The sequence below is a fragment of the Condylostylus longicornis genome, unplaced genomic scaffold, assembly GCF_029603195.1.
Source record: "Condylostylus longicornis isolate FDR11 unplaced genomic scaffold, ASM2960319v2 ptg000055l, whole genome shotgun sequence".
NCBI classification, from domain to species: Eukaryota; Metazoa; Arthropoda; class Insecta; order Diptera; family Dolichopodidae; genus Condylostylus; species Condylostylus longicornis.
In genome coordinates this window covers 3,921,401-4,065,579 of record NW_026578024.1, presented here as the reverse complement: position 1 = coordinate 4,065,579, position 144,179 = coordinate 3,921,401, and the positions used below count along the sequence as shown (strand labels likewise).

The 144,179-nt window shown below is 28.1% G+C and overlaps 2 protein-coding genes across 2 annotated transcripts; one reads left to right on the top strand and one right to left on the bottom strand.

Annotated features, from left to right (window-relative positions):
• Positions 1-45,970: 45,970 nt before the first annotated feature.
• LOC129611889 (protein hedgehog) lies at positions 45,971-103,558 on the top strand (the record flags this gene model as incomplete). The annotated part of the gene is made up of 3 exons (XM_055525304.1): positions 45,971-46,237; positions 94,934-95,195; positions 102,769-103,558. Coding segments are annotated over 3 exons (1,314 nt in total), but the record flags the coding sequence as incomplete, so codon positions are not given.
• A 20,918-nt stretch (positions 103,559-124,476) lies between these two features.
• On the bottom strand, positions 124,477-127,059 carry LOC129611964 (uncharacterized). The gene is made up of 2 exons (XM_055525393.1): positions 126,883-127,059; positions 124,477-125,551 (listed from the first exon to the last, which is right to left on the bottom strand). The coding sequence occupies exons 1-2, from the start codon at positions 126,913-126,915 to the stop codon at positions 124,754-124,756; spliced, it is 831 nt and encodes a 276-aa protein (XP_055381368.1). The 5' UTR covers positions 126,916-127,059; the 3' UTR covers positions 124,477-124,753.
• Between the last annotated feature and the right edge of the window lie 17,120 nt (positions 127,060-144,179).

The following is a 144,179-nucleotide window of genomic DNA, read 5'->3' as shown; positions in this document are numbered from 1 at the left end:
TTATAAACTCAAATGTTAATTTCACCACTATTTATGAAACTTTTTTAATCGTTCATTCTCAAATATTTTTATTTTTTGTTTTTTTACTAAGTAAAGTTTAAATGTTTCTGATATAGCGAAATTTTCTAACTCAATTTTTAACCTTTTGAAAATTAGAGTTTTTTTTTTTGATGATTTGAGTCCCAGCTAAAAATACGTTCTTGACTGATACTTGAAAATTCACTAATATTGAAAATGGTTCAAACATTTACTAAATTAAAAGGAAATTTTAATTGAAACATTTTGTGGATTGTGTACATAATTAACGAAAAAACATGGAAATTTCATTTAAATGAATTAATAAAAAAAACAAAAAAAAGACCATAACCTCTTCTGTAATAACGGAAAGGAAATTCTTTTGTATACATACTAATACTTGCAAGAAAATAATTAAACCAATGATAAAAAAAGTTTCGTTCAAAAAATGCTGGTTTGGATATACTGAAAACTCAAATATTGAAGAGGAAACTTTTCAAACCCAGCAAGAAAACATTCAAAAATGGAATATGAATTACTTACCTCTATTGATTCTTGTACACATAAAACTTAATAATTTTCAAAGTAAAGTCAGAAATAGAAGCGATTATGATATTCGATTGCAAGATTTTTTATAGTACGGAAAAAGAAATTTTGCACTATTTTCGTGGGTATTCCACGAAAATAGTGCAAAATTTTAACACAATTTTCTGACTCAAAATTCCTACATTTGAAAGTACTCATTATAGTTAAAGAATATTTGAAAAGTGTTTTCATGTTTAATTGAATATTGTAGTTTACTTGTAAATTTACTCAATGCAGAAGTGCTAAATGAAGGTTTTAAAACATTCGGACGAATTCACCTGCTTCATTTTACATTTGATTTTTTTAGCCTCTATGTCCTAATTAATATTAGTTTTTATTTGTAATTTTTTAACTAAATAAGTGAAATTTTGCAGTATCCAGCTGTTCGTGTAATTTTGAATAGTTTCGGATGAATGTTCGTTCTTCGTGTAGTCTCATGTCATTTCATGTCATTCATGCAATTTTGATTTTCTTAACATTTCGTATTTAAGAGATTCATTTATTTTTAATAAAGAAAAAATTGAAAGGGTTGCCGATTTTTGTCAAATCTCTCAATGCAAATTCGTCTCATCTAATAGATTTCTCAAAACTCAAAAATTAAAGAACAAATAACATTTAATGAACGTAATTAAGAACTTAAGAAAAATTTCAGGCAATTTTTGAACATTTAAAATTTTTAACAAAATTTGACTAATTAAATAGATTAGCCTTAATGTACCTATGAAAAACAACAGTTTTCAAATAAATATTAATTACAATCATTTCATGTACTACAAATGAACTTACAAACATATTCGGTAAGCAATCACAATGAAGTAGATTTTTATTGTTGCCTACCTGATACAGCAATCAAAAATCGGCATTCTGAATCATAACTTCCAAGTTTAAGATTAAAATTCAATCGTATCACTTTAAAACAATTTGTTAAATTAAAATTTTTTGTCGGAACTCAAAATGAGATAAAAGAAATCAATTTTATTAAAATTAATAAATTATCACTGTAATTAATAATTTCAAGAGTCAAAACATACACACGAACAACGTTTCTCCCCTAAATATAAAACAAAATTAGCATTCACTTTTCAATCAAAATAAAAAATCAAAACAAAAAAAAATCGAGACCGTCATTATCTATTTTAAATACCAAAAATTAAAAAAAAAATCACTTCTTTTTTTTCCTTAAGTATATTGCGCCACTTTAATTCGAAAACCGTTTTCATATATATTGTATTTTTAAGAGAACGCGTGCCATCTTGTGTGTGGTCCAATAACTTTAAATTGAATTTCAAAAATATTTTGTATGGTGTTTCACTTCTCGCTGTTTTAAAATAAATGGGAAAAAATATTTCTCAACTTTAAACGATTTTATCATTTTCGTCTTCTTCTTGGTTGCCTTGCCGGTTCAATCTAAAATGTATTTCTACTGTGTTGATTACATTTTGGTTTCAGTGTTAATCCCTTAGTGAATGATTTTTTTCCTTTTTATATTCTTGGTTTTCTTATTTATAGCTTTAAATAATTTTAATAGTGGTTAATATTGTATGTATTCTTTATAGGTGCATATTATGAGAAGCGGATAATAAAGAATATTATTCATCAACAAAAATACGTAAATTAACAAGCAGTAAAAAGAAACGTTAACAATAAAATTTTATACTGTATAAAAGGGAAGTGCTACCGTTTTAAAATTATAAGAAAGAGTTGAAAAGGAAAGAACTCTTTTATTATTATTTTGGGTTTAGGATTGGATTTAACAATAAAAATTCGGATGAAACAAGGAAATTTCAAAAATCCTAAATGAAAGCTGCTTGGTACTAGTAAATTTAGTTTTTCATACCAGATATTATGGCAGGCGAAGCAAATATTGTGAGGTCCGCAAACACTCCGATTTCAGTTTAACATTGCACAAAATCATGTTCAAACATAAAATTGTTCATTGATGAAGTCAGATATCACAAATGCAAGTAAGAAAGAACGAGACAGCGTTAGTACAATAATGAAAAAGAAGTGATTTTATGCCATTAAAGCATTCATTGTCAGATCTACGTCATAACAACAATTTAAATTATTTTTCCCTTTTCTTTTCTACTGTGATGAGAAAACATGATTCAATGCTGCTGCAAGCAACACATTAGAATTTGTTGAATTTACTGGAATTATGTATGTGTATAGATTGGTTGTAGAAGGAAGAAAAGAGTGAAATGAGATGGAGCTCCCAAGAAAAATCTCGAATAAATTTTTCTGACACAAAAGAAACGATAAAAAAATGAATGCGTGTAGTTTACCTGTTTTTTTTTTCTCCTCTTTTTTGTTAATTTTAATTTTTTTAAGTCGTTCTTTTCTTTTGAGGCTCGTTATAGACAATAATAATCGAAAAGAAAGAACACATAAAGAAAAAAAAAGCATCACATTCATGAAAAAAGGCAGCGAATTCCTTGATTGTTAATTTTTGTTTTTTCTTTATCAATACTTATGTCCGAGTTTATGTTATTTTTATTCTTAAGTGGTTTCCCATGGAAGTTCTCATAATCAATTTTTATTGTTTTATAAGATTCAAAAAATTATTTTGGGGTCCCTTGAATAATTAGGGCGATGCTGGATAGTTGAATAATATTACACTTGTTCAAAAGTTAAAGTTAGTGGTCTGCATATAATAATTGAAGGAATTTGTTTAATTTTATTTACTTACCAACTAACACATGGCACTATGCTACGATCTCAAAAGAAAGGAAAATTCTCGAGGACATGAAGATGTCGTTTGTAGTCACAAACGGCTTCTTGTAATATTCTTTTTTCAACATAACTAACATAAGCATTAATCTATAATTGCAATGTTCTCCTTTTTCAGAATACGTTTTTCGGGATTTGGGCTTCACTGGGGTTTTTGTTGATAGGTCTGATCCCTAATTCAGTGTTTCATCTTCAGGATGAATTTAGAAGTTTCAATATTGCTGAAGGTGCATATGTATACAATAAAATACCAAACGCTTAGTTTCTTCGGTCTCTTGCACACCAATGCTGCTTTCGTACAGCTTATTTGTGTCACCTAAACGTTGACCAGGAATAAAAAGTTTATTATATGATTTCTCGACTCTTAGAAATTAATTAACATTATTAAAATTTTTAATATATCAAATATATTGAAAAATTCTGTAACATCCAATCAGTTATTTCATCGGATGCTAAAAAAATATTACCTTTTGGTTTTTTATATGGTATTGTTATCCTCTTTTGATTCCTTTTCTCCAACGTATAGTGATATTAAACAGTATATTAATGTTTATATGTTTATGTATTAAAAAATATAACATGTATGTATGGGTATATGTGTCTGTTATTTTCTTACGTTATATTCTCTGCTTTCTGTTCTTTATACATTGTGTTGTATGTCTACTGTCAGCAAACGCGTGCCTGTATTTGTGTGGTCTTCTCGGTTGCGCTCTTGTATACTAAATATTATAACTGCAGTGGTGATGACGATAATGATGGTGATCATTTTTGGATTATACTCAACAGGAATATTAAAAAAAAAAAACAAAACAAAAAAGAAGAAGCAGACAAGCACAAACAAATTTTAATTTTTCAACTTTAAAGCAGGAATATCGAAAGAAATTTGTAAGAAAAGAAGGAAGAAAAAAGATGGAATACAAGGGAAATACTTGTTTGTGGGTGCGAGATCATAAGTCAGTCAGTTCTGAATACAAAACAACGAAATCGAATGAAAAAATAAAGAAAAAATTTAAAAGGGAATAATAATAAAAATTCGGAATCAGATACATTTTAAATGTGAATAAAATTCTATTCATGGTACCTTAAAGTATTGTAAGTATTTATGTTTTCTGATCTTTTAGGTTAATGTCATTAAGATGAAAGATATCTGGGAAAATGATTTTCGTTTTTTAATTTGTATTATTGTTGTTGCTATGAAAGTTATTTTAGTCTTTATATTTTTTTTTTGTGGCCTTTAGTAGGCTAAATAAAATTTTCACTTTCCTCGCTTAATTACTTTTTTGCACTCTTGAAACTATTCGTAAAGTTTGAGCCGTAATAATCGACTTGAAATTGTTGATTAAATTCCATGAAAAAATTTTGCATGCATTATCAATAATTTTGTTTAAGTGACCGGTGTTTTGACATTGCACCCTAAAGGGTTAATTTTAAACAAACTATAAAAAACAAAACCTGAAGCAGCTTTTTCTAGTGACAGAAACCGGATGAGCATACCATAGCTGATATTTTGTGGCTCGTTTTACAAAGTACTCAGCCTCGCAGGGTTAATTTCCGAAAAAAATGTGGATTTTTTAAAAATATCTCTTATGATATTAAAATACTTTTATTGAGCATTTCTGCGCCGCAGGTTAAACTGATCATTTTTATCAAATTGTCCGAACAAAAGTTGTAGAACTTAACCTATTCGAATTTTTTTTGTCATTATTCTTTCTAAAGTTCTTGAATTAAGAACTACTTTGAGCTCCAAAACTTATATTTTTGGAACGATTTTACACATTAACCAAAATATGAGCAAAGTTTGAGCCAAGTAAGATGAGGTAAGTAGGTTATGCAAAAGAATTACATATTAATTAAGAGCTTCTTCAATAAAAAATATTTTCAAGTTTCAATATTTCATAAATGAGTGAAAACTATATTAGGTTTTACAAAGATTGCAGACCAACTGCCTGAACCAATTAATTTTGAATGAGGCAAAAAATCAAATTTTAATTAATTGTTTCAGTTTTGCGATTCTATAATAGTGGTTTCTTTATACTTGAGCCTACTCTAGATTACATGGGGTAATAATGCACCACCACCCAATATTCGGATTTCTATACTTGACCAATAATAGACTGTAATTAAACGTAAAATTTAAACTGTAATTAAACGTAGAATTGAAAAATAAATTAAATTTATTAAATTTTTTAAAAAATATTTGAAACTATTTAGTCCAAGCTTTTCAATATAAAACAAGAAAAAATGTATGAAAAGAACCATTGTGGGAAATTTATTTATCATACACTTGAGTTTTTAAGGTTTCTTTAAAATTATTTAATCCTCTTCAATTTTAAAGTAGACCACATTTTTCATTTTTTTTTTCCTTCTTATTTTCATTTACCTCCAGCGGGAACATTTTTAACCTTTTCTTAAATTTGAGTTTTGTAAAAAAAAAAATTTTTTTAGTCTGAATAAAATTTCACTTTTAAAGGCAATTTTTTTTGGTTTTTTTTACAGCTTCTCATATTATGCAGAAGATTTTTATTAACAATTTGCATCACAAGAATAGAAAGATGAAAAAATACTTCTGTTACAGTTTGGATGAATAACAAAAACAACAATAACAGTTTTTTCTTACAATGTAACCGATAATCGTTCTCTCATGTGTTTTGTGGTAAGATAAAATTCTGGTTACTTAATGCAAAAACTATGTATCAGTCAGCTATGCAGATACGGGCTATTGTGTGAATTTAATGATAAAGAATTTCTTCCGGAAGTTTCTCTTCCCAATATTTCAGAAAACAAAAAAAAAAATTTAAATATTTAAGAAAAAACTCAAATATTTGGGATTTTTTTTTAAAAGTTTCTTTTACCAAAATGTTAATTTAAATTTTATGAATTGGAGAGAAAAAAAATAATTTATGAACTCGCTAATTGATATTTATGGTGTTGGAATTTAATAAGAAAAACAAATACAAAAAAAAATTGCTTTTTCTTTTTCTAATTTGGTTTTTGAATCATTTGCAAAATTTTATTTTCATAACGAATACAAAAGAATACGACGAGAAACTTGACATATAAATAGCAGGGGTTTCGGACAACTTCTTATGATTCTTAAATGTCAAAACAATCACAATTTTTGTTTGGTTTCTTTTTTGGTTTTTTTTTTCACTTTTTCTACCATGGGAAGAAGGTATTGGTTAAAAGTTGATTTGCTTTTTTTTAAGTTTTACTAATTTTAGATTTTTTTTTCTTTTAATCATGATGTCTCGTGCTTGTAAGATTTTTAATAGTTGCGCTTGTTATCGAAAATGTTAACAAAATATTTTTTGATTAAATTTTATATTTCCATATTTTTTTTTTTTGTTGTCACACTTATTTAAAGAATAAAAAAAAAGTGGTGATATTTTACGATTTACTCATAGCAATTTCAGAGAAATAAAAATTATTTGTAATTAAGATCATTTTCGGAGTTTTCGACAAGGATTTTTTAAGGTTAAAGCTAAGAATTTTTATATCTTGACTCATTAACAGGACTTTGAGCGATATATGGTGGTATAGACTAAAGTTAAATGGTGAAATTACGAATATGATTCAACATAATGAAATCTGAGTCACGAAGATGAAAAATAGTAGAAATATGTACCAAATATTTAAAGCAACGTGCTTTACTATCGAATATTTTTAAGGTCCTTATAAACCATCATTATATTATGAAAATCCCAATTAATTGCATAATATGCAGATACTATGAACACCCTCTGCTAATCGAGCTAGATACTAGAACGTATAAAATTTTCTAAAAGTTTTCTTGCTGTTTTATGTAAAACTTCAAGACCAATTCCAAAAATTGCAATACCTTAACATTTTGTATTTGTTATCGTAATATTTTGTAAACATCATTTTATTTTTAACTGAAAAAAAAACCAAGCACAATAATAGTAGAAATATTTTTGGTTTTTAAAACCACAGACTTTAAAAAAAAATATTTTAATGGCTTGGAAGACTAACTATAAAAACAATGTTTAAAGTAATGATTTTTATAGTAGTTCACTTTTTATTTTTACACAAAAAACTCATGCGGGATTAATGTTTGGATCTATAAAAAGAAAAAGAAGGTAATTTGTCAAAATGTAAAATTCATTAAACGGTAGACATTCTTTGCAATATGACACACTTTTTACATTCCAAAAATATGCTTGGGAAAGATAATTTCAAAGTTATTATTTTCTTAATTTACGGCGGAACAAAAAAAAACTATTATTTTATGCAAATATTGTAGAGAATTCAAAATTTCGTTTAACATTTGTAATCAAATTTATTTTTTTGAATTTAAAGCGAATTCAAAGCGAATTTAAAGCGAATTCAAAGCGAATTTAAAGCGAATTTTTACTAACGATTGAAAAGAAAGAAGAGAATATCTTTCATTAGTTTTAGTTACCTATTGAGATGAAAACTCTTCAAAGCAGGCAAATAAAATTTATTAAGTTAGTGTTACCATTGAGATAACACAGATTTCTTCAATATGACTTAGCCCTAAATGGAGATATTACAATGTCAAGATTCTCCGCAAATAATTCTTAGATATTTGAACTAAAAGATTTCACGATTCGAAACATCGTGATGTCAAAAATTTGTTTCAGCTAGAATCTAGTAATATTTAGGAAAAAAAAAGATATTGACCTAAACTCAATTTTAGTCTAAGTTCTTTATAATATTCCGAAAAAAGGGTTTAATTCCCTTAGTATATGACGTACTTTATTGACACATCCTATAAGTATCAAACATTTTTATGTAATCCTATAAGTATCCTATAAGTATCAAACATTTTAATAGCAGGGAAAGCTATTAATTCATTTAACTGAAGTACAAAAACACGAACTCATACCGAGAGTTTATGTTAATAATTTTGTGTTATTGTTTTTTTTTATGACCGATTTATTCCTTTCCATTATTGTTATTACTGTTAAGCAGAAAACAATTATTATATTGCAAATATGTGCATTTGTATGTATATACATAAAAATTCATTAAATGAATATAAAGTCGTTCTAAGTATACACACGTGCATAAAATATACACACATGAATATGACTTTTGGTTCATTATACAAGATTTTGAACTATTCGAATTGATTTCGAACAACAAAATGAATTGGACGCATAACAAAAAAAAGTGAGGTCTGTCCAAAAACGAAATCAATTTTTTTTATACCTTTTTTTTTAATGCAGTTTTTGTCGTTTATTATTATTGTGAATATTAAAGCTGCTTTATGAGTTGATGGACATGAGAATCAATAAAATTTGATTTGTTTCCTTCTTTTCAATTTTACTTTTTCGAAAATTTTTATTCAGAAAGAAGATTCGTAAAAACAACCGAATCCAACATTGACGTGGATCATTACATCAGTGATGGTACTATGAATTTTAACTGTTCTACCGACTTATAAAAGGTAAGTAGTGCGTGTATTAAATTAAATGTTATCTTTACGTTGATTTTGTACAAAAATTGAATGCATTTGGACTGAGTAAGACCACAAAATTCTTAAATACACTAATAATATGAATAAATCAATTGCATGAGATTACATTTTAATATTTCCGATTCTCTTGCTCGAAATCTATTCTCTATCAACTGTGAATACTCAAGGACGAAAATAAAATTATTGCAAACATTTGTATGAAAGCATACTATAGCATACGCATATTCACATTTTGTGCATATACGAAGTTTGTTTTCAATTTCATTTAATAATAAAAATAAAAAAATGTAAATTGTTTTCTTTTTATACAATATAAAACAATTTACTTGTTTTACATTTCGAGTATAAAGGTAACCAATTTGTTGGGTTAAGGTAATAAAATGTTTTTGTTATATGGAAAACAAAAATTGAACGCGCATCCTATTGTGATATTTTATGATCCTTACTATAATATGGAAAATTAAAAGAATATTTATGATTTTGATTTTGACAACCATAAGATATATACGAATAAAGAGACGGACACAACAATAATTATTCTTATTACACTACAAATTAAATTTTTAAGGTTCTTTAAGTTGCAGAACTCATATTCGAAATGAATTAGTATTTTATTTTATCTATTTGTAAATTAAAAAATCGTAGGTTAGAAGGTGTTTTGGCCTTCATAGTTTCATTTCTCCAAGTATTTGGAAAAGCTTAGAAGAGCCTAGGAGATTTTACACACATATGTGCAAAATTAGTTCGAAAATTTCTAAAAATAGAAAGATCAAGGGCCGACAATTGTAATGAGATTTTTTTTTGATTGAGGTAGCATAGTTAAGAAGAGGCACTTCCTCTTCTATTTCACTCTCGTAACAAATAATTTAAGAATTTAAAAATTTTGCAAGACAATCAAATTTATCAAGCGAATAAGTTTTAAGCAACTGAAATAATTGGGATTTTACTTAACCCTTAAAAGCGTGATATAGATTTTACAGTGCAAAATTCAATTTTACTATCGCTTTAGCTAACTATTAGTTTTGAATTAGTTATAGTGTTATAAATGAAATTTAATATTACAATTCCATTTTCTTTTTATAGTTTTCTTAAAGGATATTATTTTATAACCAGTTGTTTAGTGTTCATTTGTAACAAATTAGTTAATAAAAATAACTAATATGTTGTCTTGTTTTTTTTTACTTCATTACAAGCTATAAAATATTATTTCATAAAAACAACTATTTATGGTTATTTAATATTGTATATGTAAGGTTATGAAAAATAATATTTTAATGTTGGTTCCTTAAGGTACTTGAATCTATTATGTAGTTAGTTGATATTAGTTGTGAGTGCCATGTCACTTTGGAATGTTAACTTAAAATTCTATAATTTACTCCTGAATTATTTTTGAAAAATGAAGAAAATAAGGGTTTGTGTGCGCCTACTATATCGTGTGAATTCCTCTATTAGTTAGCAACTTAAGTACAAAATTATTAATGTGTTTATCAAAGTTTCTTAGCTTGCGAGCAATGTATTGCAACTAACTGTGTAGATACGTTCAAGCGCAAATTATGACTCTTCAATGTAACAATAATTATAGAAAAAACTGTAGAAACTTCAGCTGCATTCCGAAATTTTTTGATCATAAGCATCAATTTTCAAACATTAGTGTGTTTTCTATGCTAGATAGATTGTAGATTCTAAGGGAACCGAGTAGCCCCCCCACTCTCCCGTCTATAATATCCCCGTCCCAACCCCAAAGCCGGAGATATCCCTAAGGGAGTTGGACAACAGTTCCCGAACACTTAGGGACAGGCGGGCAAGCCTGGCCCTCACGGCGGAAGAAGGCAGACCGCAAAAAGGCAGCGGCTGCACAAACCCAGCCCCACATCCCTTCCGCGCCAGCCAATCGGCAATTTCGTTGCACGCATGGCCACTATGGCCCGGCACCCAAATAAGCGTCACTCTGTTCTCCGATGCCAATTCCATAAGTGCAGCAAGGCAGCTCCAGACCAGCTTGGATGTAACCTGAGCTGAACGAAGCGCCAGCAGTGCAGCTCTGCTGTCCGAGAACACATAGATGGTGCTGTTTCTATACCTCTTTCTAAATTGATTCTCAGACAGTTCCCTATTGCATGTATTTCGGCCTGGAACACTGTGCAATAGGGGTCAAGGGTTGCATATACACGCGTATCCGGGCGGACACCGTATACGCCCGAACCCACACCCGACGACTCCGTTTTGGACCCGTTCGCATACCACACGCTCGAACCCGACTTAAGTACCGGGCCACCCCGATCCCACGTTTATCGATCGAGAAACAGAACCCTGTACATGTGGTCGAAGTTGTACCGCAGCAGACAGGTATCCGACACGGTTATTCTTAGAATCGGATCGCTCTCAATGAAGTCTTTGTGAGTCCTGTGGGCCAACTTTAGCCCTGCCCCGTCCTCGCCAGGGAGAAGTCGGTAAGTCACTAGCCGAGCTTCCTTCAATATATGGAGGTGCAGTGGCGGCAATCCGATCATCACCTCCAATGCAGCGGTGGGAGCCGTTCGCATTGCCCCGGTCACTCCCTGGCGGGCCAGCCTCTGTAACTTCTCCAGCTTGGCCGCACACCCGCCTGCTGAACCTTACGGCACCATACAATCGACACATAGGTGACGATAAAGCTCCCACACGTCCACAAGGCCGCCGTAGCTGTCCCGATAACTCTATCTATATGGGTATTCCAAGAGAGACGATCATCCAGGGTTACCCCCAGATACTTCACCTCCCTAGAGTAACTAATACGTTCACCAAACAGAATTGGGCTCGTTAATTTATTCCTGCTTCTATGTCTGGTGAAGGCGACCAAAGTGCTCTTGCTTGGATTTATATTTAACTCAACGCCTTTGCACCACCTTTCCACAACACGTAAATTTTGCTGTAGAAGATCAGAAATAGTGCTTTCACATTTGTCCCGCACGACGAAGGCCACATCGTTGGCGTGTCCCCAGACACGCGCCCCGGAGCCCCTGAGAGGAGCGATTAGATCATCCACTACAATGGACCATAGGAGGGGCGAAAAAACCTCGCCCTGCGGTCAGCCATGGTAGACTTAATAATCCTATCCTGTAGCATCCGATTAACCCATCTGCTAGTCGTCGCATCAATCCCTCGTTTGTGCAACGACTCACAGATGATATGATATGGGGTGTTGTCAAAAGCTCCCTCTATATCAAGGAAGCAGCCAACTGCCACCTCCCGCACCTCCAGTGAGTTTTCAAGGACCCCCACCAGACTCTGCAGAGCCGATTTGACGGAAAGACCTTGGGTGGTTGCTTGGTCGTTTACCCACCCTCGGAATATACGTCACTTTAGCCACCCTCCATGCCTGAGTGATGTAACCTCACGCATAGCTGGCACGAAAAATTTTAAACAGAGCTCTGACGATATGTGGGAAACCCCTCTGCAAAAATGCAGGATATATCCCGTCATCACCTGGAGAATTGAAGGGCCTGAAAGAGAAAACAGCCCATCTAATCCTGCCCGTCGTGAAAACTAGACGGGATCGTTCCCAGTCATCCCTCCTGGGCCAGGATGCCCTCGGTTCAATGACCGCATTTGAGTGATTCCGAAGAATCTTCGAGTAAGGAAAGTGCGTTGACGCCATAAGCTCCAACGTCTGCTTTCCGTTCTCAGTCATGGAGCCATCAGGCCATTCCATTAGTCCCAACCCGCTAGCATACTTTTTGGAAAGCACCCTGTGAAGACGCGTACTGCTGGAGAGTTCATCAATGCCTTTGCAGAACGCCACAAAATTCTCTTCGCTTTCCTAATTTCTTTATTGTATTTTGTGAGTGAGTCTTTATACTCTTCCCACGAACCCGACGCCTTGGCCTTATTGAATAGATTTCTGGTCTTTAGTTTAAGCTTTGAAAGCTCTTCACTCCCCCACGGACACTTCCTATTACTCCGCCTCGGCTTAGCGCGGCAGCCTCCTTGGTAGGCATTAGAAAATAGCCGCCGTCAGAGCCTCGCTGGCCAGTTCGCTATCCATCACCGTTCTGACAGAAGCAGGAACGGATCCAATCCCATCCATGAGGAGCGTTTCGAATTGACTCCAATCTGAGGATTGGGGTACCCGATACATTTCTTCTGCCAAGCCCCCGGAGACCATGATATCAAACCTAATCTGCCTATGATCGGACATGGATGTCTCATTTGAGACATGCCATCCACCAACCCTACTGCCGATAAATTCAGAGCAAAGGGTGATGTCAAGGAATTCTTCAATAATTGCATTTATGAATGTCGACCTATTGCCTTCATTCATAACCATTAATTTATTGCTATATATAAATTCAAGTAGGCACTCACCTCTTTTGTTTATATTGCTGCTTCCCCAGACGGTGTGATGGGCATTGGCATCACTTCCTATTATAAGTTGGAAGTTCCTCTTTCCACAAAAGTCCACTAGATCACTCAGTTGCTCGTCCGGGTGGGCACAGTCCCCCGAGAGGTAGGATGAGCACACAATTAACTCTGTCCAGCCCCCGGAGGACTTCACCTTCACCAACGCAGTTACCTGATCCTTAGAACAGTAATCTGGAATGGGAAAATACGTTAGTCTTTTACTAAACAAAATGCAAGCCCTACGCCTGCCACAATTGTATTATTATACAATAGCTCACCTGTTAGGCCCTTAACCTGATCCTTCACTATGTAAGGCTCTTGGATAAGGGCAATATCGAGGTGATCCTTCATAAATCTATGAGCTAGAACATCAGTAGATGCCCTAGCATGCTGTAGATTTGTTTGGATGCACCTCACAGCCATATAATTTCCTCCGGCTCTTGCCTATGGGCTTTGGCCCTTTAGACAAAGGCTTTACATGAGCCTTGCTTCCCATTGCCGCCTTTTTACACATCTTGGTGCGCGCGTTCCCTGCCACGGCCTCTTTTGCCGTCCCAGGTACCAAGCTAGCCCCTCCAACAGCAAATACCGAAGCAGTTCCGGGCTTCCCAATGAGCTTGAACCCTTTTGGTTGACCCGGTACGCTTGTATTTGGCACGCTGGTCGATGAGTTTTGGACCTTTTGGTTAGCCTGAAGTGCTCGTCGTTGTTGCGGTGGGCATTGGTTTTGTATTTTGTCCTGCCCTGCCGCCAGCACCTTCAGAGGATTTTCTTCCTTTGACCCGAACGGTAACACGGAAGAAATTAAGGAAAAGTCGGAACTCCGCTTTCCGTAGATCTTCTAATCTGGAATCATCCACGGAAAAAGTGGTGGAGCAGCCCCCGTCCTTTTCCTTATCCATCTTCAGCACCCTCCAGGAATTTATCTTGAGGCTGGGATTTTGCTTCCCTATTCTACTAAGAAATTTGTCCCTGGAGAGACTGACGGTTGTCTCGTCCTTTGGTACGTAGGTGACGCAGACAGTACCACGAGCATGTCGTCGCCATCCAGTACTACTTGCAACCGTCCCAAGGCTTTATCTTCCTGCAGACATTGGTTATCCACTCCCTGGTGTTTTGATTGTTGCATGTTACGGATATCCATCCGTCCCTTTGCAACGCTGCAGTGAATTGTGGATGAGAGTCCGCAACTTTATCCATTTCATCCATGATTGCTACTTTGATTTTCCCCATCTAAACTTCCCGATAAGAAGTCATTTTCGGGTTTTGTTGAGGAATGTTCCCAGGGACCTTTTCCTCAACATTGCCCTTCATCGACCTCTTTTTTGAGGGCTCTGCATCAGCGGTGTTGCTTTCTGACCTTTCCCTCTTCAGGGGATGGTCAGCAACAACACCCGATCCGCAGGTTCTCAGCTTTTCTAGCCTTTCCTTCTCATATCTGCGAGCTTCCTCTTGGGATATGCCATCTTTGATATAAGCCGCGATACGCCGCTTGGATGCACCAGAGAAATATTGTTTTCTTTCCCTGATGTCCAACCTTTTCAGGTCCTCCTCAGTTTGTTGGATAATAGGTCCAAGAGGATCCTGATTGTCCTTCTCCATCGGAGGCGCCGTCTTTTCCTCTACTGGCGTGAGAAGGAGTTCCTCCTCTGCGTCAGTCGAGAGAAGCTCTGGTTCCGAAGACCCTTGAGCACTAACTGTGTTTGTATTAATGTTGTCCTCAGTATTGTTGCTGTTGTTGTAATTGTCACTGTTGTTATTGTTGTTGTTGTTGTTGCAGTTGTTGTGTTTGTCACAATTGTTGTTCTTGTTGCTGCTGTTTTTGTTGTTATTGTTTATGTTCTCCATTTTTGGTCCCACGGGAAAGTAAAGTCATCCATGGCCGGCATACCATGGGAAGGCTCGTTTAAACTGGAAGGCGCCTGGTATCCAGAGTCCGCATACTAACGACTAAGCTCCCCCTTAGCCACGCAGTCATCGGCATATGCTGTTTCACCTTGACTTGGGACGCCTGTGGTCAGCTGATGTATAGGTATAGGGCTGAAACTCACAAAGTAAGAGGCTTGCCGCGAGACATGATCACGACACGAACGTAACTTTGATCGTTTCAATCACCCCTTTATCCTCCGCCATTACCGGGGCCCACCACTAGGAGGTGACTGTGCGGTTTTGGGCCATTCTATGTTCTATGCTAAAGTAGGTTCCAAATTGCAGATTGAGAGTTATTTTTATGGTTCCACATTTTCACATACAAAATGCCAACCCCTCTTTTGCAAACGTCATTGAGGGCACTTCAAGATATACGTGCGAATTATCAAAATGGCGTTTAACTTGTCGAAAGACGAGGAAGTGTTCTGCAGTGCATAAGAAATTACAGTTGGATATAAAAAATTTACTATCAAAATTATAACCTTCATCAATTTTATAGTACAATTTTGCTTTTCACAAAAGATAGTCACAGTACGCTACAGGTCTCGTATTCTCTTCTTAAGTAGTACCTGAAATAACTTTAACTTTGTAAAATTGGCTGTTATTCAATGTTCCTATAAATCATTTTATAGGAATTATTGGTATAATGGTTACATAGTTACATTAAATCAAAAGAAACGAAGATGTCGAAGAAGAAATGAATATGCTGAAAACGAACTTTGTTTAAAATAATTTATTAATTTCTTTAAATGCAGTTTTTAATTAAATTCTATTAAAATATGTGTATGGCAAGTAAATGGAAAATTTCAAATCTAAATGAACAACTTATAAACTAATTTCCATAGTGATCCATTCGTATGATTGATTTTAATTGCAAGAATAAAAGAGAAAACGAATTCAAAAAAAAGAAAAATAAAAATGAGCAAGAAAACAATTTTTTTTTCAAAGATGACGACCGATTTCTTCCGATAAGAGGAAGAACAAAAATATTTTGCTCCCACGATTATAAAATAAACTAAAGACAAACAGCGAAAAGAAAAAAGAAACGCAGAAAAGAAAAAAAATTCCTCAGAGTTGATCGGCACATTTCTGGGATATTATCAAAAAATTTATTCAAATTAATTTGCGATTGCTTAAACTGATACTTAAAATCCATCAAACGGGAGACTCATCAACTCATCAAATTAATGGGTATCGTTTTACCTAAAAACATCCCACCCGTTGCCATTTTTATAAGTTTTAGCTAGAAAAGAGGGACGATTTCCTTCAATTTCCAAATTGGGTAATGTTCTTGTAAATGTCACAAAATTCATTAATTCTGGAAGAACTGAAAATGACTTAGTTAAATAAATCGGCAATACTCCACGGGAATTGCTTAGGTTTAAGTTAATTGGTCGACGGTCGCCTATAATCTATCTTAATTTTTAACAATGAAATTAACTTCGAAAAACGTGATTACAAATACTCAATAATTTTTCATATTTTACATTTTTTTTTAATTTAAAAAGAAAATCAAAAGAACAAACAATAAAATTTTGCCGAAAAGCGCAAAATTTCAATGAAAAAAATCTGTAGAGGGATGAAGAAAATAAATAAACCTGTTGTTTACACATATCCTTGAATATTATAATATGAACATCCTTGCGCATTTAAATAAGAAATATAAGTAAAAATCAAAATCAGCAACAAAAGTGAAAAATAAAAACAAAGAAGAAGAAAAAAACGAATTAAATAAAATTCAAAAGGTTAGAAAGGCGATCAAATCTTTCATGTGTGTATAATCAATGAAAGACCATCTAAACTTAACAAGGAGACCACCCACACAGTGTTGTTATAGTTGACTGACTGACTGACCGTGCGGTTTTCGTGATGATTTTATTGGCCTTTTAGCGTCTTTTAGGACACTTAATTGTGATTTACATTCACTTATTTATTTTTTTTTTATTTTACTAAATATTACCTTCATTTCCTTACTCTATGTGATCTGATCTCTAACTTATGATTCTTCTTGTTTCTCATAATAAAAAATGCATGCATGCGAATAAAACCCAGAATTTATAAGAATTTTTGCTTTTTTTTATTTTATACACAAGGATTAATGTCATTGTTAATACACAGCATATAATTTTGTACAATAAAATTTATTTAGAAATATTTTATTCGAGTTATTAAAAGGAATTTAATGAAATTTATGTTAAGTAGTGCTTTAGATTACGCCGATATGAAGTTTATTTGTGCAATATTTAAAACTACACAAGCTTAGCCTATACATAGGCTATAAAGTAAGTTTTAGATATTTTTTTTTACTCCGACCAACAGTGCCTATTCCAATTTAATGAATATGAAGCCAGTATAGGAAATTTCATTAAAGAGTAGGGTATCGTCGACTTTTTTAATTGCTTCGCATATCTCCCATATTTTTGAGTTTTTTCTAGTTTTTCTTCGTGATTATAAATTATTCGTAATAAGCGTTGTCTAATACTGATACTTTCTAAATTGCTCTACAATTTCCAATTACTTTTAATAAACGCTTCGTTTAATTTTTTCAATGCCCTTTCAAAATATCTTCCGCCGAATGCCTATTTTCAACACTACCGTCACGTAACAAAATATTAACAATGTTCGAATTTAAAATGATCATATCCTGCTTCTGACTTTATTTTGTCACGTAACTTCGCGTCTTATAATTAATTATATTGGTAGAAGTAATTGAAAACAAAAGGTTTTTGTATTTTGAAGGTACGGTAATTAATTACCTCCTAATTTAGGTAATAAATTCCTTTCATTTCCAACAATTTTCAATTAACTACACCCTAAAACATTGTATTCTTCCATAACAAGAAATCTTCCAAGGTTCATTATAATATGAGATTTTAAAGGACGTCCGCTTGAAATGCATTACAGAATACAACACGGGCTATGTAAGTTTTTTAAAAGTTTTTACTAAAATTTTCAAAAATCAAACAAATAAATAAGATTTGTGTTGTAATATTCATTTAATAATAAGTCTAATGACTTCTAAACCACGAAATGGAATTAACATGTAGAGCAACCTTATAATTATTTCTATGTACATAGAAACTCATTTAGAGAATCAATTCTGAAATTCACTGGAAATTACTTTAATTTAAAATTTTAAATTTATTTACTTAATTTTTTTTCTTCATAAGTTTCTTGCTATCCAACACTTACAATATTTTTGAACAAGAATATTGTTCACCTTTAATGCGTGTATTTTTGTATTGGTATTGGGAGCTCTATAATTCAATGAATTCAATTGAAGTATAATGATGTTGCATACAAGTTTATGATCTTAAATGCTATTCTTTTAATTATTGCAAATTTTGTTTTATTCATATACGAATTACAACCAATCAGCTATTGACCTAACATTGTTTGATCTGGAATCAAAATTTACATGCACACACCTTAACCCGTTTCAAAAATATCTAAAATGATGAGAATTGAACTTTTACATTCGTGGCAGCTTTTGTCAACTTGTTAAACGTCATTTCAGTATCATTCACTCCTATATTTTTGGCAAATTTCTAATGTTGACAATTGAATGATAAGTTTTTGAATTGTGGAACGCTGGTTATAAACAAAGTTTACTCTGTATTTCGTTATTTAATCTCTAGAAGCTGAACTCAGCCTTTATCATGTTTGTTCTAACAGTAGCATTTCTTACTTATATTCCAAATATAATTGGATCAACCATATATGAGTAAGTATGTATTACAATTTCTTGGTTTCTACAACATTTTTTGATTCAATATTTTTTTGTTTCTTTTCTTAATAGGTTATCAAAATTCTCCTGATACAGTAAGTATCTTGAAAAGATTAAAATGCCCACACTTATTATAAAACTCTTTCTTATAAAATATTTTTTTTCTCTCATATTTTTTTTTTAGGCGCCTTGATAAGATGACAAGCGCCACTTAACCGTTAAATCAATTTTTAATTATAATGCCCTTTTTTTTGTTTTTTTATCTTCTTGCTCTATAATATAGAATCGAAATATGTAAGTGAAGCAAAAAACAAGAAAATATCATTGTTGAAATTAAAGAAGATCAAGATGAATAAACGAACAAGTAAATACAAATATGTTGAATATAAATGAGTGTTATTGTACACAATTCAAATATAAAAGTTGATTTAACCACTTTTAAGTTAAGAATACTAGTAAATTTTATCATAATGTGCATAAATATTAAATTCGAGTGGAATGATTTGAAATTTGAATATTAAATCTTTTTAAAAATTAAGTATTTATTGTACATTAAGTGATTCTTAAGAAATTAAATTCGAAAAATCAAATGTTAAGAATCATTACTTTTGTTTTAATGAATATTGCTCTCCAAAAAAGGTGAAATATGTAAATAAAATGTAGGTACTGTTTTTAAGAGACTTTAAACATTAAAGGGTCTAACAAAGTTATTTTATTTGAAATTATTTTTAGTATGATATTTTTCAGATTATTCGATATTTTAAATATTTATTCTCTTCAATATGTCACAAAAATGTTATTGCTATAAGGCAATTCTGCAATCTGCAATCTAAAACCCTGAAAGACACTGCAGGAAACGAAACATGTAGCGTTCTTTTAGTATAAAAAAATAAAGCGTAATTATGGGTTCTTAAAAAAGCTACAGAGAAATGCATACCTCATTTCATTTTTAAAAGGAATATCATATTTGGCAGTGGGTCCAGTTCTTACCAGTTCGGCATAATAGGCGTTTTCCAATAAGCGTACCCCCTTGTCAATCTCATAAACATTACACATTGCGCATAGTGAATTATTTTATCATACTGAAATGCGTAAGATTAGTCGTCATTGAGATGATGCCTGGAAAAAAATTTTCAGCTTTTTGTCAAGCTAAAATTTAAAATGAAAAGAAAAACCTTATATTTTAATATTTAGTTTTTTTTAAGGTCTTAATGGCGAACCGGTTTTCTGTCATTCAATGAAAATGCTCATTTTGCATATATGTATGGTGCTGTTTGAAAGTAACTGACACCCCAAACTAACAAAATCTTTATTTATTGAGAAAGAGGAAACCCTCATACAAATAAAATTTTCACTAATTCAAAAACTATATACGAATTTTATAAAGACTTCTAGCACCGTCTGAATTTCTTATTGTATATTGGATCCATTTTGCCGAAAATCTTGTGTATTTTGTTGTAAATGAATCTTATTGAATTATTTTTGCAAAAAATTATGCTTAAAAAATTCATCACTTTCATCAAACAAATCTCCACCGGAATGAGATCACTTTAAAAAATTTGATTTACAAAATACTGGCGAAACTAAGCTACGTGTCCCGCAATTTTGAGCTGCAATTGCGTAGTAATAAATGGTGAAGCAACCAATAGCTTTTGTTTAAAATACCTTAATTTCTTTACGTCATTATTAATTTATTGAAGAATTTAAAAGTATTGCTTAAATTTGTTTTCTATTTCTATATTTAACTATATACGTATGTATATACATAAATTTTTTGTGTGTATATTGTTTTAAAAATTTCTCGGTTCAAGATGACACTGTCATTGTCATTAAAATTCCATTTATTTGTATTTATTTTAATATATTTGTGTTTGTAATATAATGTGCTTGTACACATATACCGCATGAATATATTAACATTGCATAGACCATATATTTAAATTTAATCTGTGGTAATGATTTTTAATATATTTTTACTTAGGTGTTTATAATTACTCTTATATACCAAAAGATGAGAAAAAAATCCAGAAATTAAAGATAAAAAAAAATATTGTTTATATTTAAAAATACTTAACACTTCTACAATGTTGTAATGATGACGAAGATGAGATGTCAATAGCAGAGCGCAGAAAAAGAAAGACGAACCAATGTAAATCACCATAGAGGTGATGAATTCTTTTCGGTTTTATTTTCATTTTTTTGTTTATTGACTGTGATTTTTAAGCAAACATTCGACTGTTTTTTTTTTGTTTTTCATTTAAACAAAGAATTTTTTCTTAACACCTTACTCCACTATATGGTTTTAATTATTTTTGTTGGTTTTCAATTTAATTTTTTTTTATTTTGATTTACTTTGTTAATACTCAGTGTAATTAAATCTTAAATAACTCACGTATTCGGGAATCTTAAAGAGGTTAAAGAATTCAAAAGTGAGAAAAACCAATAAGTTCATTAAAAATAAAATTGTTTGGTAGAAAAAATGCTAAAATGAATTTAGGATTAATCCAAAACACCTAATAGACGCTTAAGAAAAATCGATTTCTATTTTCATTTTGTTATTTCAATTATGTAAAAGCAAGACTAGCTCAACTTGTTACTATTCATAACTAGATGAATTCAGTCTTTGGTTTATTTGACTTATGCCGCAACAGATTTTAATTAAATTCATTCAAATAAGATATTCGATTATACAAGTGAAGTAAACTTTCCCCTTAAACAAGCGTCTACTAAAATTATTCTCATTAATACACCAAAATCATAATATCCAGTAATTTTTGCATACATTAAGGCTAACTTTGAAAATACGATAACTTGATATGGAAGATAAATGAAAAAAAATTTCCTTCCGATCAAGAAAACCACATACAAACTGTTAATATTCATTTATGTAAACTGTTAATATTTTAGAATAACGCCTAAGAGCAAAAGAGTGTTTGAAGCAGTGAATGTAATATTTGCAATGCTGTTTTGCAAAAAGGAAGCGAGTCCCTCTTTTTCTGTGATTATACCGAATTTACCGAAAAATGTTAGTGGCTTTGGTGCAATAAATAGTCAAGAAGTGGTATTTTCAGGATATTTGATGGCTTTCCAAAGAAATCATAATTTTACGACTGGTCTAGGGAGGTGCAACCGGATTTCTAGAGAAATACGTTCTTATAAAAATTTATTTATATATATGTACTCAAATTTTAGCATTTTATCTTAAAGTGAGTTGAAGTTTTTCAAACAGACGTACAACTGAACACTGACAGACAGACTGAAACTAAGAACTATAGATACTTTTTACATAGAATATTAATTTTATCATTGATCATGATTCAAATATCTTTGGTCATATTTCTTCCATTTTCTTTCTTCATCTTTATTTTAATCTCTTTAATAATAATTTTCCCATTTTTAAATAGTAAATACAGTCATAACTTTAAAAGTATATGTATACATATATATATATTCATAACATGCAATTAGAATCATGTAATACCAACAATTTTAAGAATTTTGACTTTTCCTTTCTTTCTCTAAAGTGCGCCCAACACTCTATTTCAATATTGAATAAAAAAATTTCTGTTCTTTTTCTCCTATTACAAAGTTTGTTATTATTTGCCAAATGTATGCCGGCAGATTTGTTATCTTCAAAAGGAAGGTTTGTTCATTGTGCCATTGAACATATAAGAATTGTATACCTACATCCACATACATACATCCCAACATTTAATAAAATCTAAGATTTGCACTTTTATTTTTGTTTTGTAAATTTTTTTTTCTTTGATTTCGAAAACGAAATCATTTCTTTTCTCAACATTGAATTCAAAGTATGGTTAAATAAATATTTTAACAAAATAAGTGTATTGTAGCAAAAAAAAAATTAGCAAAAAGCAAAAATTTGTTCCGAAATCAAAATGAGAAAAAAAGTTATTAACATTTACAAAAGTGAACATTCTTTCATAATGGCCATGTTTTATAAATATTTTTACAAAAATGCTTATAGTAGTGTGTGCAATGCAATGGTGAAAAACAACAGCTTAAGTAAGTAGATATGTAAGAGCTGTAAAATCACCCCTGTTGTCAAGGATGTTCCAATTCGATAAGGTTCTAATTTAAAACGAAAGATGAATATGAAAAATATTTTGCTCAAAAAGCATTAATTTTTTTATATGAGCATTTGAACGTGGTTCAAAATTTAAAACTGCACAAGTCAACTTTACAGTTTTTAATTTCATTCAAAATTCTTTTTAGGTTAACACTTATTTTGTCAAAGGTTATGATTAAAGTGGTACATAGCAAAGTCATAACAAAGTAAGAAGTTTCTTGAAAAATAAAATCTTCGCTCTCAGCTATTTTATCGATTTCAAAGATTTATTTAGTTTGCTCTCGTATTTAGGTACATAACGCCAAGTATTCATTGTAACGGTTTCGCACCAAGTAAAGTATTGCTACTTAGTAGGGCAACAGTTTTAACAAATTAAAGTACACTGCAAAACTTTGTTTTTTAAACGAAGCTTATAATGGATGTTTGCGGCGAAACTTAATTCAAGATTGATAAAATTTCTATGGAGCTTATAAATTCAAAACTATCATAAAATTCATTAAAAATTTTATTCAAATTAATGAAGAGCCATACTAGAGGGTCATTCATTACTTTTACATTTATTTGATTTGAGCGATTTGAAATTCGGAGATACTTGTATAGCTGCAAACGAAGCGAACCCCAGGCCATTTTTTAGAATATAGTAAAATCTGGCACTAGTTATACAGTGGATATTTTATAATTCGAGATTACTTAAAATCAAAACTGCTTCCACTAAGCAGAAACTTATTTTTTTACTTACTTATTGGACAAAATAAAAAATCAATGCCCACCGGGTGAACCAAAAGGGCCCAAGCCCATTCGGAAGCCCGGTACTGCTTCGGTATTTGCTGCTGGAGGGGCTAGCGTGGCACCTGGGACGGCAAAAGAGTCTGTGGCAGGGCAGGCGCCCACCAAGATGCGTAAAAAGGCGGCAATGGGAAGCAAGGCTCATGTAAAGCCTTTGTCTAAAGGGCCAAAGCCCATAGACAAGAGCCGGAGGAAATGATATGGCTGTGAGGTGCATCCAAATAAATCTACAGCATGCTAGGGCCTCTACTGATGTTCTAGCTCATAGATTTATTAAGGATCACCTCGATATTGCCCTTATCCAAGAGCCTTACATAGTGAAGGATCAGGTAAAGGGCCTTACAGGTGAGCTATTGTATGATAATACAATTGGAGGCAGGCCTAGGGCTTGCACTTTGTTTAGTAAAAGGCTAACGTATTTTCCCATTCCAGATTATTGTTTTAAGGCTGATCAGGTAGCTGCGTTGGTGAAGGTGAAGTCCTCCGGGGGCTGGACAGAGTTCATTATGTGCTCGCCCACCCGGAAGAGCAACTGAGGGATCTAGTGGACTTTTGTGGAAGGAGGAACTTCCAACTTATAATAGGAAGTGATGCCAATGCTCTCAACACCATCTGGGGAAGCAGCAATATAAACAAAAGAGGTGAGTGCCTACTTGAATTTATATATAGCAATAAATTAATGGTTATGAATGAGGGCAATAGGCCGACATTCATAAATGCAATTAGGGAAGAGGTCCTTGACATCACCCTTTGCACTGAATTCATCGGCAGCAGGATTGGTGGATGGCATGTCTCAAATGAGACATCCATGTCCGATCATAGGTAGATTAGGTTTGATATCATAGTCTCCAGGGGCGTGGCAGAAGAAATGTATCTGGTACCCCAATCCACAGATTGGAGTCAATTCGAAATACTCCTCATGGATGGGATTGGGAGCTGCCACGCTAAGCCGAGGCGGAGCAATAGGAAGTGCCCGTGGTGGAATGAAGAGCTTTAAAGGTTTAGACTAAAAACCAGAAAGCTATTCAATAAGGCAAAGGCGTCGGGTTCGTGGAAAGAGTATAAAAACTCACTCACGAAATACAATAAAGAAATTGGAAAAGCGAAGAGAATTTTGTGGAGGGCGTTCTGCAAGGGCATTGATGAACTCTCCAGCAGTGCGCGTCTTCACAAGGTGCTTTCCAAAAAGTATGATAGCGGGTTGGGCCTAATGGAACGGCCTCATGGCTCCATGACTGAGAACGGAAAGCAGACGTTGGAGCTTATGGCGTCAACGCACTTTCCTGAATCGGAGATTCTTCGGAATCACTCAAATGCGGTCATTGAACCGAGGGCATCCTGGCCAGGAGGGATGACTGGCAATGATCCCGTCTAGTCTTCACGATGGGCAGGATTAGATGGGCTGTTTTCTCTTTCAGGCCCTTCAAATCTCCAGGTGATGACGGGATATATCCTGCATTTTTGCAGAGGGGTTTCCAACATATCGCCAGAGCACTGTTGGAAATTTTTCGTGCCAGCTATGCATGGGGTTACATCTTTCAGGCATGGAGGGTGGCTAAAGTGACGTATATTCCGAAGGCGGGTAAGCGACCAAGCAAACACCCAAGGTCTTTCCGTCCAATCACCCTTACTCCTTTTCTATTGAAAGCGATGGAAAAAGTGATTGATAGATTTATACGGGACGATGCACTGAGAAGCAATCTCTTGCATGAATCTCAGTACGCCTATCAGTCGGGAAGGTCTACTGTACTCGCTCTGCAGAATCTGGTGGGGGTCTTTGAAAACTTACTGGAGGTGCGGGAGGTGGCAGTTGGCTGCTTCCTTGATATAGACGGAGCTTTTGACAACACCCTATATCATGTCAGATGGGTTAATCGGATGCTACAGGATAGGATTATTAAGTCCACCATAGCTGACTATATACCCTTCATCTCCGCTGCAAAAGGATGTCCGCAGGGCGGGGTTCTTTCGCCCCTTCTGTGGTCCATTGTAGTGGATGATCTAATCGCTGCTCTCAGGGGCTCCGGAGCGCGTGTCTGGGGATACGCCAACGATGTGGCCTTCGTCGTGCAGGGAAAATTTGAGAGCACTATTTCTGATCTTCTACAGCAAAATTTACGTGTTGTGGAAAGGTGGTGCAAAGGCGTTGGGTTAAATATAAATCCAAGCAAGAGCACTTTGGTCGCTTTCACCAGACGCAGAAGCAGGGATAGATTAACGAGCCCAATTCTGTTTGGTGAACGTATTAGTTACTCTAGGGAGGTGAAGTATCTAAGGGTAACCCGGGATGATCGTCTCTCTTGGAATACCCATATAGATAGAGTTATCGGGACAGCTACGGCGGCCTTGTGGACGTGTAGGAGCTTCATCGGGGGGACCTGGGGAATTAGTCCCAGAATAGCACTGTGGCTATATACGGCCCTTGCTAGGCCCATCGTCACCTATGCGTCGATTGTATGGTGCCGTAAGGCTCAACAGGCGAGTGTGTGGGCCAAGCTGGAAAAGCTACAAAGGCTGGCCTGCCTGGGAGTGACCGGGACAATGCGGATGGCTCCCACCGCTGCATTGGAGGTGATGATCGGATTGCCGACACTGCACCTCCATATATTGAAGTAAGCTCGGCTAGTGACTTACCGACTTCTCCCTGGCGAGGACGGGGCAGGGCTAAAGTTGGCCCACAGGACTCACAAAGACTTCATTGAGAGCGATCCGATTCTAAGAATAACCGTGTCAGATACCTGTCTGCCGCAGTACAACTTCGACCACAGGTACAGGGTTCTGTTACCCGATCGAGGGGCGTTGGATCGGGGTGGCCCGGTACTTGAGTCGGGTTCTAGCGTGTGGTATGCGGACGGGTCCAAAACGGAGTCGGGTGTGGGTCCGGGCGGACACCGTATATGCAACCCTTGACCCCTATTGCACAGTGTTCCAGGCCGAAATACATGCAATAGAGATCTGTCTGAGAATCAATTTAGAAAGTGGGTATAGAAACCGCACCATCTATGTGTTCTCGGACAGCAGGGCTGCATTGCTGGCGTTTCGTTCAGCTCATATTACATCCTAGCTGGTCTGGGGCTGCCTTGCTGCACTTATGGAATTGGCATCGGAGAACAGAGTGACGCTCATTTGAGCGCCGGGCCATAGTGGCCATGCGGGCAACGAAGTTTCCGATGGGCTGGCGCGGAGGGGATCTGGGGCTGACTTTGTGCAGTCGCTGCCTTTCTGCGGTCTGCCTTCTTCCGCCGCGGGGGCCAGGCTTGCCTGCCTGCTCCTGCCGGAATGCGGCCCTCACTGGACACGAAATGGTGCCGTCATGCGAAAGTGTTTCTTTCGGCGTGCTCCAGCGGATTCACCGCAGAGTTGTTGGAGATGAGCAGGAGCCGGATTCGCACTATAGCGAATTTCTTCACGGGGCACTGCCCAGTGAAGTACCACCTGCATAGGCTGGGGAAGTCGGGCTCGCCCCTGTGCAGATTTTGTGGGGGTAGCGATGAGACCGCCGTGCACATTCTCTGCGACTGTCCGGCACTGGCTGTTCGACGCCGAAATTGTCTTGGACATGGGTCCCTAAGTGTTCGGGAACTGTTGTCCAACTCCCTTAGGGATATCTCCGACTTTGTGGTTGGGACGGGGATATTATAGACAGGAGGGGGGAGGGGCTACAATAAGTCAAAAATGGCTGCGGTGGCTTGGGGGGTTACTCCTGTCCCACTCGGTTCCCTTGGAATCTACAATCTACAAGCAGAAACTTAGATATAAGAGGTTTTGTAATCAATTCCAAATTCGGAACGTGAAAAAATTCATAAAATAATAATTAAGATATGAGAATTCCTCAAAATGTTTAAAAATATTTTGAAATACTGCCTTAAATCTATAAAATTTAAAATTTGGCGATCTTCACTAATCTTAATTGCATATAATTACGAGATTCCACGCGCATTAATTTGCAGAATTATAAAATTAAAACAAAATGTGCCTACTTAAAAATTAAATTTATTATTGCTTTCAATTTATAAAATTTTTCAAAAATTTATACTTTAAAACTACTAATTTTTGCTAAACAATTTTTCGTTTTAAGATGAATAACGGTATCAAGTGTATCAGCATTTATGGTATGTCTATAAATATTTTTCATGTTGTCGTACATAGTGTCAAAACTCTAAGTTATGTCAATTGAATAAAATATGAAAAAAAAAACTCGTATTCCTCCTTGGAAATTATCGATATTAATATTTACCTGTTCAAATTTATTTACACATATCATTTGTTGCATTCACAATTTCATTTCCACTTATTTTAATAATCTCTTTTTTTAATATTTTGGTAAAATACAAAAAAAAAACTTATGTATATAAAAATATTTATATTTAACGTTGCCAACATTAAATCAGAAGGCATATTAGATGGTGATGAATTGGCAGTATTACCTACATCAGAAAAGTTGACAAGATAACAAGAAATATCAAATGTCAAAAGTGACATAAGTAGCCAAAGTAAAATTTATATAAAAATTGATAAAATTCGCAATAGGGTTAAGTGTCTGCGAGATTAAACTCCTCTTCAATTTACGGAATGCTAAGGTAATGGCATATTATAAGGTAGAGTTCTTCATTAGAATTAAATCAAAAATTTTTGCGCTTTGGATGGCAAACCGTAAGCAATTCATTAGGCTGGGTTTTATAATAATTTTTATCTGTAACTGTAAAATTAACACCAATTTTCGAAAAATGCAAAATTTTCCGACCATATCACAAATGATTCTTAAATATTTATCGAGTATATTAAACTTTTAGTGTCGTGTATTAGTTTATTAGCAAATTTGATTAAAATTATTTCCTCTTATCCTCTAGTTCCTTAATTTTTTTTCTTTAGTTGAAATTTAAATTAACTGATTTCCTATTTAGGTTGCCAATGTAGTAAGTTTTATTAAGCGAGTAATATTTTAAAATTTTTGTAATACCTAATTTTTTTTTTTTTGTTTTTCTTACATTAGTTTTCTCTCGCAATACACTTTAACCATTTCGATAAGATGTTTTTTTAATTCATTTTAACTAAAATCTTTTATGAAATTTTTCAGTTTAGGAAAAATCAACGTGTGAGGTATAAAATTTCAATAACGAAAAATTTAAAGGAAATAACAACGTACATCTGTACACCACAACATTATAATAAAGAAGAGAGGAGGAAAAGAGAAGAAAGAATTCAACAAAAACAATAACAAAAATGAATTCAACCTGTTTAAATGGTGTTTTTTACCTCATCAAACATTAATTTACTTAAAAAATCTACCAAATACAAATTATCATCATATTACCGCCTTCTTTATTCACATTATAATGTGCTGTTGTTGTTAGTGTTGTTGCTCATTATTTTTTCTTTCTTTCCTTCTTTCTTCTCGTTATTGTTATTGCAATCATAAAAAAATAAAACAACAATAAGAAAATAAAATGAGCCTCTGAAAAACGTTAAATGCACTGACACTGATATGGTTAAATGATGATGCGCTGCTGGCTTTTTAATATTCTTGATTTTAACATGAATGTAACTGCATATAGTATTATACATTATAGACTCTACTGTTTTCAAATGCGCTCTATCATCACCAACACGATCATCAAAAAAACATCATCATCATTATTGTTTTGATGATCAGCAGCATCATCAAAAAGCCTGTCTTATCATTGTTGAATATATTTTGAATGGTTTTTTTTTTATTTTGTTGTTGTTTTTGTTTTTTGTATTGTAAGCAGCGCTTAATAATTCACCGTTGTAAAAAATTTTATAATATAAGTATGTAAATTTTATGCTTAATGTATGTATAGGTTAAAACCTTGTTAAAGGTGCGTTCTTCATCACCATATTTAAAATTAGAGTTGAACTATAACTATCACAATCAATAATATAAGAATTTAGGTGTTTCTTTTTTTTTTGGTGTTTCAGTATTCTTAATTACTATTGTAGTTTGATGCTAAATGTGGAATTCAGGTTCAAAGTGGAATGTGCAGAATGTGCATAGATGCAGTAGATTTATTAGAAAATACCCTCATTTACGAATTGCCGTAATAGTAGGTAACATAGGTTTGCATTCAAAAATTAAAATTTGAACGCATTGACTCTACTATATTTAAAAATTTTAAACTCAGTTGCTCTCTTCTCTACAAAATTTCTCTCTTCAAACTAAGTAGTTCTGAAACTATGTAGCCAATTGATTTGCAAACTAAAAATTAAAGATTTAGATAAATAATATAGCAAAAATTGAGTAACTACATCGGAAGGTTAAATTTAATAGTTTTTGCTCAGTAGAGATTTTGAAAATATTACTTACCTAATTGAGTTTTGGTTGAGAACTTAATTTCGTGATTTTCAACATGGGGAACACGATATTTGCATCTTAACAAACGATATGTTATCCTCTATACAAACAAATACATAAATTTTCTCACATTTTGACATTATTTTTTCAACAACACACCCTTTATGGCACATCTTGTATTAAAAACACTTCCACGAAATCTGATTATTTAAGTTATATAATGATAATCATCATCATCATAGTAATCATAAACTTTGATTGTCATCATCATCATTGTTATTGAAATTTTCACTTGTTATATTAATAAATTTTTTCTCTATTTTTTTTTTTGAATAGATCTTTTATTTGGGCGCAACACAAGCATATTATCTATCTGTTTTGCTTAAATGATAATAAAAATTGAATGATAGATCGCGGCTATTGTTATTTGTCTTGTTCTCTTGACATTAATAATACAACACGTTTTTCTTGGTTGGTTTTTTTATTTATTAGAATATTAAAGGTACACTTTAATTTTTTGTTATGATAATTTTCGGTGTCGTGGTTAAAGATGTTACAAATATCTTCTGTATATACGTATACAGTGATTTTGTCCAGTTTGTTATTACAATAAAAAAAAAATTTTTTTTTGGTATTGTTGAGTTTCTTAAGGAAAATCATTAAACAGGCCACTAACTGCGGTAAACCTTTTTAAACTTACAAGTTTTCTTTAAAAAACAAAAACACAAAATAAAAAGGAGAAAATTTTGTGGTTTCATTATCTCGTCGTAAATAGTTAGGTAGGATATATACGTACACACATACCTATATTAGGTTTCCTTTAAATTTTTTTTTTTTTTTTTGGGAAATGCTTAATCGAGGATTAAACAAACTGTTACATAAATTTTAATCAGTAAACGAAAAAATTTGATCTAGATGATTTTTTTTTTCAATTTCTCTGGAAATTTGTTTACAAATAATTTTTAATTCTCATGCGGTTAAAATTCTACTGTGGAAAAGATAAGAGAAGAGCAGCAACAATTCAAGTTTATTAAAATCTAATTTGTTTCCATTAAGAAAGAAATAATCAAATTAGGTCAATTTACGTCACGGGTAGTTAATGGGAATGTGATGTATAGAAAATAATAGTCTGTTAATGTTAATGAAAATGATCAATATGACAGTTTAAATTTTATTAATAATAAGTTTAATTAGCTGATACGAATTGCTTAATGCGGAAATTTGCTAAAAAACCGTTGCTCTTCTGATGCCGATGATTTGAAATTTTTAAGGTAAGTACTTTTAATATTATTTTAAATGTGTCTTAAGTTTGATTTGGTATTAATTTTGTACTTATTTATGTAGTTTGCCAAAAAGGCAATAATCGGATGCATAATGAACGAAAATAATGTTAACAAAGCAGGGATATTAAAAATGAGTCTACAATTTATTTGATTAATGGCTAATGCAAAAAGGTGAGAGCGATTTAAAAAAAATCAATTTGATTTCTTCTGTTCTCAACAATTAGTAATGATTGTTTTAAATGATGTGAAGGGTTGACTGAAGAGAACATTGAAATGAAGGAAGGGTTTAACGTAAATTATCAATTTCGAGCATTGTTCTTTCAAAATATCTAATACATATTTGTATCCTTACAAAAAAAATAATTCCCAATTAAATGATTTTTATGTTGCTGGTAAAATTCCAAAACAATTGTTGTTTATATAATTTGCTGTTTCGAAAGCGGCTCTTAATACAAAATTAGGCTTTATTCAATTTTATTTTGTTAATTAACTCAAAATATCAAAGTAGAACATCAATGAGTTTGATTATCTGAAATTAAAAGAGTTTACGGAGTTTTTTCTAAAAAACCAATGTGTACGGCAGTTTGAATGACACTAAATTACACTTTAATTCCAGAAAATTCAAAATTACCCGATTTACACAAAAAATGAATTTGATTCAATTTACTAAAATAACAATACGTAAGCCCTTTCATTATTTAAATGCAAAAAAAAATCATTTATGCGACACAATGGGTCGTATACCCAAGTTATTTTTAATTTTTTTTTTATTAAATTAGGCAACTTTTCTTAAAAATCTTATAGGTATTGGTATAGCCCAATTTTCAGATCACACGCGTTGTTATCAATATTTTTACAATATTATTTTGACAGCTTTTTTTCAACTAAATTTATTTTCATTAGAATGAGCCGAAGCAAAAATGAAATTCAAAAATAAAAATTCCAGGACAATATTAAGGATGATATTATCCTTGATTTGATTTACAATTTTCATGTTGTGGTCAAAATATTGAAAAACAAAACAAACAAGACTCATTCATATTTTCCTTTTTTTTTTGTTTTTGTCTTAATTGCTGTTTTTTTTTCAATTTGTGTTTTACATAACACCCACTATATTACCACCACATAGAGAGCAAAAACATATTAAACATTGTTATAATTTTTCAATTTATTTTTTGCATATCCTTTTAAATTTGCCGCTCTTATCTATGAATTTACTTATGCGTATATATTGGTATTTAAAACCTTTTTCTTTTCTTTTCTTAGAGAACCTTAAGGCAGCAGGAGTCCATATATGTATAAAAATTTCAATTGTATGATCGGATTCAAACAATAAAATCAAACAATTCTAGTAAAAACAAAACAAAAAAATTCGAAATAAGAGGAAAAAATAAATTAAGAATGATCATAAGTAAATGCACAGTTTGCTTCATCCCAATCTTTTTTTATAGTTTTGATTTGTAAATATTGTAATGCTAATAAATTTTTAAAGTTTATAATAGAAATGAAGAAAGCCAAACAAGCATAAAAGAAGTCAAAAAGATTGTATGAATTAGAAAATTAAATTTGACTTTGTCGGCTCTTTTTCATAACACGTATAAATTTCAAATGGTTATAAAAAATTTGCATCTGGTGATAAAAGCTGAACTTCAAAAATATCAAAGAGGTATACAAATTCTGAAGGATTTTAATTAAAAAGGACGAGCCAATTGATTGAAAATAATGTAAATTGTGTTTTCAATTTCGTTTTTCAATAGATATTTTCGGCTCCATAAGGTTTTCGGCATAAATAAGATCTTGGATGGAACTTATTAACGCTTTTGGAAGGCAACCGAATGTAGCAAAAATTATCAATATGGAGTAAAATATCCTAATATCCAACTAATCTATAACACCATATAAATGAACCATAAATTATAATAGAAAATATGTTCTCAATCATTCTTTTGTTCAGTCTGGGAGATAAAACAATGCTTTCGAATTGCACGAACTATATGCGAAACGACCTGATATTTGTTTTTCACATACTATATGCTAAGAATTATACCCTAAGTAACAACAAAATCTTATTGCGGTCAATCTTTCCTATATACGAAATATTCACTTCTTATATTTTAATAATTAGCCCACCATCAGATACCAATTATCGAATACGAAATTTTGTATTGAATAAAACAAAAATTCTGCAAAAGGTGATTTCATTAATTTTACATTTTAATAAATTAAACCACTTAAACCTACAAAATTTCTGAATTCTGTTTGAATTTTTATTAATTTTTTTAAGTAAAATTAAATACAAGCTGTTTTAATTCGTAAAATTTTCATAAAATATTTATTGAAATAAAAAACAATGTCTGTAAAATTAAAATTTCAGGAAATGTAGGAAAAAATTAATGGGTGTACATTTTTATTTTGTTAAATTATTAAAAAACTACTGTTCCAATTCATATTCCATACGTCAATTTACATTTACCGCACAGACAAAACTTCAACAGTTTTAATGTATTAATTTTTTATTTTAAAATATTCAACAATACCTAATTGAAAATGGAATTTTCTTTTAAACATATGTCAAATATCAAGTATATTATGAAACATGAATGTACATATGTATACATATATTGTACTCGTAAGTACACCTATACAAATTTATTTGAAAAATTACCATTTGTTTAATATGATCAATTACCCATATCCAACAAGAAAAAAATATTGTGAATTTTAAGTAATAAGAGAAATGAAAATGGCATATGAAGGCAAAATATTATTATTACCGCACATTTAAATTTTACTACGCAATTAGACCATAACCTAATCACAAAAAATCACAGCCTTAAATTCACATACAGATCTTATTACGACAACGACCACATTAAATATATTATAATGTACTCGTATCTTCTCGAAAAGATTATTCGTACCATGTACTTGTATTTTTATTTGCGCACATAAACGCGAATTTAATACATTTGTATATCTAAATGTTATACAAATTCATATAATGTGCGGATACTTATGTATATCATATGTTTCTGAAAAATATTAAATTACAACGCCATCAAACTATAAAAGAGTGCAACTCTACCACGCAATTACGATAACATTATAACATGATGAAGACAAAATAAAAGCAAATTTTCAAAATGTTTTCTTTTTGTTATACTTCGTGAGGTTAATGCTACAACTAGATAACTCGCATTTATTGGTTTAGAGATATTGGTTTTTAAAGATGCAAAATTTAGCAATAACAGTTAATTTATCACAAAAATATCTTGTTTTTGCAATTTCATTTTCAGATATTTAAAACACTTTTAAGCTTAGATATTGGTGGCAGATGAAAGAGCATTCGATTTTATGGCGCCTCGGTTAATTATCTAAAAATATAAGACTTTCGAGTTATCTAGTTGTAGTATTAACCTCACGACTTAATGTTATGGTAAAAACCTAAGAAAAAAATCTGATGTGATTAGCACATAACCGACCGCAATGTGTAATGTCTGGTTTTTAAATTTTAAGAACTTTTAGTTAACTTACCTAGAAAAATGTGAATTCGTCTTTTAGTAGATCTTTACTTTAGACTATCCGAATTCACTAAAAAATTCGCCAATTACTTCCGGTGGCACAGAACTGAAATATTAAACTTCAACAAATTCTGTCATTAGTTCGTTACATATTAAATATTCAAACTCGGCTCCTAGTAAGGTTTCCGTGCCTTGTCATTGCTAAAAACTTTAACAATTTTACCTTTATTAGTATCAATTATTGTAACACCCTGAATTCATAAACTACATTTCAAGAAAATCGTTTGATTATTTCGGTTCATATGCGTATATGTAAATTGGGCCCGTAGTAAGCGTCAAGCTGTTGGCAACTAATTTCCTCTAAAAGATAGGAGATTTTTCGTATTGTCAGAATAAGTTTATAAAAGGTAAAATCGGGCCATGGTATCTTTCCCGTTCCAAAGACCTGACATATCCCAACAGTTGATCAAACCGGTCTCATCTTCAATAAAAACTCAGATATAAATTTTCGTGAAAATTGACCCATCCGAACTTTAGGTACTAATCTGCGCAGACAGACAGATATGGAAAAACACTTTTCCGCGAAAACCTCGACATGTGAAATTTGGTGCGATCACATAATCTATTGTATGGCGTGCGGTCGGTAAATCATTAAGGGTATACACACACAATTATATAAAAATTATACATATTTATGTACATATATGTATAGATATTTGAATTCATGCTATATGATATAAAAACTTACAAAAGATCAAGTCAGTGTGATGTCGAAAAGAAAATTGTGAATGAATCTCTAAGTGAAATCAAAATATTATTCATATAAGCCAAAAATTGTTTGAAAAGAATGGTTTAAATAAAGGCATGTCTTGTAATAATCAGCGGAATGGGCAACCTTTTCGTTAAAAAATCGATAATTTAGGAACTTACTTTAAAAACTTACTTGAAAATTTAGTGATAACAAAACCTGATCGAGTACAATCAATCAGCCTTTTATGTCACCTTTATGTACTGGAGTTGCTTTTCATAGTTTTGTTTACTCACTTCAATTTCTGTGGTGTGTTTTAAATAGGATAATCTTAAAGAGACTCCCAAACATATCAAATAGCTTGAATAAGCAACTTTTAAAAAAATTTTAAGTCGAAAATGTCGAAATTGAGATTTATTTCTGCTTTTTTAGTGTTATTCCGCCTCTACATTTTCTTATTATTTGTACTTCCTTAATTGGTGTTTAGGTACTTATATACCAAATTATTTAAATTATAACATAATTTTATTTTATTTTCTCTCTTAATTTTATAGATTAACTAAAGTGATTATTATATATTAAGTGCTCTATTTAAATCATAGACCTTAATGTTAATAATGGAAGAAAGTCTGGTAACAAGGTGATAATAAATTATTTATAAAATAAACGCTTATACTTATACGATAAATAGCGTGTTCATTTTATTTGTTTGTGTTATAAAACACGTTATACTCGTACCATTAACATTATTCTTGATTTTCAACTTTTTATTTAAAGAAAATAATTTATATTGTAACAGATACTTAAATTTAATACCATCACACAATAATTCGTATATAAAGAAAGTTTAGTTTGTGTATATTAGGTAGCATTTCCTTTCAAAACGACCACTTTCAAGACAATCAAAAAACAAAATCATAATAAATATTCATTTTAGCACTTTTATAATGTTAATGACGATGGTATAATTTTTTACTTTCAAATCTTATAGCCTATGTTTTAATTTTTTAGTCAATGAACCATAATTCATTCTACGGTGGACACTTAAGACCATATATACATATACATATAAATTTATCAAGTGGAAAATTTTCTTCCTTTTTCCGTTGGTGTCTTATGAATTTCCTTATATTATACCAACATTATATGCCTCTATATATGTGTATTGTATGTTTGACAAGCAGAAAGAAATAAATGCAAAAAAAAAACTAAAACTTTCCAGAACAGTTTTGCATTACAGACGTTTTTAAATAGATCGATGTCAAAGTGTTTAAGAATCTGGAATTTTCATTTTTTTTTTTTTGTAAAAAAAAACATGAATTACAGTTATTAATAATTTTTACAAATTGAAATACCACCCAATATTAACATCAGATTTTAGAAAAAATAAAATTAATGTCGACTTGAAAAAAGTTCAATATTAGTTGTAACATGCAAAAACATTCATAATTGACAGATTGACGATTTAATTACAGTCCGACTTTGTTTTGTAGCATAATAGGCGAGAATGTTAGTTTTTATAGTAAAACAATTTTATTACTTAAACCTGCTTTCTTTATTTTATATTTGCCCTAGCTATCAAATTAATGATTTGTATTGATTTCAAAATAAAGGCGGATATTTTTCAATATAAATTGGTAAATATAACAGTAAAAGAGCAAATAAATGCAAAAAAAAAGAAGTTAACAGTCACGCATATTTGAAAACTATTGAAATATTAAATAAATTTAACAGATTTATACTATAAAATGGAAGATTTATTGAACATTTGTGAAAGAGTTGAGAACAGTAGAAAATTTTAAGAAAAAAATTACGTGAATCATTTTGCTTAGAGTGCGGAATGATTTTAAATAATTTATTTAGACTGCCATAAAAAATCTTGGAAAAGCTTGAGTATTTACTTAAGGTGAAGTTTAAGTAAATTTTTCTGATATTTTCATTTATTTATATATAGTAGGACGATGGTTGTATTCAATGAATTCATATTCATTTGCAGTTAAAGATATTTTGCAAAATAGTTAAAAAAAAATGAAACCAATGGTTATTATGAGAACATCATAAACTGACAATTTGACATTGATGTCGTTAATTTATTAGACAATATTTCAATTTCAACAACTTACTTATTCCGCTACATATATAAATTACTCGCAATATTTAAACAGTAAGCAGTCATAAAATAATAGCCGAATAACTGATAACAACTGATGGTTGAATTTTACAAAATCTAAATTTTCATTTTTAAGAGAATCTAAAAAGCAACATAAAATTTATTTTAACGTTCTAGGAGTGGAAATATTAAATAATGGCACTGTACTATTTAAAATGATATTTGAGTGGTAGCTCTTGTGATCTTTTGCATACTTTAAGGAGAACAAAAGCTAAATATTAAAGCGAAATCAATTAGCTAGATACTGTAGTATCAGGTTGCATTTAAAATTATCAAATTATTTAAGCGAATTCAGATCTTCCCTTCTGTCATACATATAGTTCGGTAAAACCACTAATTTCGAAGAAGCTGGTGAAACCAAATTGGCATTTTGCTGACTTTAGAAGGCGGCAATTAGGAAACCAGAATAAATATTTGAAAAATCTTTAATAGTTACTAATCGTATTGTGTATACACTAGGTAGGTTATGTGATGGCACCAAATTTTGGATGTAGAGTTTTGAACGCACTTCTCCATAGTAAGAAAATGTAAATAAACTATTTTTAGCAACCTGTCGGTCTGTCAGTCTGTCTGTCTGTATGTGCACGCGTGTATCTCAAGTTCTGCTGAACCGATTTTCATGAAATTTCATTGATCAACTTGATATGTCCCAAAAGTTGATCAATTGATCACTCATTGATCAATTGATCAACTTTTGGGACATATCATGCCTCGGGAACTGGGCCATTTAACAGGCCTGTTTTACATTTTTGATAATTTTGAAGAAAATTTTCAACAGATTTACTTGAAATTTAATATTTAAATTCGATGTGTTAAAACAATGAATCTATAAATTTTTTGGAAAGATCAGAGTTCGAAAACTGATCTGAGGGCGATTTTACATTTTTTACCATTTCTACGGAACGGATTGATGGAATCTCTTGAATATTTGAATATTTAAGTTCTGGTTGTTACTGGAAGTTGCTGACGAACTTTTCGCATAATTCGGACGGCACAAAATGAAACTGTACTAAGAGCCAAATTCACATTTTTGTAGGATGTTAACTAAAATCTTATTAGTGTCCTTAAAATTGTCGATCGGTTATGTGCTGATCACATTAGATTTTTTTAAATGGGTTTATCAATTTAAATTGAAAAGTATGTTAATTTCATTAATCATTAAACGGAAAAAACACTTAAAAATTATAGCCATGTTTTGACGTTTTAAAAAATATTTCAATTGAAGCGATAGTTGTTTTCTGAACCTTATTTTTATATTTTTGTATATAAAATGTAAATTTTGGTTAATGACTTATCATTAATAATTAAATTTGTTAGAAAATGGCTAATATTAAAATTTAAATTAAATTTATCTATAATAGATGCTTAACTACTCAACGTACTTAATGAAATATTGTCATCGTGATTGCATAAACTTTTGCAAAATTTATTAATGCAACTCAAAAAATAATATTGCAATATTGAAGTTATAGGTTTAAAAATTTTTTCGACTTTATTCTTTTTTGCTATCAAAAGAGTAATGATCAGAAGAACGCATACCTATTATAATGGATTATAGTGCGCAATCAAAATAATAATAAGAAAATAAAAATAATATAGGTACGCGATTTGGTATTCATAAAACATGCACATACATTTATAAAAAACCAAAAAAAAAACATATACAAGCTTTTAGAATATCAGATTTTAAAAAATTTCAAAACATGAAATGCTCATGTAACCTTAGCTAGACACACAAAACCAAAAAAACCCCAGTAAAACAACAATAATAACAACAAAATCTTATATACAAAACAAAAAGAAACAAACTCGTAATCTTCGCGCGGCTTTTATGATAAATTAACATTAATCCACTTTCATATTATGAGTTTTATACATTAATGCATATAAATTTATATATATATATATATATATATCCATAATATATCCAAATACAATATAAATAGTCTATATATATAATACATGAATTTCACTTAAACAGGTAGGCAGATAGCTAGACACATCAGGTACAATGCCTCATGCTTCTCTCTTTTCCAACTAAACAAGATGTACAAAATGAGCATATACATTCAAACAAACATATATGTGCTTTAAAACAAATTATGGGATTTATGTTTTCGTGCACCTTTTTGTTTTTTTTTCATCATTTATTAGAGATCCATTACGTTATTATATAAAAAATAAAAAAAATTGAAAAAAAAAAAATATATGTGTGCATACCAATATTCATATATACAAAATATGTGGATTTTATTTATAAATCGTAATATTCAGGAAAATAATAAAACAAAAAAAAAAAGTTTTCTGGTTGAGTTCGAGTTCATACACCTAGGCGTATTAGGTATAATACTAAGGCGTTCGTGTTTTTCGATATTTCTTATGATTTTCATATACCATATACTATAGTTATTCCTTCAAATCATCTAAAGAAAATGGCAAAAATGTCGGTTAGTTCAGATAAATTAATAATCTTTAATTGAATAAAGGTTTTAGGTATTTAATATTTTCACTAATAATTGCCTTTGTCTGTATTACAAAATAAACCAGAAATGCGTACAAGATTCAAAGGTCTAACTTGAACTATATTAATTGAAAATCAGTGAAAAAACACTACAGAAATCTGAAAAGTGACTTTGACAATTTTAAAATGGACACTACGTATTGCTATAAAATTTAGTTTATTTTTAGGACACATTTTACTATTTCTTCAGTTCAATTTTGTAATTCAAACTAAAAAACGTATAATAAGTTAAGAAAATATTCAAAACTTACGTTATATTATACAGGAGGGTGTGTTATAAGGTGGTGAATTAGCACATACTAGTATATGCGTTAACGATAGTTGTTGAGACTTCTACCGCAATTAGTTTAGAAGGTGGGTAAATTTCGTTTTTCGCTGTTTTTATCAAAAGTGTCTATAATTGTATATGGTCAAGATCTCTATAACACAAGTAAAACAATTTTTTTTTGTTCATCAGTGAGCAGGGGCTCTACAAAGAATTTTAAATTTCCACACTGGTAATACAATTTTTTTATAATTTTCTTATTATTTAATGTGTCTTAGTTGTTAACTCATAATTTTTCAAAGAGCCAAGTTACGCCTTATAGGTTACACGTTATAGGTAACAATAAGTGGAGGGAATATAATCCAACAGAGTTCTTCAGTTAATTTTCAAAATCGTAAGTGGAAATGAATTAGAAATGAGGTATATGACCGATATAATGTGAAAGCTCATGAAAAATTGCTTCAGAAAATCCAACATTTGAAATTAAACATTAATATTATAGCATTTCTATGCAACAGTACTACAAAAGATATAGGCTCAAGTTTTAAATTTACAAAAAGTTCTTAGCTAAGACCTCGATAAATACTTTCATATACTGCCTCCAAGATAGTTATGAATTTGCTTGTATGTAATAATGTTTTAGCAAATCGCCACCATTGTTTTCTAACTCTTCATTTGACCATTACTAATTTCAACAATCTTCACCTAAATTTTTAATTTTTCTAATTAAAAACAGTCTATGGACTGTAAAACTTTTTTTCCAATTTGTTCAATATTTTCATATTAACCGTAATTGAATCCAATTATTATTTTTCAACAAAAAATCCAAATTAATTTAATTTTCTCTAAAATGTTTAAAATTTGGAATTTTCCTACATTATAATTTTACTCACAATTATTCTTTATTGGAATTTATTTTAATATCAAACAAATTTTTCAGAATTAATCATTACAATGAATAACAATATACAAAAACCCAAAACACCTAAATTCTTATCTAATTAGCAATATCAATTTATAATATACAAGAAAATCAAGAAAACTGAAATCAAATTTTCGACTGAATCAAAAAGAAAATGAATCCAATTTTCTTTTCATTATAATATTTATTGATATTTTCGAGCCATCGATTTCTTTTCAATGATATTAAATAATACCATACCCAATATTTTTGATGGGATTTTGGTTTTATATTTAACAATTCATGTACATACACATATACATAATATACAAAGAGTATGTATGTATGCATCCCGTTTTCTTATGAATTAAAACTATGGTATATACCTATTTACATAAATTATTTTATTTAGTGCATTTATCTTTTGTTTCAAAAAAGAACAACACAAATCAAAAGCAAAAAATTTGAACCGAAATTTTTGTGGTCTTATAAAAAAAACCAGATCAAATCTTCTTTTTGCAGCTATGAGAATTTTTGTGGCAAAAATTTTAATAACAATGAGAAATGTACAATACATGCACATTATATACATAAATATTATATAAATCTACATTTTATATTATTTGTATACTCTTACATACATATTTATATTATTCCAGACTATGATTTTCTTTTAATTTAGTACCGGCGGCCATATCATCTCATGAGGACATCACCAATAATAATAATAACAATAATAAAAATATTAACTGCAACACAAATTTTTAAGGAAAAAGCTGAAAATGCTATAAAAAATGATGGTGTTTGTGAGGGAAGTAAGAAAAAAAAATTTTTTCTTTTGTAAATTGGTACAATCATATGGAATAATAGAAGTAGCTATTCATAAAATTCGAGTACAACTGGAATACAAATACATTGATATTTAAAAATTTGGCACACCAAGTACCGTGACAAGCAAATAGAAAATTGAAGCTATGAGCAAATTGAAAATAGATATGATAGATGAAGAAAATAACTGGATTTTATTTTGTTAGAACAAAAATATTTCAAATATGGCTATTTCTATTGTTTGCAATACAAAAGATGATTGTATATGACCAAATTTCAGAGCGGGAAGATCCACAATTAAGAGTACCTATGTAAATTCCAAGAAGTGGGGTGTACCAATTCCTAACTATTATTTAATAACAGAATTTTAGAATATAAAATGATAAAATTGCTTTACCCTAAAGTAATGGTTCCCTAAATAATTTGGGAAGTAAGAGCTTTCTGGTCGAAGAAACTATCAAGAACAAAAATTAACAAGACACTTTATTAAATTTTATTACAAATTGCTTTGAATCTGAAATCATTGTTATGTGTTTGAAACATTGCTAACTAATTGAATATTTCTAAGTAAAAACGCCAATTTAAAATTGCACGAATTTGAGAATTAGCCAAGTTCTATGTTTCATAGTAAATTTAAATTGCCCCCCATAGAATAAAATATTTTTTGGATTTTCTACTTATTTTTGGTTTCTTTTTTCTTTGCTTAACAATAACTAGCCCTAAAAGCAGTGATTCTTTTCATGTTATTTTTCTCTTTTTTTTTGTTTTTGGTTTTTTGACTTATGAAAGAAGTAAAACCGATTAAATAACATAAATACCAAGGTATTTAATGAAATACATAAAACATGAGATAAAAAATAACTTTTGGTTAATAAAAAAAAATGAAAGAAGAGGAAAAAATGTTTTATGTATGTAAGTATATACATTGGTATAATCATGGTATACATATGTAATACCTTTAAATCGTTGTTTTTATATGAGTATATAAGATTTTATTTTATAAATATGTATGTAATAACAGGTAATATAGATAAATTTACCGATATATTTAAGAATATTGTTGTTTTTTTGTATTGTGCACATTTAAAAGTAGGATTAAAAATTCAATTCATACGAGTACCATTTACCTTTATTGTATTTGTGTGCGTGTTGAGTTTCTTTGAATGTATTAAATTTTATTATTTTATAATATAGAAAAGTACGCATATTTAGTTGCGCGATTCTCTTTTAACTCCTCCCACTTTATATTTTATTCATTCATCTTTTCTTATATTTTATTTCTTTTATGTTTTTGGCTTCCTTAATGAGAGAAGAAAAAGTATTTTGTGTTGAAAAGGTAAAATATATTTTTATGAATGGTGAAAAATAAACTAATACATTTGGAAAAAAAGTTCATTTTATGGTGAATATTTGTGGGTGAACCAATAAATAAGTGAATTTAATTGGGATTAGTTAAGAGTCAATTTTCAATTTTCTATTCCATTCTGATCAATTTATAAACAAATGATTTAATTTTTAATATGGTAGTAAACCATAATATTGTGAATTGCAAGATCAAATATAAATAAAGTAGAAAAATTATTTTTATTTCGAAAATTGAAATTTTTATAAAGATCAAAATAAATACAGTGTTGTAGGACAATTATATTTATTTTGGTGTATAATAGTTTTGATAAAATTGTTGGTCCTGTTAAGTAATTTAATTAAAATACGCTCCTGTTGGAAATCAATTAAAACACTTATTGTTTTCATAAATCCAAATATTGAAATACTGCGTTTTTGCGAGAATATATAGTGAAAACAACGCTATATTTGTGTTCATAGAGAAATGTTGCTACGTTAATTTATGTTGTTCATAAACATTGGAGCATTTCTGCAATATAGCAACATTATTATGAGTGGCACACTTAAATCATGTATGAATACGAACTATTCTGCTTGTATCGAATTGTCAAAAATATATTGTAAGATTTGTATATCCATCACTTTGTGTTCTTGCAGTATTGCATTTTTACAGTTTGTATGTGTAGTTTCTGAAACCAATTTTACCAGTAATAATTGAGACAAAAAATACCGTAAGGACTGTTTTTATATATGTATATTTGGTATAATTTTTTTTGTTTTTTTTGATTTTATCAAAATAGTTTTTTTTTACCTATACCCGTATATCTTAAAAAATGAACTAATTTCTTTTATTGCAATTCATTATTCATTTTTAAATGTTGTTTTCAACAATAAACTTTTATTATCACCATTCATAATTATTATAGAAGATAAAAATATTATCAATAATATTCACCACTTCTCGTATATTCTCTCTTAATATTCATCGTTTACCATACAGCAACAACAACCGCAGAATTCATTTTCTCTTGTTCATTATTCATTCAATCCTGTAGAGGTAGAAGACTATGAAATGAATTTTATCATTTTATTTATTTTCATATATACATACTAAAATATTTAAACACAAACACATTGAAAAATTTCAATAACTGAAAATATAACTATTAAGGAATTTTTATGAGAAATGAACATTTAAAAAAAAATATATATACTTATATGATTTTTTCTTTTTGAAAAGTGTAAAAGTGTTAATGCAAACGCGCATAGCACCTTTACTTCGATGATATGTCATTTGTCAATCAGTTGTTCACTAGGTTATAACGTTACGATTCGAGAATTTTATTAAAAGTAAAAATTACAAAATAAATATATTGTATTAGAATATAATAATTATTTATTATATATAAAAAATAAAATTAATAAAATAATTTCTTAAACAAGTTTGAATAAGCAGAAAATAAGAAATTATGCAAAAAATAAAGTGAAAAATTATTTTATAAATTTCGTTTATGAAATAAATTTGAAATTATTCTACAAAATTCGTTCTCAATCGCCAAAGAGAAAAAACTAAAAAAAAATAAATTAAATAAAGTTCGCGAATTTATTAATTTTTTTTTTAATTAAAAATTAATTTTTAAATATTTGGCGAATCAAATTTTGATTTAGTTGTAAAATTAAAAAAAAATTATATTTAATTATATTGGAAATTGTACCCAGTGAGATAATTACGAATTCAAATAACGGTAAAACTGAATTTTGTGTGAAATCGAACTATGAAATTATGATTTAAAAGTTTTCGTGCAAAATAGTTAAAAAAATTTTTTATTTTTGAAAATATTGAAAATTTTTTTTGAAAAATTTGTAAAATAAACGTGTGTGTGAATAAAGTGATTTTCCAGTATGTCGTCAATAAAAATGACGATAAATTACTATTTTTATTATTTTTCGTAGCATTTTCTGAATTATTCTTAAAATAAAATAATTAAAAAAAAAATCGTAATAATTTGTGAAAATTAAATTAATTTTATTATAAAAAAAAAACAAATAAAATAAAAAAACAAAATTCGAATTTTCGAATTTATTCGAAAATAAATAAGTGAAGTAAAATTTTTTCAATTATTTTTTTTTTTTTTGAATATTATGAGAAATAAATTATGCGATAATATGAATCTGACGATTTTAATAGATTGTAATAACAATAATAATAGAAAAAATTATAATAAAATTAATTATTATAATATTAAAAGAACAAATAATATTTATAATAATTATAATATTATTAATAATTATAATATAAATAACAATAATATTATGTATAATATTAAATTAGTTAAAAAAATGCCATTAATTAAAAAATTATTTATTAGTTTAATAATATTATTAACAATATTACAACAAATAAATGCATGTGGTCCCGGTCGAGGATTAGGTGGACCACGACGTAGTCGTAGATTAGTACCATTAGTATTTAAACAACATGTACCAAATGTATCTGAATATACACTTGGTGCATCTGGATTAAGGGAAGGGAAAGTGGATAGAAATAGTTCAAAATTTAAAAATTTAGTACCAAATTATAATAAGGATATTATATTTAAGGATGAAGAAGGTACGGGAGCTGATAGAATTATGTCACAGGTAAGTTATAATTTATTAATATTTTTATAATTCGATGTCTGATTTATATGACGTTCGTTCATAAAATACGGAAATGTGGAATTATTTTAAATATAGGAAATTGGTATTTTTTTTTTAAATTAAGAATATTTATTATGTTTTCGAAATTGACCGTATAATTATTAAAGAGTGCAAGAACAATACTTTCGAATTTCATTGAAAAGTTTTATATGTATATATTTTCAACAAATTTAATTAATTTCTCTATAGTAAAACTACAGCAACAAGGATAAGCTACAAATGAAAAACTGCGACATTTAATATATAGCTCAAGTTCTCGTCAATCGAGTAACAATAAAATTTTGATTTTACTCTACTTAAGCTTGAATCATAGAATACATTCGGTTTCTTTTTTATTATAAAAAGTTTCTTTTCCACAATGAATACCTAACTATACAAATGTATATCAAAATTCTAACGCTTTTTGTAATACTGAGAGCTGCAGGAATCCTGTAACTAATTAAATTTCATTATTTTCCTTCATATAATTTTTTTATTTATTGAATATTATTTTGAATCATGAATTCATGGTCTTTAAAAACAGTAGGTATAACATTTTCTCCTAGTTCATTCTTATAACAGCAGTACCTATACAATTATTTTAAATATCAAAAGTGAGAAAAGAAATGCTCAGAGTTTCTAATTTGTTTCACTATAAGACTACACAGCTATTTAATATTATTTGAAAATTGTAAGGCAGAGAGAAACATTGTTCTTAAATAGTTAGTTTTAAAATAAAATCAATTTTTTCATTGTATTTTGACCGTAAAAATTTTAAACAAACCCAGCAGTTGACATTTTTTTTTGCCAATCATTCCATTCAAATATATGGGATGAAAAAAGAAAGGAAGAATTGATTTATTTTATTTTTCATAATTTTGATTTTGTTAAGAATAGGTGCCATAATATTTAAAGGAAATCTACTGTAACGTCCTTGTTCACTTAATTTTATTGTTTCAATTGTTGTCAATTTCTTTTCATGTGATTTATGATAATGAATTTTTTTTTAATTTTTTTTTTTGTTTTTTAACTTTATTTTAAATAATGGTTTTTTGTTGTCTTGAAACTAACTGACTCTATAATTGTTTTCTCCTATTAAATAAAAAATAAATTGTTCAAATTCGTTTGTAATAAAAGACAAGAAAATCTTAAAATAGCTGATAAAATGGAACACAATATTGTACCCTCAAAGGATATGGGACTATGTTTTTCTCCAAAATACATTCAGTGGAAGCTACATAATTCGAATAACCCCATCTCTCAAAAATATCTGAATTCGAAATAGATGTAATTCAATTATTATCTAATACTAATTTTGATTATTCAATCGAATTCAATGGTAAAATTTCTATCATTACCGTGGTACATTTGTGGTACTCGTACCCCTAAGTGCTAAATATACCAAAGTTTTGTTATAATGACAGTGATTGTTACCAAACAATATATATTTTTTGAAAAGAATTGTTGAAGGAAAATTGTGTGGCACATTTGGAAAATTTCATGGTTCTCTACACTTGATCAGTTTTTTTTTTGAGAAATTTTCAATTATTTTCATAAAAAATAAATAAAAATTTTGCAATATTTTATTTATTTTTTATGAATTTCTAGAAATTTGTAACAAATTCAATTTGCATGAATAAAAAATTTTTTGAAAAAATTAAATTTTTTTTTAATTTTCATATTTTGTATTGATTCCAAATATTTTTCTAATCCAATCTACGTGTCAGTGTTAAATTATTTGTCATTTGCATTAAAAACCTAGATAAATGAATAAAAAAATATCTTTTTGACGTACCATCACAAATATTTGGAGGACATAAAATAAATTTTTTTTTATAGGAACCGCATATTATTAGTGCTTTTGTGTTATATATATATACTTATATGTATATATATAATGAGATTCACATAATTTCCAACACAAGCATCAACACTATTTAATTTCAAATTAATTTTGTATAAATTATAATTTGTCAGTTTTTACGACCAATATATTTCATATTTCATTCAAATTAATATTTAAATATACAAGTTATTCATATTTACAATAATCATTATTGTATTATTAAAAATAATTTTGTTATACAAATTTAAAATCGATTATTAAAACCATAAATATATCAAAAACCAAAATAGTTTCTATGAAATTTTTTAAAAATTTTTATTTTTTTAAATTTCCTAATTTTACTGACACCTAGATATAATGTGTATTTTAATATTTTAGATAATTATAAAAATATATTTTATAATAAAATTCCAATAAATAGCGAAATATAAAAAATATACAGATTTTTTGTATAAGTTATTAACGTTTGAAATATAAATCAATGAAAATGTATAAAATACCCAAAATATATAAAATATTTTCAAAACAGGTTCAAGTAACATACCCAAGTTGTACGGAATTTCTTTTATATTTTAAATAAACTCGGTATATTTATAATTTTTTTTTAATATTTTACAATTTTATTGAATAATTAATGAAATTTTTATTTAAAAGCAAATTAATGGAATTTAATCCAAAAAATTTTGATATGAAATATTTAAAAAAAATTTAAAATTTCAATAATTTATTGGCAATTCCCAATAATGCGATTTTACTTGGAAGTGTGATTTAAGGCGTGATCTACTCAGTCATTTTTATACATTCAACATTTTTGTTTAATTACAAAGGTTCTTAATTGTTATTATGAAAATTAATTTTAAACAAATTTTCACAATTTATTATGAACATTATAATTTTACAGCAAAAACTAATATCTACATTCTTATGACATGACTCCTACTAAAGAGACTCTGTTTTGCTATTAGAGCCTCCTGCAAGATGGTATGCATTGCATTCTGCCTATAGAATTATAATTTTTCCCTAACACACTCTTTTGACACAATAAATCTGTAGTAAGTGCAACTTGATTTTCTATTCACTTAAAGAAATTCCAACATAAAGCACATAAAAGCAATAATTTAAAATGGCACAAGCATAAATTACATTACATTAAATTTAAATTAAACAAGTTTGTGGAAAATATGTTTAAATTATGCACTTATTCATTATAACTCATGTATATATATATAAAAACAAATATGCTTGTAGGTGCATAAAGTGTTTACATTCGAATTTTTTTGATATTTAAATTAATGGTGTTAAGTGGTCATATATACTAATTATGTTTTTTATGACATATTATTAATGTTATTTAAATTGAACGTTTTATTACTATTGCGTACACATACTTTTATACATTTTTATATTTAATTGATAAACATTAAGTTAAGAGTATATATACATACATACATATCTATACTAAGTATATTTTATGCAAATTAATTTTATAATTAAAATATTAAATTCTATTTTTACATATACAATATACACACAGTACATAATCTATACGCATGTTAGCGAGTATGTACAACATATAACTGTCATAAACATAAAGCATAACTGGTTAAATATTAAATTTATTACAATTTAGTTTAACAAGTTAGTAAAATATAATAATGGTTAGTTAGGTGTAAAAAAAAAATTATTAGAAAAAACAAAATCAACACAATTTGTTTGAAATTGCATATGAAGCGAGAGAAACTTGTTGAAATGAATAAATAATAGTGATTGGCTGTTGTAAAATTAATTGCAATTTATATACCATAGATAAATGCAACAAAGTGGAAAATTTATTAAATTTTTTTTTTTATTTTGAAAAATAAAATAGTGGTTAACCATTATTTTATAACTGTTTACTATTAAGTGTTAATTATTTTTATCTAAATTTAAAATGGGTAAAAAAAAATGATTTATTAAATGTTATTTTTGGCACAAATTTGTTTTTGATGCAATCTACAAGATTTTTTAATAAGTTTGAGTACATACAACACTTCTATCGTATGCCATATGTGTAGATAAGTTCTTTAAAAAAACAAGTTTCAAGAATTTTATTGTGGTCAATAATAAAAAAAACTTTAATTTTAAAATTGCGACAAAACAAGTGAGTAATTTTTTAATACCATTGAAGATTGATTTGATAGGCAAATATACTTGTATGTGCAAGTTCCATTGTATGACATTCGAGCCTTAGTTAGTCAATTATAATTAGTCAGATTATTCAATTCAATTATAAGTCAATTATAATTCATGTTTCAGTCAAAGCCTTTGACTGAAATAATGTAAAATAGTAGCGATTTTTATTCCTAGGCTTTAAATTACTTTTACAATAATTTTCAATTGTTTAATAAATTTTTATTATGGCACCCATAAAAGTAGCATAGAAGTGATTATTAATTAATTTTGCAAGTATTGTTGAATTATTTTTTATATAAAATTTTTAGAAACTCAAATAATCAAAATCATTCAAATGAAGAATTGTAATTGCATTGATCTTGAATTCGTGGAAAATAATTTAACGCTGATTTACTAATTTATAACTTTTTTGCGTTTTTGCAATAATACCTCCGAGACGGATTTTTTTAAGTATTTTTACAATATTGTTGCATTATCTATTTAATTTAATCCACGATATAAGTATTTTGCAAATATTTTTACTATGTGTAATCTATCACCTCTAAGTATGTCATTTCACTTAATACTTATTAAGACAAATAAAGTATAATACATGCACATAGATCATAATACAATAAAATTAATAGTCTTCAATATTTCATTATTAATTGCAATGTAATAAATTATAAAAATTATTATCTATAAATTTCAATTGTTGCAATGAATAAAACAAATAATTTATAGGTGTAAATGCATTAAAAAATGTCATAAATTAAATTTCTAATACTAAAATTACATGATATAGATTTTAATAACTTTTCAGTAATTTCTATTTAATAATTATGTAATTTTTAATATCTTTTAATCATTCAAATATCTAATCTTAATTCCATTTTATCCTATATATATTATGTGTACTTAACTTTAATATCATAAATTTTCTTAAGTGCCATTTATGTGATTATTTCATTACATACTTAGTTCAATATTATGTTCATATAAGTATATACAGTATGCGCACACATAAAATATTTTGACAATTTAAATAGTATTTAAAACTTACATATAAATAGATGAACGTAAAGCAAAAATCAAAAAATAACTAAAATTCCCAATATTTGTGTCTAATATAAACTTATATCCAATAATCTCGCAATCAAATTGTTTATATAATCTAGGTTATTGCACCATAAATAAATATAAACACTTCGAAAATGAAAAAAAAAAAACAGTTTTCCTTATTTGTTGATATTCGAACGGCATACAACGCACTCAGTCAACTCAATCATTCCAATACAAAAAAAAACAAATACTTATGAGACTTTGATAAGTTACTGTCATTTCTCTGATTTTTTTTTTTGTATAACTAATATTAATGTAGATATACCTACTTGTAAATATTATATGTCTACATACATTTGTGCTATACACACGTTAATATTTATTTTTATATATATATGAGAATTTACACTCTAAAGAAACTATAAGCTTATACATTAATTACTAGGAAGCTTTATCAGCAGCAAAATATTAGGTATTTTTAATCGTATTAATTCAATTAATAAAATAAAAAGAAAAAGGAAAGCAAAATATTATTTATTAATGTTTGCAATAGCTATAAAGATAAAAATATAAATAAAAGTAGGCACTTATTGATTATTTTTTTAAGCAAGTAGTGCACATGACTGCAGATATTCACATTATGTTACTCTTAAATCTAAATATTTAGTTGATGTGCAGAAGCGTACAAATATAATTTAGTGTAATATTTCTGATACATTTACAATATTTTAGAAGTCAAACCTAAGTCTCTATTGCACCAACCTCTTTTTAATTAAAAAATTTGCAAAGTTTCTATTGCACCAAGAGCCAAAATGTTAATCAGCTATAATAGCATAGTAAAAGAATACTCTTTTAAAAAGTAAAGCAAAAGCAAAGGTGACAATGTGGCCCTGGTATGAACAAGAGAATTACGAATTTTTCAATTAATCTGTGAGAAAATCAGTATAAAAATATTGTATTTTTTACTCAAAAACTTGATAAAATTTGGTGACGCTAAGTTTTAGAACCGCCTACCTCCAAAACACCTTATGATAGAAAAAAAAATTTCACTACCAAAACATTGTAACCAAAACAATTTTGTTAAAAGAAACTTCATTTTTCGAAATAAGTCCTACTCCTCTCCAGTGGCTATTTCAAGCTAGCGTGTAATTGTTCACATTAAAGAAATAACACAATTTTCATGTTACAGTTTGAAGTACTTTAAGAACAGTGTTATTTAACTCTCACCAAAAATAATTTATCAGTGACGCGACAATGTTCTCATCTTCATTGACATTAATGTAAGCGTCTGCCTCATTCTTTCCTAAAAGAATCATCCCTTAATTTGAGATAGAGAGAACACAGGTGAACTAAATATTACTATTGCTAATATACAAATTATGCTAACACTCATTAATAAATATTTTAATTCGACTTCAATTACAGCCGTAAATTTTAAGCGTCCGCCACTCTCTTCCGAAAAGTTGAGTTACTTCAGAAAGCAATGAACTTTACATGTTTAGTTATATTGAAAATGAAAGAGTTTTGAATTAATTTATTCAATTACAACAAAAGCATTACTGGTTATGAGCATTGAGATCAAATTATATGTCAAATATATTTTTTCAATTTAAGCTCGAAAGTTATGCTTTTAATGACCTTTTTCAGAACATATGACATGCATACTTAAGTATGTGGTTACATAAAACTCCATTTTTAATTTGAGATCAAAAAATATACCGTAAAATTATGATTTTATAATTTAATAATGCCGCAATATTTTTGTTTTTACTTCTAATAACAATAATTTAATAAACTTTTATGGAAAATTTAAAAGACAATGAATGCATATTAAAAATGTATGACAGTTTTAAAGATATTCGATTAAATTAATTTTCATTTTCCGACAATATTATGATGCCGGGTCATAACCATATAACAATATTTTATATTCCCATTTGTATATATATACATACATATACGAGCATATATAACATTTATTACATATGAAATTTAATTTATAACAGAAAACAAATTCAATAAAACTAATAGGAAGAAAAAAAAATATTTAATTTAGATTATCTGGTAATAAATTTTTTTTATAATAATAAACTGCAATTTTATTTACCTTTATAAACTATAGTATAAATACGACCACATACACAAACACACTCCCTTATATTTGTGAATTTAAAAGGAGTAAAAAGACTACAATTTTTATTATGGCTTTATTTTTATTATTATTGGTAAATAAATAGCATTATAGTAAAAGATTGATTTTTAATAAGGTAATACAAACAATTATTAGCCGTCATTATAATATATAAAAAATGATAGTTCATTCATTGATAACAAAAATATGTAGAACATTTATTATTAAGATTATGAAAATGTTAAAAGGTAATTTAAAATTTTATTATGCAATAAAAATAAATTTACTTTTAAGAATTTTTTATTGTAAGTGTACATACTTGATAAGAAGGAAATTATTTCTCGCTAAGGAAGAATTTATTTCATATTTCAAAAAAGGGTCTAAGACATCGTGTTTTTCGGAAAATAAGACATCCACCGAAAAGAAGCCCTATAGAGATTTTTGGAACTTTTTGTAAGCCCTCCCCCGAAAATAAGTCCTGGTTAAAATAATGTGTAAAAAATAATTCATTAAAAATGATTCTGTGTAAAAGAAATAAATATTTAATAAAAATGTATAAATATATACTTTTTTGTCCTCCCCGAAAATAAGCCTTAGCGCATATTTTGGAAGAAAAAAGAAAGTGAAACAATGTCTTATTTTCAGAAAAACACGGTATAATGTTTATACCTTACAATGTACGAGACCTTACTCATACTACGTAAAAGAAAAATTACACTAAAGCATTGATTAAAAATTTTTTACTGTTAATTCTAATCGACATTTTGTTTAAGTCATATGAATCATAATGGACAGAAGAAGAAAGTCCCTATTTTTGTGTGAAATATTTTTGGTTGCGATACTGCAATTTTCAAGTTTTTAAAAGTCTAACATTTTTAAAGTGGTAAAGCCTGTAAGTAGCGCCGCACACGCCATATATGCAAAGTAAGTATTTGCAACGAGCGTAAAAATAATTTGAAAACATATACCCATATACAAACATTGCAAAATTAAAAGCTGAAAGTTTAAGCCCAGGCTTTAATTGTATGACTGAAATTTTGCGTTCAGTATGATAAAATTATAAGAAAATGATTTATTTTGCGCAATATGCAATATTTATTGCAATTTGTTCATTGCCTTAAAAGAACGGAATGGAAAGAAACGGCCAAAGGACGCTGAACAATTCAGAACCGAACTCGCCTGTAAGCATACGAATGGGCAAACGAATCGAATAGTCAAAAATTAATGAGCTCTCCTTTTTTCGCTTGTTATTAAAGAAGCAGTTGAATAAAGAACTGGTTATTAATTAAATTCACTTCTAAAAAATAATCATAATAACCGCCATTAAACATTTTTAATTACTTTCTAAAGCACTGTTTTGTTTGGCAATAATGTGTAAATACAAAAATAGTTACATTAACATTAACAAAGTGTTAATGTTTAGCCCTTGTTATAGGATTTTAGAATTACATAAACTTTAATAATAAAGAAACTTGATTTTTAAAAAGCAAAACGAAAACTTTGCGTTACTCAAGTAATTAAAATAAACAAAAAAAAATTAGTGTACCCAAAATTGACCCAAAAAATTTTCTCACACTCTTAATAAGCGTTAACTATATACCTTTTTAATAAACAAGCTTCTGAATGAATTTCCACGGAAATTTCTTGTTTCCAGTTACATACAAAATAGAGTAAAGAAGCCCAGACGTAATCTTAATTAGATTTTAACTTGATAAAACTGTTAAGATATGAAAAATTTCCAAATTATTATTTTTTGTTTGCATATCAAAAGTTCAAAAACTTTATTTTTCATTTAAATAAAGTCTACCATATAAGCGTGTCATTTAGAAATGTTTCCAATAAGTCTGCGGTGGATGCAATATTGTACACTGCGTGTTATTCATTTTTACGTTAATTGTAGAATGACTTGAATAAAATCGTCTGGGACTCTGGAAGTTTTTCTTAAAAATTTATTTGATAAAACTTTATACTCAAAGTTCACCAAGTCGCAAGACATTCATATACCCACATATGTCTGTTTATATTTACAAATTATGACTGAAAATTTTTTTGTGTATATATAATTTGGTGAAGTTTACTAATTTTATATTGTGATATTTTAAGAGATTAATGACTTTTGTTTCATTTCTTATTGTGGTGGATAAAATAACAAGTCAAACATTAAAAAATCTTAAATTTTTATTTTTTAATGTGTTGCAAATTTGTCTGATCTTTTTGATCTTCTGTCCAAATTCAAAAATGTAAAGGTAAAATGATGTGAAATACATGTATAAATAATTATAAAAACCAAAAAAAAAAATTAAACTGTATTAATAAATTGAAGAATAAAAATTATACAAACAAACTTGGGAAAGTGCTTTACACACAGCCATATACATTTGTATATATCGTACAAACATGTATGTGTACATTATATGAGCAGGCTTAGGTCGTTATACTTCTGAATTAGATGTTCTTGTGGCGCTATATCGAAGTTGGCATACATAAAATATGTAAGTATGTATGGTGTATGACGTTTACAATTTATAAAATTTGTCGATCTTTAGTTATACGAATACCGCTTGAACAGTTTCTAGGGATTTTTGTTTTATTATACAATTCACAAATTTACATGTACATATATATGTGGTACAGCGTAAAATTGCTATGAAATCTACCTAAACTTTGTAAACACTCTAAATAAATATTGCTTATGCGTAAAGAGGAGTTTAGATCAGGAGCCTTAGGCAGGCTTCCTGTAATTGTAATTGGAGCAATCCAAACAACGGGTCCCGATAGCTGCCATGCAAATCAGAAAGGTTATTTCAAATATTTCAAAATCTATTCGAGGCAACTCCATGAAATTTTGTAAGAAAATGCTGAGTATTATAGCTTATACACTGAGATAATACACTAAGAGAGCCTAAAAATTTTGCTCGTCTTTCTCACTATATAGGTTTTCATTTTTCAAAATCAGATTGTCATAGTGTAGGACTAAAACTTAATTTTAGTAATCCTTTTGCGTATAATTTTTAAATGTAATTCTATGCAATAGCAGAAACTTTTAAAAATAAAAACGCTAATATAACAAAAATTTTATTGTTCAAATGCGCTTGACACATTCTTGTTTCTAACATTGTAGTCCTCCTTTAAAAAAAACACATCACACAGGCTCTTAAGTAAATCATTAATATACCTACATACATATATAAATATGCAAGTACAGTGCAGAACTATGCCTGAGAAGAACTGTGTGTAAAACGTTTTGTATTAAGCTTTGCGGTCATAATAGCTAAAGTTATTAAAAATCTCTAATCATATTTTGAAATAATCAATAAAAAAATCCATTCCGAATTAATGCGTTTTTATAACATTAAAAAATCATTGAAAAAATAAATTTCAATATTTACAGTTATAAAAGATCTATAATCGCAACTAAAAATCTCACAATTAAAAACTCATAAAAGTAAAATATTTTTTTTTTATTCTTTTCCTTTCTTATCTTTACATTTTATTCTCAATTCAACTTTAATTACCCTCTCTAGTCTCTGTACGTTCTTAAAGGCGCAACTCGCTTATACATTCATACTGTATATAACTTTAATATTCATTAAATCGCGTAAATGAATACACATGTATGTGTCTATACGTACGCTATTCAAACACTTAACTTGTACAATATTTGTATAAAGTGTTATTAATAGAATTTTTAATATTAAAACAAATTTTGCTGAATTTGCAAATTTAATTATCTTAAATAGACTAAACATACAAACAGCGTTAACTATTATTATGATGACTCAATATTTGAACCGACAAAGGATTTACAAAATATTCTAAGATGAATAAAAATATTAACGATGACGATAATGTTGTGTATAGTGATTAAAATGCTTGGTGTTTATTAGTAATAACAATAATTGTGATGATGATGAGTTAAAGCCTTTCCTTTTGTAATTCATACATATAAGCTTCAATTTTTGTATTTTATTTGGTCGGAGTAAATAATAAATTAATTGATATTGCAAAAAAAAATTAAAGACTAACTGAATATATGTCACTAACTTAAATAAACTGGAACTTTTGTTCATTTCTATAGATTTAATGGCATTCTGTTATATATTTCGTTCTGAGAGTGGCTTTTTGTACCTGTTGCGCTTGTTGCCAAGTTATAGAGGGATCGATATAAGGTGGTCAAATTTTGTAATAACATAATCTTTAAATATCTTCAGTAACTATATTCTTTATTTTTTTTAGCATAAGTATGTATGTTCCAAAATAATTCCAAAATTATTGCATACTTTCAGGGAGAAAAACTAAAAACGTAACATAATGGTCGAATTTGATAGTTAATTAGATCTTTAAGTAAAAATACTTATAGTTTTAAATAACAGGACATTTGCCTTTCGTTTTTGTTTATTATAAAACTCGAAAAGTTTGCAGTTTCGGAATAATGAAGCGTTGAGAACTAAAATTTCGTTAATGTCTGAAAAGTTCTAAGATTTAAAATCCTTTACCGTCTAATATAAAAGCGATATCAAAAAATTAAAAAAAAAATGCGTTTAAAATAAGGGCTATTTTTAACGATAATTTTAATTATGCCGTTTCAAATGAAGAAAAAGAAAGTCCTTACTTTCACGAATAAATGGACGAACAGATTGAACTAAAAAACTGTTTCGCTAATTTTGTTAGAAAAGTGAAAAAAAAAATATTTTGCAATTTTCGGATTTCCTCTTATCCAAGCTCAACTATCGAACTGGCTCAATTGTTAAAAATCCCCTTAAGGATGTATAAAGTGGTGTTCTTTGTCTAGGAGTAATGTAAAACTTTGCTTTGCAATCGTAATTTTTGTATTCCAATCTTATTATAATTTTCTTTTAAAATAAATTTAATTATAAGATTAATTTAATTTTACATTTACAAATATCTTGATTATTATCATTCAATTGATTATCATTATCATTATCATACTACAAAAATCACCATCTCTCTTTCAAGGCGTTTATTGAACATTAGCGATTTTATCAGCATCCATAATCATAAAATAAACAAAATATTAATTTGAAAAATATTTGATGAGCATTGAATTGTTGAATATTTGAACAATCCGCGTAATAATCTTGATAATTAATTTTTATTTTTCTGTTATTTTTTCACTATTTAAAAAAAAATTTCCAAGAATTTAAAAGAAAATATTTTTTTTTTCTTTAAATTTACTGTACTCTCTATACACATACATGCATACTTACATAATGTAGCTCTAGTATATGAAAACACCAATTTCCGGTCAAATAAAGTTTACTGATAATGGAAAATATTTTTTTTGTGTAAGTCTTAAGTTCCTTTGTCAATACACGATTAATATAATTGCCCTATAATATTTTTACATTGAATAATGCATATAAAAGCCATATAAATGCGGCTATCGGCAATATAAAGATTAACTCAAGAGAGTTGAGTATTGAAGAAAAAATGTAAAACAGAAAAAAACACTAAGAATTCGTAAAATCATGTACAAAGGATTTTGTGTGTGTTTTTTTTATATTGCCTGTAATAAATCGATAATTGTTTTTAATGTCCTAAATAAACAAAATTTTCGGTATTTTTTGCCTTTTACAGGTGTTCAATTCGACCAAATCTAGCTATTAAGTTTTGCTTCGTTAAAATGTTTATGTAAATGTTTGAAAACAAATTTTAAGGACAACAAAAACATAAACATTCTATTTTTTATTATGACAAGAGAAAAAAAAAGGAAATATGCTAATTAACATAAGATTTTTGTTTATTAAAGTTTTTGTTATTTCAAGAATTTTATTTGTATGGGATCAGGAAAATATTTTGATTTCAGGTTTGATTCTGATTTGCTTCTCAACCTGACAGGTATCGTCGAAAATTATTGAGAAGTTTAAATATGCAGTTGTCAATTTTGACTTTTGTTAGTGTTGCCATATTAATCTGATTTAAAAAAACACTTGATGCAACATTTATTCTACTTTTCTCTGAATTTTATAATTTGGTTCCATATTTGTATTTTGCTTCTAATATTTTTCTTTAAATTTGAATAAAATTGAGATCGACTAATTTTAATTTTTAAAAAAAAATTTCATAAAAAAATTGAGTGGTTTTTTTGTCACAAGTGTATATGGTAAACTCTGATAAGAAACCAATTATAATTTTGACATATTTAATTAGCTGCCATAAAAAAGGGTACATGCCACATTTCGATTATGTCCTTTTTTCACCAAACTCCAACTTAGTTAAATCAAGATAACATTTATTATATTTATTTTCAAAACTCTGATCCAAAGCATTATCAACTAAAAAGAAAACAAAAAATGCAAAATTAAATTCTTTTTAATTTTGAAAGCGTGTAATAAAAATTAATTTAAGTTTTTGTGTTATTCTGACTTTGTGTTTTGAGTTTTGTCTTGATATTTTTATATACTGTCATAAAGAGGAGAGTGGTGATTAAATTTATGGTTGAGCTTTTTGGTAATTTTGCATGTTCCTTTCATTTTATTTAATTTTCATTCTGGTTTCGTTTTTTTTTTTTCGTTCATTTGTAATTAACTTTAATTTATCGCATACTAAATTTACCACTGTATTTTATTAAATTTTTTTTTTTTACTTTATTTCTTGTTTTCTTGTATTTAACATATAAGAGTAAAATTTACCGGCAAAATTTCTTTTAATTTGTATTTAGAATGCTGTGATTATCTTGAACTCTTAACAAGAAGGTGTATTCATTTAAATCAATTTAAGAAAAGGTAAAAAATACTTAAGGTAATTTTAGAGATAAAAAAATATTTATAAAATTATCTTATGTATTCTTCATTTTCTCATATATCGAGATAAGAGTTTTCTCTTCTTTAAGGAGTTTCTCAACAATAATTACAAATAAAAAAGAAAAGAAAAATTCTATATGAATTGCTTCTCTCTGGCAATATTAAAGGATGACGTTGAGCATGATAATCGATTTTGAGTACACTAGAATAATTCTGAAGCGGAATAAATGAAATTTTGAGTCGATTCGAATGCTTCTTAAACTATGAAAAGTGTATATGAATACTATTATTGAAAAAATTAATTTTCAATTTCATTAATTATTGATTCAATCCTTGATTCTTTCCAAAATGGAAGTAAAACTTTATCGCCTCAAAAAAATATTTAACAAAGCAAAAACAAAAGCATTAACAGATATAGCAATTAAACACAACTATATGGTAACATTTAACATGAAATATTGTGCATATTTTATATTTCATATTTGGAATTGTTACGAACTCCTCTTAAGTTCACAATTAATCAAAAAAAAAAGTCAACATTTGAGTGAAAATAAAACAAAAACCAAAATTTATTAAAAATGCCTACGCAATAAATTTTTCAAATCGCTTCCAAATTGAAAATTTTAAAAGCTCTGCCTTATCGGAGTTACTCAATTTCAAACAGTAAATGGAATAATAAATTGCACTTTTTATTTATTTACTTAAGATGAACGAACGAACACTTGTTTTGCTGATGTCGATTGTCCAGCTGTTAGTTACTATCAAGGACAATAATAAATCATACATTAAGCAATTATTCAATAAAATTAATCTATAAACTTAAAATATGTCGAAATGAAGTCCTAATTTGGTGATACTGTTAAAGAGATATACATATACAAGTAAATTTAGTTTAATTTTTTCATGATAGCATTAAAAACCTTACCACACCTTAAATACGCTACTGTGTCATTCCACATATACCTACATACATACATCTATTTTACATTTCTGATGAGGTTCAAAAAGCTAAAACAAATTTAGAATTTTTATTTGTTTCTGCTGTTGTTTTTTTATATTATTATAAATTAAAGTATTTTCGTGTTAATAAATGATTAGTAAAAGATAAAAGATTGAAAATTGATTTCATTAAAATCAAATTAAAGGTAATTAAATTAAAAAAAAAAGGTAAATATTAATTTCAATGATTTTTATGGTTTAAATATTTATAAGAATAAAATGTCAGTGGGTAGTTTTTTTTTGTATAAAAAAATAAAAATATTGCGTCATTTGCATTATGGCAATGATTGCTGAAAATCAAAAAAACAAAAATTGTGATTTTAAAATTCAAATTACTTTAGGAATTTGTTTAAGAAAGTCTTTAATTTTAGTGAATTCAAAACGGGTTTATAATGTGAAAGAAATTTTGTTTCGAATTTTTCTAAATATAAAAATGTGATCGAGCACATACGAATTTGTTCAAACTTGAAAAGGCAGTTACTGTACAGCAGAAAATTGATATTTATTGAACCTCTAATTGTTTTCGATGGAATCATCAAGCCTGCAAAGTATAAACGAACATTTTTAGAGAAAACTTAGGAAAAAGCTCCAAATATGAGTTTGAAAAACTAGTTCATTTTTTGCAAGACAAAAAGGGAAAGCAAATGTTTCCAATATTAGACTTCGATTTTCGGAGAACTTTTCCCGCTAGCTCGGAATGCAAACTTAGGGCTTTGACGTGAGTTCGAATGAGAACCTGTGGTCCATGTTTACAGCTGAGAAATTAGAAAATCCTCTTAGCTTTAACCCTTCTGTCTATACCTACATACCCGGGTATGTTTTCAAAGTTTGGTTGTTAATAACTTTACCGTTATGCAACCAAATGAATTTAAATTTCATGAATTCTCAAATTGGACAATTATTTGTGAATTTTTTGCAATATTAGGAAAAAAATGTTTCCCCAAGTCATAGGATATGCCTTAAAAAAAAAATTGTCGTAGTATCAATACCTAACATACCCGGGTATGTACATATGTTTTGTATGAAATATAAGGTTTTTTTTTTACATTACTTTCGAAATAAAAAATATTAATTGCAGTAACGAAAAATATTTTTATTTCTTAAAAAATTTTTTTTTTCATTATTATAAAAAAATATTAAAAAACATAAATTATATCCAGTGCATAAACAATAGCAAAAAAAATAAAACAATAACAAAAAGAAATGGTTGATTCAGTCTTATTTCTACAGAATATAATAGATTATTTGCATGAAATACATTTATGAATTACGACACTGTGATCATTGCAAACTGGCCGCTCACATTCTACACATGACTTTCTTGTTGGTCGACGTCTTTTCTCCGCCAATGAGCTGCAAAAGAAACAGTTGCCCACAATTTTTTTTCTTCCACTATTATCTCTTTCCGGAACATCAGCTCGTCATTTTCTTCTCCAAAAACTTTTTTTAGAAAGCTTTGTTGCTCTTTTTCTGACAAACTGACAAACCAAAAAATATGAAGTACAAAATATGGTTTTAAATTTGCTATAAAAATGTTATAAATATTCATTATAATTATAAATAGATTTTACACTTACTTATAGAAATCATCTTCATCTGATATTTCACCTGTCATGATTTTAAATTACTGACCAATGATTTCAAATTTTAAAATTCAACAAATGAAAACTTTCCACACGTTTACTATGTTAGTTACTAAAATTTTCGTTAAAACTCTACTCAAAAATATCAACAAAAATATAATGGGGATTCCCCGAAAAGAAGCTATGTTTTTGTAACAATTGTGAATAATAAAGAATTATATTTAAGTGATAATTGTGAATAAACAGACATGTCATAAATTTCCCGAAGGTGGCTAATTTTAAAATGCTATGAAAGATATGTCAATAAATATACATGCGTAATTCTAAATTCATATAAAATGTATTGCATACCGGGGTATGTTAGGTGTTGACGGAACGTATATATTTTAGGTATAGACAGAAGGGTTAAGAGATCAATATTTGATTCAATATTTCTTTATTATGTTTTTTTTTACTGAAACGGAAGAATAATTTCCGTACAAATTTCGTTAGAGCGCTTTATGAAAACATGCATATTACTCGATTTCTCTCGAATTTGTAGTTTTTGGGCGAACTCCAATGTATCTGTAATTGCTTATGAGTTATTATATAAGTTTTGACACGTTTTTCATTCGATTATTCAAAAATTATTATTTCAAATACAAATGCAAGAACAAAACTTTACCCATCAAGAAAATATACATATATCTCATATTTGAAATCATCAATTTCGTAATTATGTTCGAGCCCTGCATTAACATTAACTTACACATACTATTTATAAACCATAAAACATAAAAATTTTTATGAGAAATACAAAGTGTTCCTTGCTTTTTCTTTCTTTTTTGTTTCTGTATTTCTGAATTTCATACAAGGTACTTGCATTTTAATCATTAAAATATTTTCTAGAACATTTTAGCTCAAATTACTTAACATTTAATAGTACAAGTATTTTAAGTACACCAAAACGAAGAGAAAAAAAAACACAATTTAAAAAAATTAACATGAGAATAAAAGAATAAAAATCCTACTAACCGACAAAAACTATAAGAAAACAATTAAAGAACAAAAAACAAAAGAAAACCTAAAAACCGCATTCATCATTTCAATACTTACACACAAATATACACATACACAAACTTATACACATCATCGGTGGTTCACCTGAATCATTATTAACTTTTATATGGATTCATTTCCAGGGCCACAAAACAAAAATAAAAGAAAACCCATTAAACGACTATGAAACAGCTATAATAACAACATTATGAATAAAGAACACTGATTTCTGGCATATTATACATATTTGACTAAATTTTTTGAAACGGAATAACTTACTTCCTTTTTTGATTTATTAGCGGCGAGCGCCTTATAATGTTATTTTCATATTTCTATATACACAATCTACTTAACACAAAAAACCAAAAAAAAAAAGTAATCAATAAACTAAAGGACATTATTAAAAATAAACCGTAAATTAAAAATAACAACACAAAAAAAATTTCTTACCCCTTTTTATTAAAGGCAGAAAAAAACAAACGCGACACAAAAAAAGTCATTACCGTGGCGCAGATCATGCAAGTAACTGCACACACAGTTGTTTCGATTTTGGTTATTATCAATAATGTACAACATGACGATAATGTGCAATACATATGTGTGTATGGTTGTATACTCATAATGTAACGGAATATTTTGTAAATATAATATGAAGCGCACACGAATCTAAACGAATTTTATAACTTTTTAATTCAAGTAAAAAATTATTAATTTCCTTCTGAGATTTTTTGGTAATTTTTTCTTTTTTTTTTCTACTTGCATAACATCATTGTATTACGAGATTTGAAAAAGCAAAAAAAAAAAATGAATAAAGTTCTTTGGTGTAATTCAATACCCTGATTGGCCTTTAAAAATTGAATAATGAAAATAAAAAATGAAACAAATTAAAAGGGATAAAACAAAAACAGCAACAAAAAAAAAACAAATTATCTTTAGTAAAATAAACAATGAGTTCACAACGCTCGGCGTTATTGTAGTCTTATAGATAGGTATGTGTACCCATGTGCATGTAGAAATGTGCTTACTAGCTGTAGGACAGGAAACTATGTTATAAATGTTAAATTGATTTAAGAAATGTATACACAGAGATACTTAGGCGTACATGTGTACTAACTTTATATACTGTCTAAGTTAAATATAAGAACGTCAACTTGTTTTTTTATGAATTTGAAAGCGATATAGAGAGGATATACTTTCTCTTTTTTGCTCTCATTAATTTTGATTTTATGTGTAACTCGATTCGTATATTGTAACATGGAGTGGGAATTTTATTTTGTTATGTAAATGTACCCAATTATCGAAATGTAATGACAAATTATCAAAGTAGAAAGTGAATTAAAAATACATTTATAGCTTTGGCAAAATGTTAAAAACCAAATGTGTTTTTAATGAGACGGAATAGTGAGAAAAAAGCGGTTCAATAGAATGTGAAAGACGCAGTTTTAAGTAGACTTTCTTTAAACCTCTAATTGGCTTAGTTTCTTGGCTATCCTATGCTCCATAGTAAGTGCCCCATCAATATCCCAAATATTTGCCCTATTATACATTAATAACACCGCCGTTCTCATTTCTTTTTTTCACGGAGCGAGGACTCTTGTATTCTGTACTGTACACGTATTTATTCTTCAAAACTTCCTCTACTCGTAATGACTAGTTGATGCCTTCATGTATTCGGCCAGTTTATTTGGTTCCCTGCAGACCCTGGCAAGCTCCAGGATTAAAACTCAGCACAAATTAAAATCAGCACAAAGTAATCGTCGACACATCCGTCAAAGTTGTCCAAGCACGCTCCTTCAGTGCTTCACGAGATAGGAATCAGAAAAATGTAGTCTTTGGAAAATTTTAAGGTTTAAGTTTGTTATGGAGTAGTTTCATCAGTTTCCGTCAATGTGTTTATTTAAAAGTTTACTTACACAAAGTAAATTTCTTATTTGCTTTTTAACATTTTACTTGACTTACGAGTATTACCAAATTTTCAAGAAAAGTATTTCATTTACTTTTACATTTTACTTTGATATTTTGAATATTTTAAAAAATATGCAAATAAATTTTCACCTTTGAATATTTTATTTTGTAAATTTCCAAAATATGTAAATTATTTGATACGAATAAATTTGTAACGTACTGTCATGCATCTTTTTATTACACAAAATAAGGGTATAATTTTGTTTTTGACAAATCAATTGCCTACATGTGCTTAGATGACATTCTTAACCCTACATATCAATATCTTTATCAATAACAAGGAAGTTTATTTCTTAATAAAATAAAAATAAGTGCCCCTAAAATGTAATAAGGCCACCATGTTTGTATCTTCTATTATAACATTGTATTATTATATGTACATACATAATTTAATAAAAAGTGCAATCCTTAAACGTATATGCACACTTTATGGCACTTCAACTGTAAAAGACAAGTGATGATACACGCGTTAATACTTTTTCTAAATTAATTTTCATTCAAGTATTTTCGAGTATTCTAAAGGGGGAAATGTTGTAATTGAATAGTTACTGCTTAAATTTATTGATTTAAAGTTTATTATAATAAATAACCCTGCAATGCTCGTATATTTGGTAGTTGTTTACATTTTACAGATTGCTATGATTTGGTTAATATAGACGAAGTTTATATATTTCATTGGAAGTTTTGTAATTGCTTTTTTCAACTTATTCATCTTTATCTAAGTCGATGATAGGGAAAGAAACGGTTTTCCCAGTTTCGAACATGGTTACAGGAAAAAATTTTGAAATGGGTGTTTGATTAGGTGGAAAGATGCTATTTAACGATATGGTTTTGAGATTTTCTTTAGCAATATTAATAATTTCAATTTGTAATATTAGGAAAAATTAAGGAATTAACTAATTATAGGAAAACTACTAACTCACAGATTTTTGTTTTGAATTACTTGAGAACACAAGCTATTCAATTATAACTTTCTGCAACTCACACAACGTAATTTTACATTCACAATTCGTATAATTTAAATCTGTACAACTGCAAAATGATTTGGGTATGCATAAATATGACTGTCGACCTCAAATCATATTATGTAATTTTCTCAATTAGTAATCATATCGATTCACTATTATTAACGATTTACAAGTTGAATATGATTAAATTCTCTTTTCCTTTATGTCTGCATACAATTAAATCTGTTGGTACCACAATTATTAATACTAGATTATTATAATTTTGCATAAAACGTGAATCTTAACTTAGCGATTTAATCAGATTTATTTTTCGATAACATTTATAATTTGTGCTTCCATATTTCAAAATATGACCATGTATTTTAAAAGATATTAATAATTTGAATATTGAACAATTCCAAATAAGAATTAAAAAATATTTAAGAAAAAAAATCAAACGAAATGAAAGTAAAATCGTATCAAACCAATAGTTTATAATGTAGGAGATTTTCATTGAACAAATAAGAACGTGTACCTTTTTAAAAATTTATTCTCATTAAAATACGACAATTAAATTATTGCATACTTTTCGGATGAAAAACCCGAATTTCTATTTTTTTTTTAATTTTCGGAAAACAGAAATTAAAAGGAACGTTAACGTTATAGTCGGATTCGACACCTCAGTTACGAACGTTTTTATGACAATAATGGTAACGACCATTGTGACATTCTTATATGGGCTTCTGGCGAAAGCCCTCTATTCCATCTTTTAATAATTTTGAATTATAATTTATTTATTATAAATATGTAGACGGTAAAACGGTGGGTTTTGCAAGTTTTCCGAGAGGAGTCATTGGTTAAGCGAACAAACTGAAAATAATAAGCACATATTTTCGAATTTATATTGGAAATGTGCTAAAAAATTAAATCTATTTTAAAGATAATTAATTTTTGCTTACTTTTTTAATTTTAATTCTTCAAAATGAAGAAATCTTTTGTTCACGACTATGTAAACATATTAAATGCCCGCAATTTTATGTGCTCTGTAATTTAAATAATAAATCCCTTAATATACTTTAATATAGATTTTAAATAAATATTTTTTCTTCTCAATTTTAATTTAAATTTGATTAAAAAAATCTTAAAAAATAATCAGAATAATTGAGTTTATTTAAAGTTTTTTTATTTGAAAATATGAAGTCTTATGAATCACGTCATCATTTCGATATTATCGTCAAGAAAGATCGATAATTCCCACGAAAGTAATTTATAGATTCGATGATTTATTTGGGACGAAAAAAAAAATTTCCAATATTTGTTTATTTTTTTTTTTAATAATTTTTAAAATATTTTGTATGTTTCTCTACAGAGAAGGAAAAGAAAATAAGCTAAGCGCACAATTTTGTTATGGTTAGATTTTTTTTTTCTTCAATTTTTTTTTTAATTTCGATCTCCTAAGATTGATAAACAATTTTTTTTTTGTTTTAAAATTTTATGCTTCTTTAGGAACTGAATTAATTCCCATGTATGTGTTTTCAAAAATTAATTATGAATATTTCAAAATGAAGAGAAAAATAGAGTACCTTGGCTCAGCTCATTTTAAGAAGAATTTATGTTTTTTAAAGATAAAGCCTTATTATACAAGAAAATATTGACAAATATTTTATATTTATTGTCAATATTTACAGAATATTCAAAAGAGATCAAAATATTATTCAAAACATAACCAGATATTTTGACATGTGAATGTCATTATAGTGTGATTCAAATGATTCACAATAATCTTAAACACATATGTATTGATATTGTGACAGAATCTTATTGACAGAAATGTAAAAAGGTCTTATAATTTTGAAGATTATAAAATATTGCATTTGAATTTCAATAAAAAATGATGTATCGAATTTCATGAGAAGGGTTATTCTCTTACAATTTGTAACTTCGATTCAGTTTGAGTGTACGGTTCAATTTTGTTATAATACTCGTGTGTGTGTAGTTGAAATTTTAAAATTATTTAAAATAATAAACTAGAATGAGTATTCAGTAAGGCCTCATAAACGTAGGAACTAGCTTTTCAGCCAAGATCAATCAAGAGTAAATCATGAATATCCAGTAACTTGTGCGTTATTCTCATTTAAACGTTACTTAATTAAGCTCTTTAACTTATGGGTACGAAATAAATATTACCCTTCTTCTCTACCATTACCTCAGGGCCGTTAAATGTCCTATGCGATATTATTCATTCGATTATGTGTTATCCAATTTTTATATATTTTCGTGTTATTTTGAATAAACAACATTAACTCTCGAACTTGCAACTCTCAAATTCAAAATACCAAAATGTTACATGCATAAAAATTATGTTTTTTCAAAAACGTTTATCTTCCTTTTATAAATGCAATATAGATTTCTAGTACTATAGACAATATCGTCTGAGAATTTGCACATAATTCTACAATTCTCTATTGTAACTACTAGACTAAAACATGTACCTGCATATTATATATATGTATATGTGCATAGTGTAAATAGCAAATATTTAGAAACGCTTAAAATATTTATTTTAGCACCTTTTACAATAGTTTTACATTTAATTTATATTTTACTTCTTTCTTTCCCATAACAACCAAATCACTTGTCTTCTTTTCTACACAAATATCTTGTCACTGTTTAACTTTTATTACACAAAAAAAAAATTATATTTAAATGCTTGCGTTTAAATCAAATTAATGTGAAATTTACAAGTTAAAAACAAGAGGAACGAAAAAAAGACAAGAAATTATTCATTTACCTTTGTTCATTAGGAGAACAAACTATCCACCTTCGTTATCATTGTTGCCAAGTTAACAACGTGATTCACGGTTATTTCATTAAATCAGAAATAAGTTTAAAAACAAAATTACAAAAAACAAAGAGGGAGAAATAAAATGTAAACTATTATCACTTTTTAAAGTTTCTTAAAGGTACTTAAAAAGATTCTTTAAAGATCTTATAAGAGTTGTTTTGCAGTGAGCAACATAAATAATACAGCAGCTTAATTTTTATCTTAAATAAAAGTAACTTAAGATTAATTTCAATGTTGGTTGAAAATAAAAACACATTTTCGAAGAACCTAGGTACTTATACACATATGGAAATAATCTATGTATGGCTCTTAAATGTTTAAAAATCCAAGATCACGAAATTTTATAATTTTTTTTTTAATTTTTAATTTCTTATGTTTCGTAGAGTTTTTTTTTAAAGGGATTTCATTGTATAAAATTATTTATTATAGATAAAAAATAATTCTAAAATAATTTAAAAACAAAGTACTTTAGTTGGATCTAAAATTAAAGATAAAGTCAATATAGAGATTATGGTATTAAGCAAAATAAAGACTAATAATATCCACATACGAAATACATGCCATTGGCAAATTGTCCTAGCTACACAATAGTTGCGAAATTTGATTTTGGCAAATAATAAGTAGATCAGTGTCTACTTAAAGTCGATTGATTACATTCGAAATTACTTGTAATTAGCGGAATAAGTGTAAAGGATGTGACATTAGATGTAAATACCCAGCATTATATCTAAATTTTGTATTTCATTTCATTCACCATTTTTATTAAACTACCTCAGATTTGAATTTGGGACGTTCTAATATGAAAATCCCAAGAGTGCAAGGCTTTCAAATACAAGTTTTTTTCGGCGTCAGTGTTACCTATCAAATTTAGAAATTGTAATTTAAGTTTCTTTCATGATAGAAAACAAAATCGTTTCCTTTCGGCTTACTTTTTTCAATAATGTTATCATGGAAGCAATTTGCCTGATCGTGTCGAAATTGCGTGAATGATTTTTGTTATTAGTTGTGGTTGTTCTAACTGATCAATTGAAAGAAGTTTAATAGTTGAATAATCGCTTGCAATCTCGTTTTTTTACGTAATTTGTTTTAAAAACCAATAGCAATGCATTGTATTAGATGATTCAAATTCTTATTTAGCATGAAGTTGAAGGAAGCAACTGTATACAAGTGAGGTTGTATTTTATTTATTATTTTTGAAGAAATTGAATTTAAAATTCAGAAGTCTGGCAACACCTTCAATGCAAGGATATCAAGTTGCTTAATATTTAGAGCTAGTAAAAGTTGAAAAATTATTAAAAATTACAAAAATTAGACATTCAATTTTGGCACCTTAAATCTCATTTTCAAGACTCGGAAAATATTCTTTACATTAAAATTATTTTGGACCATTTTTCTCTTAAAATAAAATGAGAAAAAAAAAAGATCAATAAAAAAATAATTTTAAATTATTTTTAATTTTTTCTCTATCTTATCTAGAAGATAAACCTCAAGATTCATTTATATATTTTAACGATCCCACCGAAATGCCACTGCTGCTTTATGTTGACATTTTACATACATTTTCCTTTAGTGGTCATAACAATAATTATCATCAATGTAGTGAGTGCTGAATTCAAGAATCGTTTTGTCTTAAATCACATTTATTTTATCTTTATTTTGTTACCAAAATATACAATCGGACCTGGAACTGACAACAAACATTTATTTTCAACAATTCAACACAATGAATGGACAATTTTTTATTTTGATGTCTTGCACTTCGGTTCATATATCTTTAGTCAGTTTCAATTTAGTGTTCAATCATCATACACTTTTATCTTGTTGTCGGTGTGTAAAATCGATTTTTGGTTTTACTATATTGAAGTAATTTTTGTTGAGAAATGTGTTTTCCGGATGGTCTGCCCATCAAAAAAGCTAATAAAGTAAAAAAATTAAACAAATGAATCAAATAACAAAGAAAAAGCAGGTAAAGAAACAAATTTAATAGTTCAATAGCAATAACAGTTAAAGTGTTTTAAAGAGCTAACAGAACATAATGTGCAACATTAGGAATAAACAATCGACGAAATGAAAAAATTTAAAATATCAAATTAAGACAGGATTTTGAAAACGAAAAAGACCGAATTAAATTCGAATTTCGGGTGATAAAAAGAAGAGGGAAAATATGAGTGAGAAAGAAGAGAATTATTGTTAATAACTGACAGATCAGTTGTTGACATTCACGAATCTTTAGTCTCTAACTCATTGTTAGTCTCTATTCTTTAATCTCTATTAATTTCTCTTCAGTATTGTTTTTCGACATTTCTCTAAAATTAAACTTTAAAAAAGTTGAAAATTGAGAGCCTATTACAAAAAACAGAAAATATTCTATTACAATTTACAGATATTCTGAAATTTTGAACACTTTTATATTTTAATAAATACGATGAAACTAAGTAGGAATAACAATTTATGTTAAAAATTAGGGATGCCGACCAATTATAAGCAAAAACAGGCCAAAATTTATACAATTTTAAATATTATTTAAACCTAGTTTTGGACACTATTTTCCGGATATTGATAATTAATGTATGTAGGTACACGTATACATACACACGCATATGTATATGCATACTTAAACATACATATACATGTAATCTACGCCTTTATTATACGCCTAAAAAACACCTTTTTGATCACCTATTAAAAAAAAAAGTTAATCTCGAAATTTTTAAACAGAAACTGAAAATTTGAATAACAAAGGAGAGAAACCAGAAAAAAAAGAAATAGCGTTTTGTTATTTTAAATATCTAGACAACATGGCGACTATAAAAATTCCGACAAAAATTTTTTGTCTATTGAAATTTTTTTAGCAAAAAATTCATAAAAAAAGAAACAATAAACACTTAAAAAATAAAGCCAATGCCGCCTATAAATAATTTGTCATAAATTATTTTAGCTGTTTTTTATTCAAAGGCAAATTTTAGTATTAAATCTTTTCAAATTTTTAAAATTTTTAATATTTTAGTGTTTTTAATATTTATTTTGTATAGGTTTTTAAAAAATTATAATTTGAAACTTGAAAACTTTGAAGGAAGAATTATGAGAAATTTAAAATTTTTGTGCACAACGAAAAAGTGTATATTGGGCTGGAGCTAACGTAAGCATGTTATTTCTGGCTTAAAACTTCAAAATTACACGTTCCCAGAATAGTTGTCAAAAATATTTTACAAAAGTTCAAATTTTAATTGATAAATTTAGACAAAACAAAATTGGGGATCACAACCCTCTTTTTCGCATGTAGTTAGCGTACCTTACAAATAACCATTGAAATTATATTCCTTGATTCACTATAATTATGCCAGTTTTTGGGTCTACCTATGACAAATTTTATGACTACCTATGATAACTATTGAAAATGCAATTTCAATTAGATGTTTTTGATTTACCTACATTTTTCATATCTAAGGTATGCAGTAGGCAATTTTTAATAAAACTTTAAAGAAATTTTCCAATTCTTGGCAATAAAGTTGATTAGCACCGAATAGGGAAATTCTTTAAATTGACTTGTATTTTTGTTGCTCGATTATGCGATTTATCTGTGATTGGAGGTTTGTTGTTCATCTTTCCTTGAAAAGGAAAGCATACTTTTGATAAAAAATCTGTTTCGAAGCCAATTTTAAAATTTTCAAATGCGAAATAAAAAAAAATTCTTTTTGTATAAAAATAAAAATTATCCATTTCGCATAGCAATCTAGTAGAAAAAATAAACTTCGAAATGGTATTTATAATTTTGCAAAAGAAAAATTAACAATAGCTTCTATGATTTCTTTTTTAAAAGGCCACCGTTCCCGCCGAATGTTTTGTTAATAATTTTTTTTTGTAAAAACTATCAGAAAAATATTTGATTTTCATAACAAAAGCCAACAATTTTTATGGCTTCAAAGCTCATTAAAAATTTTGTTTTTTATTGAGGGCGACGTTTAATTTTGTATGGACTTATTTTTTGCAAAATAAAATTTGGGGTAATAAAAGCCAAAATAACAAAGACAAAACATCAACCCGTTTAAATTAAAATTTCTACCATTTAACTTTTATAGCTTCTAATTGATTTTATAAAAAAGAAATTAGTTAAGAAAAAAATCATAAAAGCCATAAATCACATCATCGCTTTGGGTGATAGCAGTAACCTACCGCTAATACCCGCTGCTCATTTGTAGTTCTTTTTTTTAAGTTTTTATATTCCAGAACGATTTTTTTTGACTCGAAATTACGAATTTTGAATTCTTTTGCGTTTTTTTGTAATTCCCAAAAAAAAATTTAATTTGGTTTTTTGTACATCTGCTTTTTTTCTTAATTTTTGAAAGGCAGTTAGCGACTTCTGCGATTTTTATCTATTTTTTTTCATTAAGTAAAATGGCAATAAAATTTTATGATTTTACTCAAATTTATAACTATAAAAAGTTATTTTCTAACTTTTCAATTATAAATTTAAAATATTTTGCAAAAAAACATTTTATGCAATTTTTTTTCTCATTTTATTAAATTAATTAAAATTTCTTAATGGTGAATAATTTGTTTTGATTTTTGTATAATAAATTTAGAAAATTAATGAGAAAGAATTTTTATGGTGTCAATGAAATAATAAACTTAATTGATGACTACTGTCTGAATGTCTGATTGCTGTCATATAATTATAATTTAAATCGAATTGTATAAATGCCGAAAATTAAAAGGAAGTATTCAAATGAACAAAGAAGATCCTTAGTTTTTAATAAAAAAATTGGCAGCGCCTCTAATTTTAAATGCAGTTGCAAAATATTATGAGTTTCATTAGTGTTTTACATTGAGAACCATAAATGGCAATTAGGACTTCAATCAGTTTTTATCATATATGAAATTTAAAATTTCTCTGTTAAAAATGTAGAACAAATCAAAGTATTTTAAAGCACTGTTTTAGGGCATAACAAAGAGACTTAATATAAACACTGTAAAACCGTTCTAATAGAAAAAATTATCTACTCAGATTAGATAATTTTTTGCAGTATTGATCACCTTAATTGTATTGATCTCTATATTGTACCAGCTTATCCCATGTTATTTATACACTACTACACTACTATATAAAATTAGTACTGGAATGTTCTAAACTATAGAAGAATTGCAAGAAATTTTAAGGTCAAATTTTATATTTGCTATATTTTTATTTTTGAATCCCGGCTATTGTCTTCAAAATATTATTTATTATTTTAATATTAATAAAAATATTTTTGGAAATATCACATATCCTGCCTGTTGCATATCAATTTCATAAATTTTATTTTCTTTGTGTCCGAATTATGAATTTGTAAAATTTTTTCTATAAAGACAAAATGGATTATGATTGATTGTTTATATAGACTTCACTAGATAGTCTATCTATATATAGTTCATCTTCTAATATAATATTAGAAACGCTTGATTAAATTTGAGTAAAAAGGATCATTTGCAATCAGTTTCTTTTTTATTATTTTCGTTATAAGACGCGATTATTAATTTCAAATTCCAAAGTAACAAAAAATGTTAGACGAATTTTCATAAGTTCATAGTTCGAAATTTCAAAAACAAGTTTTATTTGTAAAATATCTAAGAATAATTTTAGTGTTATTTTTCTTTTGCCACAATTTATTTTTAGTTTTGAAATTCGAAACCATTTTAAAAATTTAATATTTTTTTTTTTATAAACATTCCTCATTTATTTTTCATATTTTTTTTTTCGCAAACTTTTATATATCGCATTTCAATATTTAAGATCAATGAACAAAGGAAAAAAAAAATTATAATAGATCTAAAACTAATTTGATAGATGCATGCAAGAAAACTATAAAAACGCAAAAAAAAAATTTGTTAACCTGCGTATTAGAAATTATTATTTCGCGACTTTGTTTAAAATTAAATTAAAACGCTTAAAAAATTCATTTATATGCGGCTGAGTTTTATATAAAATTCATTCCAATTAAAATTCATGATTGAAATTGATCTAAAGTGGTGATGCATGCCTATCAAATCTAATTTATCAATGTGTTAACAAACGATGTTGGAAATCGAAATTGACATTTTAAAGCACCGGAAATTTTAAACAACAAAATCAACTTAAAACAAGTACAAACGTTTCAGTCGGTATAAACCGATTGAATTATACCCTGCACCTTTCGTTATTGTGTAGCAATTACTCGAACCTGTGAAATCATTCTATAGAAACTTCACGGACATGTCTGACCTATAATTGGAAATCTGACTGCCAAGTTTCATGAATCTGACTTTAAAATTTTTCCAAATATTAAAAATAAGCTTTTGGAGTTGTATGGCAAGTACTTGAACCTGTCAAGCAATTCCATTAAAACTTCACAAATATATCTGATCTATAATCGGACACACAACTGCCAAGTTTCATGAATCTGACTTTATTATTTTTCCAAATATTAAGAATAAGCTTTTAGACTTGTATGGGAGCTACTCGAACCTGTCAAGTAATTCCACCAAAACTTCAGAAATATATTTGACCCATAATTGGACACATGACTGCCAAGTTTCATGAATCTGACTTTATTATTTTTCCAAATATTTAAAATAAGCTTTTGGAGTTGTATGGCAAGTACCCGAACCAGTCAAGCAATTCCATCAAAACTTCAGAAATATGTCTGACCTATAATTGGACACACGACTGCCAAAGCTCATGAATCTGAATTTATTTTTTTTCCAAATATTTAAAATAAGCTTTTGAAGTTGTATGGCAGGTACCCGAACTTGTCAAGCAATTCCACTAAAACTTCGCAGGTATATCTGACCTATAATTGGACACACAACTGCCAAGTTTCATGAATCTGACTTTATTATTTTCCCAAATATTTAAAATAAGCTTTTAGACTTGTATGGGAGCTACTCGAACCTGTCAAGTAATTCCACCAAAACTTCAGAAATATATTTGACCCATAATTGGACACATGACTGCCAAGTTTGATGAATCTGACTTTATTATTTTTCCAAATATTTAAAATAAGCTTTTGAAGCTGTATGGCAGGTACCCGAACTTGTCAAGCAATTCCACTAAAACTTCGCAGGTATATCTGACCTATAATTGGACACACAACTGCCAAGTTTCATGAATCTGACTTTATTATTTTCCCAAATATTTAAAATAAGCTTTTAGACTTGTATGGGAGCTACTCGAACCTGTCAAGTAATTCCACCAAAACTTCAGAAATATATTTGACCCATAATTGGACACATGACTGCCAAGTTTGATGAATCTGACTTTATTATTTTTCCAAATATTTAAAATAAGCTTTTGGAGTTGTATGGCAAGTACCCGAACCAGTCAAGCAATTCCATCAAAACTTCAGAAATATGTCTGACCTATAATTGGACAAACAACTGCCAAGTTTCATGAATCTGACTTTATTATTTTCCCAAATATTTAAAATAAGCTTTTGAAGTTGTATGGCAGGTACCCGAACTTGTCAAGCAATTCCACCAAAACTTCAGAAATATATTTGACCCATAATTGGACACATGACTGCCAAGTTTCATGAATCTGACTTTTTTATTTTTCCAAATATTTAAAATTAGCTTCTGGAGTTGTATGGCAGGTACCCGAACCTGTCAAGCAATTCCTCTAAAACTTCAGAAATATATTTGACCTATAATTGGACACATGACTGCCAAGTTTCATGAATCTGACTTTATTATTTTGCCGAATATAAAAAATTTGCTGTTGGAGTTGTATGGCAGCCACCCGAACCGGTGCAGCTATCCCATTATAATTTTTAGAGCATGTGTAGAATATAATTGGACATATGTATACAAAATTTTATATTTATACCTTTATTAGTTTTTGAAATATTTAAAATAAACTCTTGGAGTTGTATGGCAGCTACCCGAACCCGTTGTCCGACTTAGTCCAATAACAATAGGGTTCGTCCTTGGCACAAAAGAAAAAACTTGTGAAAGTTTGGTGTCGATTGCATTATTCGTTTTTGAGTTATCGTGCGATCGGACGGACGGACGGACGGACGGACGGACGGACGGACGGACGGACGGACATGTCTAAATCGACGCAGAATTTTACGCTGAGCAAGAATATATATATATGTCCATACCGCAGATGACTCCTTCAAGTAGTTACAAACTCCATACCAAAGTTAATATACCCTTCACGAAGTGCAGGGTATAAAAAAACTTGTGTTACAGATTTTTAAGTCAAAAGCAAAAATAGTTAAGAAGAAAAACTGGAATTTAAGAAATAGCAAAAAAAAAATTTAAATTCAATTTGTTACCATGTAGACAAGCATACGCCATTCTATACACAAAACAGAAACAAGAAAAAATTGATTCGTTATCGTAATTCTTAAGCTGCTAGGTCAACTATGCGTTAAAAATTATGCTTGGTGAATGTTTAGAATCTGTTGAATATGTGTTTGTATAGTGTAAAACTGTGTTAACTAGTTCGAAATTGATTTTCGAAATGATTTTTCAATACTTTTCGTAAAGTTTTTTTAAATAATATTTTAATCAAATTTTAAATAGTTTCTTTTTCCAAACTATATCAAGCACTTTTGAATATTAAACCCGCTAAACTTTTAGTGTCTGGTTAAACTCGAAGAGATAAAGTGATAATACTGAGTATTTGCTGTGATCACTAGTAATTTATTAAATCTGGCAATACGAGTATATGATAGAAATTTGCAACAAAAATATTTTGAGAGATATCTTTTGAGAAACTTTAACACATTTGCTGCTTAATGCTCTATAATATGCTTTATATTGCTAAAAACACCAGATATAGCATTCACGGTAAAAACAATTTCATTTTTAAATAATTTTTGAAATATAAATTATACTTCCATTTTATATGAATAGCTTTGAATACCAATGGCATAGTAGTTGCAACCAGATAAATAGTGAAGAGTCATCACATTATGTTCAGTATTAGACAGCTTAATATTCAATACTAGAATTTTGAAAATTAATATTAAAATTGATCACCATATTTCGAAAAATCTTAAATGTAGAAGAATAGAAAGTACGACAGGCTAAGTTTCACTGAATTATGAAATTGAAGCTTGGCTCTAAAGTCAAAAGGAACCCCTATACATCCATGTAGAATAAGAACAAAAAAAGGTTTGCAAATTATTTTTCAAATAAATATATAGATATATGAAAATTGAATACAATAACTTTTGATCCGCAAAAATATAGTTTTCAACCTGTACAGGAAGCTTGGTTAATTGCTATTAAAGAAACATCAAGTATGAATTTAAAATATTTAAAAAGAATTTTGAATTGATCGAAAAAATTAATTTTTACATTTCTGGATTTTCTCGAATGTTATTAACAATTTTGACTGCCAAAAGTTGAATTCATTAACCGCGATCATCTGTGAACTTAACTTTAATATTAAAACAATCTACATACACATATAGTACATGAATATGCAAAAATTAAACTTTGTATAAATACTTATGTATGTATATATAAAAAAAGAACGGCTAATGAATAATTGGACACCATATCATCATTATTTTCTCATTTATTTAAAGAAGAAGACAAAAAAATGATCATTGAGATTAAAATTATGAGATAATTTACTTAATAGCGTTTAATTCTTCATATTTAGCATGTAATAATTTTTTTTCTCATTTTCATTCTTGAATTCATTTTTAATAAATTCTTTGCATAATATGCGCATATTTAATATTTTTTTTTATTATTATTGTTTACGAGGGAAGTTCTATATTAGTTTTGGGACTTTTCATATATTTTTTTTAAAAAAAATTGAAAGTTTGGTGCTTTGTTCTTAAATTTTAATTTTTATGAGAATTCGATGTAAATTAATGCGCCTAAGCTTTAAAAGTTTAGACTTATTAAATTACATTGAATTACAGAACTGTTTTATTAAAAATTATGTGATATCTCTGTTTAAGTTCTCTAACACATATGCAAAGATATCAGCAACTGTCAAAAGTTATTTCAATAAGTTTTAGGGAAATGAATTCAAGACGAATCTTGACTCTACCATTTTTAAATTTTCAATGAAATTTTCTAAATTGAAAAGTGTGTTAGTAACAGAATAATGCTAACGCAATAACGGATATTAAAACGCCTAACAGTTAAATTTGGTTTGGGTTGTAATAAAAATCTAAGATTTCGTCAAGTTTTATAATTAAATGTTTAAAATTTGTGCTCGATTAGCTTTTTTTTCCGCTAATATATTTCTTGCGCTACATATGCACTTTATTAGAGCTGATTTTCTTCTAATTAAGACAACAAACAATAAAAATTAAAATCTATTAAAATTAGGAATATTATACCTGACTTAATATAATTATCTACCTGACTTAATCTTGAATAAATTTGATTATTTATTTATATTTTTTTTTTTCTTTTTTTTTGTTAATAGTTACAAACTAAGTGTTCAGTAGGCAGTCCTTGTTTGATTTATATATGAACTTCTCTCCTGCGTTTTCCTTTCACCTCTTTTAATACCTTTAAGTTATCTTTCGTGATTGTCTGATCCGTTTCATAAATGTGTTTTGCAACCATAGAATCGAAAATCCTGTTAAATCCTACTCTCCTTGCACGTTTTATTTCACATAAATTTTCCTTAAGTCTTGTTGTAACGGGTCTCTTCGTTTGTTTTATGAAAAATTTATCGCAATTATTGCAATTGATTTTGTACACACCGCATCTTTCATGTATCTTCAATTTATCCTTAGCCGAATTTAACAAGCTCCTAAGTTGATATTTACTGTTGGTTTGCGATGTCAGAATATTTTGTTTCCTAATTGATTCGTTTTTTGGCTGGAACTTTAAGCAACTGACCGTACTTATCAATAATTAAATTCCTTATAAATTTACCCTCGTATTTAGCGTTCAAATGGCACATTACAGATCATTAATTGTTTTTGTTTTTTTTTTCTTTTGATTTTGTTTTTTAGTTTTTGGTTTTGTTTGTTCCATTAAATTTATTTATTTACACAATCGTTTGTTTTTTTTTTTTTGCCTCCCCTTCTCTTCATTAATAATTTTTATTTTTTCTTAGTTCTTCTGAACATTTTGTTGGATTCTTAAATAATAAAAAAAAATCAACTAAAGAAATATTATTTATAGATGATGAATAAGGAGAATATGACATATGAAAAGTGAATTTTTATAATAAAGGTGCCAAAGTAACAAAAGCGCGGTCAACTAAGTAAATTTATGAGAAAAAAAAACTTAAGAAAAAAAAAATGTTAAGAAAAATTGAAGAAAACAGGCAAAGTTTTTAATCCTTTGATTTGCTTACGTGATAATCTTTTTTTTCTTCTGCTTTTCTCTTTATTCTTGTTTATTCTTTAAATGTTGTGCATTTTGCGCTTTTGTTATTTTTTTGATTAACGAGTTTCGCTTACTTTTTGATTAATTATGACAAATTAATTAAATTAATTTGATATGACATTAAAGAAGTGATTTTTCACAAAAGAAAAAAATATTTTTATTGTAGTTTTTGTGGTATGTTTTTTGAAGAGAATTCTCTAAATTATTTTGGAATCTTGTACTTTATAGAGGCAAAATTTTGTTAGAAATTAATTTACATTTTAATTTGCATTTATTGAATTTTGTTTTTGGGTTTAAAATTTTGCTCAAATTGCTACGTATTTCACTTAGCTTCAACAGTTTCCATATAACTTTTAATTTGGAGAATATATTTCACTTGCAAGATGGGATAAGCCCAGGGTATTATCAAAGTTTCAATACCAGAAGATCAAAATTAAATTTTTAATTATTTTTAATCAAAAATAACCGCAATTATTACAAAATAACATGGGATAGTTAACAAAATTGTTCAAATTCAAAAACAAAAAAATCAAGGGAGAAACTTTGTTTGAATAAAATCTTGGTCATCCTCTTTTATTTTTTCCAGAAACAAAATTATTCGAAGGAAAAAAAAACCTTGATCTTATTTATAAAGTAAAATTATTGTTATTATTTTTATTGTTAAATTTTTTTTTCAAATTTTTATTTTGGTTTTTAAATCCCCTTAAATAATCACCAAATAATCCATAAGATTCAATGACATTTAAGAAAAAATTAAATACACATAATATATTATGACACCATAATAAGAATATTGGATGCCATAAATACTTTCATGAAAAATGCATACAAATTTTATGTATGTATGTATGTGCATTTATATCACATTATTTATTAAATTATCTTTATACTTAAGTAGGCATTTTGTATATACAAAATAAATATGTATAATATATTTGTATATGTATACGTATAGCTAATATTTCTTTAATTCAATGTGACATTTATGATGAAAAATATACGCGTCAAAATGAGCATTACAACGTTTTAAATTACCATTAATCAAAATAAACAAAACAATAACACCAATAACAACAAAACGTTATTCGTATATAAAGAGAAAAGAATTAATATAACATGAAAGGTGAATAATTGAGCTAAAGAAGCTACAAATAAAATAACAATAAAAAAGATAATAACAATATAACAGCAATGGTAACAGCAATAGCAGCAGCAACAGTAATAACAACCACAATACAAAAAAAAAAATTAATATTATGAAAAAACAACCAACTGCAATATCAGTAGAAATCAGAAGCAAATATAATTCCAATTTCATGTCATTTCGTTAAGACATTTGAGTGGATTTTTTATTTAAGTAGGCATTTTTATTATAATTATGTATGAGTGAATGTGTTTTTTGGTCGCGTTTCTTTATTATTATGATTGTATTTTATAATAAGACGAGAGTAATCAAAAAAATGATAACATATTTATGTGTATGTGCATATGGATATGTTAACATATAGTTTAAAATGAAGAATAAAAAATTGAGAGGGAAGAAATAAAATAAAATTAAATAAATTATAAAATAAACTTAAGAAATATGATGTTCGATTAGTTTTATTTAATATGTATGTATGTATATGTATTTTATAATGATAACAAACATTAAAAATTTCATAAGAAATATGGTAATAAAAGTGAAGAATTTTCAAAAATAGTTTAGGTATGACAAAAAAAATTTTTTAAGTTATTTAAAAATTTTGTTATAAAAATGTGACAGAATTTTAGTAATAAAAATATTTTTGCATTTCCCACTATTTGCTATAACGTAATTAATTAAATTCCATTTGTATTTTATTTACTTGAAACTGTTGAAGGTTGACAAAAACTGCTGTTAACATAATATTTTTGTATTTAAAATTTTAATCAATTAATGAAAATTTGCCGTTTAATATAGCTATTTACTTATGTTATTGAAAGTATGTTAGAACCCATTGGGGGTGTTTTAATGCCTAAATCGTAGAGGTTTGAACAATTACAATTGTTATAGTACTTAACGAATTGACAAAATGGTATATAGCGTCTAGGGTACCGCTCGGGAAAATTAGCCATTCTTTCTTGATGTGTAGCAAGTTACACTGCCGGCAATATTTTTAAAGAATTTTCATTAGAATATTGTATTAGAACTGTAAAAAAAATTTTGTAAGTATATTATGTTAGAATTGTAAGAAAGATAATAAAAGACACAGTTGTAAATCAGTACTCAAAGGGGAAACACACTTTTTCTTCTTCTGACTTATAAATGTACTTTAAAAATTCATAATTACGAATGGACTCACACTGGAGTGTCGCCTTGAGTTTTATCCAAATGACAAAATTTTATTTTAAATAAGGTTTTTTTTATAGTGAAGTACCGGGCTCCTCTATCCCGTTTCATTACGACTCTTAGGATTTTTTTAGTTGGCGGTCCATTTACATTAGTATTATTTCTATGCTCTTAACTGATCTCAGTATTATATCCGCTAGGAATCATGTGATCTCCAAAAGGGCAACAATTCTCTGAAATTTTGCAATCTCAAGTTCTAAGAGAAACATACAATATGGACTTTTATTTAATAAAAGTTTGATAAAATTTTACATTATATTTAAAAATCGTGCCCGGAATTGTGAAAATGTAAAAAAGTAACAAACGTGATATAATAAAGATTTGTATAGTACTGATCTTATACAGTATTTTAGTGCCTGCTCGTTATAATTATCCTGAATGTTTATTCGTAAACCTTCAGACACCTGGTCAATAAAAGCCAAATAAAATATTTTATTCTTTTTTTCCAACTGCACATTTACAATTACCTATCGAGGGATATTTACTTGCCATCAATCAAATTTTTACACAATTGCAAGATCCTAAGGGATTCTCTTTAAATTGAAAAGAAAATTTTTAAAATTTTCTTTCTTTCTCATGTGTTAAAGTTCAACTTAAATCATAATTGTAATATGCATTCATAAAATTAAATATTTGCAAGAATGAGCTAAAAAAAAAAACAGAACCAAGTGTAATTGTTCAATTCACTAAAACCGATTTCTGTTTATTTTTACTTTTGTTATTTTTTGTCAGTTGAATAACAAAAACCCTATTATGGTATAGTAGCAACAAAATTGCATTCATTATAATATTTCTATATAAAGAAACCTTTTGGGTTAATCAATATATTCTCGAACAATTTAAAAAATGACCTCAAGCCTATATTAATGGTAAATTATTTTTGAAAAAGATTTTTGTTTTGTTAAATCTGTTTACCGTTTTAGCTACTTATTGGTACTACTTATTGAATTTTGGAAAAATAAATGAAAGAAGTAAAAAATCTTGGATCATTTTTCAGTATAAATATGAAATTCAACAAAATTTAGACAATGTAATATGTAGCTACATGAGTTAATTGCCAGAAATGCAACATTAATAGAATATTTTCGAAAAATATGTGGTTTTTCCAAATAAGATACTTCCCGATTCATTTCAAGGAAATTATCCAAAATATTTTTTACTAAAATTAAAATTTTTATATAAATAATTATTTTAGATACTGATATTTTAAGTTACTACTAAAATATTCACTTTTTACTCTCGAAGCACGATTTTTTAACTTAGCGACTTTTTTCAACAAAGGACATATCAAAGCAAAATCAAGAAAACGAATGCAGAACTAGCAAAAGAGATTTTCTGTTATACTTAGTTAATATCGAATTTTTTCCTAAACTAGTTTAAGAGTTCGAATTTATTGATATTTATGTAACTCGGAATTTACATTTGAAGAAAATTTAAATTGCAAATGTTATAAAAACATTTCTGCTTTAACATTTTTTCTCTAAATTTTAAAATTTTAATAAAATCTTAGTAAATATGTAAGTCCTAAAACATATTTTCGATTCCCAATATTGAAAATAACATTGCACATCTTAAGTAATTAAATTAAATTTTTCTCAAAATCATACAGAATTTTTTCAGTAAATTTTGGCGATCAAAAATTTACAAATCTTCAATACCTGTTTCAAGCCGCACTATTAAAATATTTTAAATTCTGCTTTCATATACCAAATTTCATTTGGTTTTTTACTTGTGCTCATATAAATTTCAGTTTTTTTTGCTTTTAAGCTTATTCGCCACATTTAATCCGAAAATATAACAAGGAAAGAGACAAAAATTCATAGTTTTTTTACTTATTTTTCTCCCTTAATTCAAATCAGATGTTATATCTAGTATCTTTTTAAAAGAAGAAAAAAAAAATGAGGAAAAACCAGTCTTCTGTCTACCAATAGGTTATTGGGCTCAAAAACTTATTTTCTTCTCCATATACATACATACATAAATTCAATTTATGGTTATAAACAATCGTACGTACACAAATAAAGATTTAGGTACTCGAATTTAACAGAAAAATCATGTTAAAAAAATAAAATAAACAAAGAAAAGAAAAAAAAAAATCATATATTGGGCGCGCACTCATTGCCTCTTTGATTTCTCATACAATTTAAATAACATTCAAGCAGCCACCAAAAAAAAAAATAAAAAGAATAAAAAATCAAAATAACAAGAAAGGTATAGTGTTGATAATGATGATAATAATAATATTGTTGATTATTGATAACCATCATCATCATCATCATTTAGTAAAAAAAAAAAACTTTAATGCGCGCACACCACACGTTAATTTCGATTTTTCATTTTATTTTGTTGATCTCGAACGAGTACAAAACGAGTAAAAGTATAGAAAATCAGAAGAGAAAACCGAAAAAATAACTAAAAATTTTCGTTCATTCCATACCTACTCTATACAAAGTATCGCTTTTGAGAATCAAAAATGCAGCAGTCGCCATTTTGTTGTTCTCATCTTAAAAAAGCAGAAAATTAAATTTTATATACAATTTATTTTTATTACATACACATATACACATATGTATGTATGTACGTGAGGATATATTAAATTATAACTATGTGGAATCTACGTTTTTTTTATAAAATAAGATTTTTTTATAGGTAATTTTTTTATTCCCTTGTTTATGTGTTTTTCACCTTATTTTAGGGCCTTTCATTTTTCTTCTTTTTCATATATTTTTATTTTCTTGTTTGATATTATTTTACTTGCTTATATAAGAGGTTATTGTGTTGCTTTTTTTAAATTTGTTGCTTTAATATGCGCATCAGTTGCTTTTGCTATACAGAATAGAAGAATATAGGAAAACAGCAGGCTGCAGACATTCGATTGTATACTTATACGACGAAATCAATAATATGATATATGTAGTTTTTCTATCTCTTTCTACACGGACCTAATATTGAATCAAATATAAGATCTTTACAGAAACGTTTTTATATTTATGCATGTTTGTATGTACACCTATATGGAATTGATGGTGTCATTATCTATCCAAAATTTTTTAAAATCTCGTACCTTGTTCAATTTCATTTTAGCACAATGATGGTATATAACGTAAATACGAGTACATACATTTTCGTACTGTTTTTATTATATTTTATATTCATAGCGAGTCTATATTATAATATACATATGTATGTCTATATAATAGACACATATTTATATATGTACTATATATAAACATACATACATACATATATACATACTATACGTACTACTTTGCAAAATTAAATGATTGTTATTTGTTTTTCTTAAAAATTTAATGGAAAATAAGAAAATCGCCAAAACAATTTTTAATTTAATATTTAGGTGGTTTTACAGCTCTAATCGTGTACATAACTTGAAGTCTATTAATTAGCAGCATCCCTTATTTACTCATCTCACTTCTTTTATGTTTCCATTTTATGTCAATGTGTTTGCGTATGGTTCGCAAATATACCGTGTCTTCAAAAATGCAGTAAAACTTTTGTTCCTCAGTTTAAAAAAGCATACAAAAAGCTCTTGACTTTGTATCATATTCAAAAATATTTCTCATACGTTTTCACAACGCAGAGAAAGCAGAAAACGCAACGAGAAAATCGAGACTGTTTTTTGTACATTTATCATTTGAATGAAAAGTTACCAGAATCAACTAGTTAATAATTTTAGTACAAGTTTTTAGAAGAAAAGTGTATTTTTTAATTTTTTTTTGCTTGGTATAAGTGCCATAAAAACGCAATTTGTTTTAAACTCTGGCACCGGTTTCATTTTATATTTTGAATCGTCATTTTATATTTTGTTTGAAAAAGAAAACAAAGAAAAAAATTGAATTCCTATTGAAATTAAATTATATATGGCAATTTTTAAAAGCATTAGAACGAAGTGATCGGAGTGAAGACCCAAATCAGTAGATTTTTCAGATAATAGATTATTCTTTTGCATATCATAGCCATATGTTTCGAAAACTGTTCAAATATGTAACAACAACTGCAATGTTTTTGTTTTTACAATGAAGAATATTAAAAGTTTTAATACCGCAGCAAAACTATATAAAAACCAATTTTAAACTTATTTGACAGCAATTTTTAAAGTCACGGATAGTTCAACACTAAAACAAGCACAAAAAATATGAATTTAATATTAGAAATTCTGACATTTGTTTTCGTTTCGTTTTCACCACAGTGAAAGCTTTAAAATCAAAATTTTCTATTAGTTCTACCTCTCTCAATTTTAATTTTACTAATTTAAAATTTATTAGAATTGTCAAAGTACTTAAATATCGATCAACTAATCGACGTAACACTATCAACTAATCGACGTAACGCTAACGCATTAAATAAAATTTTACGATAACAATCATTTATTATTGATTATTCACAATAATTATGATTATCACATTCAATTAGTATTGATCATCACTTAATTTTAATTTCGTCATATTCATAATATTCTGTCAATTAAAACACGTTAACAAGACTTATTAGCATTAAGGCGATACTTGAGAGATGAATTTAAAAAGCAACAAGTAAAACGCATTTTCAAAATAGAAACAAAAAATTTAAAACGTGAAAATAAAAAAAAAATTTAATATTTTCTTTTTTTTTAATTTGTTGTGCTCTAGCTGTTTTTTATGATTTTTTACGTGATAGTCGTCGTCTTTTCGATCGTTACGTCGATCGAAATATACAAACGAATAGTCGTTTGTTCTGTTAGCAGTTTTAAAAGCAGCCATCACATGTAATCGGGTTATTAAATTCCTGGATTTTTGCCGTTTTGGAGGAGTTTTTATTTTGTTTTTTTTTCTCTTTTTTCTCTTTTTTTTTTTGTTTTATCATCTTCCTCTGTTATTTTGTATTTTAATATGAAATTTTTAACCGGTTTTCTTTCATTAAAAAAATAAAATATATTAAAAAATAATAAAAATAAAACAAGAAATAGAATCAAATAAAAATAAAATAAAAAATAAGAATAAAAATTGAATAATTAAAACTGGATTTTTATTTAATAAAAAAATATAATAAAAATATTCTAAAGGTATAGGAACGCAGTAGACAAAAATTAAATTAAACCAAACCAAATTCTAGTTTCAACTACAAGGAAATAAAAAGAAGAAGAAAGAAACATCCCAGAAAATGGTAGAATTTAATTCACAATTTCATAATCTTCTATTTTAGGATTATAAAGAAAAACAATTTTCTAAATATGGTGAGTTTTTAAAGATGAATCATAAACTATAAAATGAAGTTCGAGTATTAAAGGAATGCCTAAGAGAACGAATGTCCATATTAAGCTTAAGCCATTAACTGAAATGAAATTAAGAAAATTTTATTGAATAGCTGAAATTTGTTCTCAAACATTCTTGACAATAAATAATTAAAATAAATTACAAATCATATTAACATTCTAGTGTAAAAATAAATTGTTTCTGAAAATGTGGTGCAGTACGAAAATCTGATTGGATATTGCAACATTAATTACGTCATAAAAGAAAGATGATATTCCTGAAGCTAGTATAGCTAAAATAGGCTTAATATGCTACAAGATATCATCAAATTATTCTAGAAGTTTTATGGCAGCTATTTTAAGTTTTACAACCATAATCAGATTTCGTCGAATCATTGATCTTGTTACCAAAATCATTTATGCAAAATTTATACTGTCCGATATGACTGAATTATTTTTGGAATTGTATGGCTGCTATTCAAACTGCTATTTCGAGATCAACAAAATTAGGGTTCGTATACCATAAATTTTACTAGATTAGATAAATCAGCTCAAAATTCGACGCTGATAACAAACATATACTTACAATATAGCAGAAATACTTAAGACCTTTTGTAGTTGAAGTGTTCCACTATTAGTGTGTGTTTTTCTCACAAAAATGTTAAACCATTTGAAGGTTAGTTTACAGTCGGAAGTATTACACGTTTACAGTGTTGCAAATCCTTAAAAAGTACATTAAAAATTCTCTTCTCTACTTCATATTCGTTCCTGAAAAATCAACTCATTATAATAATTATCAAGCCATACAAAATACAATAAAATATTTTACAAAATATTAAAATTGAATACGTTTACAAACAAAAACAAATGGCAAAAATTAAATACTTAACATACTTGCCCTCACGCATAGTTAAAAACACAATAAAAAAAACTTGCATATCACATACGATTCATTCAATTCTAACCTATTAATATGGTGATACCATTTATTTCGCGCTTCTTCTCCTGCAATTTGTTTTCTTGTAAAATATTGCAATTTTATGTAATTGCTATGTAAAATAATTTGTTGCAATTTCAATATTAACTGCGCGAAGATGTAAAATTTAAGAAGTTAAGAAGCACAATAGTAAAGTGAAAGAAGAAAAAATAAAACGATGGTGGTTTTCTAAATGTAATAACAATTATATAAACATGCATAACTATGAAATTAATTACAGTTTTTAACCACAAAATTTTAATTAAAATAGTAATCACGCAAAAATCAAGATATACGGAAAAAAATCAACAAAATTGTTTAAGTTTAGAAAAATTTTAAATTTTATGAAATTCAAGAATAATACAAGTTAATGATAAATCTAATGAATTCATCGATAGCGCAACACAAGCACAACACTTAATGATGCATAAGTAGTTTTCCTTAAATCTTGGTACATTCTATAATAATAATTATTTAATTGTGCATATTATGGTATATCTAGGTAAAATGATGAATGCAATTATACATTAAGCTCCGGAAAATTATATAAGACCACAATATTTTAATTGTTATTATGTTGTAAAATTAGAAAATTTTCTCTCTTCAGTTTCTTGTTTCTCTGTAATTTTTGCATATTTAATAATAGAAATGTTAATTAATAGTAATAGACGAAAGAGGAATATAAATTTTATTTTAATAGCTGTACAATGGAAAATTTGTGTAATAATTTGTTATTGATGATGCATGAATGTTACTTTCTAAACCAAAAGATGAATATTTTATTAAATTATTCTTTCCATATTTGAAATTAATTTTAAAATTGAAAATGAAATATTAATCAAAAAATATGACTGGCAAAAAAAAAATGGGTTTTGCAATTACAATAGCTCGCATACATAGTTGAAAAAGATGCTTTAAATTGAAAAATATCGGGTCGGCAATTTGTGAATTAAAAAAAAAATAAATATCGCAAATCTTTGAAAAAAATTATTTAACCACAAACGTTTCTTAAATGAACTACAATGATTTTACCCTTCTTTCTGCCTACTGATATACTGAACTCCTTGAACACAAAAAAATTTCGTTTTCCATACGTATATCCACTGGTAGTCGATTCAGGATGAGTGTTCCTTAAAAACTTGTAACCCTTCGATCCTCAACTTAGAAATATCTGTACATCCTAACCCACTTTCAGTGTTAAGATGATCTCTTATATGACAATGACTACACTGTGATATAAACTGATGCTGATGTAAACAATGCAATAAATAAAGTCCTAAAAGTTCTAGTCGGTATGGGAAAAAGTTAAAAAAGTCATCCTTACAGCGTATTAATCCACTAGCCTTTTAGTCATTGATTATGTCGTCTCTGCCAGGAGATCATTGTAGGACGCCGCACAATAGGAAAACATTCAGGCCAAACATTCAGACAGCTCTTCAAATATTATTTTCTTGATTAAAAGTGATTCAAATCACCCTGTTAATGACTTTTAGTCTTAAAAAATGTCACTATGGTGAATCAGAAAAGACATAACTAGCCTTCAAAACAGTAACACTTAACCCTTTTATACCAACTGAAATTCGACCAGAGTACGTTCAGATAATAATATTCTCAGACTTATGGCTGCAGCCCGTAGTAAATTTCCTAGTTTTCAGCAGTGTACCGATTTGACTTAAACTCTTTTTAGTTTTAGCGTGGTATCACAATCCTATTGCAATTATCTAATATTCTTCTGTATATAATTTTTCCACCCAAACGGAAATATCTGCGCCTTCCTTTCCAGCAAGCTCTTGCATATCCCTATCCCTAACTCTTTTCAACACGTACTTTCATATTATTTTGTCTCTTGCTTTATAATTTACAATAGCGTTAAGTTTTAACTTTTGTTATAAAAATAGTATAGCGCTATGTTGTTAGGCGCTATGTTTTTAAAATATTTTTTAAAGAAGAAACCCTATTGTAAGGTAGACTCATGCGAAACTATTGTATGCACTCATAATGTATCCTAAAATTATGATTTTCTCTCTTTCTTTTAACAATACCATATTTCCCTTATAACTTGTTCATTATTATTCATTAACTATTAATATAACGAAAATATACGGTCGAACGCTTTAAATAAATAAAACGGAATATCAATATACAAGAAAATTTACACCTCATAATACCGAACCGATACCAAAAGTAAAGCAGAAATTACAATAATAACAAAAACAAATATTAAATATGTACATATGTATAACATAGGAAATATACTTAAGTTTGTTTGTATATATAGGCACGTAATATTTGTGTACTCTATGGAGTTTTATTATTTTTTTCTATTTTTTCATTTTCACCATTATCATTAAAATTTCATTCAACAGAGCATGTACAATATTACATACAGTGTACACATTAAAAATCACCTGTAAATATAATATGCTCACACATTATACATTCAATTCATATATAGAATGTATGTAACTATGTAAGTAAAAAAATAACACCTTAATAATTACACCATTCATAATCTATATGTACTAACATACTTACACAAATAATTATAATATATGTACATAAAACGCGAAGAATAATAATGTGAATAAGGTATAAACTCGCTTAAATATATTTTCAACTCTTCTAAATTTTTAAAAGTATTTATCACCTTTTTGAAAAGCATTAAAAGTACAAAAAGCAAAAAACAATATGAAAAGCAATCGAAAAATCATGGATAACATGGAAGGATAAACAAAAATTCAGATTCGGTTCAATTGAAATTTTCGCGTTTCACTTCACTGAATTGCCGGCATTTTATTTACATGGCGGAGTTTTGTATTTCTTTTTTCTTCTTTTTTTTTTTTTATTCTTACATTGAATATAATTTTTTATATTGGTATATGTGTGTATTGCCAGCTATTACAACTTTTCTGTTTCTGTTTTTTTTTTGTCTCATATTTTCCTATTAGATTTTTTAATGCCAAATCAAAGTGCCTTTCGGTATGTAAGTATGTATATTTATGACTCGATTTGTGCATTCATTAAAATGGTGTGTACCATATATATATATATATATATAGGGTATATTTTAATATTTATTTATTTTATACATGAGTTGTAACAACAATAATATGTAATAAATGGAATTGATAATAATATCAGTGATAATGGTAAGGTAAAGTTGGTAAAAATGGTAAAATTGAATATTTTATGATGTGAAATTTTCATATAAGTATCTGTGACTTCAAAAATGCAGTACAAAAAGTTTTAAAACAGTTTTAATACAGTTTTACTACCGCCGCAAAGCTTTTAATACCACTGCGTTGTATTAAAAATACGAAAGCTTTTACTACCTTTTTGAACATGAATTTGACGATCTATAAACTTTTTGACGTTTACTTTTGCTTTTACATAATGAACGTTACCAAAGTTTAAAAAAAAATAGCTCATTATACTAAATTTTAGAAAAAAACTGGACGGCTTACAATTTTCTGTCAAAAATTAGCTTTTGTTTATTTATTATTTAACACTGGTAACATATTTATGACATGTATATAAAATGCAGCCTAAATTTTTTCGCTACTCTCTCTGCTTTTATTTTACGTATCCACTACATTTATTTTACATTTTTGAATATGATACAACGTCAAGAGCTTTTATAATACATTTTTGAATATGATACATTGTAGCAAATACGTTTTTACTGCATTTTTGAAGTCACAATATATAAAGCCCTTAAATATGCATAATTTCTATGTGTTATTTCATAATGTGGGCATACCTCGAATAAAGTAAAACTAAATATCGGTGACGTTTTAAGGAGTAATGTTTTTGATTTTATTTTGTAATTGGAGAGAATTTTCATATAACTTTCATTCATATAAATGTACGTTAATTGTTTATAAATATTGTTCATATAAATTAACATGTATTACTATACACACTTATCCTAATAACTATAATAGGTAACTATAACACTTACCCTAATGTGAATACTTCAAAATTAGAAAATCTATATTTTAGAATTAAAATTATTAGTTCAATAAATTTTCATTTCTTTTTCGATTTTCTCAAGTTGAGTCAGTAATTTCTAATTTTTTTAATTAAGTACATCATTAACGCAACAGTACTATAAGAATGAGCCCAAATAAATTTGACCTACTACGAAGACGAACGAAAAATTTTCTAACTAAATTTTGTAAAAACTTTTAATCGTGTACTTTACCAAATCTTTTTAAAAATACGTTCCAGGCCACAACCTGAAATCTGGGGTACTCTGAGTGAATCTGAAGAGTTTGTGAGCAAGTCAATTGTATTTTTCAAAAAAAAGTTTCTTACTCAAGTCTTTCAATTGCAAACGATATTATAATTGCACATTTCACATACAGCTAATGTTTAATATGTAGGGAAGCCTGATTACCATCTAAGATGTAGTTTGATTCTATATCTTCCAATTAGAATATAAGATTTTTAAAATCTATTATTTTGTGTTATTCTAATTTAACCCCAAACAGCTGAATGTATGAAAACAATAATGAAGTGATTTATGCATTTTGACAATTTCAGTTCTAAGAAATATTGGTTCCAATTCATAATTTGGAACTAAATTTGAAAATAAATTCAACTTTATCTTTAGCATATTTTAAAATAAAACAAGAGCATTTTTGCTTCTATACAAGGAGCCTACACCATAGAATAACTATTGAAAAAAAAACAAAGGCCAAAAGTTTTTAAGTTCGAAATTTTCCTATTAAAATTATTGTTCATTTCAAAAGTTACAATGCACATGTGCCTTGTTAATTCAATAAATTATGAAAGAATTTAACTCGGAAACGAAAATTTTGAAAAAGAAAAATATAAAACAAAAAAAAAAACAAAAGGACTACCGTAGAAGATTGATTGAAAAAGGACAAAATTTTATTTTTAATTAGACACGGCGTCAAAATATTTCCAAAATATTTGAAAAGGCAAAAAAAATTTTTATTAAATTTTGAATGTTAAATGTATAACGTGTCACTGCTGTTATTTTGTGGGTATGACCAATTAGGATTTTAAAGGATTTTAAAAGATTTTTTTTTTGTTTTTTTTTTTTTCAAATCAAAAACAATAAATTGCGTGGCGGGTGTAAAATAAAATTTGACGTAAATTAAATTAGTTTAAATAAATTAAATGGATAAAAGGCTCATTATTCAATTTGATGTATATACGAAATTCTTAGAGTGACTCATCATTAAATTTGTTGAGGATCTTATAATCTAGACTTTTAATATAAATTTAATAGATTAAAATATATGCCTCATATAGAGAGGGTTTTTCCGCAATACACATGATTTTATGATTGTATTTTTGAAAAATTATTTTTTACATATAAAATCAATGTAATTTAAATTTTCATTCTCATAATTTTTATTTCAGAGATGTAAAGAAAAATTAAATACACTGGCTGTACTTGTTATGAATCGATGGCCTGGTCAACGATTACGTGTAACAGAAAGTTGGGATGAAGATATGAAACATGGTAATGAATCACTGCACTATGAAGGTAGAGCAGTTGATATAACAACATCAGATCGTGATCGTAGTAAATATGGTATGTTAGCTAGATTAGCGGTAGAAGCTGGCTTCGACTGGGTATATTATGAAAGTAGAGAACATATTCACTGTTCCGTTAAATCGGGTAAGTTTTCGTATATACATTCATTTGATTTAAATTATTTTTAAATTTATTATGCGTGTAAAATCTCTACTCAATTAAAGGAGTCTCTTTTGAATAAAAGAAATTCGCAAATTCAGGAAATAGAAATAATTGTTGATTATATTCTCCCAAAACACAATCTAACCAACACAATGTTTTCATTCACATTCACTAGAACTGGATTTAATGTAAAAAATACTTTTTGTTTACTCTAACTAATCTAAATTGATAATTTTAATTCATTTTTAATGAAATCAAAAGAGTGTCTGTTCGGCCCCCTCCTATATATACCTCTCTCTCTAGTTTTTTATTCTTTTGAAAAGTACACCAACTGGACTTATCAGTTACACACATTTTTACTTCTTTTGTATTGTAAATTTTATGTTTATTTTATATATTTGTAATAGTTAATGTTTATACAACGATTGCGGTTTCAATTCTTTTGTCCCATTAAAATATATGTAGGTATCTATATGCCATGGTAAAAAAAAAACTCATGTTCCCTTAGGATGCTCAAAATTTTGTTCTTGTTTGTAATTTTTTATTTCTTTTTTTTTTTGTATTCTTTTCATACTCTTTTATTTATCTGCAACATAAAAATGTTTATATCTGCTGTTTTATAACTATACAACAATAATGAGAACAAAAGCATCAACAGTTCATATTTTTCTCATCTAACCACCATAGAGGTAACCGCATTTAAAGATGCATCAAATCAATACAAAATTTTTGTTATTTTTCTGATTCTTCTTCTTGTTATATTGTTATCGTTTTCTTTCTTTAAAAGTTGTAGGTACCAAACCAAACCAATATTACTTATATACAATGGTAAAATGAGAATTATAAGAAAAGAAAAATAAAAGAAGAGAAAATCAGTCAGTAACCAGTAAATATTAGTAATCTTGAATGTTATTTTGATTCTGATAAAACAACAACAACAACAACAACAACAAAAATAATAAAAGTAATGAAAAATGTGGAAAAAATGCCGAAAACTTTATGTTTTTGTTGTATTGAGGCATTTGGTGCGCTTTACCTTGTCGCCGTTTTAAATATACATAAAAAAATTGTAATAAAATAGCAGCAGAGATCCGATTCATGTATCATTATAACAAAATGGATTCAATGGAATTTAAAATGGCTGTAATTTTCATAAAGATACAAAAGAATAAAAAAAAAAACCTAAGAAACACATGAACATTTCAAAGATTCCAACGATGTCGAAGGAATGGTAAACAAAAGTAACAACAACAACGGAACAAAAAAAATTAAATTTTAGGAGAAATGAAAATGAATGCAAAAGGACTGGTTTACTAACTGAAAAATAACTAAAGAGAACAATAAATTATGTAAAATTGAAAAGAGATCAAAAAAAAAAAAAATGAAATAATCCAAATCAAAATTGGTCAGAAATTAAATTTTTTGAAGAAAAAGTAACAAAAAGTTGAAAACCTCTTGATCGTTTTTTCTATTTTTCAAACTAACTTTCATCTCATTTTTTACATGGATTCAAAATTTCTAAGCATATGTTGGGCAATATAATCATTTGTTTGAAGAAATTGGGCTAAAATGTATAAGACAACAAGTTGTAAGTAATTTTATCGCGCATGTGGACTAACGCAATTGTGAAAAATATTCTGAGCAACATGGGAAACTGAATTGCGTTGCATTGAAGCTATTATTATTTAGTATTAACAGCTACATAACATGAATAAATAAAACTATTCCCAGAATAAAAGCATTGTGTGTCATACAAATTGTTTAAAGCAGGCAATCAAACATGTTGTATAGGGAACGAAACACTGTTATAATTAATTTCTTGAATTCATATCTCAGTATCAGCCCAAAAAATGACTTTAATTTTTCAAAAAAAAAATTGAACAATATAATTTAGCTGTCAATAATGAGTTACTTTAATATCGTTTGGTGGTTTGGTGGTTTAAGTTTCATATGCTGAAATAATCCTCATTCAACAGTCTTGAAGTATGTGTCTACTACAATTTTCATGAAAATTTCAAATTTAATAACAATAAGTACACAAAATATGTATGACTATTGATTCTGTTCGATAACTTTCTAAATATTCACAAATTTTAATACCTCATTCGAATACTTAAAATGAGTTCAAATGAGCGCTCAAGAATTCAAGAAAAAACCCAATCTTATTGTATGATAGCATTACTATTCCTTTCTTTTTCTGCCATTTTTCTTCTCACATTTCTTCCCAACTTTTTTTCAACTCCCAGTTCGCAGTATGCGTCTAAATTTTTTTTTCCTTTATTTTAATACAACGATTACATTAAGTGAAATTAAAAATCAAATCAACTTGTATATGCCTATTAATTTATTCATTTTAAAATGAATTTTACTTTTATGGAAAGGAAGTGTCAAGTCGACAACAAACAAGGTCCCATTAAAAGCAAAAAAAAAAAAACAAGACGACAGCAGAAATAATAACCAATATTATTAACTTAAATATAAAATATACATATAGTCTTTATGATACACACTTAAATACATTCATATTTACAACATATATAAACTCAAGATATCAGCTTTCAACTCAAGTCATCAAAAATTTATCCTTCCTTCCTTTATATTTCTGGCCTTATACATAATTTTATACATGCATTATGGACTATAGTTATTCAACACCAAAACTGATTAAATGAATGAAACCTAACAGCAAAAACATAAGAAAAATGTATAAGAGAAATAAAATATAAAATGGTATGCTTAACACTTCCCTAGAGGCCTGTCAAGAGGCTTGTTATTCACTTATACTCATTTACATATTATGCTCTTTATAAAAAAAAAAAAACAAATGCTTCAAAGTAAAGTGAAATTAGTTTTAAAATTGCATATTTACAAATCATCGCTCACTATAAAATTCAATCAGATATTTTAGTTCATTTTTAAATGTCACACAAAAGTTATAATTTCTTCTTTTTGAACTTAAGACCATCCAGTTGTTTTATAAATAAGGTATGAGTACAAAATTACAATAATAAACAAGGTAAAAAATTATTCAAGTTAATATCATCATTGCACAACTCTAACCAAATTAAATATGAAGCATACCAAAGCAATGTTTATGACTCTGCGTCTTCATACACCAAACAACTTACTATACAGTCTCCACCATTTTAATGCAAAAAATTCAAGTTTTTCTTTAACTGATTTGTTTTACACGCATGAAAAACATTGCAAAACAAAAAAAGAAAAAAATTAAGTGAAGCAAAAAGCCAATCATTCCTCACCTATTCCCAACTATTATAATTATCATTACTATCATTACCGTATCATCACTTTTATACGCTCTTAAATAAAAAGATGCAAAAAAAATAAAAAAAAAACAGAAAAAAAACGCAACATAAATTTTATATTAAAAAGCCCATCTTTTTGACGTTCATAACTAATTTGTAATTTTTATAATTTTTTTTTCCACTCATTTTCTTTTAAAGCGCAAGTAACCTTAAGGCGTAATTTTTACCTTAATTGAAAATTCTGCATATCCTTTTTTGTTTTCTTTTCTGTTTTTGTAACGAAATTTTTGAATTAATAAGGGAAAAAATTTTTTCATAACGCTTAAATTTATGACATAAAATAAAGAACTTGAAATCAAATATAAGATGCTGTCGTAATTGCCAGATTTTAAAGAAGAGATTTTCTAATAATTCAAACTGCGAAAAAGGTATTTTAAACAATTCTCGAATAGTAGGTGTACAGTTCAAAGACAAATAAATGATAAAGTTAGGCACCGTTTACATGTACGACAAAATCTAAGATTTAATTTACGACAATCAGTATACGACAACCTGGTGACTGTTTACACATCAGACTAAAATTGTTTGATTGATCTCAGACTTAAAGTCAAAATTTAATAATTTGAAAAATGCAAATTATAACAAAAATGATCAGCTGATTTGGTTGATGTTTCCAACTCTCACAAAAAATTTATTGTCACCTTTTTACTTTTGAAAAATCGGACAGTAAATGAGAAATGATAAGAACAAAATAATTTCTGTTGTTTGTTGTTAGACAAACCCTGATGCTAACTATTGTTTAAGTATACATGAAAGTCTGACTCAGATTTAATCCTAGGCTTTTTCCTATATGTAAACTGTACCTCGCAAATGCACATATGTAATGTAAAGAAATCCAACTTGGTCCTTTCGAAATACTTATGGCATAGTTTTGTTATAAAGTTCGCGAAATCTTTTTGTTTAGTTTTTGTTTCAGTTTGTTTATTTATAAAAATAAAAGGTCAAAAATTTGCAATTTAAAAATCAACTTGAATTGAAGTTAAGCGAGAAAATTGAAAATTTAAAAACATTTAAGAGCTTACTACAGGGTTATTGAGCAATATCTTCAGATAAAACGTAATCAATAATTTTCAGAACGTGACCGGCCAACGCACAACAACTAAACAATTTTGAATAACTTTGTTTGACTACACAATATTAAAATATTCGAAAAGTTTTGTTCAACAAGGTTTAGAATCTTGCAAAATATAAATTGCTTTGCCATTAAAACGAAATTGTTTTCGAGTCTCGTTTTAAATTAATAAAATGGTTGAGTGTTGTCCTTTACTGAAAATATTTTCTAAAACAATGCATAGGTTTTCTAAAAACATTATTTTTTCATATTTTATTTTTCTTTCTTTAGTTACCCTTATAGTTTCGTAAAAATACATAATTTCCTACATATAGGATTAAAAAAATATATTGTAAATTTTACATAATGAACGGATAAAAATTTTCTACTTCACCTGTTGCCCATAATCAATAACTAACAAAATATTAAATAAAAAAATAACAAGGATATATGAAATTGGTCACATGATTATCTATCACAATATTATTTAAGTGGGATGAAATGAAAAATGTCAATGTTATTGCCTTAAAATTATCTTTTCAAGGATTTATGAAATCCTCTAAAATATTTTCAATAAGAAAAAAAAAATATTCTGAAGGATTAAAATTAGGAAGGGATTGTATAAGTCAAGCAGATTAAAAAATAATTTTTTGCAAGTTTTTTTCTTTTCCTTAAAGATTTATTTTTATTATAATTTTTTTGTTATTTGTATACAAGGATTATTTACATATACATACATATACAAAAGAATTTGGATTTAATAATAAATCTTTAAAAATAAGGAATTAAAAAATGATTTTTTATTAACTGCGGTTAAAGAATAAAAGATATTTTTAGCTCGAGCTAAATTGGATTACGGTGGCATTAAAAGACGAGACTGAAGAATTCATTTGGTTTAAATTTTTAAAAAAAATCATAAGATAAGAAATTTAATTAAAAATATTTTAGAAATTTGGAAAAAAAATATTTGAATTCTTTAAAATATTTTTTTTCAGAATTATTTTTAATTTTAAAAAGAAACTCAGATCAAGAACACTAATAAGAATAATGAAGTTAAGACAGACTATAGAGAATTATACTGTGTTTTTGGAATAGGTTTGGGAAAAATTGGGAAAATTTAGCTGGGTCACTTCCCAACTGTGCACTAATTTAGTTGGGAATGAGTGAATGGAAAATTTCAATTTCTCCCATTTATTTTAGCCCAATTCATTCCGAAATATTTATTCTTCGATCTCTGGCTAAAAATACCAACTCAATGAATAAAATTTATGAAATGAAAATTAAAATTATAAAATTTCACTTCAACTCAATTTCAAACTTAATATTTGTTATACGTTGCGATTTTATTTAACTATCCCTCTTACATATTATGTGCGACCCTAATTTTTGCTTGAACCTGACATGACAAATACCATCATAAATTAAATGCTTTTAAAATCTGATCTTATTTGAAGATCATTATAAATAAGATCATTATAAATAAAATATAGCAGGCATAATAAAAATTCCAAGCACATATGAAAATGTAGAGATTTTTCTCGTTAATTTTTACTTATTTTCTAAGTCCTTTAAACCCCTATAAATATACACGGTACCTACTTTCCAATCCATATTTCTATTTGTATTGCATTAGCAGCGTGTTCAATTTAAGAACCAAAAAGGCAAAAAGGCTATCCTATATTTGCTTTTCTTCTTTTATTTTTTTTATATTTATTTTTGTTTTTCAGTAAGCGACATTTATTATAAGGTGCGATATGTGGTGAGAGATGGTTTCCTTTACTGTTCACATTTGGGTAAACAATATAAGCACATATAGATGAAGCATATAGGTATCGTAGAGTCCCTTATGTGAACATTCGGAGAGCATATAGATAAAATATCAAAAAAAAAAAACAGAAGAAAAAATGAAATGTCGGTAATTGAAAAAAAGGAAAAAAAAATGATCAAAAGAGCGTAATTTACCTTCCAAAAATAACCATTTAGTCGCTTACCACAATAATTTTTGTTTTCGTTTTTCTTTTTGGCCTTATTTTTTTTTTTGTCGTAAATATTTTTATTTTGTAGATCCAAGATTTTTGATTATATTTGTTTGTTTATTCAATTGTGTTCATATCTTAAATGATTTTGACTCCTTGATTCGTTTTTTTTCTTCTTTTTCTGTTTTTTTATTTATTGTAAATTTATTTATTCACTTTATATTTATTTCGATTATTTGTTATATTTAATTTTGTGTTGTTATTGCTGTTCTTGTTTGGTTTTTTTTTTTGGTTGAACAATGGGACCACACAGACACTGTAAATTACCCTATAATAAGACTAGAAGAATGTATAATGATTTGTATAGGCATTGGCAATAAAATGACATTAACAGCACATAAAAAAATCAAATATTATTCGGATGCAAAAACAAATGTAATAATGATAAAGGATATTAATTTTATGTATAGGGTTACTACATCTCATAGTGCATACCTTTAAATTAAAAACAGTTGACTTCGATAAATTCTTCTGAATTACTTATTCGAACTTCTAAATTTGATCGACTGAAAAAATTTTTATGATTAGTTCTTAATCTCATGAGTTTCATTGTTGAATTTCGTTAAGCATATTCCTTGCTGTGCCCCCGTTTATTATATAAGAAGAGAACTAGAAATTTAATTGAAATCCGAAATCAAAACTGTATTGAAAATTTTGTAAATTTGTTGAATCAATTTTAGTTTTTCCCTTACAATCATAATTTTATAGTGGTCACGCTCATTATTGGTCCCAATTTTTCAAGATCATAAATTATATATGAATGTTATGTAATCATGGGTAATGGTCACAGTGGCGTCAACTTTATACATTAAAATGAGAAAGCTCTTATGTGTTTTACAGAAGTGAACATATGTGAGAACAAGTGAAAATACTTGCTCTCACATGTGCTCACTAACATTCCTATCAGAAAATTTGTTCTCATTTAAATATTTTCGCTCAGTAGTTGAAAATTTGCATACTGTTTACTGTTTAAACCTCTATTGTTGCAAAATCTGTTGTATAGAGTTCTATAAATAATTATTTTTTATGACTTTAATTCTATTGCAATAAATAAAATTTCTAACTTTACTTAAACATAAATATGAGAGCACGCACGAAAAATTTAAAAAAATTATTTTTTTAATTTTTTTTTGTTATTATAGATTCAACACAAAAATCTCATGTTAGCGGTTGTTTTACATCTGAAAGCACTGTTCAAATATCGACAGGAGAACGTCGACGACTTAGTGATTTAAAACTTGGTGAAAAAGTTCTCAGCATGACATCGAATGGTAAAACGAAATATAGTGAAGTTATAATGTTCTTAGATTATAATATGAACGAAATTATGGATTTTGTTCAAATAACAACAAAAAGTGGTGCAATATTAACAGTGACTGCAGCACATTTAATAATGGTATGGAATTTAAGTAAAAATCAAAGTGAATTTAGATTTGCATCGAAAATTGAGGAAGGTGATTTCGTTTTAGTATATAAAGATGATAGATTGAGACCAGAAAAAGTTATTAAAATAACATTGGTACATAATTTAGGTTATATTGCACCATTAACACGCGAAGGTACAATAATTGTTGATTCAATAGCAGCATCATGTTATGCTTTAATCGATAGTCAATCAATAGCACATTGGAGTTTTTCACCAATACGTGCTTATTTATCAATGAAAAATTTGTTAGGTTTTAGTAGCAGGAGTTATAGCAGTAGTAGTAGCGGTAATAGTAATAGTCGCAGTAACAATAGAAGAATATCAGATAATAAATTAAATAATATAGAAATAAATAATAATTTAATATTAGAAAATGATAATAGTATTAGTAATAATGAAATTTTAAATGATCCATTAATACAAAATGGTGTACATTGGTATGCAAAAATTTTATATTCAATAAAAGATTGGGTGCTGCCAGATGATTGGATTTATCATTGATTGGAAGCGAATTAAAACATTTTTTTTTTCTTGTTATGTAAATTAAGTTATGCGTACATAAAAAATAATTTTTCTTTGTAATTAATCAATTTAAAAGTTAATTTTTATATATTTTGTAATATTTATTAAAAGGAATGTAATTTAAAATTTTAAAATAAAAGAAAAATGTCTTTGTTAGCTAAATTTGTTAAGATATTTAAAATTTCGGATAAAAACATGCGGCGAGTATATGAATAATATTAGTAATTATAGAACAATTTAATAATATTGAAGTTGAAATGAATGAATTTTGTAAATGAGGAAAAAAAAATTAAATTTTGTGTTAAAAATGAAAGAAAAATTTTAATAATTTTGTAAAAATAAAACTATTTAATATTCAAAAATTAAAATCATGTAAAGAAGAGAAAAAAATATTTGTAAACTGTTAGCATATAAATGGTGAATCGAAATTTTTCCCCTTATGGTGTAAAAACGACGAGAATGGCAAGCCATAAATTCAAATAATTTCATAAAATCTAAAATTTAGTGAACAGCTTCCAAATTGCAGTCATACTTTACCGCTATATCATTCAACTTATAAGTTGAGTTGTGAATGAACAGAGATCATATTGCTGCAATTTTGAAGTCTGAAATCGTTATACAAATTAGCTGAAGTTACTTTGTTAATATTTAATTACTATTTAAATTAGTGCTCTTTCAGAATAGTGAAATTTCTCATTATTACGCAATAAACGTAAAGTAATTTGACCACCTAACAATACTCCAATTCGCCTTAGATCCCTCCATTTGGATGTTTATAGTAGCGATTTGCTATTCTGAAAACTCTTTACATATTATACAATATATTCTTTGACAATTTGGAATGGCCAGTGTATTTAATATTATTATCATAATCAAATGAATTATTATTATTATCTATCTATTTATTAAATTAATTATAAATTATAAAAAGGTCAAAAAAAAAATTAATTAAATTCGACTGTATAAAGCATACCATTTAAAAAAAAAATGAAACATAAGCTTTGTAATTAATAAGTTCGTGTATTATAAAAAAAAAAAAATTTTAGTAAAATTTAAAATTTAATATAATTTTATAATTATTATTATATAAAATAGATTAGAAATAATAATGAGTGTATGTGTGTATACAATATTAAAAATTACAAATGGACAATGAATTTTATATTGTTAGTTTATCTGTAGCAACTCCTGTCACTCGACTCTCTGCATAATTTATTGTGTTTTTATACAATTCGGCAACTATACTATTAGTGCATTTAAATGTGAGGGAACTACACTTTAATGTAAACATACTGAATTCTACATTCAATTTCTTATTATTTAAAAACTGAATAATAGCATTGCAATTTTTGTACAATTAATCATTCATACAGAGGTCCAGTTTTTATTTTTTAATAAATTCAACGTCTAGCTCGATGATGCCCATTCAAATTGAAATTGAAAACTCTGATAATAATTCTTTTCCCTAAAATTTTATATTTTTTTAGAATTTTTCAAGGAATGCTCCCAAAAGAAGGGTCTACAATGTTTTGTATTTTGATATAATTTATACAGATACTATGCGTATAGCTCATTCAAACTCTCTCCTTCAATATTTCCTTTGTAATTTTTATTATATATACACATACACCTTGTGTCTGTACTTAGTAAATTAAATTAAATATTTTCCAATGTAAATACACTTATTTAAATAAATATAAATATTATTATAATTTAGTTATTGTATGCATATAATATTACTTACTTTTTAAAATTAAAAATTAAAAATTAAAAATGTAGAAATAAATAAATGAAAGAGAGAAAACAATCACAGTGATATACTTATATAATATATTTATATTTAATAAATTTTCTTTATAATTTAATTTAATTTAATTTTTATTATTATTATTATTATAAACTCTAATATTTTAATTATACAAAAGATGATGACAATTATTGATTTTTTAAGAAATAAACTGAAAATAAAAAAAAAAAAAATTTTATCTGTACTCTATGTATTGTAAATATAAAACACAATTATTAATGAAGAGAGCCCATTGATTAATTTAAGATAAAATTGTTTATATTAAAAAAAAACATTAAAAATTGCAAAAAAAAAGTTTTTTATTAATTTGGATGAGCAAAAAAAAAGAAGAAAAATAGACAAAATATTAAAAATTTAAAGGAATAAAACCGAAAATGTTAAAATTAAATCGTAACCTTGTGTTTTTATTTTTTAACTCAGAAATGCTTTGAAGCAGTAAGGGGCCACAAGATTGTACGTTTGACAATAAGCTAAAAATGTGGAGGAACGAAAAACGAAGCTTATTAGTTATATTAGTCAAAAATAATATATTCCGAGATATATGTAGACGCAATGACGGACAAACATATCTCCGAATTCTAAATTGATTTGGCTATTTTTGTTTTTTCTTCCGTTCGCCTATCCGCATTCGTCCGGCTTACTTTCACTGACAACCAAAAACCTTGTTAAGATAGATACCAATTACTGCCTTACCAATACAGAACAAATTGAGAACCCTATTTAATATGGTTTTTAAAACCGGTGGTTCGAGCAGTTACAACAAAACTCCAAAACTAATTTAGTCATATTTTGAGAAGGGTGAATTTAATAATATTCCAATTTCGTATAAATAAATAGATTAACAGGGCTATACTAAAATCTATACGATATTTTATTTTTTCTAATGCAAATCAGTTTAAAATTTTATTGATAATTTACAGGTGAAATATTTCGTTTAAGTACAAATAGAAATTCCCGTGTAGTTCTTAAACATTTCTAAAAAATCTAATTATTCAAAAACATTGGAATTATTATAAAACTGATAAAATAATTAGAGCCACCTTAAAAAGAGCATCCCATATGAATGAACTTAACTGAGTGCATGTTTTAGAAATATTTAAGAGTTGCTTCAACATTTTCCTGAGAACTCTATACCTTTCCATTGTGCTGTGAAAATTTTTGCTTCTTATTGTTTCAAATATTGTTTTGTTCTTTGCTAACGCCTTTGCTATTTTTATAAATTTTAAAACAGTAAATATTTTCCACAAAATTCACAATATTCTACAAAAAATAAAAAAAATTTTTATAATAACAATTGTGAATATTTTTACAATTTTTAAAAATCAGCAATCTCACAATAATGTTTTCCATTATTGAAAATAAAAATTAGTGTTAGCACTGTTAATACTGTTAGTACTGAATAATACAACAAAGAGATAGCAGAGACACCCGTGGCATGTATCAGAAATAAAAATCATGAAAATTGTTTTTCATTCAAAAATCAGTGGTTTGGAGGTTTGATAAAAAATATGAACTTTTAGAAAATTTATCTTTTAGTTTAGAGTGACACATCATTAGACATACATACTCTGTGTTTTAAAATGGTATGAGAACAATAATTTTACTGCGTACCAAAATTTTTAATTTGAAAAGAAATTTATATTGGATTTCATTAAATTTAAAATTAAAAAAATATAAATCCAGTGCTCAATCAAATTTACATCAAATGTTAATCATATTTAGTTTTAGGCAATAAACGTAAGATCTGTCGGCCTTTATGTAAAAATTTGTGGAATACATTGCATTATATGTGATTGAATACAATGTTCAATACTTTTTAATGAAAAATCTTACTGTCTGAGAACTTCGCTTAGTTGGAGCAATAAATTGCCGTAATATAGAATATTGGAATTTTTTTATAAGAATCTATAAGAATCTTTGCAGTAGGTACTTGTAAAATTCGAATAGCCACAACAAACAACTAAAAAATTTAAAATTCTTCTAGTAGGTGAGCATAATATGTATATGAATGTGTGTATATGTACATGTATACGAGCATATAACTATTTATTTATGAAAATATTTCGTATGCATAGCTTACTAGTGATGCTATTGTTTTCAAATGCTTCTTATAATTAAATTTTACTTTCGTTTATTTGCAATTGTAAAAATTATTTTTCTGATTTGTTCACATTTAATTTACAATTGAAATATGCAATCACTTAGCAATCACTTGCAATAATATTCTTTTTATGCTATTTCAAGTTCTAGTATAGAAATTAGGAAGTTCAATTTGAACTTTTATTAGGTACCGAAATGCACAGAAAAACTTTCTTTATTACACCACAAAGCCTATAAGAGCAATTTGAATTGTTGATTGTACTTGAATTACAATATTACGTCTGAATATCTTAAAATAGCATAATATAATTCACTCATACATTGTTGCCAACAATATTTTAATTTTAGCAATATTTTTCTAATAATATCTTCTCTAAAGGGCGCTCATTCTATTAATAGAAAAATATACAATTATATAATTAAATTCTAGATCTAAATATAACATTCAATTTTATTTCTTTCATTATCAAATAAAAGGTTATAATTAATTTAATTTACATTTATTACTGTTCTGAATGAATATATTCGTATATAAAAGATAAAATTATAAAATCACGAATTGTTTTATCGAAAAACGTAATGAGATATATTATTAGTTTTCTGCTTTAATTATTGACTATCAACAAAATAAATTTAATATTAACAACCTAATTGAAGAGCTATATTTATATAACAATATTTCCGACAATTATTAGTGACTTTAGTAGTGTCGCACTTAAATTTATTTATAGTTCTTAAGCTTAGTCAATAATTTCTCAAAAGAGTCCCATGTAAATATGGAAGAGCTGTGCGTTGCTAAACGCAATTAAGTATAGGCTAATATTATTTTTTCGATTATATTTAAAATACTGGATGTTTTATTCTTAGTATCGAATCATTTAAGTAATAGTGATATTAATTATTGTAAAAGTTTCAAAAACTTTATTATAGACATGAATCATTTGCATGAATTGGTTCAGGTTTACAATAATAATATCACTATCCCTTAGTCATTGCTTGTACAAATTTTTAATTTTTAATAACTACAAAAACGTTCTTATACGGGTTATAAACGTTTACGGAATTGCAAAACACCATTACTACAAATTATTTTGCCAATTCAATTTTGCAATAATACTAAAGTATAGCTGACGAAATCAATAAAATTTGTTGTTAGCCCACATTCATTAGGAAAATCTGGTTCGTAAACACGTGATTTTCATACGATATTCCAATTAAAAATCTTTATTTAATTAGTAAACATACGATAATATGTAAATGTGCATTAATAAAGTGTTATCACAAATATTCGATAAAAGAAATTCGTTTTGCTTGCAATAAAAATTATAGGCATCTATAAAACCCTTGTAGATTTGTATGTACATACATTTAAATGAGCATATATTTATATAAATGAACTCCAGTTAAAAAAAAAATCACCCCTCAATGTAATAATATTGATTAGTATCGAAATAAATTTGTTTATTCTCTCTACTTCTGTAAGGGTAAAACTCGCTATTAATTTTTCAGCAAATATATTAAAGTTCTTTTTCCTGATTAATAAATTGTTGCAATATATATAGATATATGTAAATATATAGATAGAGAATTTTAAACAACATTCTGATAGCATTACTTTGTATCCACTTGTGCACATTTTTATGCTACCACATAGGCGCGTAATGCACATTGTTCTTTAATGTGGTAATTTAAACTTAAACTAGCATATGTATAGGGTGTTCCCTATAATAATGCACTGATATTTATATATCAAGGAAGAATTTATTTCCATTTATTTCGTAACAACTGGGCTAAATTTGTCTTTCAGGACCCCTATAGGAAAAACGGTTATGGTATTAGTTTATTAGAAGCAATTTTTCTTTCTAACGAAAATCCCTTCACAATAGGTCAATGAACCCTTATACTGAATATATTTAATTACCACGTCTTGTTTTTCATTTATATACGCGAATAAAATCAAATCCGAGCAAATTTTTAATGTTCCAAAATAAAATATTCCTTTAATCTTTAAAATTCCTTATTAATCTTTCAAACGAAAATTTACAAGAATTTGAGTATTTGCATAATATTTAATTAAAAAATCAAAAAATAAAAGCATCACAAAGTTCTCAAACTTTTCTCTTTGAAAATTCAAAATGAGAATTTTCGCACGCACATCAAAATTTTGCCGTTTTCTTTTATACAACTTGAATAATACATGAGGCAATTTGTATAACAATTTTTCATAACTACTCTAAATGACTGCTTTTGTAACCTAAAGCAAAATAGCAAAGTAAAAAAATTTTAAATTCATAAGGCAATTTTGTAGGTTCAACGCCTATTAAGTGTATGCCGTGATAACAATGTTCTTTCGTTTCGATGACAAAAATGTAGGGAGAAGAAAATATTTTCAAAGAATACTTAGCTAACTGGAAAATTTCTGAAACTTTTATAAAGCATGTTAAATTCAAACTTAGAATATTTAAAAATCATTTTATCAGTTGTTTACCTAAAAGTAGGCTAAAATTTGACTAATGAGATCAGCTTTAGTTTATCAGTTATCTATGCACGTGAGCAGCAGTGAAGAATAAAATTTTTATAAATTTTCAAGGCCATCATTTTTTGCTAACAAGTTTTGGGGCGAACATAGTTTAATTTGTTTCATCAAGGTTTTCGTAAGTGATTTTTTACTCCGTAAAAATAATTAGGTATTGGTTAAAAAATCTTATTGTCACAATAATATCACCCACACTATATGGCAATATCTACGGTACTATGAAACTTTTAGTTTTTCTCCTCAATCTCAAAATTATAAACTGCTGTGGGTGTGCAACAATAATTAGTAAAATTTTTGGTTCAAATCCAACAATGTAACATAAAAATTTCCCATTTCCAATCCATTCATCATCATCATTAATTTTCGTTGTCATTTTTATCTTTCGAAGATAAACAAATTTTTTCGTCACCTACTAAAGAAATTTAAATATAGGCTAGACAAAAAATTCTTTGTTTTAGAAATTGTAAATGACTTTTTAAAATGTTAACTTTTTTAAAAATGGCAAAAACACACTTTGAGGGAAAAAAAGCAAAGTGAGTGTAACCTTTTAAAAATCAACAAAAATCGGTTTTTGTTTCCTTTGATATTTTTCTAGCTAATTTTAAGTTAAAAATTTTTTATTCCCACTTCAGAATTTGTACAAACATACTAATAAAGTGTTTTTTTTTTTAATACCGAAATCCGAAAACCGGAAATAAATATTTCAATTCGAAGATTGTGATTCATCCAAATCTTAATAATTTAAAGGAAAGAAAGATCTTTTTTAGACAAGCAGTTTAATTTAAATGAAATGCACTAAAGAGGTAACAGATTGCACAGAACGGGTAACAGTGTATAGCGACCAGTATAAAAAGGTGCATTTTGCCCCTTAACTATGTGCGGGATAAGCCTCTACAGACTCACTTTCCTAATGAATTCGAGCCACTTGAAAGTTGACCGCAGCTCAGCCGGAATGAATGAGTACCCAGTTCCCCAGTACTTCTTTACTTCGAAGAATAAGGCCTCCGTAATCTCCGAGAAGTTTCACCGAGATTAAACTGAATGAAGGGGCCCAAAACCGCTCTGTCAGCTCCTAGTGGTGGGCTCCGGTAATGGCGGAGGATAAAGGGGTGATTGAAATAAAATTGGAGAACGTAAATAATAACAACAACAACAACAGCAACAACAAGAACCACAACTGTGACAAATACAACAACTGCAACAACAACAATAACAACAGCGACAATAACAACAACAATACTAAGGACAACATTAATACAAACACAGTTAGTGCTCAAGGGTCTGCCGAACCAGAACTTCTCTCGACTGACGCAGAGGAGGAACTCCTTCTCACGCCAGTAGAGGAAATGGCAGCCCCTCCGATGGAGACGGATAATCAGGATCCTCTTGGACCTATTATCCAACAAACTGAGGAGGACCTGAAAAGGTTGGACATCAGGGGCAAAAACAATGTTTCTCTGGTGCATCCAAGCGGCGTATCGCGGTTTATATCAGGGATGGCATGTCCCCAGAGGAAGCTCGCAGATATGAGAAGGAAAGGTTAGAAAAGCTGAGGACCTGCGGATCGGGTGTTGTTGCCGACCATCCCCAGAAGAGGGAAAGGTCAGAAAGCAACACCCCTGATGCGGGGCCCTCAAAAAAGAGGTCGATGAAGGGCAATGTTGAGGAAAAGTTCCCTGGGAACATTCCTCAACAAAACCCGAAAATTACTTCTTATCGGAATGCAGTAGCACAAGGTGGCCATCACTCATAAACTGCATCCAGAGGAAAGGCTATCCGAAGTTCAGATTTTGAATATCAAAGTAGCCGTCATGGATGAAATGGATAAAGTTGTGGATTCTCATCTACAATTCACTGCAGCGTTGCAAAGGGATGGATGGATATCCGTAACATGCAACAATCAAAACACCAGAGAGTGGTTAATCAGTGTCTGTAGGAAGATAAAGCCTTGGGACGGTTGCAACGTCATGGTACTGGATGGCGACGACATGCCCAAATAGCATGTCTGCGTCACCTACGTGCTAAAGGTCGAGTCAGTCTCTCCAGGAACAAATTTCTAAGTAGGATAGGGAAGCAAAATTCCAGCCTCAAGATGAGTTCCTGGAGGGTGCTGAGGATGGATAAGGAAAAGGACGGGGACTGCTCCGTCACCTTTTCCGGATGATTCTGGATTGGAAGATCTACGGAAAGCGGAGTTCCGACTTTTCCTGAACTTTTTCCGTGTTACCGTTCGGGTTAAAGGAAGAAAATCCTCTCAAAGTGCTGGCGGCAGGACAGGACAAAATCAAAGAACCAAAACTCATTGGAAGGTCTGAAGTCGCTCCGAAAACGGCGGAGGCGGAAGAACCGTCGACCAGCGCGCCACAGGAGCTATTGGCTGTTGGAATGGCTAGTGTGGCACCTAGGACGGAAAAAGAGGCTGTGGCAGGGCAGGCGCCCACCAAGATGCGTAAAAAGGCGACTATGGGAAGCAAGGCTCATGTAAATCTTTTGCCTAAAAGGGCAAAGCCCATAGACAAGAACCGAAGGAAATTATATGGCTGTAAGGTGCATCCAAATAAATCTACAGCATACTAGGGCATCTACTGATATTCTAGCTCATACATAGTGAAGGATCAGGTTAAGGGCCTAACAGGTGAGCTATTGTATGATAATACAATTGGGGGCAGGCCTAGGGCTTGCATTTTGTTTAGTAAAAGACTAATATATTCCCATTCCAGATTACTGTTCTAAGGATCAGGTAGCTGCGTTGGTGAAGGTGAAGTCTTCCGGGTGTTGGAGAGAGTTCATTGTGTGCTCATTCAACCTCCCGGGAGACTGTGCCCACCCAGACGAACAACTGAAAGATCTAGTGGACTTTTGTGGAAGGAGGAGCTTTCAACTAATAATAGGAAGAAGCAGTAATATAAACAAAAGAGGTGAGTGCCTACTTGAATTTATATATAGCAATAAATTAATGATTATGAATGAGGGCAATAGGCTGATATTCATAAATGCAATTAGAGAAGAGGTCCTTGACATCACCCTTTTGCATTGAGTTTATCGGCAGTCTGAGTTTGTCGGCAGTCTGAGTTTATCCATGTCCGACCATAGGCAGACTAGGTTTGATATCATGGTCTCCAGGGGCCTGACGGAAGAAGTGTATCGGGTAACTGAAACCACAGATTGGAGTCAATTCGTAACACTCCTCATGGATGGGATTGGATCCATTCCTGCTTCTGTCAGAACGGTGATGGATATAGAACTAGCCAGCGAGGCTCTGACGGCTGCCGCGCTAAGCCGAGGCGGAGCAATAGGAAGTGCCCGTGGTGGAATGAAGAGCTTCAAGGCTTAGACTAAAGATCAGAAAGCTATTCAATAAGGCCAAGACATCGGGTTCGTGGGAAGAGTATAAAAACTCATGAAATACTATAAAGATGAACTCTCCAGCAGTGCGGGTCTTCACAGGATGCTTTCCAAAAAGTATTTTGGCGGGTTGAGCCTAATGAAACGGCCTGATGGCTCCATGACTGAAAACGGAAAGCAGACGTTGGAGCTTATGGCGTCAACACACTTTCCTGACTCGGAAATTCTTCGGAATCACTCAAATGCGGTCATTGAACCGAGGGCATTCTGGCCCAGGAGGGATGACTGGCAACGATCCCGTCTGGTCTTCACGATGGGCAGGATTAGATGGGCTGTTTTCTCTTTCACGCCCTTCAAATCTCCAGGTGATGACGGGATATATCCTGCATTCTTGCAGAGGGGTTTCCAACATATCGCTAGAGCAATGTTTGAAATTTTTCGTGCCAGCTATTCGTGGGGTTACATCCCTCAGGCATGGAGGGTGGCTAAAGTGACGTATATTCCGAAGGCGGGTAAGCGACCAAGCAACCACCCAAGGTCTTTCCGTCCAATCAGCCTTACTTCTTTTCTATTGAAAGCAATTGAAAAAGTAATTGATAGATTTATCCGAGACGATGCACTGGGAAGCAATCCCTTCCATGAATCAGTACGCCTATTAGTCGGGAAGGTCTACTGTACTCGCTCTGCAGGTCCTTGGTGGGGGTCCTTGAAAACTCACTGGAGTTGCGCGAGGTGGCATTCGGCTGCTTCCTTGATATAGAGGGAGCTTTTGACAACACCCCATATCATGTGATCTGTGAGTCGTTGCACAAACGAGGGATTGATGCGACGACTAGCAGATGTGTTAATCGGATGCTACAGGATAGGATTATTAAGTCCACCATAGCTGACGATATACTCTTCATCCCCGCTGCAAAAGGGTGTCCGCAGGGCGGAATTCTTTCGCCCCTCCTGTGGTCCATTGTAGTTAATGATCTAATCGCTGCTCTCAGGGGCCCCGGGGCGCGTGTCTGGGGATACGCCGACGATGTGGCCTTCGTCGTACGGGGAAAATTTGAGAGCACTATTTCTGATTTTCTACAGCAAAATTTACGCGTTGTGGAGAGGTGGCGCGAAGGCGTTGGATTAAATATAAATCCAAGCAAGAGCACTTTAGTCGCCTTCACCAGACGCAGAAGCAGGGACAGATTAACGAGTCCAATTCTGTTTGGTGAACGTATTAGTTACTCGAGGGAGGTGAAGTATCGGGGTAACCCTGGATGATCGTCTCTCCTAGAACACCCATTTAGATAGAGTTATTGAGAGGGCTACGACGGCCTTCTGGACGTGTGGGAACTTCATCGGGGGGCCCTGGGGAATCAGTCCCAGGATAGCATTGTGACTATATACGGCCCTTGCTACATCTATCGTCACCTATGCGTCGATTGAGCTACAGAGGCTGGCCTGCCTGGGAGTGACCGAGACGGGGTATTGGAGATGATGATCTGGTTGCTGCCACTGCACCTCCATATATTGAGGGAAGCTCGGCTAGTGGCTTACCGACTTCTCTCTGGCGAGGACAGGGCAGGGCTAAAGTTGGCCCACAGGACTCACAGAGACTTCATTGAGAGTGATCCGATTCTAAGAATAACCATGTCGGATACCTGTCTGCCGCGGTACAACTTCGATCACAGGTACAGAGTTCTGTTTCCCGATCGATGAACGTGGGATCGGGGTGGCCCGGTACTTGAGTCGGGTTCGAGCGTGTGGTATGCGGACGGGTCCAAAACGGAGTCGGGTGTGGGTTCGGATGTATACGGTGTCCGCCCGGACACGCATGTATATGCAACCCTTAAACCGCATTGCGCGGTGTTCCAGACCGAAATACATGCAATAGAGATCTGTCTGAGAATCAATTTAGAAAGGGGATATAGAAACCGCACCATCTATGTATTCTCGGACAGCAGGGCTGCACTGCTGGCGCTTCGTTCAGCTCAGGTTACATCCAAACTGGTCTGGGACTGCCTTGCTGTACTTATGGAATTGGCATCTGAGAACAGAGTCACGCTCATTTGGGTGCCGGGCCATAGTGGACATGCGGGCAACGAAATTGCCGATAGATGACTTTGGTCAGCCGCTGCCTTTCTGCGGTCTGCCTTCTTCCGCCGTGGGGGCCAGGCTTGCCTGCCTGCTCGCGGCGGAATTCGGCCGCCACTGGCGGTACACGAACGGGTGCCGTCATGCGAAGGTGCTTCTTTCGGCGTGCTCCAGCGGATTCATCACAGAGTTGCTGGGGATAAGCAGGAGCCGGGTTCGAACTATTGCAAATTTCTTCACCGGGCACTGCCCAGTGAAGTACCACCTGCATAGGCTGGGGAAGTAGGGCTCACCCCTGTGCAGATTTTGTGGCGGCGGCGATGATATCGTCGTGTACATGTTTTGCGACTGTCCGGCACTGGCTGTTCGGCGCCGCAATTGTCTTGGACATGAGTCCCTAAGTGTTCGGGAACTGTTGTCCCACTCTCTTAGGGATATTGTAGGCGGGAGCATGGGAGGCTACAATAAGTCAAGAATGGCTGCGCTGGCTTGTGGGGTCATTCCTGTCCCACTCGGTTCCCTTAAAATCTGCAATCTAAACTGAATGATACGAGTCTTTCTTAACACTGAACACATAGTACGACGCTAGTTATTAACACACAACAGTCACACTTTGTTTTACTACAATTTGTCCTTACAAATTTGTTAAGCTTATCGTTAACTTAATTTAAGTTTCATAGTAAACTTTTTTCTATTCCTAACTTTTCTATATCAATTCGTTTCGTAACATGATTTCGTTTATGTTAATGTCAGTATTATCACTATCAAAACTCAATTTTTTAATTAGTTTCTTTGACAATCAATATTTGCAATGAAGAAATTAAATACACAAAATGAGTACTTTAATTATTTTAAGAATTTTCTTGCAGTTAAACGAATTCGTGCGCACATGTACATAAACACATACATTCATTCACATGGTATAGAAAAATTTTAATTGTTCGAACATTTATTCTTAAGCACCCATAAAACTTATTGTTTCCCTTATAAAATTAATTAACATAATGAAGGACTTTTAATTATTCATTTAGAACGAATCTTAATTTTCTTTATGCTTTTGATTAAAATTTCATTTCTGATTAAAAAAATGAGTGGACCTTTTTTTGTGGTCCCTACTTGATATTGTCCAGTTTTATTGTATATAATTAAAAAGCTATCCCTCTTTTAGCAAATAAAGCTGAAAAACTCTTTGTAAAATTAAAATGAAATTTTATTTTTTATACAATCACATGAATTAATATTTACAAATACACACAAGCATATACTAAAAGTACAATGCAGAATAATGTACATATTCATATGTATGTGGGTGAATGTGGGATAAAAATATTTGTAAGGATGTTTGTTTATCGACAGGATGATTTAATTTTAATTAATTTTTTTTATTCATTTTATTTTCATATATTTTTTCCAAAGATTAACCTTAAACTTGCAGCAAATTAAGTGGAAAAAAATTTATTAATAATTCACGCACATGAACAGAATAAGTAAATAAAAAGTGCATACACACAGGAAAACTGTAGTAAAAGAGAGATAAGGGTATTAACGCTTTGGGGTTGAAGTTTTGAAGTTTATATTCTAGTTTAAATATATTTCCTAGATTCCCCCTTAATAATTATGATTAACAGCAATATAAAAAAAATTAAACACTGACTGTAAAATTTCAAAAATTTGAAAACTGATTTAATTTGGAAAATATTCGGAGAAAGGTACTATTTAACTAAAAGTTCAACTCAAAATATTGTTTAGAGTATTCAAGAACTCATAGAAATTTCATAGGCGATATTTGGTGAAAATAAGTCAGGCAATAATCAATCAGATCACACACGTCTATTTTTTCTTATTAAAAGAAAAAAGTTTAGGCTTTTGGCACTAAAAAACGAGAAAAACCATTGTTAAAATTCATTATTTGTGGTACCATTCCTAAAACTTCGAGCGTAATTTATGAAAAATTAATCGAACTCTAGTAATGAAGTCTCACGCACAAATGAGTTTTATTCTAGTTTTTGACTAAATTGCTAAGTTACCTGGGCCAGCTCTTTTCAGTGACTCAAAATTCCATAAAATTTTCAATATTTAGGCAATTATTACAATTAATTCCGCAATTTTTCTAACAAAATTTTAACAATATGCCGCAAATGATTTTCAAAAATTTTTTAATAAAATTTTGAAATAATTTTTTAAGGATGCATTTGCATTATTGAGGAAAAAGTTAAAAAACAATTTTGGTATTAACTTTTTATCTACATAAATTATCCATTCAAATGGCTGTATAAATTAAATTTTAATTATTATAATAAAAAAGTTATGATATTTTGAAATTACTGTTCCCAAATGCAATTAAAATAAAATTAAATCTTCTATGGATTATTAGCATGCTGTTTTTGCACCATTCAATATATTGCAAGCATGTTATTCAAAAAATATTATTCCAAATGCATATTACAATCATTAGATTATTTGAATTCAATTGTTGAAATTTGCATAAAATCAAGGACTTAATGTGATATGAAAAACATACGTTATATCAAGGATTTAGAAAAAAAATTTGGAAATATCCTTACCCGATTAACGTTAGGTTCCAAACATGAGATGAAATTTTGATTGGAAATTACGCTTGTGCTTCTGGTAATGAGATTCATTAATTAAAAAAATGAATAATTTTCATAAATTTATTATTACTGAATTAAAATATTCGATCACATTCCCGTTTTTTACCTTGATTTAAAAAGGTTTTTTACCATTGTACACATTAAAATTCTATTTAGAAATTTTTTTTTGCAAAAAATTCGACAAAAAATGCTATGTGCAACCACAAATTTCTGTAGAGGTGAAAATTCTTAAAATTAAATTTTTATTTTTGTAGAATGCATACAAAAGAAAGAATTTTCAATTTACGATATAAGTATGTAGCATGCAAAATGTAGATTTTATTAAAAAGAAAGTCGCATGATAATGGAATATCAAAATTTCGACTTGAATGTGTTTTACGTGAAAGAAAATTTAAACACTAAAATTTCTTGAATATTTTCCACTATAGCTATTCAAATATTATAAATTGGCAATTCTGAATTCTAGTCACATGTCATACCGTAATTTGTACATTATTGTTTATGTGTTACAAATTTATATTTGGTGTTATTGTGCTCTTTTATGGAAGTAGAATGCATGCTTAAAGCTGCTGCATAAATAAAATTTACAAGAAAAATTCTAGATTCATAAAAAATAATGCAAAAATCTATTTTATAGTAATCGTGATGATAAAAAGAAATGTTGCTTATTTGTTATCACAGGTGTCGAAATGTCACATTTCTGCAGAATAATGCACTACACTCATAAAGAGGAGCAGACATCCTCTTTATTATGTCATAAAAAGGTAAACAATAGAGCACTTCATTTTGTAACTCAGGGCTCTTTAATATTTTTTAAAGAAAATTTAAATTATTCAAGTTGATCAAGTAGTATAAAATGTTAAAATGTCAAAGTTATCATTATTCATTAATTTTAAGTTTTTTTCTTCAAAAATTTTAAAAATTTTAGTAACTATTTTTGAATTTCATCCAATTAAATTAAAATTATTGGTTTTTGAATAATATTTGTGAAAATAATCACAAATTCCTAAGAAATTAATAAAGAAATAGAAGAGGATTTTAATTGTTTTCTTAATATTATAAATTTTCGCCTAAATGTATGCAATTTTTAGAACTTTTAAATTTAATTGTGTTATTAAAAGAAACTAGCTAGCTATGTAGTTAATGTTCAAGTCTTGCGTTCTTTCATTGCTAATCTCAATAATACAATAAATTAAATTTAAAATTAAAAAGTTTTGTAATAAAGAAAATTTATTTAATATTTAAAATTATTTGAATTTAATATTTTTACTAGGAAATTAAAATTTTATTTTTATTATTCATAAACGACAATTTATTTTAAGGGAATAGTTAAGGTGTAAAAAATTTCCAGTATGGAAACAAAATATTTTTAAAAGAAAGAGGTAAAGGTCTTATAGGTATTCAAATATTTGCACAAAACTTCAAAGATTTTCTTTAATCCCATATTTTTTTCAAGGTAAATGAAATTTTTTATTTTTCACTTTTACATACCATCTATGTAAACAACAGAGAAAATATTTTCATATCTAAAATTGTTCATTTTAAAAATTTCTCATATTTTTCCTACTAGAACTTATTCCAAGTTCATACAAACAAAAATATCAATTCCATTTGAAAGCGTTTTGAACTTTCATTGAAGTAGTTTTTTTTTAAATAATGCATTGTGTGTTCTTTAGTCTTCGAATTGCATTGATCTCAGAATTTTAACACTAAAAAAAACTAAAATAAATATTTTTGAATTTTGTTTTTCATAAAAAGCAAGTATGGAACTGAATATTTTGTTAAAGTTCTGTGAAACAAACAAATTTCTTTAAAAGGTCTTCGATATTTTTAGAAATAAGGTGCAATAATAAAGAGCTATATTTATGAATTTATTTATTTCAAAATTGGTAGTATAAATCTGATATGGTATCTACAAACTATTTTCATAGCAAAATTTTATAGAGAAAACAAAACCAAAAACTTAAACAATAGCATTGAAAATTTCGTTTAGCTTGAAGAAAGGGCAATGTAGCGGTACATAAAATGTGGCAACATTGTCTTCGTATCCTGTAATAAAAAAAGAACAAAATTTTCAAAGAGTCCTTAATTTCAAATATAATTTGGACGATGGTCATGACGATTGATATGGTCATGACAATCAAGCTTGCCGTTGAAAATTATTAAATGTTTTTGACATTTGTTGAAAAAGTGATAACAGTACCATTTAAAACTAGATTGGGCAATGTAGAAGGACAATATGTCTATTATATCAAGTCTGCGTTTTCGATGCGTTTAGCATATTATCCATTTTCCCTAGCCCAAAAAGTAACAGCATCCTTCAGATTATCATTAATCAGACTAATATTATGAAGCAATTCAGCTAAGGAGGTATCAATGTAGAGTTACGTTTCGTCTGCATAAATGTGGATACTCGCTTAGTTTAGATGATTCGTACGGTCATTTATATAGAGGCTAAAGAGAGGGTAACGTTACTGTGACTATACAGTTTTATTTTATCCTTTGGGTTTTCTTTTAGAACTTGACTATCACATAATATTGTGTTAGTAAAATTTAATTATTGTTCAATTATTTAAGAAATTTTGAAATTTTCTACAAATTTCAATTGAAACCAAAAACTACTTCAAAAACATTTTAAAAAGGAAAACGATAAATTATTTGTTTATTTCAATTGCCACACTTCGAACAAAATTTTAAGTACGAAATTTGGTCCTCTTAATATACAAAAATATTTTTGCATAATTTCAGGGGCGATAAAATACATTCAAGAACATTAAATTTTAATTAGAAAGCGATTAAATATGTTTGTACTCCGAAAACTTCTTTAAATGGTAAAGTTGATAAAATATGCAATTAAAAATCAAATAAGTGCATGCTGTGTAATTTAAAAAGTCAACAAAAGTATACAAGTAATTAAAATCAATTTTCCTTAACAGAACTTTTATGCGAAATAGAAAAGGGAAGAAAAAATCGTGAACCTTATTTTGATAGCAAAACTCGTTAAACTCGTAAAATTATAAATCAAAGAAAACAGAAGAAAAAAATTAGGACTGCAGTAAATTAAAGTTTGAATCCTTTTTAAAATGAAAGTTTTTTTTTTGTGTGCTACATCCAGACGGTGGAAGAAATAAAATTTATTTTATTATGTAAATAAAATTTGAGAAGTCTTATTGCCTTCCCATTTCACAAAAAAAAAATGTAAATAAATTAAAAGAATGTTTTTCTTTTAAATAAAACGAATAACTTATGTACATGTCCTTTTTATTTTGTCGTAAAGAACAACAGATAAAAATTGTAAATGAGCTGTAAGAGACACAATAAAGGAAAAAGGATGTTAACCCGATAAATATTTAAGAATATCTTACTAATATAAGAATATCTTATTACTTACAACTTAAGGATGATGAAGAATTGTTCGTAATAGTTGAAGTTCAGGATACAATTTTTTTACGACCTTACATTATGATTCTGGGTTTCATATAACCTAAATTCTGCTAATAATAAAAATATCGAGTCGTTAATAAATGATTTGTTGCGCACATACCAAAAAAATTGGAATTTTTAAGCACAATTCACAGGCAGCTTAATTGAGTCCTTATTGAAATAATTTAAGAGAACAAAAGGACTTGATCTCAGTTCATTTATCTTGTTAAAATGTGTGAGGTCTAATAGTCCAATTAATATTATTAATAGATCTTTGCATTTATTAATTAGATTCAAAATGCAGGAAGTGTTTTCAACCAAGAATCTTTAAAATTAATGAAATTTTTAAGTAAAAGTAATTTTAATTTTTAGTTAGAATTTCAAAATAAGCAACAATAAAATGTCTAATGGATCAAGACGTGATTTTTTTTATGGCGAATCGTGACCAAAGTGAAAATTAATTACATGAACTCTTTATCACGTTTTATTTTATGATTAAGTAACTATTTTATTTAATCAATTACAAAACTTTTTAAATATTATAATTAATGTTAGGTTTCCTGTAATTACTTACGTAGATAATAATTATGTAAAAACTATTTTAATCTTATTTTTCTCTATTATTTTATAAATTTTATTGATTTGTGAATTACATACCAGTATATTGGTTCTTTAATTTTGGAGAATGAAAATCAGCAAATTTTAAAATAATTTAATTGCATGAATTGCGAGCAATTAATAAATATTTTTCTGTACACGATTTTGAACGAAAACTGAACTTTTCTTTAAGATGAATGCTGTGTGGTGATGAATTCAACTGTGGTTTCGTTGGCAGAACAGATATTAAAAGTTAATCAATTTATAATCTGTAATGCCGTGGTCTGAATTATGAAACAAGCAAAACATTCTGCGCTATACCAAATTCTTTACTATCACCTTAAACTTAAAACTCTTTTGAAAATCTAATTTCGTAATTTTACCTGACGAATCATTTTAACTATTAAAGTTACTCAAAGATCAATCGAAGCACTAAAGAAACAATGGCTTTAAAATCAATTTTTCTTTTAAATAAAGTGGTTTTTATTAAAATCGTGATGTTTAATTTGCAAGTTTACGGCCATTTCACAAGAAGTATCATTATTAACATGCTGTTTTTTGATTTAATTCAAATAACCCTATTTTATCTACATATCTGTAATTTGATATTCCTTTTCGTGGCTTTCGGATTATTTAATCTTTGAGAACTCTCTCGTCCTTCTATTGTTTGCCTCCCAAGAAAATGCATTTTTCTACTATTGTAGTATTGGAGGCTATGATGACAAAACCAAAAACAAATCATACGACAATATTGTTCTCATACCATTCCCATTATTCCCATTCTAATACACAATTCCCTTCTGAGGTCCTGTTTAATTTAATGTTAATTAAAAAAAATATATTCTCCTCTAATTAATAATATTGCCGAATTAATTATTTCAATTTCAAAAAAATTTAATTTTAAAGTCATTAAAAAAAAAAATTTAATGCTTAAACAAGAACAAATCTTCGAGTGCCAGATGAAATTTATGATTTTATTAATTGAGTTTTAAGGCACAGAAACCTTAATTTCAAAACACCCATAAAATGTGTGTGTGAACCCAAATTTTTTTTTATAAAGTTGTACACATTGTGAATTTTTATCTAATATCCGGTTACTAAATAAAAACCCGAATTTTTTTTAAATTACTTTTGGAAGAGACGTAATTTTTTTTCACGTTCTTTTGATTATAGAATGTCAAGTTAAAGACACAATAAGAATATTTTCCGAAATTCAATAAAAAACTGTATCGCCATTACTGAGCTATTGTTATGATAATTAGAACGTTTTTTATATAGAAAAATAAATAAATAAATTTTAATCGAATTGATAAAAAAAAAATTATGAAAAATTTTTAAAAAAATTTATGAATAAGAAAGAAAGTTTCACACCAAAGTGTCTAACAAAATCAAATTTAGAATTTTAAACAGAAATTACTTAACATTTTATATTTGAATAATGACTTAAGAATTTTTTTTTATAAAAAAAACAAGTATTATTAAATTAATAATGGAAATGTTTTATAAAATTTTGAAAACAAAAAAAAAATTCGTAATATTATATTTTATGCTCTATAGGATATTATTAATCTTTAAGGCACGAATTCTTGTTTATTTTTGAAATTATAATAAAATTTCCACACCTTAACCAACCCAACGCGTTTAAAATTCTCCATAATTTTCTATTTAAAACATTTTATCAAATTTTTCCGAAGAAAATTTAGGCAGAACAGCAAACATAATTTTTTTTTTTAAATTTTCATTTACTATGCTCAATTCAACTCAGAATTTAAGAATTTTGCTTGCTTTTACACTCATGATAGCTTAAAATTTGCAACCTTGAATTAAATATTTCTTATATACGGTAGTTCGAATTGTAACGGAGGAGGTTAACAGCCTATTTGGTTTAGAAATTTATTTCCTCAGGTTTAATGACGTGAAAATTGTTTAATGACAATGATGGTAAAGTCAACCAGCTTTATTGCATGAAGTAAATTCGGAAATTTGTCAAATGTATAGAGAAAGGCACATAAAATGCGGTAATACTCTTAATTTGAAAATTAGTACTTAAACAAATTTACATTTAAACACAGCTAAGCTATTAATAGCACTGTAACAAGGAAGTTTTTCCTTTCGATTTAAATTTTAAGCGGCTCTTAATATTTGTAGTAAAGAATATTTCTGTTTTCTGTGAAAGCACAAATAGTTAAAAACCCATTAAATATAGAAATAAATTTTGAATACATTAAAGTTTATGTTATGGTCTGCTATTTCGAAAAATTAAATTTTTAACATAGTCGGTTTGCTCCTCTGCTTGTTTAAGTAACGTTCTTAAAGATCCCATTCTTAAAGAGTAACTGATGGGACTTTTCATAGGGTTTCTGACAGAACAACAACAAATCTTTTTATAAAATATAATAAAATTTATTTATATATGTACAAAATGTAGTTTTTATTATTTGAAAAAATAAATAACTATTAAATTATAAAGAAATTTTTTTTATATATAATAAATTAATACAAATAACACATTCACAGCATGTAGTTATAAATTTCTATATGTACACATGTGTATGCATACACTGACGTATACACAAACACTATTTAAAACAATCAAATAAAACAAATTAAATTTTTTTTTTAATTTACAATTATTGTTTTTTTCTTTTTATAAATTTCAAACTATGTGAGTAATAATATTGATTTATTTGGTATTGTTGTCATCTTCTGGTCGTTTATCGATTTCATCAATTGGTGTTTGTGCTCTCAATTGTAATTCTTCACGTTCTTTAATATTACGTAACAATTGTACAGGATAATCGAATGCATAAAAGAATCCTTTTGGTTCACTTGTTGGTTCATTTGGATCTGGTGTCCACCATACTTTTTCTTCATATTTACCTTCATCACCGCCATCTGGTAATGGTATATTAACTTGTTCTGGTTCTGCATTTGGATCATAATATTTTAATATATTTGGTGATAATGGAGCACCAGCTGCTTCAGCTGCTTCTTTCCATACACGGAAATGTTCTTCTTTAGCTCTACGTACAGCTGGACTATCAGTAACTGGTTTAGGTACAACTTTTGGTCTATTATCTTCTTGATGGAAACCAGAATGATCAGCCCAATATGTTGCAACAAAATCACGTCCATATGGATTTACATATTTATATGTACCACGTACTGTACCAGCACGTTCTTTTTCTTCAGCTTTACCTTGATTCCAATCTGAATAACCATATTTATATGCACCTAAACCATCTTGTCCATGATATTGTTTAGCTAAATAATGTTCTTCAACATAATCACCAGGATTATCAATTACACGACCCTGATATACAAATTTTCCATCGGCATTTTTAGTTGCTGGTAATGGATTTTCACCAGTTTTTGGTGCATAATTAACATCTAAATTTAATCCAGCTAAATACTGTTCAGCTTCTTCTGGTGTAATATCTAATTTAAGAATACTTTCACCTTGAAGTGAAAACGGTATAATCTGTATTAATTAGAAGAAATAAAAATTTATTGTTATTCAGTCTATATGGCAATACTAAAAATATTAATATTAATATTTATATTAAAAAAATTTTGATTAAAATTATTTTCTTCCTTATTTATGTTTTAATTATCAAAACGTGAATTAAAATGCTTTTAAATTAAATTTTCACACAAATAATAAAAATTAAAAAATAAAATCAACAATCTTAATAATTTCTAGAAATCTCCAACTAATTTGTATGATAATTATTATACCTCATAATTAGTAGTTTTTGCAAAAACAGCAATTAAGAAAATTTGAAAAATTTGCGAAAGAAATTTAAATTAAAATTTTTTAATAGAAAAGCTTGTACGAAGTTTTGTGGTTTAAGGCGTATTTGACCTCCCAAATATTTATAAAACTAAAACAAACTTCGAATATACTTAAGAAAGCTTTCAATTTGTTGAACTAAATCTACCATATTACTTAATAAAAACTATCTAGTTTTAAGTTTAACCACGTTTAACAGATTTATTTAAATATTTGTTGACTGTACTAATCAAATTTCAAATAAACAAGCTACTTAATCGCTTTATTATACTTATTCTTTCCATTCATAGCCGGAGCTTACAAATCATGATTTTTATTTGATTCGAAATTTATCAAACTTATAGAATTACGAATGTTGGTGGATTTTTTCTGATATGGACGAAATAAGCGTCTAAATCGGACCAGTTAAAATTCTTGTATTTAAGAAGATTCTTAAATAGAGTTCTTATATGTTTAAGACCTAAACCGTGGGTTAAAGTCACATTTTTTTTAAATACAACTTGTAGTGAACACTGTTATAATTAAATACGGCTTGTTGCGAATTATGTGATATGTGAAGGCGAATACTGTTCGAATGATTTTACAATTATTTTTAGTATGATAAGAGAAAACCACAAGAAAAAATAACAACTTTCTCAAAAATAAAAATTACAGAAAAGCATTAAGAGGCAATTTAGATTGCGAAGCATTTATAATCGCTAGAAAAACTGAGAACATTTTCGAATATTATGCAATATGCTTATTCAATATTATTAGATAACGGTGTAATAAATTGAATTTGTTTAGCGCATCTTCAATAAACTACAGAGAGCTTTTTTTTATTTTTAACTTCTAATTCTAATAATTATGCGAGTAAACATTTGCTTTTTATTCGCTGCACCTTAAATCTCATAAAATATTTTTGAATAATGTAATCAAGGTGAACGATGCGATGTTAGACGATTACACTCTTAAGAATTTTTGCACTTAACACTATCAGTTTTGTATTAAATTTCCGTAATAATTTTGATCGCACTTACCGCTAATAGCACTATCGATATCAACAATTTCATTTTTGTATAAAATTTCTTTATTTATTTTAATTTCAATTTATTATTCACTTAATTTATTTGTATTTTTAATTTTTCAAAATTTTTTTTAATAATTATTCGTTTTTTTTTATTTATTTATTTAATTTCCCGATTCAATGTTAACTCGTTGAGATTTATATTTGAAATAAAGCTTAAAGTTTCAGTACCAGTTAATTTTATATATAAGTTGAAAACTCTCTTGACAGTATTGTAGAAGAAGCTATCAACAGCATCCGTCTTGTGAGAATTTTGTTTTTTTATTCTCTTTATTTTTATTATTTTGTTTTCTCGCTTCTACTACTTGTAATCTCTGTGAATATTGTTGTTAATGATTGGAGTTCGATTAATATGAAGATATGCTAAAATTTGTGGCGTATATTGATGGCGATGATTCATAGATATTTAATAAATTATTTATTTTTCTTGTACAACCAGTTTGGAAATTTTTTTTTATTGTTTTTTGGCATTAAAAGTTTGAAAATTTTAGAAGATGAGCGCTTCTTATCAAATATATTGATATTGCTTTTTTGTAAAAATTTGTGTAGTATTATAAACTTCATTTTTACGGCAGGCTAGTCACCTACCTACTTTAACTCTATGACGCTATGAAAATAGTGCATGATATCATCATGCACTAGCCCTATACTACTCCTAGGAGTGAAGAAGGAAAAAAAAAAGAAATTAAACATCATTTTATGTTTAATGGCGCATAATGCCATAAAAAAATTTGAAAAAATTTCTTGTTAGCTTCATTAAATTAGCATGGGTGTCAGTCTTCCCACTGGTCTCAACCCGAGTATGCAAAAATTCGAGATAAAAACCTGAAATTTCCCGAGCAAACTAATTATTTAGAACAATATTTTAATATGTACGGATGTCAAGTTGACTTTTCAAATTAAGCATTATTATAAACTTATTTTTTTCTAATTTTTTCCAAGGTTTTTATTCTGACATTTTCCGAAGTGCTTAAAATTTTTCGAGATATGAATGAATTTATCATTTTGTTATTTATTCATTCTCTTCTGAGAACCATTCGTTTTCTCCTCTGGTCCTATACTGAATTTAACGAAATTTGAATTTTTCCATTATCAAATTTATTCATTTTGTTTCATATTCCTCCTAAATGTATGCAACAAATTCAAAATATAAGTCAATATAAGGTACTACCCCAATAGCTACATACTTATAGTATAATTCCATTGAATTTTTTAGTGAATAATTAATTGTGCTCTTCCCTAGAAGGCAATATTATTCTACTGCAATCTATTAGTTATGTTTATAGTATGACCAACGTTATCCATTATTTTCTAGCAGTAGTTAGTCAATGGTATCTTAAAGTTGGCATACAATACGCTTGTCCATTATCACTAATTTTATTTATAATTAATTTAAGTCTTTTTTACTTAGAAAAGATTTATAATTTGCATTTTTTTTACATTTTGTTTTGTTGTTTTTTTATTAACATGCTTTATTTTTTTGTTTTCACAAGTTGGTGAGTTTTACTAAAATTTAATTAATGACTTGTTATAAATTTTAGTATCGGTAATAATAATTTTCGTTAAATGAAAATATTGGTATAGAATTTTTAATACATTGAAAATTTAAATTAATGTTGGTGGTTATATGTGCTACTGAGATTTTATAGAGTTCTAGACTTAATTTTGTTTCTATATGCATAAAAATAGTTAAAATTCTTAGTAATTTACTTAGAATGTTATTTTGATAATAGAAATTACATAAGTAAATTAAGTATAATTTTGATTCTTAGAATTCTGTTCCATTCACCCAAATTAAATTTGTTCGGTTTGGGTTGTGAGTTAAATTGAATATTTTATTCCATTTACAATTCACACACTTATTATGCATAAATTAACATTGTTTATATATCATAAATATATCGAATGTTATTTTGTAATTATTTATGCGGGATGACAAAACTCATAATGTGCAAAATAAATTTTCATAAAGAACATTGTATTTCCTTAATGAATTGCATATTTTTAAATGCACTTCCTGTCTTTAATCGTTAAATACCATTCAATATTTATTGGAAGTATTCACGTGAAATTGCAACTATTAATGAAGTACATTATGAATGGAAGGACAAATACAATACCAGAGAATGCGATGCAGTTTATGGTAGTGAAATTGAATCCGAATGTAAAACAAAAGAATTAATGGAAATCAGTAAGATTTTGCCACTATTTTAGTTAAAAATTTCCGAATGTATAATTTAGAAAAATTTATGATTATATAATTTAGTAAATTTTTTTGATTCTGCTATAATTTAGAAAAAGTAGGCAAATCTATATTTAAAGTAAAAGTTTTTATGAGATATTACTGAGAATTATTCAAATTTTTTGAATAATCATTCAATCTCTCCCATAACTATCGCACGAGGATTCTTTAATGTTCAGCTATGTCAATTAATTTCATTGGCTTGCCCTCTATCAATTCAACTCATTTGATTAGCTTGGATCAGCTTACTTAAATTTTTTAATTATAGCTTTAAAAATTAAGTTTTATGTGATCTATGGAGTGCGTTATTACTCGTTTCAATTGCATTTCCGTAAAACGCGGTATCGTATATTATTTTATTCAATCTAAAGTATCAGTTTGCAAAAATTACAACCTTCTACAATCTATTACAGGTTCATTTGGTTTTACAATTTTTATAATTAAGCAATTCACTTTTACTTTTCACATTCTTCTCAGTAGTGTAGCCGCTCTTATTGAATATAAAAGAAATTAATATCTTTTATATTTTAAGTCACAGGACCCGTCATTTAAAATTTGCCGTATACATATATTTCTGCCTTTATAAGAATATCAAATTGCATTATACTCCAAGCTCTTTCAATAATTTATTCTTTACATACAAAAAGAAAAAAAATTGTCATTTAATAAATTTAAAAAAATAATTTGCATATGAAAACAAAATATTTATCGAATTTGTTCATTACCTAAATTTAAATGATTGAACCATCAATGAATGAATACTTTAACACAATTTTATTATTATTTAAATTAGAATAATATTTATTACATTTAAATTAAGACCATATTCATAAAATAGCTTCCAGATGAATAAATATTTTCTTAAGAAATTTGTTAACCATATCAACCAACCCTCTTTAATTCCAACAAACACACCCGTATAGAATATGATTTTAAGAATATTATAGAAATTAATGAAATTAAAATTTGATATTTTACTTACATTTAAAACACAATATTTGACACTTAACTGAAGTATGTAGAAACTTAATACGAATAGTTTTTCCTAGGAAATGTTTTTATAATTTTGGAAGACAATCCTAATTAATAATATACTACAACATTACTTGTAGAATAAAGTTTTAAAATACAATAATTGAATATATGTGTGTATATGATATAATAATGATTATGTTAATGACATCACGATAATAATCTTCTGATAATCAAGTTATTTAATAATTGTTGCAAAACATATGCAGTTAATATTAAGGAGTTGATATTAAGTGTTATATACATTATTAAAAAGGTTGAATATTACTGCAATATATTGTAGTTTTTAGTGAAATAATAATTAAGAATCATTCTTACTTAGGAATAATTAAAAATAAAATCGGTTTGCAAGAAAAATTTCAATCCAATCCTCAGTATTTGAGCCATTTTCTTCAATTTATTAATTATACAGAATTAATATCTTTATATACAGGAACCCTTTTGTTCTTTAGTTCGTGTTAATGTTCTATCAAAATGAGATTTAATAGTTTTGCATATAATTACCAAAATATTCAAAAATAGTTTTACATAATATACGAATATACCTAATTTAAATTACACAAATATTTAAACACAAATATTTGCAAAAATGGTAATTACGATAAAATATTGGGAAGAATAATATTTGAAATGCTCAGCAAAATCTCGAATAAAACCGCAATATTGAAAAAATTTATGATTTTGTTTTTTTTTTTTGCATATAGAACTTCTTCATTTTAATCACTTTTTTACGTAACCTCACATTAAAGTGTTTAAATCTGCTGAGCTCTTCAATCATATTTGAATATTAATTAAGTATAAAACTAGAATAAGAATCTTATAGAACAAGTTTGTGAAGTAATAGAGTGTGTTTACCAAAATATTTGCATTCTTGATTTATTTCACATGTGTATTTAATAATATAATTGTATTTTTAATATTTGAATTTTAAATATTATGCTTGAGTGCTTCAACACCTCTTTAAAACTTGAAAAGGTAAGATAAATGTTTAAGTGTTTCTGTGTAAATATTTTTATTCAATCGAAATTTTACAAAAAAATTTAATTAAAATAGTAAATTTATTTTCGGAACAGAAGCGAATCTTCAATCCTCACCAATCAAGGTTAGTGTTATTCTTCTTAGTATTTAATAATTTACGCACACTTAAGAGAATTAAGATAGCAATTATTGTTATGTACAAAGGTATTCGTGTATATAAAAATTTAATATCGATATTTGTTATCTTTATTTTGACATTGACATTTTTGGCGAATGAGTTTCATAGAAAAGTTTAAAAAATAACAAAACTATTTTGCCGTAAATGAAAGTTTCTCAATTTTATTAAATTGTTAAATGAGAGAATTTGAAAGTTGGATCCATACGGAAAATTCAATGCTTCTCTTGATTTTTTGAAAAAATTAATTAAATGTTATCAGAGCAAATTGAAATTTTTAATTTGACACTTTAATGTCATTTGAATACTTTGACACTTTAATTTGATTTGAATACTGCGGCACTTCAATTTTATGTGTCTTCACTCATATCATATGCAATTCACTTTTAGAGTTTCCATAAAATATGGCGAACAATACAACATTTTATTATTTAAAATTAATTAAAAATTATTTAAATTTCATGTTTTTATCAAAATTATCGATACAACAACAAATTTTTTAAATTAATTTTTTATAATTATTGCTCATCTTCTAATAATATAAAAAAAACTAATAAAAACAACAAAACATTCATTCAGAATAACAATAACAATATTTTAACCTGTAAAAGTAACAACAAAAATATTGTCATAATATTGGTTTTGTTTAAACAAAAACAACAATAAATTTAATGGTTAATAAATAACAGAGAAAAAAAAAATAAGAAAAATTAGAAAGACTGTTTTGATGACGTTTAATTTAAGGTGAGAAAAAGCTATACAATTAAGGCTGAGATTAAGACAAATTTTACTATTGGTACACGGTGTGATAAAATTTTACAATAATAATTTTTGAGTGGCAGACTTCAGTAAGAAAAAAAACACTTTAAAAATTAACACAGTAAAATTTACAATTCATAATCTTTCCACTATACTCATTTATTCGTCTAGTTTTCCGTAATTGGGATAGTACAAAAAAATTTATCATTGATTCCCACTGACACAACAATTTCGATTCTGTTACTTAAACAATTTTTGACAAAAATATTACGTTTTGAAATCCTCAACACGCCTCTCTTCAATTTCAGAAAACGACTGCTCTCAAAATTTAAACCACCGAGAAAAAATTTAACACTCTGTACTTTAAAAACTCATTAAAATAATACCAGTTTGATTTGATATTAAAAAATAATTTTTGTCAAATTAAATTTTTTTAATTGGACAAAATGATTAACTTTTTGATTCTAATTAAGATGTTCCAATACAAGATCTTTGATTAGAAAATACAGGAATTTTTAAATATAAGGTAACAATTTCAATAATTGATCATTTTTGATGAATTGTTTTTTAATTAACTGTTATTAAAGAAGCGCCAACAAATATTACGAGAAATTAATTTTTTTTCTCTAAATATTTTATGAAGGCATGCATGACTTTTCAAAATTATTTTCTTATATTTCAATTTTAATTCGTGATAGATTTTCTATTATAATTTTAAAGAAGCTATGATTTAATTTTTTTTATTCTATTTTTAAGTTTTGTTAAATGAAATAGTTATGTAATAAAGCAAGAAAATTAGCTGTTATTAATTTCAATCATAATTTTTGTAGCTGCCGTTTTATGAAACGTAATTTTAGATTTATGCACAGGTATATTTATATACTGCTATTTTATATATGATTGATTGGTTATTTTTTAAATAAAGTGATGGAAAAAAAATTTTCTATTGCGATTTTTTTTTATTTATTTTCTATAAGTTTTTAATATTCGCAGATATAGCAGAACCGACACTTTTATATCAAGCCGGAAAATTCTAATTTTACTAACCCAGCAAATCTAATTATTGGTAATTATCTCTCAATTAATTAAATAAAGATAAAATAAAATTCGGTATGTAGACTGTGGAATTGTTTATTGAGCTTCAGTTGGGACCACTCACATCGACACTATATGGAACTTTCTAAAAATTTTTCGCTGAAAGATTTCCACGCATCCAAGGTGGTGGTTTTTTTCTGGCAGGGCTGTAAGGTGGTAAATTCCACTTTTAAATCTTTTCCGCATTACTTCATAATTTCATTTGACACCATGGCGTTGTTTTTAATCCTGGAATTAATTTCCGTGTTCTCTACCCGCTAGGTAATTCAAATATTTTAATCTTTTCTCCTGATCCTAATCTTTCTTTAGCACCGTTTCTATATATTTTATCATCACACTTCATCAAAATCTTTTCCTTTCTGCTTCTTCTATATCTCTCTTACAAAAGTATAGAAAACAGAGTATAATTCATGTTTAAGTATAACTTATTTTCAAGTTCAATATATAAAAACTGGGAATCTTTTTCGCCATCCATCTGCTCCTCTTGTCATTGCGCCAACAGCGCTCGAATGATGCTTCATATGAAAACGCAAACATAAAGTCATAGCTTTTGCATCTGGAATCAAATTTTTTTCAAACACACTCCTTATTATAAACACATTATTAGACCATTGTTTAATGTGAACTTATGAATATCGTAACTTTCATTTGATTGAGAAATGTAACAGACATTGTAATATTAGTACTCATAAAACACCACTATCTATATATGACTTTCAAAGCAATTTCAAAATTCTATTTTAGTTCAGATTCTATCGAGGTACCCCTCTGTGCTGAAGAACAAAAATTACAAAATAATCATAAACTATAAGCGCAAGAAAATCTATTTGTAAAAAGTTTCTGACCAGTTAATTAGATCCTGTAACGTTTATGGAAAGTTGTTCTTTATAATAAAAAATGGTAAATTTTGAATTCTATTTGAACTTTTAACATCTATTAAATTAATAAAATTATATAATATATTTGAAATATTTGGGCATTAAATTAAACTAAGGCGAAAATAAAAAAAAAATAAATTTGATGAACTTTAGTTTCTTGAGAAGAGATTTTCTGGAATAAGTGGATAGCTTTTACCTTTCTAGATCTTAATTTTTTTTTGTTTTTCTTGCTTATCCACTTTGATCACTTCTGCATGTAGGTGTCGTTAAAATTAATTAATACAAAAGTTCAGATAATCAATTTTATAATACGATAACAAATATAAATTCCATATAGCCAATATACTCGTATTTATCAAATTGGTACAAAGTACATTGTACTTCTTCTACATCATTCCAAATATTATGAACGTTTCTCGAAGCTTTCATTTGAATATTGATTTCTTCGATGTTTACGTGTGATTTAAATGCGAAGTAAATAATCTTGGCCTTCAAAATTGTTGGATGTTTTTTTAACAACATTTTTATTAAATTAAGTTATTTGCTAAATCAAATTGGCATTTGAGTTGTAAAGCTTAAAATTTTAAAAGCTTCTTTAAACAAGTTTTGTAGTAATGAATACAATATTATGTAAAATAAAATTTGAAATAATTTGTTATACTAACTAACTATAAGATATTATTACCTATTTAATAAGAAAAAACTGTAAACTCTTATTTGCATTGAATTGGATTCCAGGACTTTTACCCAGAAACAATTTTGAATTTCTTATCTTCACTTAAGAATACAGACCACCAAGTTGGAAGGACCGGAAAAGGACAGCTTTTATTTGTACTGACGTTACTGAGGGAAAGGTGGACAATCGGCACCTTTCAGCCTTCTAAAAAGCTGGGACTGGACCGGGTATCCAAGTGCAGAGTTATAGAGGTATAGAAAGAATTAAGAAAAGCACCCCGGCCCTCAAATATTATTCTGCGTTCAAGCAGTTGGCCGAATGGATTTTACACCCAAAATAGGGAAGAAGAACTAATTGCCGGAAATCACTTTGTATCAGCTGACAAGTGTTGTAAAGAGGACGTTTCAACATTGATTAAGGGATGTCCACAGGGGTGGGTGTTCTCTGCCCTTTTGGGGCACCTAATTGTAGACGACCTCCCGGAAAAACTGTTGAAACGCCACAGAATCTGCGTACAATATAATGTAGAATAAGTAGAAATGAAAACAGAATTAAACCACGTAGGCGTACTCTTTGACACCAATTTCTTGTAGTTGCATTGGCCACGTGGGAACTCATAATATGAAGATCCATCATATAGTGAAGTGAAAGTATACCATGGCGGTGTTTCTCTGAGGAAAGACCTCTCGATGGGCGGTTGATTAAAGTAAAAGAAAGAGATTACAAAGTATAAAGTTATTCGTAAACTTAAGGTATGTAATTCGAAATTAATAACGCTTTTACAAAAAAAAAAATCATGACGGCATAAAAAATTCACAGACGATTTCAACATAAATTTTGAATACGTCATTCTCTTTTCTTCCATTGCAGACTTCTTTGATGTACCCATACTCAATTATGAATTTATCACCAAATTGTTTTTTTTTTGTTTTTTCTAATTTTGAAGGTCGCTGGCAATGTTTTGATTTAAAAAATAAGAAAATAAAAGTTAAAATTAAAATTGTTTTTTTTTTTATTTCATCAAATTTGTGATTCTCTGAAAATATAATTGAGAAAAACAAACGTAACTTAGTTAAATGTGAAATATTTTTTCTATAAAAGAGAATCTCTTATTATTATTCATGTAGATGTTACTATCTCACTGCCATAGTATACCTTAAGTGTCAATAAAAAAAATAAATTTGATATTGCATTATAACTGCAATGAACAGGCAAATTAAATAATAAACATCAAAATTAAATCGGGAAGGAGTAAACTTTATCATCGTCATGACCCTACTGTTGGTTGAGCAGGTTGTTGAGGAGCAGGTATTTAAGGAAGAAGTTTATGATTAGAATGTTACGCAATATTAATTCTAATTCTCAGCTCTACTTAATTACCAGATCGGTAGAATCCCCTTTTCCAATTTACTGTTATTCAATTGAACTCCGACACAAGATTTTGCTTTATTCAGTATTGCATATTATTTTTGTTTTCTAGTTAGTTAAACCATAAGCAACAGTACAATTAAGGCAAATTAACATATTAGCAACCGCAGTAGCTGCTGTTTCATTTGAAAACTGAAAGAGTTCCTGCCTCAATACAATAATAATTAAATCTTCATTGCAAAAAACTGTAAATTTTCTAATTTTTTTTTCTATTCATTTTCGCATCATCGCCTGATAAATATTTTAGGAAAAATTACAAAAACCTACACAAAAAAATTAAGAAAATATTCTTTTAATCAAGTCAAGTCTTGGAGAACTTTAGGCAAATAATTCAGACGTAGTATGAAAAATAATTGTTGCCTCAACTTTTCAAAATGACTTTCAATTCTATTGTGTAGACGAAAATATTTGCAATTTTTTTTTCAAATTTAAAATGTAAGCAAAAATTTAGATGCATAAAAAAAGTCTCACATTTACATTCTTGGAATATTTCTTTTATGAACCAGAAAAAAAAATTCTTCTCTTTCTTATAATTTTTGATTGTCTCATTTATTGAAGCTTCTTACTTAATGTGAAAAGTTTATAATTTGAAAAGTCCTCCCTCAAATTGAAAGAACGAAGTAAAACAGGAAAATATATACATTAAGAGAAATCAAGAGAAAAAGGAAAATTTCTTGTAAATGTTCCAAGGAAAAAACTATAAAAAAAAATTTTATCAAGGACAAAAATTAAGATGAGGATTGTTTTCTTTGTCGAAAAAATTTTTGTGAATATTGTCAAGATTCTTTTTTTTTTTCTTCTTTTAAATTTTCATTCTTTTAAATGAGCCTTCTTCTATTTATGATAATTCCATTTTATACCTAAGTAGATCCTTAGCTATAGAAGATTTTTATCAACAAACATTAGTTTTATTTGAATAAGAAGAAGATTGTCGGAAAAAAAAATCTTCAAGAAGGACCAAGGTTAAAATGCTAATAAAAAGCGAAAAAAAAATTAATGTGGGTGCCCTTGAACTTAAAGAAGGTTAATGTATTCTGATTCAGAATTGTTTGTATTTGTTTACATATGTGTGTGTAGTTTACATGTGGTAATACCGGCAAAATCATTGGGGGCGAGGGGATGATTGTATTTTTTGAATCTCTATTACTTTATGAATGAAACAATTACGACAACATTTTCTATATAGAAATTATCTAGCTATCAATGAAAATATTTTTATAAATGCTTAAAGGTGAAAGTTGAATGTTTCAAATTGTCCAAATATATATGTAGACGCTATTTAACGTAAAAGGATTTGTATTCATTATTGAGGAGATATTTTTTCGGACTAAAAATATTACAATAATTAAGTGTTTATTGATGTTTGTCTATTAAAATATGATGGTTTCATCATGTATTCCTGATCATTAACTCCAAATCTTCTTACAATAATAGAGGGTATATTTTCAGTCTACTATTTTCATAATTACACATATTAGAGAGTAAAATTCATGAAATATTTAATTAAAGGAGAACCAGCGAAATTTTAATTTGCAAAGGACGATTTTTTTTTCTTCCGAACATTCAAGAGGCCGCAAAAATAATAACAGTAGCAAAACTTTTTTTCATACCCAACTTACTCGGGTAATTTTTATTTAAATTCAACAAACACTTTATAGTGCAGAGTAAACTATTAATTTCAAAATAGCATAAATTTATATTTTTTAATAATGCAAAATATTTCGTACACCAAAAATATTATTCTCCAGCATCCTAAAATTATGCAAAACAATATTTGATCTATAAGCTTAAAGCTTGTGCATACTTATCGAATTGAACATTCTTCCTTTAATAACGGAAGATAACTTAAAGGTATTAAAAGAGGTAAAAGGAAAACACAGGAGAGAAGTTCATGAAAGCATGCAGATATACAAATCAAACAAGAACTGCCTACTGAACATGGACGAAGGTAACGTGGCTACTTGACTCTTTAAATTAATTATTTGACCAGTTTTAAAGTTTAAAACAGGTATAAATTTGGTTTGTAACTAATAACAAAAAAAAAAAAAAAATATAAATAAATAATCAAATTCTAGATTAAGCCAGGTAGATAATTATACCCCTACAAATTATTATCAGATCTAAAATTTATATAAATCACGGCGGCGGAAATGCTGCAAATGTAAGCAATTAGATATGGAAATTGCATTCTGTAAGATATGGCTGGTCGTATTATAGGCAAATGTGCTTAATTTTGTGTTGTCACTAGCATAAAATGTGGTATTGATTTTTCAAAAAAAAACGCATTTCTCTATGTCAGAGGAATGTAAATGAACAACCTTTTTAAAGAGATTTTTAAAGTATTCGGGTCATGTACTATATTTTCTCACATTCCCCTTAACTTGCACTTTTTGATTCAATTCAATGGATAACTATGTGAGGTTTAATACACACAATTAATTTTATTAATTTTCAGTTGAAACCTGCTAATTCTACTCTGAAAAAAACCTTAAATTAAACAAATTTTAATTCAACTTTAAATCTTAAATTTAAAAATGCATAAAGGACTGGCTATATTTCAAATTAAAATTAAATTTCTTGCTTTAATTTTAATAACTACTAATAAAATGCTTTGCTTAAAAATTAAAATTTTTATTAATTTATTCTAAAAATTTCTTTCTATAAGTTTGATCTATCAAAAACAGTTTCACTTCAAAAAACTAAAAATTATTTCTGAACTTTTTTAGGTTGGTAGTTTAAAGTTTCATCCCATATATCATAAATTTTTTCTGTTATACATCAGATAAAAATTGTTGTCTTTTTTTAACTAATTCTATTTAAAATGATTTTGGAAGTTTCAGGCTCTTGAAATAAATATTTTGTACTGAAAAAAAATTAGTTAAACAAATAATTTCGAAAAACTTTCCACACCTTACGAATTTTTCTATATTTTGTTAAAAATATTTTAAATTCCCAAATATATCGAAATTATTTTAAAAATACGAATTTTTCACAATCGCATTTGTTAGGTACTCTATTGTAACACCAACAGTATGCGTTATTCAACCGTCCACATGTTTCCAAATTTCACAGATTGTATGCAAAAATACCTTGTAGGCTGTCCAAAAATTATAAAATATTTTATAGAATCAATCAGAATAATCAATTGAAAAAATTATCAAGATGGATTTTCTCCCTCTTTTTTTTATTAGTATTCAATATTTCGGTCCCAATAACATCATACTTGACAATATGTCATTTTGTATAACAAAGCAAGGGTAAAAAAAAAATTAAAATATTCGAATAGTTTTAATAAATTTGCAGGTGAAGAAAACATAAAACAGACATTGTGTACCCGTCTTTTCAATATTAAATGAGTTCTGTCTGAACATCATTCATTCATTTTTGTATTTTTTTTTTTGCAATTTTCCATGCAAAAAAAAAGGACTCAATCCTTTCATTAATACTTCAGTTTCAATTCTTTTTTGCCTTACTTTACCATATGTCGGCACGTTTTTGTTATATTGATTTTCGTGATATACGAAATCAGAGAGAAGAATGAAAGGAAAGAAAAGTATTAAATTTTACTCTTTTATTAGACTTTTTCTCTTTGTTTATCTTGATTTTCCTATAAGGATTTCAAAAAAAAAAGTAGAAATAAGAAAATTATGTGAAAATTTTTTGTTTAATTTTTTTAAGAGACCCTTTTAATTACTTTTTATTTTCTTTGTAAAAAGTACATAATGTAGAAACTCATTATCTTCTAATAACTTTGAAGATTTTGTAGTACTTCATAGGAAATTGTTTCTTTTTTCATCTCAAATTAAATATGATAAGTTTCATGGGCAAAATTTAGTGACCTTGCCATTTAGTGCAAATAAAGGAACATTCGGTCTTATGAAGAAAATTTATTATAAACTTTTGCAAATTTTTAAAATAACCATACAGAAGAATTTTCTCTTAAATAAAAGTTTCTAAAAGATGCATAAATTTTTAATGAAAGTGAAAAAGAAAAACTTTAAATGAATCTTTATTTTTAATTTTAATAAGTCGTACAGTTTAATTTTTCTCTATTTTTGTTCTTTTTATTTAAAAAAAACATAAAAATTAAAACAATTTTAAGATTCTTTAATATGTTCGCCCAAATTTATGCAATTTTCTTGTTTTTGATTTTAGTCATCTTAAATTTTCGATTCTGAAACGCAAATATTTGCAATTTGGATAGAATACTTTTAGAAACTTTGAAACTAATTTTAAATTTAGAAATTACCCGTAATATAGTAAAATATTTTTAAGAATGATTAAGGTGAAATTGCTCAAAAATATCATTCAATTCTTTGGTAATTCTTGCAGTAATTTAGGTACCTATACATTAATGTGGTTTTTCTCCATTATTACTTCAAAAACTACCATAAATATCTCAAGGCGAAGCAATCAATTAGGGTTGTACATTTTACAGAAATTTAGAAAAAAACATAATTAATGAAGTCGTCATAATTACTTAGATGCCAAGTGGGTGTATTTTGAAAAATCTCTTGTTTCAAATTTATTATTGCAATTTATTATTTAACATCACCTTATTTCTAACAATTTAAAATTAAAATAAGACAAAAAAAAATTTTTCAAAAGTTTCATAACCCAATTCAATTTTTGAATTCCATGTAGAAAGGTTTCAACTTTCACAACAACGGTAATAGTAATTTTTTTTTAAATAAATTGTTTAATTAAATCAAAAATAACTTTACATAGCACAAAAAAAAAAAATTTTTTTATAGAAAAAAGTTCTTATTTTCTCCCAAAACTATTTTTATAAAACAATTATTTAATGAATTCAGTAGCTCCCCCTCTCTTCTCTTTGTAAATGAGAAAATATCATCTTACGCCTACTGTTTTTATTTTTCGTTCTTTATTTATATTACTTTATTCTTATGAGCGTATGAGTACAAGGAAACAAATGACTGCACCTGTAGGGAATTAACAAAAATTTCAAAATAAGTTCTCAAGTTTAAAATATGAAGTTAACAACGGTTCCAATTATCAATATGCAATACATAAAAAATATTAATTTTGATTAAGTTAAAAATAAGATCAAGATTTAAAAACTCAATTTAACGTTAACGCTGTGCAAGAACTGTGAATGAATTTTTAAAGTGATTTCAAGTCCAGGATTATTTGTGGGAAATATTTTATTTGAAAGTTTTAAAATAAATTTAAAATACTTATACCAGGTAGTACCTGAGGACTTATAACATTACTCAACACAAGGGAGCACAAAACTCAAATTTGGTTTCATAAAGAGATGCACCACTGAGATCGAAAAATCTACTGCGCCCCCATTCCCTCTCTAAGCTTCCAAAGACTTGAATTAGTTGCCTCTTGCTAAAACATGCAGTATTTTAGAAGATTAGGCAAAAGCATGCATAGTTTTATAATCGCTCCAAAATTTACTTAAAATTTTCTACAATTTAATTACACTTTCTAGGTCAACATTAACAATTTTCTTAATAGCACAATTATAATTTACGTAAAGCTAGAATATTTTGTCATTTAATAAACTTTCTCTATTTAATTCTGACATATTTCAAAATTAAATAGAAATATTGTGAACATAATAAATTTTAAAAACTCCATATTTTTTTTTAATGTAATAAAGATTATTATTTCAGGACAGTAGCGAATCTCCACAGTCACTTATACTGTACACTTAAAATGTTGAATGTTTTCTATAATTTTTTTTCACTTTGTAAAAAAAATATCCTTGTAAAGTTGTAACTGGTTTTATGTAAACAGGATGTAATTTACTTTTGGAGCAAAATGTTGAAAGCATAAATTTTTAATTAACTTAAAATGGTAATTAAATTTATGTTATAAATGATTCGTATTCTTTACATTTGCGAGTATGTTTGTATGTGTTCGTAAAAAAATTTCTCTTTTTAGTACTAAAGATTTAACAAAAAATATTTAACCCGAATTCTACATTCTAGAATGTAGCCATTTTAGGAATAAAATATTAAATGACAAAAATTAAGTCATTTTTTTTGATTTTATAAAGTTTAGAATTAAGTTTGTGGATGAGAGTTAAGTCCTTGATATCGTTGTCAAAAATATCGTTATGATAGCTGCAAAAGTGACAATATACAAAACATGCAAGGCAAAATTATGAAACACATTAGATGCTCAAGATGTGGCTAGGTGGGTAAGATCTAGGAGGCATGCCTGGAATACAAAGCAACCCAATTGCAAAAACAACAAAGATGGAAAACCAAGCAACACCAGACCACTAGGCAGATCACCGAAAAAATTGACCGAGAGCTGGACATCAACTTAATAGATTTCCTTAATAGATTTTTATTGTTTGTCATTTGGAAAACTCAACAGGAGCATTGAAATCGTTATATCCAGTTACTTTTGGCAAGAACGAATTAGAAAACTTTTAAAAGCTGAATCACTCACTTCTCTCCTGCATTGCTCACATTTCCTTCATAATTCCGATTACGAATTCAAATTTAATTATTTAGGAATGTCGAGAAACTTTTAATACTTTTTTACTGAATTGCTATTTATGATTAATTAAAAAGAACATCAAAGGCATGTCTATGGAATCAAAAAATTATTTTAAAAGAAATGTTTTGTATTTAATTTCATTTTATTTTTTACATTTCTCAATATTTTTTTTTAAGTCTTCCGCATATTGCTTATGGCTATTTCCGTTTTTCATTTTTCAAAGAAATTTCGAAAAAGTTTTCCTTAGATAATAAATGCTTTAACAACTAAACTTTAAAAAGTATTATTTAAACAATATAAAATTTCACTTATATAAATTAATTAGATAAAATTTCTGATAAAATCAACAACATCAAAAACTTCAATATTGAATTTTAACTTCCGCATTAAATTTAAATTATTTCCTGATACAGCGGCGACATTTTGATTATGCAAAATAATTCTAGGCAAGTAGGAGTAGATCGTAGAATCAGACTTTTAAACGAAAATGGTTATGTAATTATATCTCCAATAACAAACAAATCTGATACGGTGTAACTCGAGGAATTTAAGAATACTTATATTTCAAAGTCTATATGATTTAATATTAAAGAAATATTCATAACAATGTGGAGACCATAAATTATCACTACAAGTTGTATTTCATTAAAATTGAATTTTTCTTAGCCACTGAATTTATTTTAAAATTTCCTAGGAAGCTTCATATTTAGTTCCGCCAAATTGACATAATTTTGATTCTATTTTTATTATAATTTTTACCCTTATTGTCCAAATTGTGACTAACATGTTAATTATATACCTTTTTTATAATGTAATTAACACATTTTACTAAAATTATATTATAAAACAGTTTCTTAAAATGATTGATGAGGTAACTGAGAAATAATACGGTTATATAAATTACAGCAATCTGTTATACACCCACGCAGTATTTCAATAAAACACCATGTCAGTGTTTTCGAAAATAACACTGAATATTGAACATACGTTTTAGTATTTATATGAACATATGAATATTAACATGTATAAAAGTACATCTCCACCCACATAGACATGTTCCTCATAGTCTTTAATATAATCAAAGATATAATCCTTATTGTATATTAACAATGATGTTGTTATTAGGTTTAAATTATTTACAAGGATTAATTTATAATTTTACAAAAATTTAAAAAATTTTTATAATTTAATACAAACACAATTTCTGAGAAAACAGCAACACAAACCATTAAAAATACAAACCTTGAATATTTTTTACTTAAGTGTGTGTATTAGATGGCTTTATTCCGTAGGATATTGCATTTATAAGTTTTTGTTACAATTTAATTTTAATTTCATAATTATAACAATTAGTTCAAATTATTTGTAAGAAATAGCACAGATAATTTAGAAAAACCTCTTAATGTTCGAAACCATGCTCTAAACAAATTCCATTCGGACAGTTTTAAGATATACACTGAGTTTTTTTTCAAGATAATTTTCCCTGACTATTGAACTGGATTAT

Bases quoted from the DNA above. Each gene is read 5' to 3' on its own strand.
- LOC129611964 (XM_055525393.1), bottom strand. From the start codon at position 126,915: ATGAAATTGTTGATATCGATAGTGCTATTAGCG. The intron at 125,552-126,882 runs GTAAGTGCGATC...TAATTAATACAG, and splicing joins TATCGATAGTGCTATTAGCG to ATTATACCGTTTTCACTTCA.